This window comes from Mus caroli, unplaced genomic scaffold (genome assembly GCF_978045245.1).
Source record: "Mus caroli unplaced genomic scaffold, Mus_caroli_1 scaffold_2, whole genome shotgun sequence".
Classification (NCBI taxonomy): Eukaryota; Metazoa; Chordata; class Mammalia; order Rodentia; family Muridae; genus Mus; species Mus caroli.
The window spans coordinates 169,738,900-169,883,078 of record NW_028227257.1 but is presented as its reverse complement, the minus strand read 5'-3'; the positions used below and the strand labels follow the sequence as shown (position 1 = coordinate 169,883,078).

Sequence of the window (144,179 nt, the reverse complement as noted above, 5' to 3'; positions counted from 1 at the left end):
AAAACTCATAGCTCTGAATGCCTCCAAAAGGAAACTAGAGAGAGCACACATTAGCAGCTTGACAACATATCTAAAAGCACTAGAACAAAAGGAAGCAAATTCACCCAAGAGGAGTAGACGGCAGGAAATAATCAAACTCAGGGGCGAAATCAACCAAGTGGAAACAAGAAGAACTATTCAAATAATCAACCAATCAAGGAGCTGGTTCTTTGAGAAAATCAACAAGATAGATAAACCCTTAGCCAGACTCACTAGAGGGCACAGAGAAAGCATCCTAATTAACAAAATCAGAAATGAAAAAGGAGACATAACAACAGATCCTGAAGACATCCAAAACACCATCAGATCCTTCTACCAAAGGCTATACTCAACAAAACTGGAGAACCTGGATGAAATGGAGAAGTTCCTAGACAGATACCAGGTACCAAAGTTGAATCAAGATCAGGTTAATGATCTAAACAGCCCTATATCCCCCAAAGAAATAGAAGCAGTCATTAATAGTCTCCCAACTAAAAAAAGCCCAGGACCAGATGGGTTTAGTGCAGAGTTCTATCAGACCTTCAAAGAAGATCTAATCCCAGTTCTTCACAAACTATTCCACAAAATAGAAACAGAAGGTACTCTACCCAACTCATTCTATGAAGCCACAATTACTCTGATACCTAAACCACAAAAAGACCCAACAAAGATAGAAAACTTCAGACCAATATCCCTTATGAATATCGATGCAAAAATCCTCAATAAAGTTCTTGCTAACCGAATCCAAGAACACATCAAAACAATCATCCATCCTGACCAAGTAGGTTTCATCCCAGGGATGCAGGGATGGTTCAATATACGGAAATCCATCAACGTAATCCAGTATATAAACAAACTCAAAGACAAAAACCACATGGTCATCTCGTTAGATGCGGAAAAAGCATTTGACAAGATCCAACACCCATTCATGATAAAAGTCTTGGAAAGATCAGGAATTCAAGGCCCATACCTAAACATGATAAAAGCAATCTACAGCAAACCAGTAGCCAACATCAAAGTAAATGGTGAGAAGCTTGAAGCAATCCCTCTAAAATCAGGGACTAGACAAGGCTGTCCACTTTCTCCATACCTATTCAACATTGTACTTGAAGTCCTAGCCAGAGCAATTCGACAACAAAAGGAGATCAAAGGGATACAAATTGGAAAAGATGAAGTCAAAATATCACTTTTTGCAGATGATATGATAGTATATATAAGTGACCCTAAAAATTCCACCAGAGAACTCCTAAGCCTGATAAACAGCTTCGGTGAAGTAGCTGGATATAAAATTAACTCAAACAAATCAATGGCCTTTCTCTACACAAAGAATAAACAGGCTGAGAAAGAAATTAGGGAAACAACACCCTTCTCAATAGTCACAAATAATATAAAATGTCTTGGCGTGACTCTAACTAAGGAAGTGAAAGATCTGTATAATAAAAACTTCAAGTCCCTGAAGAAAGAAATTATAGAAGATCTCAGAAGATGGAAAGATCTCCCATGCTCATGGATTGGCAGGATCAACATTGTAAAAATGGCTATCTTGCCAAAAGCAATCTACAGATTCAATGCAATCCCCATCAAAATTCCAAATCATTTCTTCAACGAATTAGAAAGTGCAATCTGCAAATTCATCTGGAATAACAAAAAACCTAGGATAGCAAAAACTCTTCTCAAGGATAAAAGAACCTCTGGTGGAATCACCATGCCGGACGTAAAGCTCTACTACAGAGCAATTGTGATAAAAACTGCATGGTACTGGTATAGTGACAGACAAATAGACCAATGGAATAGAATTGAAGACCCAGAAATGAACCCACACACCTAAGGTCACTTGATCTTCCAAAAGGGAGCTAAAAACATCCAGTGGAAGAAAGACAGCATTTTCAACAAATGGTGCTGGCACAACTGGTTGTTAACATGTAGAAAAATGCGAATCAATCCATACCTATCTCCTTGTACTAAGGTCAAGTCTAAGTGGATCAAGGAACTTCACATAAAACCAGAGACACTGAAACTTATAGAGGAGAAAGTGGGGAAAAGCCTTGAAGATATGGGCACAGGGGAAAAATTCTTGAATAGAACAGTAATGGCTTGTGCTGTAAGATCGAGAATTAACAAGTGGGACCTCATGAAACTGCAAAGCTTCTGTAAGGCAAAAGACACCATCAATAAGACAAAAAAAACACCAACAGATTGGGAAAGGATCTTTACCTATCCTAAATCAGATAAGGGACTAATATCCAATATATATAAAGAACTCAAGAAGGTGCACTCCAGAAAGTCAAATAACCTCATTAAAAAATGGAGCTCAGAACTGAACAAAGAATTCTCTCCTGAAGAATACTGAATGGCAGAGAAGCACCTGAAAAAATGTTCAACATCCTTAATCATCAGGGAAATGCAAATCAAAACAACCCTGAGATTCCACCTCACAGCAGTCAGAATGGCTAAGATCAAAAATTCAGGTGACAGCAGATGCTGGCGAGGATGTGGAGAAAGAGGAAAACTCCTCCATTGTTGGTGGGATTGCAAACTTGTACAACCACTCTGGAAATCAGTCTGGCGGTTCCTCAGAAAATTGGACATAGTACTACCGGAGGATCCAGCAATACCTCTCCTGGGCATATATCCAGAAGATGTCCCAACCGGTAAGAAGGACACATGCTCCACTATGTTCATAGCAGCCCTATTTATAATAGCCAGAAGCTGGAAAGAACCCAGATGTCCCTCAACAGAGGAATGGATACAGAAATTATGGTACATTTACACAATGGAGTACTACTCAGCTATTTAAAAGAATAAATTTATGAAATTCCTAGCCAAATCGATGGACCTGGAGGGCATCATCTTGAGTGAGGTAACACAATCACAAAGGAACTCACACAATATGTATTCACTGATAAGTGGATATTAGCCCAAAACTTAGGATACCCAAGATATAAGATACAATTTGCTAAACGCATGAAACTCAAGAAGAATGAAGACCAAAATGTGGGCACTGTGCCCCTTCTTAGAATTGGGAACAAAACACCCATGGAAGGAGTTACAGAGACAAAGTTTGGAGCTGTGATGAAAGAATTGACCATCTAGAGACTGCTGTATCTAGGGATCCATCCCTTAATCAGCTTCTAAATGTGGACACCATTGCATACACTACCAAGATTTTGCTGAAAGGACCCAAATATAGCTGTCTCTTGTGAGACTATGCAGGGGCCTAGCAAACACAGGAGTGGATGCTCACAGTCAGCTATTGGATGTATCACAGGGTTCCCAATGGAGAAGCTAGAGAAAGTACCCAAGGAGCTAAAGGGATCTGCAACCCTATAGTTGGAAAAACATGATCAACTAACCAGTACCCCGGAGCTCTTGTCTCTAGCTGCATATGTATCGAAAGATGGCCTAGTCGGCCATCAATGTAAAGAGAGGCCCATTGGACTTGCAAACTTTATATGCCCCAATATAGGGGAATGCCAGGGCCAAAAGAATGGGAATGGGTGGGTCGGGAAGTGAGGGGCGCTATGGGGGACTTTTGGGATAGCATTGGAAATGTAATTGAGGAAAATATGTAATAAAAAATATTAAAAATTAAAAAAAAGAAAAATAACTTGTTGAGTTCTTTACATATTTTAAATATTATCCTCCTATAGGATATAGAGTTAGTGAAGATCTTTTCCCAGTCTGTAGGAAGCCAATTTGTCCTACTGATGCAGTCTTTGCCTTACAGAAGCTTTTCAGTTTCATGAGGTCCCATTTATCAATTGTTGATCTTAGATCCTGAGCCATTGGTGTTCTGTTTGGACACCTGTGTCAATGAGTTTCAGGCTCTTCCCCACGTTCTCTTCTATTAGACTCAGTGTATCTGGTCTTATGTTGGGGTACTTAATCCACTTGTACTTGAGCTTTGTGCAAGGTAATAAATATAGATCTATTTTTGTTCTCCTACATACAGACTACCAGTTAGACCAGCACCATTTATTGTAGATGCTTTCTTTTTTCCACTGTATATTTTTCTTGTTTCATTATCATAAGTCTATGGATTTACTTCTGGGTCTTCAATTTGATTCAATTGATTGACTTGTCTGTTTCTATACCAATACCATGCAGTTACTATCACTATTGTACTTAGTAAAGTTTAAATCAAAATGACCCTGAGATTCTTCATCATTCCAATCAGAGTGACTAAGATCAACAACTCAAGTGACAGCACTGTGGGCAAGGATGTGGAGAAAGAGGAGCACTCCTCCATTGCTGCTGGGATGGCAAACTGGTACAACCACTCTGGAAATCAATCTGGCTGTTCCTCAGAAAATTGGAAATAGTTCTACCTGATGACCCAGCTATACCACTCTTGGGCATATACCCAAAGGACTCCCCAACATACCACAAGGACACATATTCTATCATGTTCATAGTAGCCTTATTTATAACAGCCAGAGGCTGGAGACAACACAAATGTCCCTTAACGAAAGAATGGATTCAGAAAATGTGGTTCACTTACACATTGGAATACTATTCAGTTATTAACAATGAGGACATCAAGAATTTTGTAGGCAAATGGATGTAACTAGAAAATGTCATCCTGGATGAGGTAACTCAGACCCTAAAGGACATGTATGGTATGTACTCAATGAGAAGTGGATATTAACCAAAAAGTACAGAAGACCTAGGATACAACCTACAGACCTTAGATTGTAACAAGCAAAAATGCCCAAATAAGGAGGCTTCAATCCCACTTGGAAGAGAGAAGGAAATAACCACAGCATGCAGAGGGAGGGAAGGAGGGATCTAGGTGGGGAATAAATAGGATCAGATATGGGGGAAGAAAAGGAGAGAAGCCCAGATGTCCAAGGGAATGAATGGAAACAAACAGCCTTGGGGAATGGGAAATATGCGGACCCTGTAGAAAGTTCCAGAGATCGGGGAGGTTATACACTCTCAGGATTTATTGGGGGTCACCTTAGCTTTGGGGGAAAGAGAACTTGAAGAGCTATCTCTAGGAGTTAGAGACTCAAGTAGAGGGAAAGTGTTACTAACACACATTCAAATTTCTGACCCAGAAATTTTGCTGTCTAAAAGAACTTCAGGGACAAAAAAGGAGAAAAGACTGAAGGAAAGGCAATCGAATGACAAACTCAACTTGGGATCCATCTAATGGGAGGCCAGAACAGCCTGACACTACTATGCTATGATGTGCTTACAGACAAGAGCCAGGCATGGCTGTCTTCTGAGAGGCCCTACTAGCAGCTGACTGACACAGAAACAGATACTTATACCCAACAACTGGACTAAAGTTGGGAATCCCTAAGTTTTAATTAGGGAAGGATTGAAGAAGCTGGAAGGGAGAGCTGCCACATATGAAGATCAGCATTCTCAACTAATCCAGACCCCCAGAAGATACCAGAGCCTGAGCCACCAACCAGGAGCACAGAAAAGTGGTCCAAGACCCTTGGCACATATGTAGTTGGTCTAACCTCAGTGGGAAAGGATATGCTGAACCCTTGAAGGACTTGAGGCTCCAGGAAAAGGGGAGGTCTGGTAGGGGCAAAGTACCCTCTCAGAGGCATGAGGGAGGAGGAATGGAATGAGGACGTGTAGGAGGAGAGAGTGAGTGGGGGAAATTACTGGAATGTAAATAATTAAAAGTATTTAAACTAAATAAATAGCAACCTCTCTAGTAATGTCATTATGAGTTTCCTTGAATGCCTTCACTATCAGATTGTAAGTTTCTATTTTCCCACAAGTTGTTTTATTCAAATAGAGGGTAGTGCCAAGGGATTGTAAGTTAATAAGTACTTAATGACAGTGATGGTGATGGTGATAGTGATGAACTAATGCTGTCATTTTGTTAGTCTCAGGAGGTGCAGGCTTTGCTTAGTTCAGGGCACTACTTCTGTGTGTCTGGGGAAAGTCAGTGGGTGTTGGAGGATGTATAAGAACAAAGTATGGTAGACATATATGAAAATACTATTTTGTAATAACCTAAAATACTTAGTAAAAATAAAGATTTCCCCTTTCATAGAGTTGTAGGATCTTGCAGAATTTGCCCAGTACATCTTCTTAGTGTCTTGACGTATGCCTTTTTCCTTTCTTTTTGGTAAATTCATGTATAACCATCCACAATCACAGCAGCATAGTGTTCATTTGGTTGGGCAAGATGCGCCATCATGAAAGGGGCAATTGTCAGGGAAATACAATTGACCATATTTCTGCAGCTGTGATAAACCCAGTCTCTTATTTATTTTCAAACTTCTGGTTTTTTTGGTGATTTGTTCCTAGAAATCAAACTTAAAGCTATAACAGAGTACACAGGAGACAAACAAGTGTCTAAGAACACCAGTAACAAAAGGTACTTGTGATAGAGCAAATGAAGATATGGGGTGGGGCAGAAGAACTTTGGGCCCTTCTGGTCTACAAATACAAAATACTAACCTAGCCCAGATTACTTCACTTTGTCTCAGACTTCTCTTTAAGGATCTATTCTGAAGGATCTATCCCTCTGTTAGGGAACAGGAGGTCTTCCTTTTCCTCCCCTCTCAAGTTCTCTCTGTTGTGAGATAGGGATAGGGAGTCGCTGCCCTAGTGAACCTATTTGTCTTCCCAATTTCCTTGTCTCCTGCATGTGTGCTGAATTGCATGAGATAAGCTCTAGGTAGTATTCCTAGAGACAACATCTTCTCACCTTCAACCAACATTCTCAATTAGTCAGCAAAGTTCCTTGCTTAAAATGAAGACAAATGAATGTAAGCTGACAAAGCTGATAGAACTCACGGAGTAGCAATGGGAATTACAGAAGACCAGGTCTCCTGGTGGTTTTCATGACCACCCCACACAGTATGACAAGATCCCTATCTAAAATGACAACGCAAGCACGGCTTTGGATCCTGTGTATACATCATTATTGAGAGAAAAGATGACTCACAACACAATGTATAAATCCCAAGGAGGTCTGCCTAAAATCTGTGTACAAATGAGCAAGAGAAACTGGGCTTAGTGGTGAAGCATTCACCTTGAATTTTCTGTGGACACAACAAAACCATGAAGTTTTAAGGTTTTAGACCCACTCTTACTATACTAACTCAAAAAGAGAAATCCCAAGTGTCCAATCAGAATAAAAATTATCCTCTTTTTTTTTCCAATTAAAATTGAGGTAATGTGATGACTGAGACACTCAAGTATTAGTTCCAGATGAGAAAACACATACGAAAAACTTTGTGAGAGACATAAGAAAATTAATTAAAATATGTCCAACAAATTCATAACGTTTTATCTCATATTTTTCATTTTGAGGTGTATGGTCTCTCTGGTCAGCATGGCATCTAGCTTGAAGTGCTCAACTCTTAGCCTCAGCCTTATATGGCTGGGGACAGGATTGTGCCACCAAGAGCTTATCTACATATGCTACAGGATAAAATAACTATGTGGTTTATAGATTAGATGAAATAAAGCAATAGCAAGAGAGTATGAAACATTGACCTAAGGTAAGAGTCAGTCCCATGCAAATGTGTCCTTAGGGCCAAGAACTAGAATAGTAATTAGACTGAAAATTCAGAATTGACAGGTGCTCCATTGACAATGCACCCGGCCAGCTGTTAGTTCATAAGGAATTTAAATCAGTATTTTGTTCAAAGACAATATTGCCTTATGAAATAACTTATAATTTTGTGGATATTGGGGTCTTGGCAGTTTTGAATGAAATATTTAGAATAATATTTGAGAAACTGAATGGATATTTAAAAAGCACAGAATTAAATAAATTATTTTCATTTAAAAATTATTTGTTGTGTAACAACATCCCAAATCCCAAAGCACGATTAGGAGGCTGATACTGAAAGACAGTGAGTGGGTTTGTGAATACACTGAACAAGGTCCTTGGTCAAAATCAAACAAAAGTATCAATGTGTACATGAATGTTTTGCAAGGATGTGAATCACTGCAGTTGTGGGGGACCCATGAGGCCCTGAGTCTGGTTATACCATCAAGCACAAACTGGGACTCATTGATTGTCATGACAATTTAAGATATACCAGTTTGAAGTACTATTTGATCAAAATATGAAGTGAGCTAATTTTACCTTAGATGAAGCTGTAGAATATTTTTAAGCCTTGATATCAGAGAAGGAAGAGCAACTCAGCAGAGAAGCTTGGATATATTTTGTAGGAATCCACATATTCCAGAACCAAAGGAAAAAATAACTCCAGTTATTAAAAACAACTCTACATGATAAATATAAATATAACTCACAATATTAGCTATAAAATTCACAAATATGCTAAGGAGAATTTTATTATGGATCTTAAAACTTAAAAAATAACAACTAAGGAATTAGCTTAGCTACATAGAACTGTGTAAAGCAAAATTTGAAATTTGCAAGTGAATTTGAGTGTCATAGCCAATGATCACAGCACAAAAATTAAGAGTCAAGGATCCATCATCTATGATACTAACAAAAGCAGTGAGGCTTGATGAAGGTGAAGAGAATATCATGAGGCAGAGCTGTAAACTTTTATAATAATTTCTCTTTAGATTTAGACAAAATCCAATAGGAGAGAACTTAACAATGAAGAGATTCAAAGAGGCACACTAAGGGCCCTAGCAAGCCCAGGTTCCTGGTATATCATGTCTACTCTGAGTGTCACATCATTTACTATCAACTTAGACAGCTAGCTGCTGCACATTACTATAAGATTTTGATGAAAAACAGCACACTATCTTATGCAGGGCATACAGAAGAGATTGCATTATGAAGCTGCACCTTACACATGGACAGAAGGACATGTTCAACCTTCCTTATGACGTCCAGCATAGTATAACTAATCCAAGAAAACTGCAAGTGCCACAGATCTCTTTCCTTGAAAATATTAAGAGAAATATTCCTTCAAAATATTTTGGATCCAATCTTTGTTTATACCAGAATTCATCATGCCCCTGTAAAGGGATACATTACCTGAATTATGCAGTAATGACTGATGAGAATTGCCTATATTACAACATTTAACAATTGCATGTTCATTCAAGGTCTGTTTGAAGTGGAGCAGTGTTATGCCATTGAAAAGCTTAGACCATTACCCTGCCTTCAAAAAAAATGAAAAAGTTACAATGAAAACTCCGTTAGCTCACTTTTTTAAAGTATACAACAATGTAGTTAAAACCTTTAAAGATGTCATTTCAGTGCAATGCTGTCCTAGACACCTTTAGGTTTTCCACTGTGTGGTTTACATTTTATACATAAAGCCAAGAAAAAAATATGAAGCAAAGGGCCTCTCTACAAAAATATGACCTGCTGCTGTGTGTATAAGGAATCCGTGAAAGGACTCTATGGCAAGAGCACTGGTTGAAGTGAACCAGTACTTTTAGTAGTAGAGCCACACAATAAAAATAAAACTTCAACAGATTTACAATCCATATAATTGCACTTTTTTCTTTGCCTAATTGTACCATCTCAGCAATTATATTATAAGCATGATTAGAATCCCCATTAACTGTGCCTTTGCAATAAAACTGTGGCAGAGCATACTTCCTGTGTGCTGCTAAATGCAGTGATGTCTTAGGCAAATTCTAGACTAAGAAAGTTTTCAAACAAAATGGGATGGAGAGAAATTAACATTATTAGTGGATAATATCAAAAGTTTCTTCTGCTGTCCAGAAGGATGTCTCCACTTGAAATATTGTCTGGGTTACACTTTAGAACCCTGAACTGAGAGATAATTGCATGAGATGAACGCTTTGCTTTGTAACATCTACAGTTATGTAAACCCTTAACAACATGAATGAGTTTTGTGTGCTTTTGGATACATGCACGAATGCAGATGTGTGCATGGGTGTCTGTGTTTCTAGTAAATATTTCATGGATGTTAGGGTCCTGGGGTGATGTATTTTTACTTTATCAGTTTGCTTTCTTTAATCTTGGTATGTTTGTTTATTTGGTGGACCATTTGTTTTCTAAAGAGAGAAAATGAGGATTTGCCTAGGTTAGAGGAGAGTAGGATTGGGAAGGAGATAGGGAAGATAAAACCATGATAAAAATATACTGCATGAACAATTTATTTTTCAATTAAAAACAAGAAGAAATGTACTTTTTTACTTTTAAAGTGTCTCTAAAATACTCGGCTATTCTTTCAAACATACATAGCTCAGAATTATCCTTGGTTCCATAGACAGGAAAATCAGCAAAATGCAATAAAGAGGCATGAGAAAAATGAAATTTTAAGGCTTACATTTATATAAGAATATGTCAAATTTGTTCATTAAACACATATTTATATATTTAAACTTTTATAATTCATGTGTTCATACAGATCTTAAATTCAACTATGTACATGTGGTTAAGAGTTTAATTTTCATTAATTAACTGAAAATGACAAACATTAAAACAAGAGATTGTTTATAAAACCACTAGAACCTCAGACAAAATAGTGTCACCTAAAGCTAAAAATGAATGTGATTAAAATATACTTTGATTTATCTAAAGGTGCATGTCACACCTCCTCTGTTGTATACACAGGGCAACACTGAAGGGATTCACTCATCACATGACATGGGGTCCATGAAGCGATCATTGTTGTTAAATGGTAGCAAGATGCTCTCCCCACTGTGTCTTCTCAACAAACTCTAAAAATCTAATTCAGATGCCAGTTGTAAAGAAATGTAAAATATTCCAATTTTGTTCTATTTAATGACACAGGTTAACAAAGGAGCATGTATGCAAAATGAGAATTTTTGAGTCACCTATCCAATTCAGTGGTTCATCAAACTTAAAATAGAATGCTATCAGAAACCTGAAACACTGTAGAGAGGCAAAACCAGAACTAACCTTGTTAAGCTATCCCACGAAGCTTTCCTCCTCGAAAATGGACTTAAATTGTCGTCCTCAACATGTGTTCCTAATCTGTCGAATCCAAGATCACTTTGAAGACTCCTCTCACAAGTTCTCACTGAGGCAGATGTGTGGTCAGTGTGGATGTCTGAAGGTCTGATCATCCTTTTCTCAGTGACAGACCAGGACTTGGTGGCTTGTGTATTCAGATGAGTGCGGGAAACACTGCAGAGGAAAATATACCATGTCTCATATGTTTCCTAAATGGTTCCCAAAATTATATTTTAACAATTGCTTTAAGAAGAAGTAGGATTTCCCTATAAACAATCTTACTAGTAAAAATATTTCAGAGAATACCCACCATAACAATTTCTTTTTTATTAAGTATTTTCCTCATTTACATTTGAAATGCTATCCCCAAAGTCCCCTATATCCTCCCCCCTACCCCCCTACCAACACACTCCCACTTTTTGGCACTGGCATTCCACTGTACTGGGGTATATAAAGTTTGCAATTCCAATGTGCCTCTCTTTCTACTTACTGATGGCCAACTAGGCCATCTTTTGATATATATGCAACTAGAGTCAAGAGCTCTGGGGTACTGGTTACTTCATACTGTTGTTCCACCTATAGGGTTGCAGATCCCTTTAGCTCCTTGGGTATTTTCTCTAGCCCCTCTATTGGGGGCCCAGTGATCCATCCAAAAGCTGACTGTGAGCATCCACTTCAGTGTTTGCTAGGCCCCGGCAAAGTCTCACTAGAGACAGCTATATCAGGGTCCTATCAGCACAATCTTGCTAGTGTATGCAATGGTGTCAGGGTTTGGAGGCTGCTTATGGGATGGATCCCTGGATATGGCAGTCTCTAGATGGTCCATCCTTTTCTCTCAGCTCCAAACCTTGTCTCTGTAACTCCTTCCATGGGTGTTTTGTTCCCAATTCTAAGAAGGGGCAAAGTGTCCACACACTTTGGTCTTCGTTCTTCTTGAGTTTCATGTGTTTTGCAAATTGTGACTTATATGTCTTCTCAACAAACTCTAAAAATCTAATTCAGATGCCAGTTGTAAAGAAATGTAAAATATTCCAATTTTGTTCTATTTAATGACACAGGTTAACAAAGGAGCATGTAGGCAAAATGAGAATTTTTGAGTCACCTATCCAATTCAGTGGTTCATCAAACTTAAAATAGAATGCTATCAGAAACCTGAAACACTGTAGAGAGGCAAAACCAGAACTAACCTTGTTAAGCTATCCCACCAAGCTTTCCTCCTCGAAAATGGACTTAAATTGTCATCCTCAACATGTGTTCCTAATCTGTCGAATCCAAGATCACTTTGAAGACTCCTGTCACAAGTCCTCACTGAGGCAGATGTGTGGTCAGTGTGGATGTGTGAAGGTCTGGTCATCCTTTTCTCAGTGACAGACCAGGACTTGGTGGGTTGTGTCTTCAGATGAGTGCGGGAAACACTGCAGAGGAAAATATACCATGTCTCATATGTTTCCTAAATGGTTCCCAAAATTATATTTTAACAATTGCTTTAAGAAGAAGTAGGATTTCCCTATAAACAATCTTACTAGTAAAAATATTTCAGAGAATACCCACCATAACAATTTCTTTTTTATTAAGTATTTTCCTCATTTACATTTGAAATGCTATCCCCAAAGTCCCCTATATCCTCCCCCCTACCCCCCTACCAACACACTCCCACTTTTTGGCACTGGCATTCCACTGTACTGGGGTATATAAAGTTTGCAATTCCAATGTGCCTCTCTTTCCACTCACTGATGGCCAACTAGGCCATCTTTTGATATATATGCAGCTAGAGTCAAGAGCTCCGGGGTACTTGTTAATTCATACTGTTGTTCCACCTATAGGGTTGCAGATCCCTTTAGCTCCTTGGGTATTTTCTCTAGCCCCTCTATTGCGGGCCCAGTGATCCATCCAAAAGCTGACTGTGAGCATCCACTTATGTGTTTTGTAGGCCCTGGCGTAGTCTCACTAGAGACAGCTGTATCAGGGTCCTATCAGCACAATCTTGCTAGTGTATGCAATGGTGTCAGGGTTTGGAGGCTGCTTATGGGATGGATCCCTGGATATGGCAGTCTCTAGATGGTCCATCCTTTTGTCTCAGCTCCAAACATTGTCTCTGTAATTCCTTCCATGGGTGTTTTTTTCCCAATTCTAAGAAGGGGCAAAGTATCCACACACTTTGGTCTTCATTCCTCTTGAGTTTCATGTATTTTGCAAATTGTAACTTATATCTTGGGTAATTTAAATTTCTGGGCTAATATCCATTTATCATTGAGTACATATCATTTGAGTTCTTTTGTGATTGGGTTACCTCACTCAGGATGATGCCCTCCAGGTCCAACCATTTACCTAGGAATTTTATAAATTCATTCATTTTAATAGCTGAGTAGTACACCATTGTGTCAATGTACCCCATTTTTTGTATCCATTCCTCTACTGTGGGGCAACTGGATTCTTTCCAGCTTCTGGCTATTATAATTAAGGCTGCTGTGAACATAGTGGAGCATGTTTCTTTCTTACTAGTTGGAACATCTTCTGGATATATGCCCAGGACAGGTATTACAGGATCTTCCAGTAATACCATGACCAATTTTCTGAGAAACCGCCAGACTGATTTCCAGAGTGTTTGTACAAGCTTGCAATCCCACCAAGAATGGAGGAGTGTTTCTCTTTCTCCACATCCTCGCCAGGATCTGGTGTCATCTGAACTTTTGATCTTAGCCTTTCTGACTGGTGTGAGATGGAATCTCAGGGTTGTTTTGATTTGCATTTCTCTGACGATTAAGGATGCTGAACATTTTTTCAGGTGTTTCTCAGCCATTCGGTATCCCTCAGTTGACAATTCTTTGTTCAGCTCTGAGCCCCATTTTTATTGGGGTTATTTGATTTTCTGGAGTCCACCTTCTTGAGTTCTTTATATATATTGGATATTAGTCCTCTATCTGATTAAGGATAATAAAAGAACCTTTCCCAATCTGTTGATGGCCTTTTTGTCTTATTAACGTTGTATTTTGCCTTACAGAAGCTTTGCAGTTTCATGAGGTCCCATTTTTTGATTCTAGATCTTACAGCACAAGCCATTACTGTACTATTCAGGAATTTTTCCCATGTGCCAATATCTTCGAGGTTTTTCCCCACTACCTCCTCTATAAGTTTCAGTGTCTTTGGTTTTATGTGGAGTTCCTTTATCCACTTAGATTTGACCTTAGTACAAGGAGATAGGAATAGATCAATTCGAATTCTTCTACATGATAACCACCAGTTGTGCAGAGCACCATTTGTTGAGAAAGCTGTCTGTTATCCACTGGATGGTTTTAGCTCCCTTGTGGAAGATCAAGTGACCATAGGTGTGTGGGTTCCTTTCTGGGACTTCAATTCTATTCCATTGGTCTACTTTTCAGTCGTTATACCAGTACCATGCAGTTTTTATCACAATTGCTCTGTAGTAAAGCTTTAGGTCAGGCATGGTGATTCCACCAGAGGTACTTTTATCCTTGAGAAGAGTTTTTGATATCCTAGGTTTTTTGTTATTCCAGATGAATATGGAGATTGCTCTTTCTAATTCCTTGAAGAATTGAGTTGGAATTTTGATGGGGATTGCATTGAATCTGTAGATTGCTTTTGGCAAGATAGCCATTTTTACAATGTTGATCCTGCCAATCCATGAGCATGGGAGATCTTTCCATCTTCTGAGATCTTCTTAATTTCTGTCTTCAGAGACTTGAAGTTCTTATCATACAGATCTTTCGCTTCCTAGTTAGAGTCACGTCAAGGTATTTCATAATATTTGTGACTATTGAGAAGGGTTTTGTTTCCCTAATTTCTTTCTCAGCCTGATTATTTTTTGTGTAGAGAAAGGCCATTGACTTGTTTGAGTTACTTTTATATCCAGCTCCTTCCCCAAAGCTGTTTATCAGGTTTAGGAGTTCTCTGGTGGATTTTTTAGGGTCTCTTATATATACTATCATATCATCTGCAAAAAGTGATATTTTGACTTCTTCTTTTCCTATTTTATCCCCTTGATCTCCTTTTGTTCTCGAATTGCTCTGGCTAGGAAAGACCATCCAGAGACAGCCCAACTTTGGAATCCACCCCATAAACAACCACGAAACCCAGTCACTAGGCAGATGCCAATTCGATCCTACTGACAGGAGTCTGATATACCCGTCTTCTGTGAGACTCTGCCAGTGCTTGGCAAATACAGAAGTGGATGCTCACAGTCATCCATTGGATGGAGCACAATGTCTCCAATGAAGGACCCAGAGAAATACACAGGGAGCTGAAGGGGACTGAAGCCCCAAAGTAGGAAATTCAATATGAACTAACCAGTACCTCCAGACCTCCTTGCAACTATACCATCAGTCAAAGAAAACACATGGTGGAACTTGTGGCTCTAGCTATATATGTAGCAGAGGATAGCCTAGTCGGTCATCAATGGGAGGAGTGGCCCTTGGTCCTATGAAGGCTCTAGGCCCCAGAATAGAGGAATGCCAGGGCCAGTAATAGGAGTTGGTGAGCTGGGAAGGAGGGTGAGGGGGGAAGTGATAGGAGATTTTCAGAGGAGAAATTAAAAAAGGGGATAACATTTGAAATGTAAATAAAGAAAATATATAATAAAGAAAGAAAAGAAAAAATATATATACTGCATGATAAATTTATTTTTTAATTAAAAAGAAGAAGAAATGTACTATTTTTCATATAAAGTATCTCTAGAAATTACTCAGCTATTCTTCCAGTTACATACATAGATCAGAATTATCCTTGGTTCCATAAACAGTAAAATCAACAAAATGAAATAAAGTGATATAAGGAAAGTGAAATTCAAGGGATTCCTTTCATTTAAGAATATGTCAAATTTGTTCTTTAAACACAGTTTTATATTTTTAAGTTATTCTAATTCATGTGTTCATACAAATCTTAAATTCAACTATGCACATGTGGTTACCAGTTTAACTTTCATCTATAGGATGGAATACAGAACCCCCAATGGAGGAGCAAGAGGACGCACCAAAGGAGCTAAAGGGGTCTACAATCCTATAGGTGGAACAATGATATGGTCTAATCAGGACCCCTGGAGCTCATATCTCTTGCTGCATATGTAGCAGAAGATGGCCTATTCAGCCATCATTAGGAAGAGAGGCCCCATGGTCTAGCAAACTTTATATGCCCCAGTAGAAAGGAATGCCACAGCCAAGAAGTCGGAGTGAGTGGGTTGGGGAGCAGGACAGGGCGAGTGTATAGGGGAGTTTTGGGATAGCATTTGAAATGTAAATGAACAAAATAGCTAATAAAAAATAAGAACCCACTCTATAATAAAAAAAAGAAAGTTTAATTTTAATAATTAACTGAAAATGATATATATTAACCCAAGAAATTGTTCATAAAACCACTAAAACCTTAGGGTATAGACAAAATAGTGTCACCTAAAGCTAAAACTGCATGAGATTAAAATATACTTTGATTTATCTAAAGGTGCATGTCACACCTCCCCTGTCATATCCAGAGGACAACACTGAAGAGATTCACTCCTCACATGACACGGGGACCATGGAGCTACAATTATTGTTAAATGCTGGCAAGAACCTCTCCCCACTCTGTCTTCTCAACAAACTCTAAAATCTAATTCAGATGCCACTTGGAAAGAAATGTAATATATACTAATTTTGTTCTATTTACTGACTCAGGTTAACAAAGGGGCATGTCTACAAAATGAGAATTTTTGAGTCACCTATCCAATTCAGTTGTTCATCAAAATTAAAATAGAATACTATCAAAAACCTGAAACACTGTAGAGAGGCAAACCAGAACTAACCTTGTTAAGATATCCCACCAAGCTTTCCTCCTCGAAAATGGACTTAAATTGTTGTCCTCAACATGTGTTCCTACTCTGTTGAATCCAAGATCACTTTGAAGACTCCTGTCACAAGTTCTCACTGAGGCAAATGTGTTGTCAGTGTGGACTCGTGAAGGTCTGGTCGTCCTTTTCTCAGTGACAGCCCAGGACTTGGTGGGCTGTGTCTTCAGCTGAATGCTGGAAACACTGCAGAGGAAAATATGCCATGTCTCATACTTTTCCTAAATGGCTCCCCAAATTATATTTTAACAATTGCTTTAAGAAGAAGAGGAATTTCCCGTTAAACAATCTTTTATCAGTAAAAATATTTCAGAGAATACCCACCATAACTAATTCAAGTTTAAATTTGTGTAATTAGTTCAAACAATTCAAAGGTGATTTGTTTTTCCCATCAGTCATATACTTTTTATTATATTGGTATCACATTGAATAAACCATTTTAGTTATCACAGATGTACAGAAAGTTTTAGAAAACTTAACATGTTTATACTATTTATCATTTCAGTGTCTAACAATGATATATGATACACATTTTTATTTTTAATAAAAAGCACTAAAAACTGGTCCTAATTTTAACCACCCTCAAATTTTCCAAGGTCTTATCCCCTCCCTACAGACCCAACTCCATGCCTTTTCCTTATATTTCTTTGTGAAAGGCAAGCAACAAAGCAGACCAAAAAGCATACACACACACATTCACAAAGTCAGAAACCACACATACAAGCAAAAATCAATAGGACAAAGAGTATGTCTAAACTGCCTGAGTAGACTCATATCCCAGCTGGACCTCCATTCTCCTGCCACCTGTCTGCCCACCTCCTTTGTATCTGCTGAGCCTCAAGCATACAGGTAAAATTCCTTTCTCCCATTCATCTCCCCTGCTTTCTGAATCTGCTGGAGCAAGCTCAGCTGCTTTGAGCAGCCTGTTATCCCAGTGGAACCTCCATTACTCCCCCATTCTCTCTGTACACCTTCAATAGATCTGCAGCTACTTAACCACACAGACCTGCAGATCTGGAACCATACAATTCAAGAATATCAATCAGAGGCCTACCATACCAGGACTACTGAGTTTAAGCCCCCCAATACCTACTATAAAAGATACATCAAGGGAACAAAGTCATACTAATGGATAGCAGCCATCAAAAGAACATAATTAACAAAAGCCAGGCTAATTTGACACCTTGAGAGCACAGATACCCTTCTACAGCAAGTCCTGGATAGCTTACCACTACTGAAAGACAAGAAAATTACCTTTGATTCAATCTTATAGAAATGGTAGAGGCCTTTATATAAGAAATGAATAAATACCATAAAGAAATATATGAAAATCCAACCCAACAGGTGGAGGTCTTTAAAGACGAAACAACAACAACAAAATCCTCTAAAAATATACAGGGAAATACTACTAGACAGGTGAAAGAAATAAATAAAACTCTACAAGACGTGAAAGTGGAGATATAAGGAAAACACAAACTGTTGGAATCCTGGAGTTAGAAAACCAAGGAAGAGAAGAGGAACAACAGATTAAAAACAGAACCAACAGAATACAGGTAATGGAAGAAAAAATCTCAGACATAGAAAATATAATAGAAGAAATAAATCCCATCCCATATTCACACCTCTGACCCCTAAAGGTCTCTGTCTGAAAGAGTAGCAGGGATGGAAATGGAGAGGAGCCTGAGCAAAAGAAGTTCCAGCAACAGGCCCAAAGTGTGATTCAGCTCAAACAGCGGTCCCAAGGCCTGACCCTTTTACTGAGGCTATAGAATACTCATAAAAAGGGATCTATCATGACTGCCCTGTGAAAGACCCAGCAAGCAGCTGAAAGGGTCTGATGCAGATATTTGCAGTCAACCAATGGACATAAGCAGCTGGCCCCTGTTGTTGAATTAGGGAAGGCTAAAAGAAGCTGAGGAGAAGGGCAATTCTGTAGGAGGACCAGCAGTCTTAATTAATCTGGACCCATGAGATCTTTCAAACACTGGACCACCAATCAGACAGCATACACCAACTGATATAAGGCCCTCAACACACATATACTAGAGGACTTTTGGGTCTTTGTTCATTCACATATGATGCATCGAACCCTCAAGAGACTGGATGCCCCCAAGAGTATAGAGGTCAGATGAGCTGGGGAATGGGGTTATCCACGTGGAGATGGGGTGGGGTGGGGAAGAGGTGTGTGATGAGGAGCAGTCAGAGGGTGGATGGGGAGGGGCAGAGAATGGGATATGGAGTGTAAAAATATGAATTGCAAGTAAAATTAAATCTAACAAAAAGGAAGAAAAAAAATCAGTCAAAGAAAATGATAAATCAAAAAATTTCCTGACACAAATCATCCTGGAAATCTGGGATACCATTAAAAGACCTAACCTAAGAAAAGGAGGAATAGAATAAAAGGAAGGTTCTCACCTCCAAAACCCAGACCTATCAGATTCACACTAAAACTTCTCAAGAGACACTCTAAAAGCTGTAGAAGGGCATGGTCAGGTACCTTACAATGTCTCAAAAAAGCCTACCTAGACTATTCTCCCCAGCAAAACTCTCAATCACCATAGACAGAGGAAACAAGATATTTGAAGACAAATTCAAATCCAAACAATAGTTATCCAGAAATCCAGTCCTATAAAAAATACAAGAAGAAAATCTCTAAAGCAAGGAGGATAAATAAATTCAAGAACACACAGAAAATAAATAATTACATGCCAGAAAAAACAAGGGAAGCCCATACAACTACACAAACACTACCAGCACCATCATCAATATAACAGGAAATAACAATAACTGGTTATTAATATGTCTCAACATCAATGGACTTATTTCCTCAATAAGAAAACAGAGGCTAAAAGAAGTGATTCAAAAAGAGATCCATCATTCTGCTGCATACAAGAAACAAATCTCAGTAATAAAGGCAGCTATTACCTCAGAGGAAAGGGCTGGAACAAAGCTTTGCATACAAACATACCTAAAAAGCGAGCTGGAGTTTCCAATATAGTATATAATAAAATAGACTTTCAACCAAAACTAATCAGAGTGTCAGAGAAAGGCACTTCACACTAATGAATGGGGAAAAAATCTACCAAGTAGATATCTCAATTCTGAACAGATATGCCCCAAGCACATGAGTACCCACATGTGAAAAACAAACACCGCTAAAGTTTAAATCCCACATCAAACTCCACAAATCAATAGTGGGAGACTTCAACACCCCAATCTCATGAATGGAAAAGTCATCAAGACTGAAATTAAACACGGAAATCATGAAATTAACAGATGATAGGAATCAAATGGTTCTAACAGGCATCTACAGAAACTTTCACCGAAATCACACAAGAATATTTTTAATCCCAGCACTTTGTGGAACCTTCTCCAAAATCGGTGTTATAATCAGGCAGAAAACAAACCTCAACAGATCCAAGAAGAATGAACTAAACACTTGAAACATATTAGATCCCCATGGATTAAGGCTAGACTCTAACAACAGAAAGATGAGAAATCCCAAATATTCATTGAAAGTGAAGAACTCTCTACTCAATGATCACTTGGTCAAGGAAGAAATAAAAAAGGAAATTAAAGACTTGTCTTCTTTTTCTTTTCTTTTTTGTCCCTCTCCTCTTTCTCTTTGTTCCTCTTCTCTGCCCTTCTACCTGCTTTGTCGCCCCTCTACTTCTGCACAATAAACCACTCTCACATGGGGAAAAATAAAAGACTCGCCCAAATTCAGTGAAAATGAAGACACAACATATCCAAACATATGGGACACAATGAAAGGAGTGCTAAGAGGAAAGCTCATAACACTAAATGCCTACATTTAAACAAAGAGAAAAGAAAAAGAAAGAAAAGAAAAACCTGGAAATATCATGTTCTAATAATATCTTAAGTACATACCTGATGATGGAGAAGAAAAAGAAGCAGAAACTTCCAGTTAGCACCAGCTCTGGGACATGTTGGGCATGAACTCAGCAGACAGTCCCACATTCCCCAGAGGACTCCCAACACCACAGGCACCCTAGTATGGCCAGGATCTTAGGATCACTGGTGAGTGGAACACAACATCTGTTCCAAACCAATCCTGAACGGTCTGTGACAGCAGGAGCAAGGACACAGGACCACTCCCTGACCAGCAGCTCTGGTTCCTTCTGATCAGTGCTGGTATACCTTGGTTTTGAACACACCAGAGAGCCCCACAGTCCCAAGAGGAGACACCACTTACAGGCACTGTAACATGCCCAGGATCTTAGGATTCCAGGATCCCAGGATACCAGAAGCTTGGTCACACCAGGATCTCGGGATCTCAGAGGAAGCTTGATTGCCAAAAACTCTGACACACCCAGAATCTCAGGTTCACAGGATCCCGAAATCACAGGATCACAGAGTAAGCTAGACTCTGAGGAATCCTGAATCAACTGGGATTGCAAGAAAGACAGGCTCCAATCAGATATATTGAGGGCAGCAAGCACTTGAAATAATCAGATGGCAGGGGGCAAGCATAAGAAACCAAGATTACTTGGCATCATCAGAACCAAACTCTCCCACCATAGCAATACCATCACACCAGAAAAACAAGATATGGATCTAAACTCACTTCTCATGATGATGGTGGAGGGCTTTAAGAAGGAAATAAATAACTCCTTTAAATCAATCAGGAGAACACATCCAATCAGGTGAAAGAATTGAACAAAACCATCCAGGATCTAAAAATGGAAGTAGAAATAATAAAGAAATCGCAAAAGGAGACCACTCTGAAAATAGAAAACCTAGAAAAGAAGTCAGGAGCCAATGATGCAAGCATAGCCAACAGAATGCAAGGGATAGAAAAGAGAATCTCAGGTGCAGAAAATACCATAGAAAACATGGACACAAGAATTAAAGGAAATGGGAAATGCAAAAATATCCTAATACAAAATGTCCATGAAATGCAGAACACAATGAGAAGACCAAACCTAAGGATAATAGGTATAGATGAGAAGGGGGATTTCCGACTTAAAGCTCCAGTAAATATCTTCAACAAATTATTAAAGAAAACTTCCCTAACCTAAAAAAAGAGATGCCCATGGAAATACAAGAAGCCTTACAGAACTCCAAATAGTTTGGAACAGGAAAGCAATCCCTCCTGTAACATAATAATCAAAACATCAATTGCACAAAACAAAGAAAATATTAAAAACAGTAAGGGAAAAGGTCAAGTAACATATGATGGTAGACCTATCAGAATTACACCTGACTTCTCCCCAGACACTATGAAAGCCAGACGATCCTAGGCAGATTTCTTACAGACCCTAAGAGAACACAAATCCCAGCCAAGGTTAATATACTCAACAAAACTCTCAATTACTATAGACAGAGAAAATAAGGTATTCCATGACAAAACCAAATTTACACAATATCTTTCCATAAATCCAGCCCTTCAAAGGATAATTAAAGGAAAACTTCAACACAATGAGGGAAACTAAGCTCAAGATAAAGCAAGAAAGTTATCTTTCAACAAACCTAAAGAAGATAGCCACATAAACAGAATCCCTACTCTAACAACAAAAATGACAGGAAGCAACAATAACTTTTCCTTAATATCTCTTAATATCAATGGACTCAAATCCCCAATAAAAAGACATAGATTAACAGACTGGTTATGTAAACAGGACCCAACTTTTTGCTGCATACAGGAAACCCACCTCAGGGACAAAGATAGACACTATCTTAAATTAAAAGGCTGGAAAACAATTTTCCAAGCAAATGATCTAAAGAAACAAGCTGGAGTAGCCATTCTAATATCAAATAAAATCGACTTTAAACCTAAAATTCTCAAAAAAGATAAGGAGGGGCACTTGTTACCCATCAAAGTTAAAAATCTTCCATGATGAACTCTCAATTCTGAACATCTATGCTCCAAATGCAAGAGCATCCACATTCATTAAAGAAACTTAGCGAAAATTCCAGATTTCCTCCATGTAACACACAAATTGCCTATTACAGAGAGATAACATCCCAAGAGCCAGAATAATAGACTTTGTGGTGTGTGCTACATCCTTTGTGTTTCTATGATAACCTTCCTTTAAACACTTCTACTTTAGTAAACATTGATGAGAAGAATCCCAAAATTACAGCTATATGAATTAGGAACTGGAAATTAGCAATGTGCATATGTACTTAGTTGAATGTCCACACCTCAAGTTAGCTTATACTATTAATTTTTTATTGGGTGTTTATTTAATTAAAATTCCAATGCTATCCCAAGCTTATACTATTATTAAAGGGAAAGAAAGTTTCATTGAACTTAGCCCGGCAGTTGGGGAATGCTGCCTGTCCTACACAAGTGTTTTAATGGGAAGTACATTAAGGATATTATTTCTGGAATGTAATATTCTTTCAGATCCTAATAAGCACGTGAGTCATTTCACTACAGAATACAGTTTAATTTCAATCCACTGGCTTTCTAGGCTTCTAGACTTACTGCTCTGACTTACTTTTCAAGTTCATATTTTAACAATTCTTCATTTTTCAGTTCAGCTGTACAGAGTTTTTTCTGTACTTTCAGTTCTTTTTTCAAAGAAATTGTATTAGATTGTATGTCCACCATCTCAGCTTTAATATCATTATTTCTGCGCTCCATTGACATGATATACTCCTGTCTTTCATTCTCTTTCTGTTGGTCATAGTCAGCCTCTTTCTAAAGAACATTATAAAGACACATTTTAAAATAGGACATCCAAGGAGAGTTCAAAGGGTTTAGGAAGAGTGGTTGGTTTGATCAAAATACCAGTATGCATATTTGAAATTACCAAGATCAAACCAAATGACTTCAAATAAAAGAAATTCTGTTTAAATTATAAATATCACTGTATTTATTCTAAATAAAGGAAACACTTATTTGAAACATAACTATCCAACAAATTATTGTGTAATTTTCTTTACATTTCAATCTACAAGGCAAAGAATATTTTAAATGAAAGAGAAAGGGGTAGGAGTTCAAATACTATTCAACCACATCAAGTGCATTTAAGCAGAATTTTTTAAAGAATTCTTCCTGTGGTGCTGTAGACTGAACCCAGGGACTTGTGGATGACAGAGAGCTATCCAACCATAGCACTACATCCTCATCCCTGAAGTATCCATATAATAATTCCAAAATTAATAATATAGTACAATTTTATAGTAAAGCATGGAACATATAAACAACTGAAGTTCATTATCATATCCACATCACAATTATTTTCTTTCTCACAAATTTTCAAGTAATCTCAAAGATCACATGATTCCCTATTGAAAACGGGAATTCTGAAAGATGAATTCTTTTTGCACTAATAGACAAATCTAAGATGATTATCAATAAAAGTGGATCTTTTCTTTTTCCAAAAATCTACAACAGAAGTTGCCATGAAACACAGAAGAAACACATACAATCATAAACACAATACATTGAAAATGAAACTTGAGGTGGAGTTAATTACAGCACATGACAGATGACTGTATTCACCTGTAATAATCGATTCACTGTGTTTATTTCTTCCATTGCTTGACACCTGTGTTGCCTTTCAATGGCTTTTCTGTGCTTTTCTACCTCGCTGCGCTCTATCATGTTCTGGTCCATATGGGTTTTTAGGCTGAGTATTTTCTCTTCATGCTGTTGTACTTTGTGCTCTAGCATCTCACACTTCTCCTGGGCTGCTGCCATCTCTGCTGACTTCTGCTGCAGGGCATTATTTTCATCATTCAGGCATTTCCAGTGGTATTGTGCTTGTTGTAGTTTTGTTTCGATACTTTCAAGCTGAGTGAAAACAATTAATATTGTCTAGTCATGCAGCAGGCAGAAAAAAATAGCACACCACCAATAGGAATTTCAGCATGAATTCAATTGAATTCATCATGAATTTCAGCAATTTCAGCATGAACCCAGACTTTACACATGGTTGGCAAATTCACACCTTCATTCATTACATTAATGAATTATTGATAACATTAAATCTAAAAAAATCCAACCAAATCAAACAAACAACAGAGAGAGAGAGACAGAGAGACAGAGACAGAGACAGACAGAGAAAGAGAGAGAGAAAGAGAGAGAGAGAAAACCTATAAACTGTTTTCCCAATCAGATCAGGAAAACTCCCTAAGCATTAATTATCAGGTACGTAAGTGAGGTTCTTATCTGTCTTTTAGCTAATTTAATATTGGTATGACTGTCAAATCATTGTGTTTCTTAGAACAGGCATTTCTTTATTATTATTTTTTTATAATGGGTTTATTCTGGTTTATGCATGAAAAACCCTACCAAATGAAGGTACATAAAACAACATGAAGTAATATAGACCTTTTTGTTAAATTATATAATAACATTCTGTTTCATAAGATAGTGGAAGGTACTGTCAGGTGACATGTGGATTAGAAAAAGGCAGCAAGGGCTGGTGAGATGGCTCAGTGTGTAAGAGCACCCGATTGCTCTTCCAAAGGTCCAGAGTTCAAATCCCAGCAACCACATGGTGGCTCACAACCATCCGTAATGAGATCTGGCGCCCTCTCCTGGAGTGTCTGAAGGCAGCTACAGTGTACTTACATATAATAAATAAATCTTAAAAAAAAAAAAAAGAAAAAGGCAGCAAGCATATAGAAGTGAAACTAAGGCTGGGTGGTGGATGAGTAAAGTTTGAAGTATATTTTCCTATACATGAACTTAAAAGTTGAATAAATCAATTTACTAATTACTAGTACTATTAAATTAATAAATTAAATAAAAACAATTAATTACAAAAATTAATTGAAAATTAATTTTGACAACATAAAATATACATTCAATTTTAAGAACAAGCACTTATTTCTTCCTCACAGATAATAAAAGGCAATTTAACTGGAAAACTCATTTGAAATGGAAAAAAAGTAGTTAAATAAGAAAAATAAAGCTAGAGTATATATCCCTTCCAAGAAATGTAGAAAATACAAGCTTATATTTAATTTGAGAAAATTGGATTTATTTTCTCTTTTCCAAGATTCCTAATGTTTACTTCTCCTTGCTTCTCTGGAAAAGTCCATCTCATCTCCTTCTAGACTGAATTTTTTTTCCATGTCATAAAAACTACTTTTGAAACTTATTGATTCCAACTATATTTGAAAAATTATTTATCTTTGATGGATCAAATCTCTGAAATTTAGAGGTATACACAATGATGTCTTCATATGAGTTTAAAAATTATTTCATGAGTCATGATCAATAAAATCCAGACTGAACCATATTTTTTCAATAGAAGGAGGAATATGCACAAAAATTGTTGTTTCTGGACTTATAGAGTCTGGAACTTGGTTCCTGTGACTCAAGTTTGGGCAGGAGCATGCATACCAAATGGGTTTAGAACAGCATAGAAATTTTAAGACACAAATAGGACACATTTTCAATCTAAAGGGACAGTTGTTTTTTTTTTAATATGACCTCATGTTTTCAAAATTTTCCAAACTCTTTATATTTACATTGTACTAAATTAGATGATTTTTTTATCCCAAATTAATTTAAATGTACCTCCTGTCTTAGTTTAAACACCATATTTTCACAGAGAGTTGTACTTGAAGCTCTGGAATCTGAAAACTCTCCATATTTATGTGCATCTGAGTCTTCCTCCATCATTGTGCACAGATTCTCAAACCTAGAAAAATATGTAAAACAAGTAAGGTATTGTTATTATTGTATGTGTCTGTGTTCATGTGTATTTGTATTGTTTTTTGAGGCAATCTGTTTTTGAACACTCGATCCTCCAGACTACTTCACAAGTGTTTGGATTATAGATATGAGATTATGCCTGGCTAATAACTGGAATTTTTAAATTATAAACATTTACTATATTTTATGTAGGTAATATGTTTTATCATATGAAAGAAAAATTTATGTTTATGAACCATTCTCATAAATATGATTCTGTGACTACTTTAAAATATTATGAGATTGAAACCTGAATTTTAAAATAAAAATGTAGAAATATAAAGGGTAAATAAAGTATTAATATAGGAATCATAAGTAGAATTGTAATAAATATCATGTATTATATTTTCATATATCAAATTAATCATTTACTTATTATTTTCTTTTTGATTTGACTGTGTATGTGTGCGTCTGTGTGTAAATATGTTCGCGGGAATGCAAGTGGCCTCATTGGTCAGAAACACTGAAATTTCAGAAGCTGAGTTATAGGCAGTTAGATGCTACTTGAAGGTGAATGCTAGGAACTGAAATTAGATACCAATATTCTGTTGGTTAATTTTGTTGTTGTCTTGTTTTGTTTTTGTTGGTGCTGTTCACTTTTATCAAGTTGACAGAAGCAAGTTTCATTTGACAAGAGGGAAACTTTACTGAGAAAATGTATCTATCATACCGTTATGTAGACATGACTGCAGGAACATTTTCTTGTCTAATGCTGGATGGGAGGAGGCTCAGATCACACATACACACAAATGAATACATACATCCAAGATACACAAACGCATATAAATAAAAACAATGCATTCCACATAGTGGAACCAAGTATGTAAGCACCTTGGTTAAGTTCCAAATAACAAATTAAAATTTAGAATGATGACAAAAAAAATGTCTTTTAGGGATAACTGGGGAAAGAAGAGAGTCCAGGCAGTGCTTTAAGATATAGGTGGTCAAATCTAGAAATACAGGAAAGACTTGAAAATATCTATGGTAGTTTGAAAAAGTGTTTGAACACTTGGGCTCCAGTTACTGGTGCTGCTTGGTCAGGTTGCAGAAACTTCAGGAGGCAGAGGCTTTTTGAAGGAAGTAGACCATCGAGGAGGGCATGGTTTATACACTTACCCCACATCCTAGTCCCTTTCTCTGTCTACCTGCTATGAATGTATGGAACTGTGGTCAGCCAGCCTCCTCTTTCTGAAGTCATGCTCTGCTTTCCTAGCTATTGTGGACTCTGTCCCTCTGGAAATACACTCCATTTATTCCTGAAGTTGTCTTTGGTCATTGTATTTTATCTTAGCACCAGGTGAGTAACTAATACAAGTTTTTAAGAAGAAATCTAGAGACCAGATAGTGGAGTTTTCTTAGTGCAGTTTTCACAAAATGCAGAAGACGCAATATTGTATGTATAATGTTAAATCACAGGAAATTATTAGTTATACTTCAGAGAAATCAAAATTAAAATAAAAACAAAGCAGCCTGCTATTTAGGAGACTCAAAAGTTATGAGAAATTTTGTATTTTTTTTCAGGTAATAGAAATACAAGTCCAAAGTTTTTCATGTTATTTATCATTCTGTATATTCATTCATAGACAGGGAGGGAGGGAGGGAGGGAGCAAGAGAGGAAGAGGGAGAGAAAGCGGCAAGGAGGGAGAGAGAGAGAGTGAGGGAGAGAGAGAGGGATTGAGGGAGGGAGAGAGAGAGAGAGATCTGCTCTATGTCTGTGGATTCTGTATTCAGGACCTCTAAAAGATGTAAACTAAGACTTCTCCTGTGCTAAGAATGCACAGGCATTTGACAATGTTCCGAAAATAACAGAGCATAATAGTCATTGAGCGATATATTAGTTATCCAGTTAGGGCTCTTATTGCTGTGATGAAACACCAGAACTGAAACATCTTGGAAGGAAAGGGTTAATCTACTTTATACTTCCAAATCACTGTTCATCATTGAAGGAAGTCAGGACAGAAACTCTGTGAGGTTCACTAATTCGCCCGCGAATGAGGACACCACACACAATAGGGTTCTTCTGCAGTAAGCTTTATGCGTCTTGAGAGGGAGAGCATAAGCTTCACAACCGGAGACCCCAGGCAGTCCCAGCCCCTCCTTTTTATAGGAAATTCTCCCCGCCTCGGACGTGGCAAGCCATGATTGGCTCAACATTGATCACCCCATCCCTGAGGCGGAGCTGCCCGGGGCGGGGATTTCCAGCGCAGGCGCAAACTAGATGTTTACCAGTCGGTACTGAGGAAATGACTCAGCACCGGAAGATAGCGGCGCCCCACATCTCCCCCTTTTTTGTCTAATAAAACCAACTGGACACCCAGTATGAGAGGACGGGAACATTGGCCGAATCCTCTTACTCAGAGATGTAAGAACTATGTCCGCAAGCAACGACTAGGCTTGAGTGGGACCCGAAGTTGCTCCGACCTGTCCCTCTGCCATTTTTTCGAGGAGGGGAAGACTAGGGCAGGAAACCCCCACTAGACGGCATATTCCCCAGGTGGAACGGGGGGACCACCTGTGCGATGCATTGCTCTACAATCCTCTAGGGCTGCTGAAGCTCACCCGCTAAGGCGCGGGCAGCCAGCGACCAGTGGTGCAAATCAATTTTGTTTAAGCGCCGCCAACCATACCTGTGCAGATTGCCCCTGCTCCAGGGCAGCAAGCGCCTGGGATATCATGATTTTGTCTCTATTATTTTTCTTATATAATTTGCAAGTTAACCATAGGCTAAATACCGATCCGAAGCAAAGGAGAATTCCAAACAAACCCACCCCCACCCATTCCTTAAAATAAGAAACAGCAGAAGAGATCCATGACGAAAAGCCTTCGGTCAAGGAGAGGTCAAGTCTGGTGGAATTGATTTGGACGATGGCCAATCTAAGTTTCTGGAGGGTTTGATCAAAATCAGACGTCCAATTATATAGCAGCTGTTGGGACAAACTCTTAGAAAGATTAGCGGCATATGTGAAATTATTATATTGTACTGATGTGATGCATAACCCTGGCATTCTGACTTCACATCCCAACTGCGCGAGTTGCCAGAGGATATCAATTTGTTCTTGAACCAAATCTATACGTTGATTAACCAGTAATAATCCTCCCCGGAGCTGGGTATAGGCAAGATGGCTATCTTCAATTGCTGCAGACACAGCGGCCGACAGTTGATTAATAGTGTCTGCGGTCTGCACAGTCCCTGACAGGGCCAGAGCTGATGCAGTTACTGAGGCGGTTATGCCTACAGTAGCCACAATTCCTACGATCACTGCAGAGACACCAAAATCCCTCTTTTCCCTAAAAAGGGACAGGGAGCTGGGGGCCACCACCGGGACTGGAACAAAGCGGGGCAAACGGACAACCATGGCAAAGGAAAAAGCCTTGGCATCCCAGCATGTAGCATAAAAGCAGGAATAATTTTGACAATAAATGCCAGTCAAATTATTAGGCAAGGTAGAATTACTAACAAGCCAAAGAAAAGGGGGCCAAACACAAACAGGCGTAGGGGGATGTTGAAACTGTTGAAGCGATCCCACCCACCACGTGGAGGAGGAATTTAGGCTGAACCGCATGAAACCCCTTTGGGACCAGCCTCCCTCTATTAATGCCAAAGGCGCAATATCGGTGCAGCTTCCATTAATGCCACACAAAAGCCACAAATTGAAGGGATAGCCAATGGCTGAGGGATTATCTTCGCCATTGCGTCTTGCCACATTATATGAACCATTAATCAAGGGTGGGGATAATGTGAAATAATCATTAACTCGCCCCACTTGACGCGCTTGGCAGCCGGCCCAAGGCAGGGTGGAAGACAGCTCTTCCTTTGCTACACAAAAGGGGGCTAACCTTGGTTGCTGATACTCAGTATGATTAATAATTTTTGTTACCTTGGGCCAATCTCCAGACAAATCAACAAGATCTCCACCATAAAATGTATCATTCATTAGTGCATTGGGAATATGGACAACATACTGATAGGATAACCCAATGCACTCGGTCAAAGAACTATCGAGGGAGAAACATAAGCTCCCCCTCAAATTATGTTTTCTCTGTTCTGTGACCTTTTCAATCTGGGGATCCCACGGTAAATATGGAAGTCCATGACTTTCGTTGGTAGAAAAAAGGCGGGGAAATACCTGAGCATCATACATCACCGGCATGGGGAGTGGGAATGTTGACATTATTCCCCATCGAAGCCCTTTTTCCTGGGACATCACTTGCAGAGGCAGGGTGGTTCCCAATATCAGCAGGGCGATCTTCATCATCTTGGGGTATTGATCGTGTTAGTCTTTCTGGGACCCAGAATGGATTTTGTTCGCTCTGCGGGAAGACACAAACAGCTCCCCTGGATCTTATTAGAATAGGATCCGGGCCTCTCCATTTGTTGGTTAAAACATCTTTCCATTTTATTAATTCTTTGGGTCTAGTTGGTTCGGAACAATGTCGTTCTGCCGCAGTATGGCCGTGTGCGTCAAGATTTAAAAAATTGAGGGTGAATAGTGCCAATGACACAGACACTTTTGGCGTACGGGGTATAGCTTCATCAGCGCCCCTTTTTTGTTTAACAACATAAGATTTAAGGGTCCGATGTGCTCTCTCAACAATGCCTTGACCTTGTGGGTTATATGGGATACCAGTTAGATGCGTTACTCCCATTTGGCGACAAAAGCTTTGAAATTTTTGTGAAGTATAAGCTGGTCCGTTATCAGTTTTAATAAATTTAGGTTGTCCCCAAGCGCTCCAAGCCTCGAGGCCGTGTTGGATCGCATGCGTTGCCTTTTCTCCCACATGGGGAGATGCAAAAATAATACCAGAGCAGGTATCAACGGACACATGAAGATATTGTAACTTGCCAAAGGAGGGGACATGTGTGACATCCATTTGCCATATTTGTAAAGGCTGAATGCCGCGGGGGTTGATCCCCACATGAGGGAGGGGCAGAAATTCACAGCAATTTTGGCAGCTAGTGACGATGTCACGAGCTTCTTTCCTAGTCAAGGAGAAGCGACGGCGCAACGTTTCTGCCGTTACATGAAAGCGATTGTGGAATCCTTTTGCAGCTTCCACAGAGGATGACAGGGCTGTGGCTATTAATTTGGTGGCTTTGTCTGCCAAGTCATTACCCAGGGACATGGGGCCAGGTAGGCCTGAATGAGCCCTGATATGAGTGATGAAAACTGGGAATTTTCTTTGAAGCAACACTGATTGTATTTCTTGAAAAATTTGTGCTAAAGTGCTAGAGGGTTTGATTACTCCAGCCACCTCCAGCAAGTTTACTGCATTTACTACATAACTAGAATCTGACACAATATTGAGGGGTTCAGAGAAGGTTTTTAATACCTCCAGAACCACTAGACACTCTATTACTTGAGGTGATGCTTCTTTATATTGTTTGGAACATATTTTGCCATTGACCACAAAGGCCCCTACACCATTCTTGGAGCCATCGGTATACACCATGAGCCCTTCCTTAATTGGGTTTCTTACCGTTACATGCGGGAACACAATTGACTGGCTCTGGGCAAAGTGTAGGATCGGGTGTTTGGGATAGTGATTGTCTATGCTTCCAGGGAAAGTTGTAACTAGTATAGCCCAGTCATTAGATGTGGCGGCCAAGGTCTGAACTTGCACAGAGGTATAAGGCACCACCAAGAGGTGGGGGCTACGCCCGAAATGAGTGATGGCTGCTTTATAGCCTCTGAGTGCAAGCTGAGCTATGGCTTCAGGATACCAATGTATTATTTTTGCTGGGGATACATTTGGGTGAACCCATAGCAGGGGCCCATTCTGCCAAAGAACGGCAGTTGGCAAATGGGCAGTTTGTAAGACACACAGACTAAAGGGTTGTGATTCTTCGATACGGAGCAGCTGCGCTTGTGTCAGGGCCATTTCCACCTTTTGTAGGGCCAGATCAGCAGCTGGAGTCAATGTTCGGGGGGACGTGATGTGCGAATCTCCTTCTAAGATATTGAACAAAGATCTTAATTCCGAAGTGGGGATTTTTAAAAAGGGTCTAAGCCAGTTAATGTCCCCCAACAATTTCTGAAAATCATTTAGGGTATGGAGGTGGTCCCTTATTATCTCTAATTTTTGAGGTATGATGTTATTTGGTGTCACCATGGTACCCAGGAACTGTCCAGTATTTGAAATTTGGACCTTTTCTACAGCTATTTGAAGTCCCCATTGACTCAAAGTTTTAAGTAAAAGGGGGTAGGCCCTTTGAAGCAGGCCAAGGTCCTTGTGGCACAGAAGGATGTCGTCCATATAATGGAGCATGACTAACGAGGGAAATTGATTCCTTACTGGAGAAAGGGCCTCCTGCACATAAAGTTGGCACATAGTAGGGCTGTTGGACATTCCTTGTGGTAGAACCTTCCATTGGTACCTTTTATCGGGTTCCATGTGATTAACAGAGGGTATGGTGAAAGCAAATCTGGGCCTATCTATTGGACATAGAGGTATAGAAAAGAAACAGTCTTTAATATCTATTATAATCAAATTCCAACCCCTGGGCAGGGCGGAGAGCACAGGAAGGCCTCTTTGCACAGGGCCGAACAAATGCATTTGTTCATTAATGGCTCTAAGGTCATGGAGCAACCTCCATTTCCCTGATCTTTTCTTAATAACAAATATGGGAGTATTCCAGGGGGAGGTAGAAGGTTCTATATGATCCAATTTTAGTTGTTCATTTACTAATTGTATTGCGGCCTCCATTTTTTCAGAGGATAGGGGCCATTGAGGGACCCACACCGGGTCCTCTGTTTTCCACGGTATAGGCCGAACCGTCCCCATGGCCCCTAGGAAAAACCCAGTCCTTGTCGGGCTATATTTCCTACTGGTGAAATAGGCTCAATTCCTCCTTGCTCTGACCGTCCTAATCCTTTACCTGTCCTGTAGCCCATCTTTAGCATCATGTTTTTTGCTTTGTTCAAACCTTCCCCCAACACGATTTTTTCATTGGACAGGGTTAGGCCCAAATGTTGCATAATGTCTCTCCCCCAAAGGTTTACTGGGAGCGGGAGCACATAAGGTTCGAATTTACCCTTTTGTCCCTCAGGAGCCTTCCAAGTCAAACTCATTGAGCTTATGGCAGGGCATGAATGATATCCCAGGCCTTGTAGAGAGTGGGACGATTTCGTAGTGGGCCAAGCTTTTGGCCACCAGTGCGTGGATATAATACTTTTGTCTGCCCCGGTATCAAGAATACCTTCAAACCTTTTTCCATTTACTTCGAGGCAGAGTTTGGGCCTTTCATTCAGGGATACAACAAGGTAGGCTGAATCAGTTCCTGACGACCCCATCGTTTTGGGACTGGGGCCTGGGGAGCCCTCCCAGAGGGTGTCGGGGAGGAGCAGCAATTGAGCTATCCTATCCCCTGCACTGATGGAAAACACGCCCCTGGGGCTGGAACATAAGACCTGTATTTCGGGGGAGTGTAGGTGGTCAACAACCCCAGGATGGACCACTAGGCCCCGTAAGGTGAGTGATCCTCGTCCGAGGATAAGGCCCATGGTCCCAGGGGGCAAAGGTGACATTGGCTCTATAGGTACTGGTTGGATACTCATTTGGGGCATTAGTAGGAGGTCGGAGGCGGCGCGCAGGTCCACCCTTGTGGGTCTTCCTGGGTCGCTTCTTCCGCCATCCCGGAGGTTCTGACAAACCGGTTCCCATATCTTTGAGGGCCCTGGGACCGTGGGCCCAATGACCCGTTTTTTGACACATTGGGAGCAGGAACATTTAATGGAGGCAAAAGCCTTCCCTGTATATCTCGCACTGAGCGACATTGATCTGCTCTGTGGTACCCTTTACCACACCTCGTGCAGAGGGTCAAGACCCCCCCTTTCTTGTCTGGGGCTTTGCAATCTCTTTTGAAATGTCCAGGCTTACCGCAATTAAAACAGGTCCGTTCACCGGTCTTCTTTTGTGGAGGATGCTTTTGTGCTAACATGATGGCGGCCGCGAGGCCAGTATTGCTAAGTGGACCTCCAAGCTCTCTACATACTCTTAGCCATTCTTGCAGCCCTTTTGATTTTCTAGGAGCAATGGCATTCCTGCATTCCTGGGTGGCTTGTTCAAAAATCAGTTGCTCAATAAAGGGTCCTATCCCCTCTGGGTCCCCAAAGATTTTTCCTGCCGCCTCCATCATGCGTGCGACGAAGTCGGCAAAGGGCTCCTGGGGCCCTTGAACAATTTTTGTAAGCTGATTGGTGGTTTCTCCCTTGCGATTAAGTGACTTCCAGGCCCGTATGGCTGTGCTGGAAATCTGGGCGTACGCCCCCCAATGGTAATTAATTTGATCTGCGGCCCACGGGCCTTGGCCTGTTAAAAGGTCAAATGTCCAATCCCGCTGCTCTTGCGTAAGGGCTATTGCGTTGACCCTGGCCTGGGACTGGGCTGCCTCATGCCACAAGGCTTTCCATTCTATGTATTGTCCCATAGTAGGCAAGGCGGCCTTAACCACCATTTGCCAATCACTAGGTGTCATGGCAGTTTGTGCCATTCTTTCAAGAATCATAATAGTAAAATTAGCATTGGGACCATATTTTCTTACTGATTCTGCAAGATCTTTTATCTGACTATAGTCTACAGGAGCGTAGATTCTCCCCCCTTCCTGTTCATAAACAGGAAACGCTAAGTGTAGCTTGCGGAGGATCCTTTGGGGAAAAAAGGAAATTGTGGATGACCGGGCCTCATAAGGTGGGGGAGCGGAGGGAATGGCGGCAGCCAACAATCTCCTATCCTTAAAAGAGACACCGGTCGCGGGCTTACTTGACTTAGGTCGCCCGCCTTCATCTGGATGATACCTTTCTCCTTTATATCTAACTGCTTCTTCTTCTAACTCGCCCTCTTCCTCCGAGGTCAGTTTACTGTCCTCGGTTTCGGAAGAATCCGAGGTATCTCTTAGGTGGAGGGCAGCCAGTTCTCGGGTCGGATATAACCCGGGCCTGCTGCTCCCCTTCTCTCCCTTTCTATTTCTCCCGGGAGGTCCTTTTTCACTTCCCTTTTTTGCCTTTTTTACGGTTTTTGTGCGCACACTACGCTCGGATTCTGACATACCTTCCTGCATAGCTTCTAAAACCTTTTGCCCTTTCTTTCGCTCCTCCTCACAGGCCTCATCTTCAAGACAACTCTTAACTAGTTTCCATATGGCCTTAACTCCCAACCTGAGGTCTGAACAGGTTTCTAGATCGTTGCCTAGCTTATTCCATGACGGCAGTGTCAGAGATCCTGACACCGCATACCAGGGAGCTACTCGATCAACTTCCTCAACAAAGCGGCGAAGAACTCTATCCCCAAGCTTCAGGTCCCTTCTTTTGAGAAGTTCTTTTAATGAAGTTTGTACTGATTGAGAAGCCCCCATGATACTCTAAAGGAGACTGCAGTTAAGAACTTCAATTTAACACAACCTTCTATGTTCACAAAGGAAGAGGGCTAGGAACCATACAACCAAGGCCACGAGGACGATAATTAAAGCCTCGGGCAATCCCTCCCACGGCCCGGTTAGTTGAAGGGAGTGCGAAAGGGTCAAGTAAAATTCAGGCATACCTTTCCGAGACGTAGTTCCTGCAGTTCTGGACCCTCCCCGTCACCGAGGGATCTCCGACGGTGCTCGCGATGTTCTTCGTTTTTCCCGGGATTTCGGCACCAGATGTGAGGTTCACTAATTCGCCCGCGAATGAGGACACCACACACAATAGGGTTCTTCTGCAGTAAGCTTTATGCGTCTTGAGAGGGAGAGCATAAGCTTCACAACCGGAGACCCCAGGCAGTCCCAGCCCCTCCTTTTTATAGGAAATTCTTCCCGCCTCGGACGTGGCAAGCCATGATTGGCTCAACACTGATCACCCCATCCCTGAGGCGGAGCTGCCCGGGGCGGGGATTTCCAGCGCAGGCGCAAACTAGATGTTTACCAGTTGGTACTGAGGAAATGACTCAGCACCGGAAGATAGCGGCGCCCCACAAAACTCAAGCTGAGCAGGAACCTGGGGGTAGGGACTAGTGCAGAGGCCATGGAAGGGTGCTGCATACTAGCTTGTTCAGCCTGCATTCTAATAGAACCCAGGACCACTGACCCAGAAGTAGCCCTACCCACAAGGAGATAGGCCTTCCCACTTCCATCACTAACTATAAAAATGTCCTACAAGCTTACCTACAACTAGATCTTGTTGGAGTCATTCTCAGTGGAAGCTCCCTACTCTTAGATGACTATAACTTGTGTCAAGTAGACATAAGACTAGGCAGCACAGAGGCCAGAAAGGAAAGCTGCTTATGGGATTGCTGCTCATATTTTGTGTGACCTGATTTCTCTTATACCCCAGGATCACCTGCCAGTGGTGGAACCTATCTGCAATGATCTGGTTACCCCACACTCAACAGTAATGAAGAAAATATCTGCACAAGCTTCTCTATAGGCAAATCTTCATAGAGGCATTTTCTCAATTGTGATTCTCCTTTCTCAGGTATGTCTGGTTTATGTCAAATTTACAACACCAACCAGGACAATTATTGATTACATATAATTGATAGATATCTTAAATAAAAAAAGATACAGGTTAGTTGTTTTACATGAAAATTTAATACTTGTGGATTTTGAGCTCTGTTGGATACCATGGAACAATTCCTATATAGAAGATAAGTCACATGTATGTTACTTAGTTTATATAAACATACATGTATATTTCTTAAAGTTTATATCTCAGCGTCATCAGGTTTAACTATGTTTATATTTCATTCATATTTGGATTATGAACATGGAAAATTAGTATATTTTTCATGAGTCTATCTGAATAAAATATCATGACTAACTATTTAAATGTGAAAGAAAACCCAATTTTACCCATGTAAATTTTGATCTTTTATAATAAGCACACAAACAAGATGTAGGTATTAATGTGCTGAAATATAGAATGAAAGAACAAAGACATATTTCAAAATACAAATCCAAAATACATTAGGAAGATTACAGTTGACATTAGAGAGCACTTTCACTGTCACTTATTGTGGTAAAAATCATCACAGATATGAGTAAATAATATTTGCCTTCCAAAATTTGAATTAATGTTATCAGATTTTTATATGAATTTTAAAATAGATCTGCTTGTTTTATTATAATCATGCAGATATGATAGAAATTTATATTTAGGTTTTGGTAAAATCACTCTTTAATCATGGGTGAGTGCTTTGGCAAATGAATGTCTTACCTGGCTATTTCATTTTTTTTAGTTCGTTAATTCTTCTTTTCATTTTATCCAAAATCTGTTTCAGTGAATGTTTCAACTCTTCAGACTTGGAAAATATATATGAATAAAAATTTAAATGTAGAGATCCACTTTTCTTTCTTAGAAATATTACTTACCATGCATAATATGCTTAGACAATTTTAGAAAATATTTTATGAAATTGATACCTATGAATAGAGATTTCAAAATAATTGTTTTTACAACTGTCTTATGTGTATGGGTGTTTTGCAAGATGTAGTTCTGTAGGCTCAGGTCTAGCTAATGCCAGACCTGAGGAGAAGAGGTTACCAGATCCCAAAAGAGCTGGAGTTCCAAAAAACTGGGCGGTGCTGTGTGGATGCTGGTACCTGAACCCAGGTTTTGTGTAAGAGCAGCAAGTGCTCTTACACACTGAGTCATCTCTTTGGCCCCCAGTAATAACCTTTTACAGAAGAGCTCAGATATATGAGATTTTCATTATGACATCTTCTGAAATATAAATTTACAATTTTTGTTTGTTAAACACAGCAAGTTTTTTTCCTAGCTCACTAATGTAGCCCTCTTTCTGGGACTCTTCCTCTGGCTCTTCCTCAGTAAAGGGCACCTTGTTTCTCTATTCTCTACTATACACCTTTATTCTAGGATTCTGACAGCACCTCCCAGGTTGAAGTCCCCCTCTCTTCACACTCTAACCCTCTCTCCCTCAAGACTCACCAGGGTTCTGCTATTAGAAGTGTCCATCTTCCTTGCTTGCCACAGTAACATTCCATCCTATTACCATATTCCAGTTGCACAAACAGAGTCCACACACGCACTTTGAACTCTAACCTGTGGTTCCAGGACTCCATAGTTCTTCCCAGGCATAAACTCCACTCCCCACTCTAACCTGTGAGTGTCATTCCCTGGAAAGAGCTTGTGAGTCACTGGCAGAGTTATTCCATGACCAGTAGGAGCCTGAATTCTATCTTCCTTTGGGTACACTAACCCTCCTACTTCCTTTGGGTACACTAACCCTCCTATTTCTTCAGGACCACCTTTACCCTTGTTGCTATTATAATTAATGGTCCTAATTATTGCTCCTTCCTTGGCTATCCCAACCCTACTAAGTCTCCAAGACCATTACCCTCAATACTGAAGGACTCAATGCCTCTAACCATCCTAAGCAGAGATCTCACATGTTGTACCCTCAACCTCCCAGGACTTATGGCACTCACTTGGCAGAACTCATCTCCTTGTTTTGCTGTGTTCTGACCTTTCCCATCATCTGTAGACACACATGGATATTGCTCTTCCTCAGCAGAAAGAATATTCATACTCCCATGCCTATGCTACTTGGGGATAAAGACCCTATGACCCTCTTGGAGTGCCAATGGGTTCTGCTGGTCTGGTCAAGCCCTCGTTTCTCATCACAAAAGCACCCTAGCCCTGACATTGCCAGGAACTTTGGGGAGGATCTTCTTTACTCACAGTGTAGGGGTTGGGAGATGCTTGTTTCTTGGGGAGAGGCACTCTTAAGAGGCAAGGCCTATTGGGAGTAGATTGGCCTTGTTGGAGGAAGTGCCTCACTGTGGCAGTGGGCTTTGAAGCTTCACCCATTTCTGAAAATAGCTTTCTCCTAGCTCCCTGATGATGCCAGTCTTCTGACAGATTTTGGATCAAGATGGAGAACTCTCAGCTCCTTCTTTAGCACTATGCCTGCCTAAACACTACCATGCTTCATGCCTTGGTATTGGACTGAACCTCTGAACCTGTAAGATAGTCCCAAAGAACTTTTGTCCTTTATAAGTGTTGCCATGGTCATAGTGTCTGTTCCCGCAATAGAAACCTTAAGACACGCAAAAAGTGGTTTTGCCTACTCTCTTCTTGGGACCTTATCCAATTCAACAAGACATGTTCTAATCTAACTCACCCCTAATAGCACCTGCTGGTGAGCTCAGAAGCCATCCCTTTCTCTGGCAGACTAAGCATCACTTGGGCATCCTGTTCACAATTGGCACTGAGTGACAGCAAATGTGAGCTTCAAGTCAATCCACACTACTAGCCTTGACTTCTTATCTCAAGTCTCTCTATGCTTGTCTCCTTTCTCTTTCATTTCTCATAGAAAATCAGAGGCACCAGGGATGTGAGAGGGTCCCAGGACACGATGGGGATGTCTTTAGTTAAAATGACCATCAGTGGGGAAATGGAACCTGAATAAACCACATCAAGTAGGTAGATATGTTCCTGAGCTGAGGGATTTGGCAATCCACACATCTCAAAAATTTTGTCCCAGAATTGTTCCTGTCTAAAGAAAATGCAGAGACAAAACTGGAGCAGAGACTGAAGGAAAGGCCATCCAGAGTTAGTCCCAACTTTGCATCCATCTCATACACAGACACCAAACCCTAACAGTATTGATAATGACAAGATGTGCATGCAGTCTGGCATAGGTGTACTCTGAGATGCTCTACCAGCATCTGACTGAGACAGATGCATATATTTACACCCATTGCCCTGAGCCTGGGGTCCCCTATGGGAAGAATTAGGGGAAGGACTGAAGAAGCTGAAGGGGATTGCAACCCATTAGGATGTACATCTCTATCAACTAATTGCACACCTCAGAGCTCCCAAGAACTAAGCCACCAACCAAAGAGCATACAAGGGCTAGTCCATGGCCCCTGCTACAGAATTGCCTTGTCTGGCCTCATAGTGAGGGTATGGGCTTGTTCATTTGGATGCTTGATGCCCTAGAGAAGTGGGATGCAAGAAGGGTGAAGTAGGAATGAGTGAGTGGGTGGGGGAGCACACTTTTAGAGGCACAGGGGAGGATACAGAGGTGGGGTGCTCATGGAGGGGGTCCCAAGAAGGGGGATAACATTTGAAATGTGAATAAATAAACTAATTACTAAAAAAGAGAGGGAGAACAAATACTAAAAACCTTCCAAAAATGTCGTATGGTAGCATGATACTATAGAAGCTTCCTAAGGTATACACATAGACCCGTGTATAAAAAGAATGAAAAAAAAAGTTACCCTACATGTTGAAATATAACATGTTGAAATCAATAATATAACCTGGAACCATTGTTCCCACTAGCTATCTAGCCTTCATAGTGCTAGGGAGCTGCAATGCATACTGCTAGAGGAGAAAAGAAATCAGCAATCTAACACAGATATGAACCCTGCTGCTTACAACTGACTAGCATTGCAGGACATAACTGGTGGTAAATAAGACTCATGAATATCCTGAAAATAATTGACCATTTTCTAATTGGATGTAAGGCCCATTCTATATGTCACACCCAAACCTGGAACCTTTTCTGAGCCCAGAACCTGTGACTAAATGGATGATATCCTTAGTGGAGAACCTACTACTAATGCACGGCTACATGGACAGAGAATGTAACTGACACTTAAGGACTCCTAACAAATAGTAACAATATGAACACATCAAATGTTTGAACAGGGAGAATATTTGTATCTCCTAAAGTGTGGTTATATGGCACTGCTGGACACAGGAAAATTTCTTTTGAGTCTCACAGAATTAATACAAAATGGACTTCACAAGTGTGTACTTACCGGGGTTCTTGGAAGCTGTTCATTCTCTTTTGCTTGGAGTTGTTTTGCAGCTTCTAGGTCTGAATTTTCAGCTGTGAGCCTAAAAAATGTTTTAGAATGATTGTGCATAACTGGCTACATTAGAAATACCAAATGAGTTTCTGAAAAAAACATGTGAATGATTACACAAAATCTGAAATGTTGAAAGATAGTGATTTGGAAACTGTATCACTTTTTGTGTGCCCCTTTATCTGTATAAACTTTAGCAATAATTTGAAGAAATGCACAGTTTTTGTTTTTGTCTTAGTGGGTATTAAACTTTCATGCATACAAAGCATACACACATTGAGTGAGAACCATCCACCAATTTAAACTTTGAACTTTAAGTAACTAAGACCAGAATTTTTTCCTGATTTCCAAAGTGTGTAATTATATGAATGAAGCAGCTTCTCTTTCTTCATTGCTTTCTTATAAACAATAGAGCTATTCAGCACAGTGCTTTCATTATAGACCTCTGTGAGTGACTCTCATATCCCAAGCTCTTGATGCAAAGTCTGTGTGTTCATAAAATACCTCACGCAATATAGTCAGTGGTGCCCAGTGGTTCTGCTGCCAAAGACAGAAGGCTGCCATCTGATCTTTCCTAATAGATAGACCAGAGGTTCTCTGACATGCTGAGCCAGTATCATTTATTCTATCACGCTGACTTCTGAGCCATTACCTCAGTAGTGCGGAAAGTGATTAAAAAGGAAGTTAGTGCCACATCATCACTTCTGTGATGAAACTGCCCATGTGCTTCTCTTAGACTTGGAGACTTGATTTGTGAGCATTTGGAAAACCTGGGAGCTGTGGTTTACAGTTGGCTCAAAATAAGGCTGGACTAATGAACCACTCTTGCATGAGTTCATAAGACAAGAACTCATTTACAACAGTGCAGATCATGAGCCTTCAGGTAGAATAAAGTACTCTTCTATAGCATGGTCCTGAGGCCATACACATTAGATTCTGTCCTGGAGTTTAAAAGTAGTCAATAAGTTTATTTAGTAGAGGAAATATTCCAAAAATCATTAGAGTTCAGGCTATCACATTGTTAGTACTCATGGTTTTAGCTTTGCTTACAGTGATATTCAAAAGTAAAAAGGGAGAACAAGTGGGTCAAAAGTGTGCAGTTTAGTAAAAAATGGCGTGTCATCCTGGTGTTTATACAAGATGGTGAACCAGGTAAAAGGCCCAGCCACACTGAGAACAGGTTAGAACAGTTTGCATTAAGACTGCTGCCTTTGAGACAAGGCCAACCTTCAAAAGTCCAAGCCTAAAAGTAAGACAAAGTGCCAATGCATTCTTTAGGATAGCACTGACTCTCAAGGGCACCATGAAGACATCCTCTGTGACACTTTGCTACAAAAAGCCAGATAGGGAAGTGAGTCTGGAGGTATGGCTGCCCTGTGACCACAGGCCTGGGCATTACTTGAGCTGCAAAAATCACTTCGTAGTAACCATTTTGGTGATGGTCTTGCAGTGTATGTCAAAATACAAGCATAACATGGCAGTGGTGGGATAAAGTCATATTGCAGAGAAAAGCCAGTAAGGCAAGGCCATGTGTAGCTAGCTGTTAGAGTTCAGATAGAGGACATCTGAGTGGTTTGTGTGTTAAGCAGTGTAGGTTAATCCTAAGTTGTCAGACACTAAGAAGTGATAGGATGATGCAGGTGTCAGGAATAGGAGATTTTAAGTGAGAGAAATATCAGCAAATAAGTGGAACTGTCCCAAGAGTCAGACCACATGTGCTACAAGGCACTGCAGAGGCAGGCCTGCCCAGTCCTGGTGGAGCGTAGGTGGTACCCTAGACTGTGTATATGGAGCATGTGTTTCTTACGTTTGTCCTGCTGGGTTTCAATCTGCACTTGGTATAACATTCATTAATATTTCTCTATTATTATCTTTTGGTATATGTTAGGTAATAGACATGAAAACCTATGTAATTTTCAAATTTTTTGAAGTTTTATAAACTAGGAATTGGTCTTGAGGTTCAAGGGTAAACTATGGATGAAATATGAATAATATGGAAACTACTAAGATTATCTGGCTTTGAACTTAGACTAAGTAAATTATACATTCTGAGATGGCCGCTGGCCTGTGGGGGTCAGAAGCAGAGGGTTACAGTTTGAATCTCAAATAGGCACCATGTTTTAATGTTTTGCAGTTTTACCCCTAGACCTATTCCATTGACTTGTCCAACATGATAGGCAGAATGTCTCACACCCTATGAACCCCAATGAACCTTTGTAAAGAACCAGGAAAATTAACTTTTTTTACATTCTGGATCAAGATGTCTTCCCCACACATTGTGCTGATGTTAAATTAGAACACAGCCAGGAATTTTTTTTTTGCATGTTGCTGTGGCTATGTAAATTATAGTACACCTATAATATAATTCAGCAACTGTAGTAGGCATGTCCACAATGCCTACTGTCACATTATCTGTGTAATTTCAGTGATATTTAAGGACCCATAGTCAAGGACTACTGCACAGTCCTTGGATAAATTTGCAAAGTTTTAAGCAGGAAAATCCCCTATAATGACTTTTGTTTATATATATCCACCTCACTATGATTTAAACATACATTATGTACTGTGGCTCAGACAAGGTAATATTTGTAGTGTTGACTGTTTTGTCTGAGTAATGGACATGAAGTTTCTAACTCAAATTAGCAACTTCAAATGGAAATCCTTTGAAGACTACCCATCACTGTGTGAGCTACATACAATAACTGTTGTGTCCATTAATATGATTGCAACTGATCATCTTTTAGGTAGTGTGACAGTGAGTTTACATACATTGCACTGAGTCATTTATTATATGACTTGAAAGTGAGTCATGACAGCATATGAGAAGCATGAAGCCCTGAACACACCACACTACATCATGAATGTTCACAGATTCCATTGAGCAAGCCATTTTGTACATTTGTAAAAACGTATGGGTTATGGTCTTTACTGCTTTGCTGGAATGATCATGTAACACAGTACATTCAGGATCTCTCAGCTTAAACAGGAGGTAATGGATAAGACCATGGGAAGTATCACAAGCACTGATGTGGAAATAGGATACTGTGGAATCAATATTCCTTAGTCAATTAAAGTCAGTTCTCATGCAGTATTATTTTAACATCCATGGTGGGAAATACTTATAACTGCAGTACCTCAAAGTGTAAGGCAGTTTAGTTCAGTTCCTTCACCTATTTGATTGTGTTTTTCTGTATTTGTTTAAGGGATTAATGTGTTTCCTCTTTAAGGGCTTCTACTTGTTTACCTGTGTTCTCTTATATTCTTTTAAGGGAGTAATTTATGGACTTAAAGTTCTCTATCATCTACATGAGATGAGAATTTACATCTGAATATTGATTATCAGGTGTGTTGGGGTATCCATGCCTTGCTGTGGTGGGAGGACTGAGTTCTGATTTTGCCAAGTAGTATTGATTTCTGTTGCATATGTTCTTCTGCTTGCCTCTGACCATATGGTTATCTTTGGTGTTAACTGGCCTCACTGTCTCTGACTGGAACCTGTCCCTCCTGGAAGCCTGTGATCCTGTGATTCAATGATCCTGGATGTGTCAGAACTCCTGGGGGTTAATCTGCATCTGGGTGGGGCTGACTGGGTGGGGATCCAGTGTACAGGTTCTGCTCAGAGAACTGGTGCAAACTGGAAGGAGCATGGATCTCTGACTAGGGCAGGTCCTAAATTGTAAACTTCCTAATCTTGTGACCCTCATATGGTGGGGACCCCAGGCTATAAAATTACATTTATTTCTACTTCATGATTGTAATTTTACTATTTTGTGTATTGTAATGTATGTATTTCTATGTATTGTGTGTTTAGTTATGTAAATATTTTCTAATGGTCTTAGATGACCCATCTAAAAGGGTCATTTAACCCCTAAAGGGGTCACATCCCACAGGTTGAGAAGTACCAGTGGTGTAGAGAATGAATAATTAAAATATGTTATCTAAAAATGCCAAGGAATTAATAAAAATATTAGTTTTAAAGTTATTCTGTTCACACAAGTTTATACATTTTATAAAAGTAGACTTTAAACTTCATATAATTATCCACCAAAATGATTCACAAAGTAATAAAGCATATTCAAGTATTTTTCAAGCATTTTGCACATTAGAAACCAAAATCATATAGCCCATTTCCAATGCATTCTCACATTTTTTTTTACTTCTATTTTATTTTTTTTCAGAATTACTCTGTTAATTATCATATAATTTTACATAGCCTTAAAATTCCTTGATAAATCCAGTAATTAATTACAAAGTATCAAATGTCTCTCAAATTTAAATTTTCCTATGACTTAATGTTGAATAATCTATTTAGAAAATCATGTTTTACTTTGCTCATGTCAGTATGAAATAATATCTAAGCTTATCTCTGTGAAAGAGGGATATCTTACTATTTTATTTAAAATTCTAGGTTAAATACAAAGCAGCATAATTCTAAATGAATTTTTCTGGATTAAGAAAACTATCATTTCATATTCTATCAGTGGAATTTTAAACTAATATAAATTTTGTTTGGAGCAATTATATCAGTCAAGTCCTTTAATATGATTTATATCCTTTAGCTAAATGAATCAATTTTAAAGAACTTATTCAAATGTGTATTCAATAATTCAATATTTATTGAAGCTTTTAAGAAAGTGTATTCTTTGCAGCATAATTGTAAAATACATTTTAATACTTTAATTATTGTCTCATAAAAATGAAATTCCTCTGTAGATATCAAAAGTATGATTTCAAAGGATATATACATATATAATTATGGAAAATAGTCATAATTATGATATTTGTTAATTGCATTATTTTCACATTCCACAAGGCTAACAATTATCTCATTTATCCACAGAGGTACCCAGACAGTCACCCCAAAAATCAACCAACTGAGTCCAGAAGATCACAAATTCATGGCTTCCTACACTATATAAGGATATCTATCAAAAGTAATATAATAAAACTCAAATCTGAAAAGTTTTTTCCTCTACAGAGCACTTAAAAAGTTAGTGACAAACTACAAATGTTCTATTTATCCTCTAATGTAAACAGTTAAAATATTTCTCAAAAATTGGAGCATCATACCTCATATTGCATATATCTGATCCCAACATAATCTTTTGAAACTCAATTTGAGTACTTTCTTTTTGTACTGCAATAATAGAATTTTGTAAACTTTCATTTTCTTCTGTGATTTGTTCACAATTATGATTTTTAATTTCCATTGATCTTTTATATGAACAAACTGTAAACCAGACTTGCACTAGGCTGCCAGAATCTGTATTGGATAAAAAGCACAATTTAAGTACTGCAGCATTTTTCATAAATAAAACAGAATAGAGTTTCACATAAACTTATGGTGCAATGCAGAAAGGTATACTGAGGACACAGTGGAATACATGGTAAAATCTACAGATAAAAAGAGAAGACAGTTAAAGTATTTTGCCTAAAACCAAATAGAGAAGAGAAGAAAGACATAAACACAAACATTACAGACTCTGATGATACTGAAATCAAACACAGTTTTAATGTCAAATACGCATGCAGGAATATGTCCTAATGGAAGAGAGGAATAGGCATGAAGTGAGAACAAGAAATAGCTGATCAGAGTGTGAGGAGGCACATTGCCAGTGATCTACAGCAAGTGCCCAGATGCAACTGCCCTCCAATTCCACCCAAGGTCAAGTAAAAGGTGCTGATTTTGATTCCTACCTCAAACAACACAAATCAGGAAAATAAATGTGTTTTAAAATCTGAAGATTACATACTTCAGACATGTCAGAAATTGTTAGCTAATAAACACTAAAATAGTTAGATGATATTACTCCAATTCTCTATCTCTATGCTATGAGATAGTTCAGACTAGGTTAGAACAGAATGAGGACAAAGCTGTTCTGACTCCGCCAGACTCCTGGAGCTGAGCTGGTGAATAAGGCAGCCAAAAATCACAGGTCAGAAGTCTGGAAAAAAGACACAAAGAAGAGATGATGCTCTGGGCATCTGACTAGGCCATTGTGAACATACTACAGAGCACACAACAACATGAGTACTCCAGGAAATATTCTGGGGATTAGACACTCAGTGTCTCACACAATTAAAGGAGACCATCGGGTGTCCTCACAGTGCCAGGAAGAGGGCATGTCTTCCCATATGCCAAACTGAACCAGGAATAATTCACAGAACAATAGTTAGCAAAAAGCAATGTCATGCTTTAGTAATGGAGAATAGGCAATACACTGGGCACATTCAAGGTATAGAAAGGATAACATTTGTTGTGGCTTACCTAATGAATATACAAACAACAAAGGGAGGATCAAGCTGTCTATAAGCAATATAAAATGCATATATAGAATTCAGAAGAAATGGATAGAATGTAATGGAGAAAGAAGAAAGACATAAAACAAATATTACACACTCAAATGATAACTAAGGATAGCAGAAACTCTTCTCAATGATAATAGAACCTCTAGTGGAATTACCATACCTGACCTAAAGCTTTACTACAGAACAATTGTGATAAAAACAGCATGGTACTGGTATGTAGACAAATGGAATAGAATTGAATACCCAGAAATAAACCCACACACCTATGGTCACTTGATGTTCAATAAGGGAGATAAAACCATCCAGTGAAAAAAAGACAGCATTTTCAACAAATGGTGCTGGCACAACTGGTGGTTATCATGTAGAAGAATGCGAATCGATCCATTCCTATCTCCTTGTACTAAGGTCAAAACTAAGTGGATCAAAGAGCTCCACATAAAACCAGAGACACTGAAACTTATACAGGAGAAAGTGGGGAAAAGCCTTGAAGATGTTGTCACAGGGGAAAATATTCCTGAATAGAACAGCAATGGCTTGTGCTGTAAGATTGAGAATTGACAAATGGGACCTCATGAAACTGCAAAGCTTCTGTAAGGCAAAAGACACCGTCAATAAGTAAGAAGGCCACCAACGGATTCGGAAAGGATCTTTTCCTATCCTAAATCAGATAGAGGAATAATATCCAAAATATATAAAGAACTCAAGAAGGTAGACTCCATAAAATCAAATAACCCCATTAAAAAATGGGGCTCAGATCTAAACAAAGAATTCTCACCTGAGGAATACCGAATGGCTGAGAAACACCTGAAAAATGTTCGTCATCCTTAATCATCAGGGAAATGCAAATCAAAACAACCCTGAGTTTCCACCTCACACCAGTCAGAATGGCTAAGATCAAAAATTCAGGAGACAGCAGATGCTGGCGAGTATGTGGAGAAAGAGGAACACTCCTCCATTGTTGGTGGGATTGCAAGCTTGTACAACCACTCTGGAAATCAGTCTGAGAGGATCCAGCAATACCTCTCCTGGGCATATATCCAGAAGATGTCCCAACCAGTAAGAAGGACACATGCTCCACTATGTTCATAGCAGCCTTATTTATAATAGCCAGAAACTGGAAAGAACCCAGATGCCCCTCAACAGAGGAATGGATACAGAAAATGTGGTACATTTACACAATGGAGTACTACTCAGCTATTAAAAAGAATGAATTAAGGAAATTCCTAGGCAAATGGTTGGACCTGGAGAGCATTATCCTGACTGAGGTAACCCAATCACAAAAGAACTCAAATGATATGTACTCACTGATAAGTGGATATTAGCCCAGAAACTTAGAATATGCAAGATATAAGTTACAATTTGCAAAACACATGAAACTCAAGAAGAACAAAGACCAAAGTATGGACACTTTGCCCCTTCTTAGAATTGGGAACAAAACACCCATGGAAGGAGTTACAGAGACGAAGTTTGGAGCTGAGACAAAAGGATGGACCATCTAGAGACTGCCATATCCGGGGATCCATCCCATAATCAGCCTCCAAACGCTGACACCATTGCATACATTTGCAAGATTTTGCTGAAAGGACCCTGATATAGCTGTCTCTTGGGAGACTATGCCAGTGCCTAGCAAACACATAAGTGGCTATTCACAGTCAGCTATTTGATGGATCACAGGGTCCCCAATGGAGGAGCTAGAGAAAGTACCCAAGGAGCTAAAGGGATCTGCAACCCTATAGGTGAAACAACATGATGAACTAACCAGTACCCCGGAGCTCTTGACTCTAGCTGCATATGTATCAAAAGAAGGCCTATTTGGCTATCACCTGAAAGAGAGGCCCATTGGACTTACAAACTTTATATACCCCAGTACAGGAGAACACCTGGTCCAAAAAGTGGGAGTGGGTGGTACGGGAGTAGGGGGGAGGGTATGGGGGACTTTTGAGATAGCATTGGAAATGTAAATGAGGAAAATACCTAATAAAAAAGGAAAAAAAAGTCCTTGAAACTTCAAATCACCCAGAGGGGCACAGGACAGTGCCCCTCAATGCCTTACATAGAAGAGACTGTGCTGCCTGCTTGAGAATGTGTTGCACTCAGTACTAAGTGGCATGCCTTCATCAGACCCTCCCCACAGGTCTGAGACACAGAGGAAGAGGAGGTGGAAAAAGAGTAAACCAGAGGGAACTCCAAGGAAACATTGTCTCCCAAACACAGCAGGACTGTCACACGTGTGAACTCACAGAGACTGTGGCAGTACACACAGGGCTTGCATGAATTCAAGTCCCAGTGCTAAGAGAGGAAAGTGGGCAAAGGCTCCTCCTGTCAAGAAGCTATCTGCATCTGATGCTTGCAAAGGAAAAATCAACTTTCTCCAATACTCTCATGGGATATATTCACCACACTAGAGGGACGATCTCATGCCAATAGTAGCTGGCCAACAGGAAGCAAACTCAATTTTTTTTTTTTTTTTTTTTTTTTTTTTTTTTTTTTTTTTTGTAAAATGGTTTCTTCTTGCGGGGCGTGGTGACGCACGCCTTTAATCCCAGTACTCGGGAGGCAGAGGCAGGCAGAGGCAGGCGGATTTCTGAGTTCGAGGACAGCCTGGTCTACAAAGTGAGTTCCAGGACAGCCAGGGCTACACAGGAAAACCCTGTCTCAAAAAACCAAAAAAAAAAAAAAAATGGTTTCTTCTTATTTTTGTGTTTTTATAGGTTTTATATTTGTGTATTGTGTGTTTCTTTCTTGAGTTAGCTGTTTTTTTTTTTAAAGAAAGAGACAAAATATTTTGAGTTGGTTGAGTAGGAGAGAGGGCAGGGTTGAGTGAGTAGGAGGGTGGGCAGGGTTGGGTGAGTAGGAGAGTGGGCAGGGTTGGGTGAGTAGGAGGGTGGGCAGGGTTGAGTGAGTAGGAGGGTGGACAGGGTTGAGTGAGTAGGAGAGTGGGCAGGGTTGGGTGAGTAGGAGGGTGGGCAGGGTTGAGTGAGTAGGAGAGTGGGCAGGGTTGGGTGAGTAGGAGGGTGGGCAGGGTTGGGTGAGTAGGAGGGTGGGCAGGGTTGGGTGAGTAGGAGGGTGGGCAGGGTTGGGTGAGTAGGAGGGTGGGCGGAGTTGGGTGAGTAGGAGGGTGGGCAGGGTTGGGTGAGTAGGAGGGTGGGCGGGGTTGGGTGAGTAGGAGGGTGGACAGGGTTGGGTGAGTAGGAGAGTGGGCGGGGTTGGGTGAGTAGTAGAGTGGGCAGGGTTGGGTGAGTAGGAGAGTGGGCCGGGTTGGGTGAGTAGGAGGGTGGGCGGGGTTGGGTGAGTAGGAGGGTGGGCGGGATTGGGTGAGTAGGAGGGTGGGCGGGGTTGAGTGAGTAGGAGGGTGGGCGGGGTTGGGTGAGTAGGAGGGTGGGCGGGGTTGGGTGAGTAGGAGGGTGGGCGGGGTTGGGTGAGTAGGAGGGTGGGCGGGGTTGGGTGAGTAGGAGGGTGGGCGGGGTTGAGTGAGTAGGAGGGTGGGCGGGGTTGTGTGAGTAGGAGGGTGGGCAGGGCTGGGTGTGTAGGAAGGTGGGCAGGGCTGGGTGAGTAGGAGGGTGGGCAGAGTTGGTTGAGTAGGAGGGTGGGCAGGGCATAGGAAGTGTTGGAGAGGGGAAGCCTGATCAGAATATAGTGTATGAAAAATATTTTTCGATAAAAAAGAAAAATGTTTTGTAAAAAAAAAAAGAAATGAGATTGAGAGCACTTGAGGAAGATGCATTACAGGAACACATACAGATATGCAGCATACACACATGCATGTGCACTCAAACACACACATATACAAATACATTAACACCCTCACCCCACAATACTGTAAATCATTGGAGCAGATAAAAATTAGATACATCAACCTTAAGGAAGAAGCTCAGTGTATTCTGGTGTTTGCTGTGCGAGCATAACTTGATTTCAAATCTCCATACAAAAATACATATGACTCACATGTGCCTGTAAGCCCAGCCTTTGAGAACAGCAAACATTATTAGTGCTGGTGTGCCAACCTACCTTCAACCTCAATGAGATACCATCTCAAAGGAATAAACAGGGTAATGATAGAGCAGGACACCTGAACTACTCCTCTAGTCTGTGCATGCAAACAGATGCTCACACCGAGGTATACACAAACACACATATATGCACACACACACTTAATAAAAAATCAAATATTTTTTAAAGATTATAGAAGACAACGTTAACATAAGCCAAGTATAAGAGAGGAGCCAATAAAGCAACAGCTGTAGTCTTAGAGTGTCTCCTCAAACTATCATATGGCAGAGCCATCATGGAGAGATTCAGCATCCTTTACCAAAGTGACTCCAGAGAGCTGCTTCAATCCTCCAGCCACATGAAGAAGTAATGAAAAGGCACAGCCCACCAGCTTACTGTATTGGCTAGCTGGCCTGTTCCATTTTTTGTAACACATGAATCTAATGTAACAACCCCAAGGTCAGAGTGTCATGCTTGCTTACTGAAGCTCAGAAGGCTTGGTGGCAGTGCATGCGGTGACTAGTTTCCTGTTCTTTGATATCAAGCATGCCTGTGTCATGAGCAATACTCTAATTCACACTCATCAATACCACACACAGAGGCTGCATGCAAAACCCCTACCTTTACTCTGCCTCCTGAGCTGTGCAATAAGTTGCAGAATAGTGTCGAAACTGATCATCTCACAGTCTTCTAAGTTTCCCTCACATGGTGATATTAGTTTGTTTAGGTCAACTATAAGATTTCCTTGTTCTTTGTCACACATAAGATCTCCTTGTTCTTTGTCAAACACAAGATTTCCTTGTTCATTGACCTACAATTTGAAAAATAGCAATTTCAGATTCTTCATGTTGTGTACCCCATATACTAAATATAAAGAAGAGACAAATACTCATGTTTTACATAAGTAACAAGCAAGATGCTTCTGAAAGACCTAATTTTGACAGGAAAGACACCTTTACTATTGGTGACTTTACAAATGTTTTGGGAAGAAATATTTGAATATAACAAAAGAATCTTAATTTTTATTTTATTTTTACTATATTTCTTTTTTTTATTTTTTATTACATATTTTCCTAAATTACATTTCAAATGTTATCCCCTTTCCTAGTTTCACCTCTGAAAATCCCAGATCCCCTCCCATCTCCCCTTCTCCCCAACCCACCAACTCCCATTCCTGGTTCTGGCATTTCCCAATTCTGGGGCCTAGAGCCTTCCCAGGACCAAGGGCCTCTCCTCCCATTGATTACCAACTAGGCCATACTCTGCTACAAGTTCCACCATGGGTTTTCTTTGATTGGTGGTATAGTTCCAAGGAGTTCTGGGGATACTGTTAGTTCATATTTATGTTCCTCCTATGGGGCTTCAGTCCTCATCAGCTCCCTGGGTATTTCTCTGGCTCCTTCACTGGGGACCTTGTGCTCTGTCTAATGGATGACTGTGAACATTCATTTCTGTATTTGCCAGGCACTGGCAAAGCCTCACAGGAAACAGCTGTATCAGGCTCCTGTCAGCAGGCTCCTGTTGGCATCTGCCTAGTGACTGGGTTTGGTGGCTGTTTATGGGGTGGATCCCATATTTCTAACTCACTTTATAATGTGTAAGTTTGACTTTTATGCTATATCTTAATAAATATGATTTTAAATTAATTTCCCATACCTCTTCCTTTACATCGGAAGTTTTCTTTGAAGACCTACAAAAAAATGATATCCTTTCAGATGAATATTAAATTTGTAAAATAAAACACACAAAAAAGTTTATTTCCCCTATCCATAAAACTTACCAGGTATTACAAATAAAGTTATTTATTTCCTACAAAGGAAATAAGCTTTGGAAAAAAAGAGGAACATTGATATACAATTTATACCACTACTATAATCATAAAAAGATGGAAATTACAATTGGAGACACAGCTCCAGTTAACAGCAGGTACAGCTTCTGCACAGGAGGAGTTGAGTGCAGTAGCCAGGACTCTGTGTGGCTGTTTGCATCACAACCAACTCTAACTCCAGCTCCAGAGACATCTAATACCTGTGCCTACTTCAGCCACCTGCACACATCTGCACACTCAACTACAAGCGCAAACATGAGCATACAATTTAAAATAATGATGATAATATTCATCTTTAAGTAATAAATGTAAATCCAGTATTATGCTCGTTAGGATAAGGGGAAAAACATAATATGTGATGCTTTGTTTAATAGAGGTAAATAGACCAACATTTCCAATGTCATTCTCAGAAAATAAGTCTCATATTTAGTAAAACCTACTTTATTAATATTACTGTACTCCTTATATGTGTCAAGAAGAACAAAGACCAAAGTGTGGACACTTTGCCCCTTCTTAGAATTGGGAACATAACACACATGGAAGGAGTTAGAGAAAAAGTTTGGAGCTGAGACGAAAGGATGGACCATCTAGTGACTGCCATATCCAGGGATCCATCCCATAAGCAGGTTCCAAACACTGACACCATTGCATACACTAGCAAGATTTTGCTGAAAGGACCCAGATATAGCTATCTCTTGTGAGACTATGCCAGGGTCTAGCAAAGACAGAAGTGGATGCTCACAGTCAGCTATAGGATGGATCACAGGGCCCCCAATGGAGGACCTAGAGAAGGTACACAAGGAGCTGAAGGGATCTGCAATCCTATAGGTGGAACAACAATATGAACTAAACAGTACCCCCCCCAGCTTGTGTCTCTAGCTAGATATGAATCAGAAGTTGGCCTAGTTGGCCATCAGTGGAAAGAGAGGCCCATTGGTCCTGCAAAGTTTATATGCCTCAGTACAAGGGAATGCTAGGGCCAAGAAGTGGGAGTGGGTGGGTGGGGGAGTGGGTGGGGGAGCGTGTGGGGACTTTTGAGACAGCATTGGAAATGTAAATGAAATAAACACCAAAAAAAAAAAAAAGAAAGGGATAACTTAAAAAAAAAAGAATGGAAATGGTCAGCTGTTTTAGGCCTTACTATGTAATTACTGCCAATTGTTCTAAGCATTGGACTTGCTTTATAATTATTTTAATTCCAAACACAATGTATTTCAAATTCTATAATTGTAAAAATTAAGCATAGAAAGACCATGTGAATAGGTAACAGATTTTGAATTCATACTCAGAATTTCTGAAACCATAATTTATTCCATACTACATTATGAAAAATTACATTTCAACTTCAAGGAGATTTCAATGAAATAATAGAAGATGACCATAAATTATCATACCATTTCAGTAAAAGCTATACCTAATAATCTGACATTTTCAACTGTTTTTTTTTTTTTTTTAGAAAGTATCTCAATGCCCAAATTTTCAATTCACCTGCCTCAGCCTCTTCAATGTTGAGGAAACTGGTAGAAAGCACTCTTATTTTCAAAATCTAAAAAGATGTGGATTGACACAACAGTTCAGTTGTTAAGTCCCTAAGTTGCAAGTGTGAGGGCCTGAGTTTGATTTGCCAGAAATTTTGGGGCACACAAACACAAAAAAAAGCGAAGTGTGATGGTGTGGTGTGCACTAGAAATCGAGCACTGGGGAGACAGAAACAGGAGGGTGCCTAGAACCCTTGTCCACCCAATGGCAGAGGGGAAGAATAAAACTTTTCCAAAAGGCACCATTCCGTAGGCTACAATGATGTCCAGCTACTGACTCACATAATTTTGATAGGTGAATTGAAAATGGTCTGAGAACCACCCCTGGCATTGGTGCAAAACTAAGTTTTGCAACACTGAATTGGCCATCATCATTTTCAAATCGACCATGCATATAAAAAGAACTCATGGCTTCACTTTTTCCAAAATGTACAGTGAGGCCCATGAAACAGTTGAAAAAATTGAAAGATAAAATAGAGGAAATTTAAGAATAAATGGATATGTTAGTTTCTGGGAGGAATTCCAGGGGCTATAAAAACATGAAATTACAAACTGCATTTGGCTTTTCTATATATGTCCTACCAATTCCAGTCCACATAAATTAGAAAACACTAAAACTCCTCATGTGTCTTCAGTGAAGTGGAAATAGTTGGAGGAGAACCAGAGTCGTCCTTCTTTTTTTTAGCCTATGCTTCTCCAGTGGTTTTCACATTAAATGCTCGATCAATGCAACCTATTAATGCACAAGTTATTGAAATATAGATAGGCTCAATGACCAATAGGGTGTGTGTGTGTGTGTGTGTGTGTGTGTGTGTGTGTGTGTGCACCCATGTGTCTATGTGTGCATTTGTGTGCACAGGTGTGCTTGCATGTGTGTGCGTGCACATGATTGAGTGTCTCCACGCATGCAAGCATGTGTGTGTGTGTGTACATGTGTGCGTGTGTGCTTTTGTGCATGAAGATAGACTTGGGTTTTGTCTGTGGCTGTCCTAATACTCACTGTGGCTAATCAAAATCTTAAGGAAATCCCCACTTGCCAAAGTTAAGAGTGTTGAGAATGTTAGGGATTGACTATCAAACAAAGAAAAAGAAAAAACTTTGAAGCAAACAGTCACTGAAGAGAAGAAATTCTTTTCAAAATGTACTTTTGTTTACTATAGCAGTTTTTAAAGAAATGAATATAAAAGAGAGATTTTTAAAAGTAATGTTTGAGCTATTCATTTTCAATCAAATATCAGAATATAGACGTCAAAATCTATACTTTAAAAAAAAAGGCTAAGCCAGTGATGGGCAGTGTAGAGGAAAGGGAGAAAAGGAGACTCAAGAGTGGGAAGTGGGATAGGTAGGAGGAGAGGAGGAAGGTGAGGGGAGAAGAGATGATGGAGGGAGAGGAGGAGATGCCACCATGAACAAGAACCCCCTGGTCAGGAGAAACCTCAAGAAGCAAGGGGTCTCATAGCTGGTGAATAATTTAGTACAGTGCCAGAACTACCCAATCCAGGCATACAGCTTATAACTATAATATCTGGATTACGTGGGGTTTTATACCTATGTAATAGGATTGGAAGTTCCAACAACAGGGATTCAGGGATTGTGCACACTATACAATTCCATAAAAACATAAAGATAAAAGAATTAGTAACTTTACCTGTTTAATTCATCAACTTTCTCTATCTTTTCTTCCTTCTTTTCTAAAAGTTTTGCCAGGTTGTCATGGTTTTTTAATTGAGCCAGTTTAAGTGGTGTGAAGCTATCCTATAAAAAACAATAATTTATAACTCTCAGAACATGATATTTCTCAAAGGACAATCATGTGGAAGACACAGTGGAGCTCACATCCTCTGAGGGTCTGTGAGCCACATTCTTGACATTCTCAAACATAGTGCTCTCACACAGATCCATTCTTCATAAGCCATCAGAGTACATTTGATACCTGTATCAGTTAATTCACAACCTATGCCTTAGTGAACCACTTGAAACAAAATGTCTGCCATGGGTTCCTTATACCACTAGTAGAGTCTAAACAGTTCCTTCCATAGCCTGGTGAGAACACAAATGCTTCTCAAATGCTGTCAGCTCCAAGTAACTGAAGCAGAGAATGTTTGCCAAAAAAGCACCACGCAGAGAGGATAACACATGTCACAGTATTTCTTCCATACTGGACCTATTGTACGCATGTTAATACTATTTCTCTAACAAATGAACATGGCATTTATGTTAGACATCATATTCTGGAAAATAATATTCTTTGAAATATGAAGGATTAAACCCTGTGCTAGAGATGCAGTTAAGTAATCTCACAAAAAAAAATATTGAAAACTTTTCAACTATGATTTAAATTTGGGGAATTAGACTTTTTAGTCTAGTTCTTTACAATAAAGCTGTAATGAAAATCAGCATAAAATTCAGTCAATTGAAAATGTTCCCTGGACAACTTCTCCAATAGTATTTACTTCACTTATATTGCATTGTCACTGAAATAAGTATTTAGTTGGAAATGAATATCAAAGTCAACTGTGAGTTTTCATAGGCCAGGCATGGTAGAGAATGTCCAAAAGCCATCACTTCAGAGGTGAAGGAAGATACAAGTTCAATGTCATCCTCATTACATAACAAGTTCCAGGCCAACCTTGATTGTGTAAAATTCTGTCTCATAAACTAAGGGACAACTCTCTAGTTACCTAATTACAACTGAAAGTCCAGTGTTGTCAGAACTCTATGAAATGAACTGACATGCTGAGATGGGTACAATGTGGATTAAACTGACAGAAAGATTCATAATTTAGGCGCTTGTAATATAGAAACCCGGTATCTTATTGATGTTTGTTCATGCATTAGAACTATAAGACAACATGAAATCCTGAAAAGCTACAGTTAAGAGAGTACCCATAGGGAAATTGTAAAGACCTTCAGACTTGCCACAGATGGAGGTAATAATTCTCTTTAGAATGTTCATCAGGAGAGTAAAGGAGGAGAAAGTGCTTCAGGGAAGGAAAGCTTGGGAAGAAGGAGTTCCCATCAAATCTGACTCATCTAGACAAGTCTTAATTTTGTGAGATTTATAAAATTCACTTATTACATCTAGCATTTGAGAGATTCTCATGTCAAAGCTGCATCAGGATCCCAATGAAATATTTTAAAGTATGTAGCAAATAATCTGTAAATCAAAGCTGTGTCTTCTGTACCTCATTCCTTATAGTGATGTCAGCATGATGGGCCAGCAGTTTCGCTGCCATTGACATGTTGTTATGCCAAACAGCATAGTGCAGTGCTGTGTTCCCACTACTCTCCTTAGCATTTGGATCAGCACTGTGTTCTAATAACATGGCCATACATTCTTCACGCTCATATTGTGAAGCCTGTGGGTATTAAATAAAAAAATAGATGGGAAACAAGAGAAAAACAAAAATTCAATAGATTTCACTAATTATTTGCATTTAGCTGAGATCATGTTTTTTTCCCAGAATCCCTATTGAATCAGTGTCACCCTGAAATTGCTGGGTGCTGTCTACCTTAATTAGTGCTGTGCTGTTGTCACTGTCGCGGAGATCAATGTCACAATTCTGCTCTATTAGAAGGGCAACCAGGTCAGGATGGCCATGCACACAAGCAAAGTGTAACATAGTTCTGTGAAAATGAAGAATTTTTAAGAATTTTAACAAAAATAGATCAAAACCACACAATTATTCAAGTAATTCTCATTAACTTGGGGCAGCCAAGTCAAAGAAATTTTTTGCTTCCAGTGTTGGAAACATGGCACATACATTCCTATATAGGAGGCAAGGATACCATCACTGAGCTGAATGCTTGATGTGTTAGTTACATTTCCATTGCTGCAATGAAATAACACAACCAAAGGAACATGGGGAGGAAGATAGAAATGGTCCTCACAGTCTGTCTTCTAATGGCCCTCAGAACCTTCCCAAGCCAGGCCTCCATCCACTAAATTACCCTCAACATTCTTAACAACCAAGCTCCTACAGAGCAGCTCACCAAGTATTGAAAATTCAGCGGAATTTCTTGCACAATATTCAAAAGTCCTTCTGCAATCCTCCTCCCCCCACACACCCACACCCACCTCACCCCACCCCACCCAAAAAAAAACATGGTCAGCCCTGTCATGTCAATCCCCTCTATGCTAGTACCAAGTTGTCATATTTAGGATTTCCACTGTGTGATGAAACACAATGACCAAAACTACTTGGGGATGAAAGGGCTTATTTCACAAAACTTTCTAGATAATAGTTCATCTCTAAAAGCTCTGAGGGTAGGAACTCCTGAAGGAAGGAGCTGATTACAGCAGGCTGTGGAGGAGGGCTGCTTACTAGCTTGCTCTCCATCTCTTCCTGAGCCTGATTTCTCATGGAAACCAGAACCACCAGCCCAGGGATGGCACAACCCACAATGAGCAGAGTCCACCATCAATCACTAAGTAAGGAAATGCACTATAGAATTGCCTACAACCAAATCTTTAGGAGAAATTGTTTCAGTTGAGGTTCCCTCCTCTCAGATGACTTTAGCTCGCTTCAAATTGACCTAAATCATCTAGCACAGTTGGCTAAAGTAACCGTTCTAAATTAGAACTTACCTCAATTTGGATTCTAATCCTACTTTAAACTCTGTTGCTACCCACTGTGTTATCCTCTCCATACCTAAGCCCCTCATGCATAAAAAGGGAATCAGAGTAAGCTCATCTCATAGGTCATAGTGGGATTATTGAACAAACACACATGCAAAGGATTTAGAGCAGTTTCTACCATGAAACTGCTCAGCGTTTAGATGTGTGGATATTTCTCTTTAAGACTTAGTCTTAAGCCGGGCATGGTGGCGCACACCTTTAATCCCAGCACTCGGGAGGCAGAGGCAGGCGAATTTCTGAGTTCGAGGCCAGCCTGGTCTACAGAGTGAGTTCCAGGACAGCCAGGGCTATACAGAGAAACCCTGTCTCAAAAAACCAAAAAAAAAAAAAAAAAAAAAAAAAAAAAAAGACGTAGTCTTGCAACAGAGCTCAGGCTGGTCTAGAATTCACCATGTGTGTCAGGAGTCTTAAACTTGCAACCTTCCCACTGTAGGCCACTGGTACCTGGCATCACAAGTGACCACACTCTGCCTGGCTCATGATACTCTGACAACGTTACACTAGCATGTGGCTTATAACTCATGATGTATTGAGCTTTACCTGATAGCAGGTTTTAGATTTCATAATTCATGAAGTGTGTAGGAATCATAACCAACTGTGCTTACTTTGAATCACAGGTGATATATTCTAAGGAACTCTGGGAGTTCAAGTCATAATATTTAATTACATTCAAGATGTGAGAAGAGGATATGATAATAGCAAGTGATTTCTGAACCTAACTATTTCTTTGATTTCTTAATCTTTCGCTAAAGAAAAACCAGGACTCAAATGACAAAGTATGGATAATTTTAGAGATGAATCAGTGGTTAAGAGCACTGACTGCTCTTCCAGAAGTCCTGAGTTCAAATCCCAGCAACCACATGGTGGCTCACAACCATCTATAATGGGATCTGGCACCGCCCTCTTCTGGCACAGTGCTATACATGCAATTCTCATATACATTATCTAGATTTATACAGTGTTAAGAAATGTGAAGGTTCAGCTGGGCATGGTGGCGCACGCCTTTAATCCCAGCACTCGGGAGGTAGAGGCAGATTTCTGAGTTTGGAGGCCAGCCTGGTGTACAAAGTGAGTTCCAGGACAGCCAGGGCTATACAGGGAAACCCTGTCTCAAAAAAAAAAGAAGAGAAAGAAGAAGAAGAAGAAGAAGAAGAAGAAGAAGAAGAAGAAGAAGAAGAAGAAGAAGAAGAAGAAGAAGAAGGAGGAGGAAGAGGAGGAGGAGGAGGAGGAGGAGGAGGAAGAGGAGGAGAAGGACGAGGAGGAGGAGGAAGAAATGTGAAGTTTCAATTACTGGATAGTAGTTTCAGATACTGGTATGATTTTTCCAAGTAACTACACTTTACAATTTTTTAATTCAGAAATGCTGCTAATTGAAAGGAAAGAGGTAAAGTTTCTATTGGACTTTAGACCCATTTCTCTAAACTTTCTACTCAGCTCAAGAAAATCTGCACAGAAGCTGTTGAACCTGTGCTTGAATTAGGGAAAGGCTGGAAGAAGCTGAAAAGGAGGGTGACCCTGTAGGAGGACCAGCAGTCTCAATTAACCTGGACCCCCAAGATCTCTCAAACACTGGACCACCAACCAGGCAGCATACACCAGCTGATATGAGGCCCCCAACACATATACAGCAGAGGACTGCCGGGTCTGGGTTCAGTCAGGGATGATTCACCTAACCCTCAAGAGACTGGAGGCTATAGGGAGTTTAGAGGTCTGGTTGGGTGGAGTTGGAGGAGTGGGGACATTCTCATGGAGACATGGGTTTGGGAAGGAGGTATGAGATGTGGAACAGTCCAAGGGTGTTCCAGGATGGGGGAATAAAATCTGGAGTGTAATTAATTAATTTAAAAAAGAACTACCAAAAAAAAAAAAAGGGAAAGGCATTTACAAGGCATAGAATAAGTATACTATATAACAGAAAATCCAAGTGAATTTGGTGAACTACTGAGTAAAGATAATAGATAAAGATTAGGAGTTCAATGACTTATGTTGAAAATTTTGGAGCATTTTAATAAATTTAATTATCAATTCTATTAATTATCACTCACAACCCATAAATCATGGAATGAGTAAGACTGCACTTACAGTTGTTTTATCATTAGGCCATAAGAAGTATAAATTAACATATTCTCTGTGATGATTCTCTTCCCATAATGAGGAAATAACATTGACAAAAGAATATATGAACTGCAAATGAATATATTAACTGCAAAACCTTTACATTAGCATTTGGGCTACTCTAGGTTAATTCTTTGGACTACACTCATTCATTGTCGTGTGTGTGTGTCTGTCTGTGTGTGTGTGTGTGTGTGTGTGTGTGTCTGTGAGGTTCTGAGTGCATATGAAAGTGCTTATTTGTGTTAGTGTTTGTGTATGCTTCAGCGTATGTGAGTGTATATGAGTGTATATGTGTCTTTGTGTCTGGATGTGTACATGTGGGTGTTCATGAGTGTGTGTGCATGTATGTCATGAGTGTACATATGGGTGCTCATGTGTGTGGGTGTTCATGGTGGTATATGTGCTTGTGTGCATGTGTTTATTAGTGTGTGTGCCTCTATGATTGTGGGCATGTGTGTGTGAGTGTGTCTATATATTTGTGTGTGAATGTAAGATTAAGGTTATATGTGTGTGTGCATGTGTGTGTGTGTGCCTATTTGCATTGTAGGCATGTGTGTTATATGTGTGTGTGTGTGTTTGTGTGTGTGCATGTGCTTGCATGTGTTCCTATGTATATTCTGGATAAATGATGTTATTAAATCTTTAAATTTCTGTTTTATTATTTCCACTTCAAGACACATTTAAGAAAAGTTTTTCATTTAAATAGTTGCAATATAGGTTATTCATGTTGTCATTTATTGAAATAAATATGTACTTCAATATTCAGGAAGCTATGTTGAATTGGTTTAAATGACAACTTGCCACAACTTAGAATCACCTGTAATCAGAGCCTTAACTGTGGGATTTCCCACATCAGGTTTGCTGTGTGGGGTGTCTATGGGGTATTCTTTGTTAATTTTTGTGAAAAGACACACTGTGTGTGCCAGTGTTCCATTGGCTGAGTAATGATACCCAACAGTGAGCAAATCGGTTGCTTTTGGGTTGGTAGTTTAGTTCCTGGGAGCTGGGGGGCAGGGGGATTCTGTTTGGTTGATATTGTCCTTTCTATTGGGTTGCAAATCCCTTCAGCAATTTTGGTTTAAAAATGGTTGGCTGGGAGCTTCAACATCTGTATTGGTCAGCTCTGGCAGAGCCTCTCAGGAGACAGCCATATCAGGCTGCTGTCAACAAGTGCTTCTTGGCATTAGCAATACTGTCTGGTTTCATGTCTACAGATGGGATGAATCCCCTCTCCCAGCCGGGTCCCTTCCTCTGGCCCCATGATTGCTTTCTTTTCCCTCCCAAGTAGGATTGAGGCATCCTCATTTGGGCCCTTCAGCTTGTTAACTTCTTGAGTTCTGAGGATTGTATACTGGGTATTCTGTACTTTTTTGGTTAATATCCACTTAATAGTGAGTTCATACCATGCATGCCCTTGGGGTCTGAGTTACCTCACTCAGGATGATATTTTCTAGTTCCATCCATGTGCCTACAAAACCCATGATGTCCTCACTCTTAATAGCCTAGTAATACTCCATTGTGTAAATGAACCACATTTTCTATATCTATCCTTCCACTGTGGGACATCTGGGTTGTTTTCAGCTTCAGGCTGTCACTAATAAGGCTTCTATGCACGTAGTGGAACATTTGCCCCTGTGGCATGGTAGGACATCTTTTGGATATATGCCCAAGAGTGGTATAGCTGGGTCTTCAGGTAGAAATTTTTCCAGGTTTCTGAGGAACTTCCAGATTAATTTCCAGAGTGGTTGTGCTGGTTAGCAGTCCTACCAGCAATGAAGGAGTGTTTCTCTTTGTCAACATCTCCATTAACATATGCTGTAATCTGAGTTTTGACCTTAGCCATTCTGACTGGTGTAATGTGGAATCTCAGGAACATTTTGATTTACATTTCCCTGATCACTCAGGACTTTGAACATTTCTTTGAGTGTTTCTTGACCATTTGAGAGTCCTCTGTTGTGAATTCTATTTAGATCAATAGCTCAATTTTTCATTAGGTTGTTTGGTTTTTGGTGGTTAGCTTCTTGAGTGTCTTTATATATTTTGAATATTAGTCTTCTCCAAATGATATAAACAATCAACAAAACCAAAACCTGGTTCCTTGAGAAAATCAACAAGATAGAAAAATATGTAGCGAAACTAACCAAAGGGCCCAGTGACAGTATCCAAATTATCAAAATCAGAAATGAAAATGGAGACATAACAACAGAAACTGAGGAAATTCAAATAATCATCAGATCATACTGCAAAAGCCAACACTCAACAAAACTGGAAAATCTAAGTGATATGGATGGTTTTTCTAAACAGACACCACATACCAAAGTTAAATCAAGAGCAGGTAAACTATCTAAACAGGACCATATCCCCTAAGGAAATAGAGGAAGTTATCTAAAAAAAGCAAAACAACAACAACAACAAAAACCTTCCCAAACAAAAATAGCCTAGGGCCAGAGAGTTTCAGTGCACAATTCTATGAGACCTTCAAAGAAGAGCTAATACCAATATTCCTAAAACTATTTCCTAAAATAGAGACAGAAGGAATACTACCCACTTCTTTCTATGAAACCACAATTACTCTGATACAATTACCACACAAGGACCCAAGCAAAACAGACAACTTCAGACTAATTTCTCTTATGACATAGATGCAAAAATACTCAGTAAAATTCTTACAAACCAAATTTAAGAACACAACAAAAACATCATTCACCACGATCAAATAGGCTTCATGCCAGGGGTGCAAGTTTGGTTCAATATACAAAAATCCATTAATTTAATCCACTATATAAACAAACTAAAAAAAATCACATGGTCATCTCATTAGGTTCTGTAAAAGCATTTGAAAAAAGACATCCCTTCATGTTTAAAATATTGGAGAGATCAGGAATTCATCACCCATTCCTAAACATAATAAAAGCAATATACATCAAAACAACAGCCAATAACCAATTAAATGAAGAGATTTTCACTTTTAAAGTTATACTCTCCTGCTCACTATTATGACTGCAGTCATTAAACCTCTTGAAAAACTTGTATAAATGGAAAGAAAGTAAGCCTGCATTGGAGATAAACATATTCTATAACTTATTTTCAGAAAACTGCAAATAAATAACGATGACTAATTGTTTTAGTGTATATAATAACCTGATTAATTAACAAACCTTCAGCTTTTCATTTACAATTGTTTTATGAATCTAAAGGGATTGGGTGTTTGGAGAGTATATCAATATACAGAACAAATAGGTTGTGAAAATTATTACATGTACCATATTTATAATCTGGCTCTTTCCAAGAAACTTCATGAGTTCATGGCAGAAATCACAGATAAGGAAAAAAACCAAGATGCCATCTTACTAGGATGGCATATCAGATGTGAATTTTTTGTGATGCACAGATTGAGAAAATGATGTGAAACAAACCACTCCATACAAAATTGCTGAGGGAACCAAAGCTATAGTATAGTTTTCAGATGATGAAAAACACGAAGAAATATCAAGGTCAAGTAGGAGTAAAGGGGATGCAGCCTGTGTGGCTCTCCACAGGCCAAGGAAAGCTAAACCTTCCAGAAGATAAATCATGTGGTCCTGCATGTCCGGCGTGGGCTACAAGATGAGACCATAGTTTCAAAACCCTGAAATTCAACTAGAGCTAGCCTTTGAAAATGACTCCAAGATTAAAGTTAGCATTGTAGGAGTACACGTTGGTTCTCTGTATACTTCCCATGGGTGTACTCAGACTCCAAATTGAAAGGGTGCTTATTACTTAAAGCAAGTTACTTGGGAGATTTAAGGAATAAATGTATTAACACATGCATGAAAGTAAAGTCACCTACTATAGAGCCTAGGAGAGAAACAGGAAAAGAGGAGGGTTGGATATCAAAACATTAAGAAATTCAAGAACCAAGGGAGTTCTGTGGTACACAGCTCTAGGTCTGCAGTGCCTGCCTCCTCTGACTTCATGGAGCAATAGAAGAACTGCCAAGCACTGAGATTACCAGGACACCTTAGTGACAAAGGTCACCAGCACTGAAAACATTGGCAGATCCCTCCTAGTCCTAGTCCTTGGGGCTACTTAGGGAAGCTGACACTTTCTTTCTCCACCTACCTCCCAGCCTGCCCCTTTCCCCTGACTCCCAGCCCCAGTCACCTGTTTTTCTTGTCTCGGTCATTGATGCCATTTTGCCCAAGTTCGAGTCTGCGCTGAACCGTGGCAACATGACCCAGGCTAGCAGCCTTGTGGATCTTGCTGAAGGCTTTGTAGCTTTTGGGCTGTCTGAGGGAATGGAAGCTAGTAGCACTCCATTGTGTCCTCCCAGGGTCTGGGAAGAACTCCCTCTGGCTGGTGGAGGATTGCCTTTGGTTCCAGCAGCACAGGAAACTCATGGCAGAGCTCCCCACCCACCCACCCACCTGGAGTCACCCCGGCCCTTCCCCTCCCTCTTGGCCCTTGGCCACTCTCAGAATCAACACACTGATGTAGATCCGAGAGTAAATCTTGTCAACACTGCCAGCAAAACCAGGACAAAGCTCCCACAAAGAAGGTCAGTAGGATATAGTCCAGGTAGCATGGGTTCTAGGATCAACTGAAGGCTGTTCCACTGTTGCCAAGCAACGCATCTAAACACAGGCATGCGCACTCTGACCAATGGGAAAGCTGAAGTTCAACAACTGTGATAGAGGTTCTCAGCATACTTGCTGTGCATGCACAAGACCTGATCTGGAAAATTGGCTTGCTAGCTCAAATTATCATGGCCTTTATTAGAGACTCCTCAAGTCTGCACAGGTTTAGTCTCAAGGACACTTTCTTAAACTTCTCAATCACCCTGCCCTTTGTTTTCATTTCTAAGGAAAAAAAGCCACTGAGCCCCCACTGTGGTCTATGGGGACTTAGCTGGGTCACCAGGACAGGAAGATGACTTTGGTGGCTCCAGAATCACTGACAAGAGCATGGAATGTTTATCTCTGTACTTAATAGCCAGCAGGTCAAAGAAGAGGTAAAGAAAAACATCAAAGACTTTATAGAATTAAATGAAAGTGAAAGCACAACATACCCAAATTTATGGGACACAATGAAATCAGTGCTAAGAGGAAAGATCATAGCACTAAGTGCCTTCATTAAAAAAACAATGGAGATTATTTGTAATAACAACCTAAATGTACACCTGAAAGTTCTAGGAAAAAAAAAAAAAGCAAACACACTGAATAGCAGTAGACACCAAAAATAATCAAACTCAGGATGGAAATCAATCTATCTTCTTTTAGGTTTGTTGAAGGATTTCTTTCTTGCTTTTTCTAGGGTATAGTTTCCCTCCTTGTGTTGGAGTTTTCTTTTCATTTCCTTTGAATGCTGGATTCGTGGAAAGATAATGTGTGAATTTGGTTTTGTCGTGGAATACTTTGGTTTCTTCATCAAATTGAGAGTTTGGCCGGGTATAGTAGCCTGGGCTGGCATTTGTGTTCTCTTAGTGTCTGTATAACATCTGTCCAGGATCTTCTGTCTTTCATAGTCTCTGGTGAAAAGTCTGGTGTAATTCTGATAGGCCTGCCTTTTATGTTACTTGACCCTTCTCCCTTACTGCTTTTAATATTCTATCTTTATTTAGTGCATTTGTTGTTCTGATTATTATGTGTCGGGAGGAATTTCTTTTCTGGTCCAGTCTATTTGGAGTTCTGTAGGCCTTTTGTATGTTCATGGGCATCTCTTTCTTTAGGTTTAGGAAGTTTTCTTCTATAATTTTTTTGAAGATATTAGCTGGTCCTTTAAGTTGAAAATCTTCATTCTCATCAACTCCTATTATCTGTAGATTTGGTCTTCTCATTGTGTCCTGTGTTTCCTAACTGTTTTGAGTTAGAATCCTTTTGCTTTTTGTATTTTCTTTTATTGTTGTGCCGATGTTCTCTATGGAATCCTCTGCACCTGAGATTCTCTCTTTCATCTCTTGTATTCTGTTGCTGATACTGGCATCTATGGTTCCAGATTTCTTTCCCAGGGTTTCTATCTCCAGAGTTGCCTCACTGTGGGTTTTCTTTATTGTGTCTACTTCCCTTTTTAGGTCTAGTATGGTTTTGTTCATTTCCATCACCTGTTTGGATGTGTTTTCCTGTTTTTCTTTAAGGACTTCTACCTGTTTGGTTGTGTTTTCCTGTTTTTCTTTTAGGACTTGTAACTCTTTAGCAGTGTTCTCCTGTATTTCTTTAAGTGAGTTGTTAAAGTCCTTCTTGATGTCCTCTACCATCATCATGAGTTATGCTTTTAAATCCGGGTCTAGCTTCTCATTTGTGATGGGGTGCCCGGGACTAGGTGGGGTGGGAGTGCTGATAATGGTGAGTGGTCTTAATTTCTGTTAGTAGGATTCTTACATTTGCCTTTTGCCATCTGGTGTGTCTCTGGAGCTAGTTGTTATAGTTGTATCTGGTTAGAGCTAGTTCCTCAGGTGATTATGTTAGCCTCTATCAGCAGACCTGGGAGACTAGCTCTATCCTTAGTTTCAGTGGTCAGAGTACTCTCTGCAGGCAAGCTCTCCTCTTGCAGGGAAGGTGCCCAGATATCTGGTGTTCGAACCTGCCTCCTGGAAGAAGTTGTGTTCCACTCACCAGAGGTCTTAAGATCCCATGAAGGGTCCTGTGAGGACCTTGGGGGTGTCCAGAAACTCCACACACATGGAACCCCTGCTGCTGGAATGAACAGGAAGGGACTTGAGCCCCTGATCAGGCCGGGTTATCTGCTTCTTTAATTAATGCAGTCTTAGGTTCTGAGAGATTGGCTTGGAGCAGGTGCTGTGTTCCACTCACCAGAGGTCTTAGGATCCCATGGGGGATCCTGTGCACTTCCTTGCGGGTGTTCGGGGACTCCCCGGGCCAGAAAACCCGGTGCTGCAGTGGACCGGAAGGGACTTGTGCCCTGATCAGGCTGGGTTCCATCTGAATGCATTGTATAAAACAAACCTATTCCTGGCCCTGCTACTAAGTATTATTTACTCTATTTTCGGCTTTTAGGATGGAAGCTGCAGTGAACTCTCTTGTGCATAGCTCCTGAAGCACTCACATAAAAGGTATTGCAAGGGAAATAATGGGGACAACACTATTGGGTCACAGGGTCTAAGCACCACAGCGACAGCAGATATCCTCAAGTTTCTCTCCTGAGATGCATCCAGGTCATAGCCATGGAACTGGAGCACAAGAGAATGCCTTTCCAGGACACCAACAGCATTCTTACACTTCTGCTAAATGATGGATACAGAACACTCTCTGACTGTGGCCTAATTCCTACTGCTAGGACACATTTAAAACATATTATACCTACCCCAAGACTCTATGTCTTCTGTGAAATAATGTAATCTCAATTCAAAGGACAAAAGCAACAAAGACCAGCTTCTCCCACGTGCTGTGGCTCTGAAATGTCTCTCACCATCTTAAAACACAACCAACCGTCCCTCGTTTTCTCCAGCTGTGCAACAATGAAAAGGAAGCCTATGGGGAGGAGGAGGAGGCTCTCTAGCTTCTGTGTCTAAGCAGCCCCATAAGGGTCCCCTGGGTCAGAGGGTGCTCACCTGCTTTGGCTCCCCAGTGTGGCAGTGCTCTTTTTGCTTCTCTTCATATAAGCACCTCAGAAAAGAAGTAATTCATTCATTCTCTCGCTGCTCATTTCTTGGTCTCAATTTCTTTTGGGAGGGAAAAATCAGAAACATAAACATTACATTTCTGTTTTTATTGTGGACAAAACTGCAGTGTGCTAACAGCATGCACCCAGGAATGAGTGCTTTTCTTCCATGACCACACTAGGGGGCACCAGTCTCCCTAAGAGTGCAGGCAATTGTTTAATGGAGGGCAGAGCTAACAGGGCTATATTTAGGCGTCATCTTCCATGTCCTTTTACCCAAGATAAAAATTTTAACGTCAAATAGTGGGGGTCAAAATAGTTAATAAATAAACAGCTTTTAAAAAGAGATAAAACAAAATCTATGTAAACACTCAGAGTCAAGTCATAATGGTTACACATTTATAAACTCTTAAGATTATGGATCTAGAAAGGACTCTTCAGTTGGATCCAGGGTCACACTGTTACATGGTGAGTGTTCCCGTCATGGGGCACCTGTGTGTGCCCCTGTGAGGCAGACACTTTGATGAACACCTGTATGCCAAGTTCTCAGTCTTCCTCCCACGCCCTCCTCTCCCCTCCTCTGTCTCTCTCCCTCCCTTTCTACCCCCTCTCTGGTCCTTTAGCTCTCCTTTTCAAAAGTTCATAAGGACTTTTAATTTGCCAGCAGTGGCAAGGCACACTGCTTAACAAATGAGAACATGCAGGTTTTAGTTACCACTCATTCCATCTTGCCATAGTGGCACATAAAATACTGTGGGCTCTCCCCTCCACCTTCCAATCTTTGCATTTGAATTATCAGCCAAAGGGTATTTTCAGAAGTCATCTAATTCAACACATTCATTTCTGTGAATGAAAATAAAACCAATTGCCCAAATCACCCCAGAGAGACACAGAGTTCCTGGCTATCCACCTTGTTCTTCTCTAACTCCAGGCTGTAGCCTGCCTTTGAACAGGTCAGGAGTGATGAGGTGATGGATCAGCTACACAGGCAGCAGAGTCTGTGTCAGTGCCACTACTGGCTAATGTCTTCCCAGCTAACAAAGAGACAGGGTCGTTATCCTTAGAGTCACAAGCATTAATGATAAGGAAAGCTTAATCCAGAATTCTGATAACCCAGACTTCCAGAAAAGGTATTTGGAATTGCAAGGTTTAAAGGTTGATAAGATGCCTCAGTGGATAAAGGCACTCACTGCCAACCATCTGACCTGAGTCTGATCACAGGAGCTATGCAGTGGAACTCTGAGTGCTCGTGCACACACATACCAACAACAGAGATCCAGAGAGAGGGGGGCAAAACTTCAAACTGGCAGAAAATGAAGTCACAAGCAGGCATGGGGGAGTACTGCAGGAGCCAGGAGACTCCCAGTGAACTCATTAACCAACCCGGGCAATGGCTGCAGTGCAGCAGAAATGCATTCTCTGTGGTGTCACACAGAGTCAAGAAATAAATACTTCCTCAAAATCACTGTGAAGTATGGCGACGTTACCCTCCCACTGCCTTCAAGAAGATCAGGGATGTGTCACCACCCTAAAATCTCTCCTGTGGTTCACCATTTTCTACAGTGGTTAAACCACTACTTCTTTCAATTTTTATTCATATCCATTAATCAGCGTGAGAACCACAAAGATGATTATGAATCAAGTTGAGTAGCATCGCTATGCGGTCAATAATTGGTTCACAGTCAGAGGTGCCAGGAGCTGGGATGGCAGTTACCAGGGGCAGTGATATCCAGGACAGTGACAGGTGCATTCAGCAGCAGAGAAAAGGCTCCATGCTCACCCTCGGTGCTGACCACAATGGTGAATACAGCATCCACTTGTGTGCTTTTCTATAAATGTGTTATATATCAATTTAAACATTCAAACCCAGGCAAGCTGCTTGGAAAAAGTACCAAAAGTTAGTTTCTCAACCTTGTTTCCCCAAGTGTCCTCTAGAGTACCATAAAAGCAACAGAGAAACCTCTGACACTGATAGAGAGTAAGCAAACACTGAGAAAGCTTAAGATGCTGCAAGGACACCAGGTAGGCCATGCTTTGCTGTGAGGACACCAGATAAGCCATGCTTTGCTGCAAAGACATCAGGTAAGCCATGCTTTGCTGCAAGAATACCACGTAAGCCACGCTTTGCTTGAATAACACGCTCAGGATTTAACTAAAGACTTGGAGCCTATGTTTTTACTATCACTGCTGCAATGTCAGCTTGAAGGCAGGTATTTCTGCTGAAGATGGCTAGTATAATCTGGGGCACTTAAAAAGATTAGGACAAGCCAGCATTGGTGGCACATGATTTTAATGCCAGCACTCGGGAGGCAGAGGCAGGTGGATTTCTGAGTTCGAGGCCAGTCTGGTCTACAGAGAGTGAGTTCCAGGACAGCCAGGGCTACACACAGAAACCCTACCTCAGAAAAAACAAAAACAAAACAAAACAAAACAAAACCTGAAAAACAAAACAAAAAAAACTCAAAAAAGATTAGGACAGCATGAGAACAGCAGGAGAAGAGAGAAAGACCCTGTGATGTCACTGCCACAGGTGACCCCTGCTCCTGTTTGAAATATCCTGTCAAGCACCTTGTAAATAAAATGGTAGTTGTGTGGCGTCCTGCAGTCTTTCAGGTGATGGCAGGCTAACACCCCAGAGCCCGCCCGCTATTGAGTACTCTGAGGGTTCAAGGTCAGCCACCATCATCTTCAGCACGTTTGCCTAGTTATTATTTAAGCGTTCTCCTAAAGAAACACTTAGTATGATAGGCAACATTACTAACGACACAGTATGTATTATTGCTAATGGTAATTACATTGGCTTTATAATAATTGACCTTTGGGAGAGCTTTTCAGAAATAAATTACCCTCCAGGAAAATTACATCACATTTTTACAAGATCTTTTTAACCTATGTGAATTTTCAAATACGTTAGTAGGGACAGTCACTGATTAGTGACCAAGATTAGAAAAACCATGAAATGGATCACAGGTCCCCCAATGGAGGAGCTAGGGAAAGTACTCAAGGAGCTGAAGGGATCTGCAATCCTATTGGTAGAACAACAATATGAACTAACCAGTACCCCCACCCCCACCCCCGGAGCTCGTGTCTCTAGCTGAATATGAATCAGAAGATGGCCTAGTTGGCTTTTGTGATCTCTCAACTCATGACAAGATCCTAAGTGTCCACACAATCAGCGTGATGCTTTGTGAAAGGGATGCGGACAATGAGAGGTGAATTCCCTCCTCACTCAGGGCTCTCTAGAAAAGCCTTGTAGTCAAGAATTCTGGCTTCCTTAAACACCCAGGTGTGGGATATAGGGATGCTTCAGTTTCTTCAAAGCTGTTCACTATGATTGTCTCACACTCCAGGAGGGGCCTTGATTTTTTTGCCAACTCTCCCAAGAGGTCCTAAATCCTAGAAGCAAGTCTGGGTTGGCTTGAAGGTGGATTCTGCTTTCACATCGAGGCCTGGGATACATGCAGCTCAACCTCACTGCCCGCCTGAAGGCACAGACACCCACTTAGGAGCCTGACTTGCTGCCCACATGATTTGTTACCAATCCATTTGGAGACAACTTGTTAAGTGGCAACAGATAACTAACAATTGATAAGATGCCAGATATTTGGTGACTACTAAAATACATTGAAGGTCTTTCACATTCGAAGTGGAAGGAAGAGGATTCATGGGCTGGGTTGGCCAGGGGGCAGAGGTATTGTGAGCACTCCTCTGCATCAGGTGCTATACAGACCTCTGGGCTTTTATTTTCTCAATGTGGAAGTTGGGAGCATCTGGATTGGAAAGTCAGTTTAACTCTTGTAGCAGCCATGATTTCACCCTGCCTCACTGCCTCACTTTACCTCCAGGTTGGAGAGGCCCTTTGCCCGTGCACCAGGTAGCTGGGTTTTACGAAGCCATACCATACATACAAGGACCATGGGTAACACTGCCGCATTTGTCCCCCGCTATCCCTAGAAGTTAGGAAGAAATGCAGTGGGGTTGGGAGCAACCCTTGGAAATCTGGGATGCTTGTTGTTTCAGCTCTGGTTTTGAAAAAAACAGGAGGGAGATCCACGGGGTGGAAAGCAGGGCAGCCAGGCGTTCTCTCCAATTCTGTGGTATTAAAAATCCAATCAGAGGATGAAAGCGAGAGACTAAGATTTCTGAAGTTGTAACGAAAAGCCCCGGACACCGTGCGAAGCTTAGAGACTCTCAGTCAACAGGAACTGAACCTCCCGGGCTTCCGCAGGGGGCGACCCCAGCACATCCCAACTTCCCGCGTTAGCAGGTCCGGGTGGGCGGGGCTGGGGCGTGCCCATCCGAGGGGCGGGGCCGGAGGAGCCCCTGCATCCCCGCCCCCTCCCCCGCGCTCCCCGCCCACTTCCCTGACGCGCGCGGGGAGAGGATCCCGCAAGCTGGCCGCTGTCTCGGGACGATGCCCGCACCCCGTCGCGCCGCGAGCCCGCCCCCGGCCGTCAGCAGGCCCACGGGCCGGCGTGTGTGAGCAGGAGCGGCGGGCGAGGAGCCGCTGCTGGGCCCGCGATGTCACCATTGTTCAGCTGGGTGGCCAAGGTATGCGGCGGCGGACTAGAGCTACCGTGGGCGGACGCTCCAACTGCGGGATCGCGGCGCGGGGTGGGGGGAGGCGGACACCAGGCCGTTGGAGCGAGCGCCGAGCCACTTTTCATTCTTTCCTCCTCTCAGCCCCGCGAGCCAGCCTCCCAGAAGGCGTCGCGCCTGTTTCCCAGGCTGGGGAGACTGAGGCACAGCCCCAGGACCAGGTGTAGTCCCAGACTGTGGGACCGACCTTGGTATCCAGGATCCTCTTTCCTTGGGGCGGCTGGAGTGGGTCGCCGAGGATGTTGCCTGCCTTTTAGGTTTTAAACCTGCTGCTTTCAGAGGACAAGCTCCGAGATCACGGTGTATGAAAATGTAAGTTTCTGTCTGCACAAAGTTTTATGACAGCAACACTCGCGCTTTCAGAGCCGAGCCTTAGAGATCCAGGCCTGCGCACAGTGGCTTAACCTGAAAAAGTTGCTGGAGTTGCCAAGATTCCCTCCAGCCTTACCTGGGTTCTGTGTGTTTTCACTTTTTGACTGATGGCTTTTCTCCAGCCATGAAAGATGCCCAGTTCCTTTTGTGGGGTCTCAGTCTGTCTGTCTGCCTGTCTGTCTGTCTCTGTCTCTGTCTCTGTCTCTGTCTCTGTCTCTCTCTCTGTCTCTCTGTGTGTGTGTGTGTGTGTGTGTGTATGTGTCTGTAGTTTAACTTAAACCTGTTAGCTTGTCTCTAACTCTTTATAGGTAATTAAGTAGGGGTTATAGATCCAGTTATGTGAGACGTTCAGTGTGTGTGTGTGTGTGTGTGTGTGTGTGTGGTGTGTTTTCCTAATTACATTTCTCTGAATGTAATGGGGGCAGATGTGGTTTCTTCGCCTTTCATTAGGGTAACAACGTGGAGACGGAAACTAGATAAGTGTTAGTTATGAGATGACACCAAGAAGCATCATTCCAACCCCGAGTCCTCACCAGGATCACTTCCAGAAGCTGTGGTTATACTTTATGTACAAGGTCAAAATTAAATACAACCTAGATGGGAAAGGTTTCCTAGGGTTTTTTTTTTAAACAAACACACCATTGCTGTGCTTTTAGTGAGACATGAATTAGAGCGTTGGTACCAGTATGCATTGACTAAAAGGTGGGGCAGGGCTTTGAGGACAGTTTCTTCATGAATCTTCCTAGGGACACTTGTCTCCCGTCCCCCATACAAACGTACAAAGGACCGTCTCAAGCCTCATCATTTTTAGACTAAACCTGCAGACATTCCCCCAGCCAAGAGCTTTGAGCTTGTCTGATGATTGACTCTTTGCCTCTGGGTATCTGTTGGTGAAAGCTGACCTCAGAAAACCTGCCTGCCCATAAGGAATGTGCCTTGGGCTGTTGCTAGTGTCACAGGATGTTGAGTATATGTGTATATAGCAGTTGACAAATGAAAATGGCAAGTGGCATATAAAAATGTAGGCAGGTTTGCTGTGTCTTAAATTCAAGCTCTTTCCATATGGGTTTGTGTCGTGTATTACTTTTCAGGTCCTGTGGTTTATTCAGAGAGTATGTGTTGGGTACTCTCTGTGTCCCTGGCTGTACTCATGCACTAGAGGTTCATTTCACACAACAGGTTTGTCCTTAAAAATCTGTGCACATTGAAGATTTTCATTTTTGTTTTTCTTTGAGACAAAGTGTCACCATATAGTCTTGACTGGCCTCAAACTTGTGATCTCCCTGCCTCTGCCTTCTGAAGTATGTGTGTTACGGGATGGAGGGGGGCGGGGCGAGGAGGTTGCACGTGTCTCTGTGCGTGTGTGTGTGTGTGTGTGTGTGTGCGTGTGTGTGTGTGTGTGTGGCAGGGCAGTTGTGTTTATAAACACAAGGAGATCCTCCTGCCTCTTCCTCCTATGTGTTTGGATTAAAGACATACACCACAATTGGCAGCTCACACCTAGTTTTATAAGGCAAATATTTTAAAATGCTTTAGGAAAGGGATAATTTTTTAAATATGTAATTGAATGCAAATTAATAAAACCAAGCTTTTTACATTTTGTCTTTGTCAATAGGCTCTTTTTTTTTTTTTTTTTTTTTGGTTTTTTGAGACAGGGTTTCTCTGTATAGCCCTGGCTGTCCTGGAACTCACTTTGTAGACCAGGCTGGCTTCGAACTCAGAAATCTGCCTGCCTCTGCCTCCGAGTGCTGGGATTAAAGGTGTGCGCCACCATGCCCGGCGTTGATAGGCTCTTAACATGTACTTAAGAGTGCATCTGCTGTATTCTAGGCTGTTGTGAGGAGCTGGGGTGGGGGGGGCGCGGTTCAATGGCAGAGAGGTAGGCCAGCTCCCTGTTTTTGTGGTCTTTCTAATCCAGAGAGACAGAGAAGCAAATGATAACCAAAGTAGTTTTAGTTGGTGGTCAGTGCTAGGAAGAGAAGTAGAGAAAGAAATGTGAGGACTGGCTGGGGTGGGGCCCAGCAGCAGGGAGCTGGTGCAGAGAGGTCCCTCCAGGTCATGAAGGGGATTGTAGGCAGGCCCTGCTAATGAGAGGTCTAAAGACTAGGCTGGGTGTGGACTTGCTGTTAATTACAGTAAGGAGCCATAGATGGTGGAAAGGAGCGGTGCTGTCCACTGCTGCTTGCTGTGGATAGGGTTTCTTGGGCTGTGCTCTGGGCTGCAGTGTCTCTGTTAGGAGGTGGTGGTGTTAGCCTAGACTTGGGTAGTGAGGAAGGAAGGCCACATTGTTCTTTCTCGGCATTTGAAATGATCTGTCTTGCTGGCTGTGCTCAGTCTGCTTTCCTGGAGCGATTTGTTGTTCAAGAGTACAAGTGTGTCTTGTTCTTTAATCAGCTGCTCCTAACCACAGCCTTCAGGCAAGTCCTGTCCTGGCTCCCAGCCTGTATTTGTTCACTGCAGAAGTGCTCTGTGGGCTGGAGTAGCCCACGTTGGGTGCCAGGGGTCAACTGGACTTGCTCTTCAGGTTAATAGAGCACAGCACGGCCACTTTCAGAGTCCCTTTCCTGGGAGGGGTCCACCTGTCTGCTGCCAATGTTTCTATAGGCAATGTTGCAGTCTTGCTTGAAGTCAGTCCTGTGTTGGTTTGTCCATGAGATATAGCCTTAAAGCACAGGCTCTTTCTTTATATTTATCCATGCTACATTTCATTAGTGGCTGCTTAAGTTTTTTTTTAGGTATTTTCTATATTTACATTTCCAGTGCTATTCCCTAAAGTCCCCCATACCACCCCCCCAACTTCCCTACCCACCCACTCCCACTTCTTGGCCCTGGCGTTCCCCTATACTGAGGCATATAAAGTCTGCACAACCAATGGGCCTCTCTTTCCACTGATGGCCGACTAGGCTATCTTCTGATCTATATGCAGCTAGAGACACAAGCTCCGGGGGGTACTGGGTAGTTCAAATTGTTGTTCCACCTATAGGGTTGCAGATCCCCCCAGCTCCTTGGGTACTTTCTCTAGCTCCTCCATTGGGGGCCCTGTGATCCATTCAATAGCTAACTGTGAGCATCTACTTTTGTGTTTGCTAGGCCCTGGCATAGTCTCACAAGAGACAGCTATATCAGGGTCCTTTCAGCAAAATCTTGCCAGTGTATGCAATGGTGTCAGCATATGGAGGCTGATTATGGGACGGATCGCCGGGTATGGCAGTCTCTAGATGGTCCATCCTTTTGTCTCAGCTCCAAACTTTGTCTCTGTAACTCCTTCCATGGGTGTCTTGTTCCCAGTTCTAAGAAGGGGCAAAGTGTCCACACGTTGGTCTTTGTTCTTCTTGAGTTTTATGAGTTTGACAAATTGTATCTTATATCTTGGGTATTCTAAGTATCTGGGCTAATATCCACTTATCAGTGAGTACATATCATGTGAGTTCTTTTGTGATTGGGTTACCTCACTCAGGATGATGCCCTCCAGGTTCATCCATTTGCCTAGGAATTTCATAAATTCATTCTTTTTATTAGCTGAGTAATACTCCATTGTATAAATGTACCACATTTCATTGAGAAGAGTGTTGTTCAGTTTCCACGTGAATGTTGGCTTTCTATTATTTATGTTGTTATTGAAGATCAGTCTTAGTCCATGGTGGTCTGATAGAATGCATGGGATAATTTCAATATTTTTGTATCTCTTGAGGCCTGTTTTGTGACCAATTATATGGTCAGTTTTGGAGAAGGTACCATGAGGTGCTGAGAAGAAGGTATATCCTTTTGTTTTAGGATAAAATGTTCTGCAGATATCTGTTAGATCCATTTGTTTCATAACTTCTGTTAATTTCACCATGTCCCTGTTTAGTTTCTGTTACCACGATCTGTCCATTGATGAAAGTGTTGTGTCGATGTCTCCCACTATTATTGTGTGAGGTGTAATGTGTTCTTTGAGCTTTACTAAAATTTCTTTAATGAATGTTGCTGCCCTTGCATTAAGAGCATAGATATTCAGAATTGAGAGTTCCTCTTGGAGGATTTTACCTTTGATGAGTATGAAGTGTCTCTCCTTGTCTTTTTTGATAACTTTGGGCTGGAAGTCGATTTTATTCGATATTAGAATGGCTACTTCAGCTTGTTTCTTCAGACTATTTGCTTGCAAAATTGTTTTCCAGCCTTTCATTCTGAGGTAGTGTCTGTCTTTTTCCCTGAGATGGGTTTCCTGTAAGTAGCAAAATGTTGGGTCCTGTTTGTGTAGCAGCCTGTTAGTCTATGTCTTTTTTATAGGTGAATTGAGTCCATTGATATAAAGAGATATTAAGGAAAAGTAATTGTTGCTTCCTATTATTTTTGTTGTTAGAGTTGGCATTCTGTTCTTGTGGCTGTCTTCTTTTTGGTTTGTTGAGGGATTACTTTCTTGCTTTTTCTAGGGCGTTGTTTTCATCCTTGCATTGATTTTTTTTCTGCTATTATCCTTTGAAGGGCTAGATAATGTGTGAATTTGGTTTTGTTGTGGAATACTTTGGTTTTTCCATCTATGGTAACTGAGAGTTTTGTTGGCTAGAGTAGCCTGGGTGGCATATGTGTTCTCTTAGGGTCTGTATAACATCTGTCCAGGCTCTTCTGGCTTTCATAGTCTCTGGTGAGTAGTCTGGTGTAATTCTAACAGTTCTGCCTTTATATGTTACTTGACCTTTTTCCCCTTACTGCTTTTAATATTCTATCTTTATTTAGTGCTTTTGTTGTTCTGATGTGTCAGAAGGAATTTCTTTTCTGGTCCAGTGTATTTGGAGTTCTGCAGGCTTCTTGTATGTTCATGGGCATCTCTTTCTTTAGGTTTGGGAAGTTTTCTTCTATCATTTTGTTGAAAATATTTGCTGGCCCTTTAAGTTGAAAATCTTCATTTCCATCTACTCTTATTATTTGTAGGTTTGGTCTTCTCATTGTGTCCTGGATTTCCTGGATGTTTTGAGTTAGGATCTTTTTGCATTTTGCATTTTCTTTGATTGTTGTGCCGATGTTCTCTATGGAATCTTCTGCACCTGAGATTCTCTCTTCCATCTGTTGTATTCTGTTGCTGATGCTAGCTCGCATCTATGGTTCCAGATTTCTTTCTTAGGGTTTCTATTTCCAGTGTTGCCTCACTTTGGGTTTTCTTTATTGTGTCTACTTCTCTTTTTAGGTCTAGTATTGTTTTGATCATTTCCATCACCTGTTTGGGTGTGTTTTCCTGTTTTTCTTTAAGGACTTATAACTCTGTAGCAGTGTTCTCCTGTATTTCTTTAAGTGAGTTGTTAAAGTCCTTCTTGATGTCCTCCACCATCATCATGAGATATGCTTTTAAATCCGGGTCTAGCTTGTCAGGTGTGTTGAGGGTGCCCAGGACTGGGCAAGGTGGGAGTGCTGTGTTCTGATGATGGTGAGTGGTCTTGGTTTCTATTAGTAAGATTTTTATGTTTGCCTTTCACCATCTGGTAATCTCTGGAGTTAGTTGTTATAGTTGTCTCTGGTTAGAGATTGTTCCTCTCATGATTCTGTTAGCCTCTATCAGCAGACATGGGAAACAGGCTCTCTCCTCTTGAGTTTCAGTGGTCAGAGCACTCTCTGCAGGCACACTCTCCTCTTACAGGGAAGGTACACAGATATCTGGCGTTCAGACCTCCCTCCTAGCACAAGATGAAGCCTGAAACAAGACCTGTCTCAGAAGCTGTGTTGCTCCGGCCTGTCACACAAGCTGTTAGCTTCTGTAGTCCAACACTCTCACCTGCACAGACTAGTCTCGGAGGGATCTGGGAACCAAGTTGGCTCCTCCAGGTGCTCCAGCAAAGCCCTCCCGGGCAGGGCAGACCCCTCTCCTCTGGCAGGGAAGGTGCCGGGATGTCTGGAGCCTGAAAGGGGGTCTGTCTCAGAAGCTGTCCTCTAGGGACCTTGGGGGTGTCTGCTGACTCCGCGCCCAAGGTGACCCGGTGCTGGCTCCGACCAGATGGGCTGCTTAAGTTTAATAAAGAGCGAAGAACTCCTTAATAGTAGTCAAGCCATCCCTTGAACTTGGGAAATGTGCTGCCTCTGCTAAGCACAGCTAGAGTAAGCCATGCTTAGGTAGACCTGTGGGGGAGACTTTATCTCTGCCTGTAGTGATGTAGATTGTCTTGGGCTAATAACTCAAGCATAGGCTGTTCTTATGAAGAGAGAATGAAGAAATGCCGGAGTGGAAGACAGTCTCCAGCAGAATATAGCCCAGAGCAGGCCTCATCATGACAACAAGGTTAATCATACTCTGTTCCTTGTATGAGTTCACTAACTCATCTTAGACTGTGTGACTTACCCTAGTATTCCCCTTCTGTCAAAACCCTTCCACTCTGCCCTTTTCCCGGGGCATCTCTGATTAATCATTCGTTGGGTAAGTAGAGAATAAGGGGAAGGGTGGGGCAGGGCTCGGTTTGTCAGAATTGCCCAGGGAAAGCCTGGAGTATGTATGGTGTGGGGACTGCAGTCTCTTGTAGGTGGGGGACACTGGGCATCAGCTCAGGTGAGACTGGATAGGTGACCTGTGAAATGTGGCCTCCTTCAGAAAAGCTTTTATCCCAGGACAGTGGGGATCCTGTAGAGACCATAGCTTATCTTCCCTCAAATTGTAAGCTGTTGGTCCATTGTGTGAGGCGCCTTGTGTTGTAGTTATTAAATATTGTAGCTCTTCTGCTAGTCTGAAATCACTGTGAAAACCAGCATGGGGGGCTTTATTCCAGTGTGTATGAGTCACATGGGTGTCCCAGGTAATGTGGCTGTGGTTTTCTTGGTCTCAATGGGAATACTTCTAATGAGTGACTGGGTGATGTGGCTGGTCTGGGGACTGCACTATGAGAAACAAGGCTCTCATTTTCTTTAAAACATATGCCATGCCAGGCAGTGGTGGCACATGCCTTTAATTCAGCACTTGGGAGGCAGAGGTAGGCGAATTTCTTCCCTCACCAGCCACGACCCTGTGTGACCATGGTGTGAGGAATAACACCGTGTCATAAATTTGGCTTCTGTTTTAAGATGGTGTTCACAGAGCAGAGTGAAGAATAGTTGGTCACATTTCCCCCCAAACTATAGGGAAAGCTAGAAGTTGAAGCCTTTCTGTTATTTGTTTCCATTTTAACCTACAGTGTTTACCTGTAGCACACTGGAGCATTTTCAGGTATCTCTGTGAATTGAAGTGAATTGTTATATTTTCCATTTTATACATGTAAGGTAGAAAAACTAAAAGGTGCCATTCTTGTGCCATATATGTTAAAGGGCATCTGCAGGGTCCATGGAGACAAAGCAAGCAGGACGTGATCTCCAGTACAACATCTGTGGTGAGATGGAGACTTGAAGGGAGTTGATGGGAAAGCATTCTAGAGTGAGAGTTTCTTGCCTGACTCTCAGATGTGAACCACAACCAAACAGCAGACTCTTGAAGGGAGGTTGCAAAGATTCCAGCTGTCAGAGATGACACACAAGGCTGACAGTTGAAAATGCACAAAATCCTGCCAATTCTGTGTTGGATTAAGTTATGTACAAGGACTAACTGGACAATGAAGTGTAAATTGTTAAATTGTTACTTGTAACATTTGGAACAAGGTGTAATGTGCTTGCATTGATGAATTTATAGCATATGGAAGCCAATTTTGGTACTATAACTAATAAATACTTGAGTTTTGTTCACAATTTACTTTCTTCAGGAATTACATTTTGTCCTTTTAAGTAAGAGACTTTAGTTATAGCTTTCCATTTCGGCTGACTTTGGGATGGCAGGGATGGCTTTGGTCATACATATACTTATAACACACACACACACACACACACACACACACACACACACACACACACCATGGTTCAAAGGGAGATGAATGGTGGGTTATGGCACTGATAGGCACAACTTAACATTGTTGATCATATACCCTAGGTTCTCTGCACAGGTGCAGAATAAAACTTTGAGAATGTCAGTACAAAGCAAAGTGTTCAGTAAAGCAAGCAGGGAAGTTAAGTAAAACGATGGTGTTTCAGAAAACTGGAGTATTCTCTTCAGAAGACATGAAGAGATATCAAGAGAATCAGATCTTGGGGGTTTTTAAATAGCACTTTAATGGGCTAAAGTTAATGGAATCAGGGAATTATTTTTGACTATTGTTGGTTGGATGATGGGGGAAATTCTAGGAATGGAAGGCTTTTCTGTCTCTAAACATGTTTTTCCCAGATATATCTTAAGTCAGAAGCATGATGTGAGCAGACAGTTTTGTAAAGCTAAGGACATGGAGATGTCATTATAAATACAACAAAGGACCTTATTGCTAAGACCTCTGGAGATTTTAGTCAGCCATGTTGTTCCTAGCTAGTTTTGAGTTGTCTTGCTGTACAGGGAGTATGTGGTTGTATCAGCCTCCAGGTCCCTTGTTCCTTGCCCCCCAGCCCTTGAGTCTATCCAGCCTTCTTTTGTCAGATTCTTTCCTGGGGTAATTCTCTCCTGGACTCCTTCAGTTCAGTGGTCATTAATCTGGGCTCAGAGGATAAGAGGTTGGATACATGCAGTTGGATGGGGAAAACAGTATATTACATCTCTATATTCATCAACTTCCAACTAAAATCTACATTATTCCTTTGATTGTTAATGAACTTAGTAAGATTCATTAGCAGCTCCTGTAATCGTATTAACAAAACCACAGTACTATGATCTACTCTCAACATTTTTTTTTTCTATGCGGTGTATGTGTAACAGGCCAGAGGTCAATACAGCTTCTATGTCTTTCTACTTTGTTTTTTTGAGACAGTTTCTCTCTGAGCCCGGAGCTCATCAGTTGGCTAGACTAACTTGCCAGGGAGTTCTAGGATTCCCCCTGTCTACATATATATTTCCATCTTCACCCAGTGCTGGGGTGAAAGGAGTTCACTGCCATGTCCAATTTTGCTAAGACACTGGATAGAGACTCAGTCTTCCTGCTTGGGTGGCAAGCACTTTACTACCTGAGCCACCCCCTGAGCACTGTATGCACTGCAGGCTGAGTCTCACAGCACTGTATGCACTGCAGGCTGAGTCTCACAGCACTGTATGCACTGCAGGGCTGAGTCCCACAGCACTGTATGCACTGCAGGCTGAGTCCCACAGCACTGTATGCACTGGAGGGCTGAATCTCACAGCACTGTATGCACTGCAGGGCTGAGTCCCACAGCACTGTATGCACTGCAGGGCTGAGTCCCACAGCACTGTATGCACTGCAGGCTGAGTCCCACAGCACTGTATGCACTGCAGGGCTGAGTCTCACAGCACTGTATCTACTGCAGGCTGAGTCCCACAGCACTGTATGCACTGCAGGGCTGAGTCCCACAGCACTGTATGCACTGCAGGGCTGAATCCCACAGTAATGTATGCCCTACAGGGCTGAGTCCTATAGCACTGTATGCACTGCAGGGCTCAGTCCCACAGCACTGTATGCACTGCAGGGCTGAATCCCACAGTACTGTATGCCCTACAGGGCTGAGTCCTACAGCACTGTATGCACTGCAGGGCTCAGTCCTACAGCACTGTATGCCCCTCAGGGCCCAGTCCCACAGCACTATATCCACTGCACGGCCATTTGTAAGCCCCAGGATTCCCTTCTAACCACTACCATCAGGTTCACTCCCACCTATTCTGTATTCAGTGAATTGCTAGTGGCACAAGCAGTTCAGAAAATTCTTTTCTTATATTTTCCCGTTTAACAAAGATGCATCTGGGGAGGAGCCAGATGGAAGAAATAAATAGACCAAGGTTTCCATTAGGGAAGAGACTGTTCTGTCCCACGTGCCTGGGTTCCCATGCCCTTTGGATGTTCCATCTCTGTGTTCACCAAATGGGGAGCCTCTGGAACCATTGTTTTGGGGGAAATTTTTGTAGGTTATATTAATAAAGTGTTACTAGTTCATTAATTAACTTGGTTGCAACCTTTGCCCAGTTAAGAGGTTATGATGGAACCAAATTTCTTTCCTTCCTTCCTTCCTTCCTTCCTCTCTCTCTCTCTCTCTCTCTCTCTCTCTTTCTTTGTTTCTTTCTAAAAAGAAACTATTTATTATAGGTTCTAGGACAGAAGATAAAATATTTATTGGGTTTATACAAAACTTTACCAATAACTATGTTATAGTTTTACACCTTTAGTGAACCTGTGGAGCTGTTACAGGTGAGGGATGTTTAGCCAGATAATTACTCCTAGTAGATATGCATGTAAACAGAACCAAATTTCTAAACCTCATATCATTCTATTGGTTCTGGCTTTCTGGGGACCCACCCTGAATCACTTATTAGCATAACTGTAGGTATGGGCAAGTGTCATATTATGAGTAACTAAGGACTTACCACTTGCCACTCAGCAAGTCCCAAGAATTCTGTATCATGAACCTCTTGCCTGGAGCCAGTTCCATCCCTCACTCTGTATTCTGTTATCTTGAGTCCTTGCCTGGAGCCACTGCCCTCCCTCACTCTGTATTCTGTTATCTTGAGTCCTTGCCTGGAGCCACTGCCGTCCCTCACTCTGTTAGCATTTTCACCCTGTACTACAGATGATACATTTTTGAAAATGCTCTGTGCATCATTATTTTGAGTGATATTAATTACAGTAGAATGTGACTCACCAGTGAGTATTGTTAAATATGGTAACAAAATGTTGTATCAAAATTATTTTTATTAGAATATCAAATTCCTCCTATTCCCTAGGCTACCATTTTTTATATACTGTAAAACTTAATTTTGAGAAGAGATAGGCTTCACCAGTCTTTGAAAAAAATAAAACTCAAGACTCAGTTTTTGTTTTTCGTGGGTTGTGTGTGTGTGTGTAGAAAATTACCTTGAGATATAGGCAGTGAGCCACATGGAGGAAAGAAGCCCTGTTACCTGTTTCTGGGCTTGGATTGTGGCTGATGTTCCAGGGCTTCTCTTCTCTGTGAAGATGCATTAAATGTGGATCATCTTTGGGGGTGTGGTCGCATATGCCTCTAGTCTCTCTTAGCACTCAAAAGGCAGAGGCAGGAGGATCTCTGTGAGTTTGAGGCCAGCCTGATCTACAGAGCAAGGTCCAGGACAGCCAGGGCTACACAGAGAAACCCTGTCTTCACCTCTGCCTCCTCCAGCCCCCCCCCTTTTTAAAGGATGGATTATTGAAAAATGACAATGATTTTGTTTGTTTCTTTCTTGGTTCTTGAGAATTCTCTTGGCCCATGGTGCCCACCTTGGTCAGTTATTCTCCTGGGCTCAGTCTTCTCCCTGTGTAGCTCTTGGTAGCTCTGTCACTGACAGTTTGCCCACGTCTGTGAAATGTGGTTGGAACTCAACGCACAGTGTGGTTGGGGACCCACCTTGCAGTGTGGCTGCTTTTGCCCCATTCATCCTTGGCTGAAGTCTCAAATAAATTGATTGGCTTAGCCTTGCACAGAGGAGACGTTCCTGTGACGGAAAAGCCTCACCTTAGGGTCAGCCAGTCAGGCCCAGTCATAGGCACATGCTGCCATACCTGCTGTTTGCACAGGAGTTGGGGATCTAAACTCAGGTGTGATTGTATAGTGAGCACTTTACCACTAAATTGTCTCCCCTGGCCCACACTTAACTTTACTGAGTCACCTGTAGCCACAGTTTGTTTTTTGTTGTTGTTGTTTTTCGTTTTGGTTTTGGTTTTTCGAGACAGGGCTTCTCTGTGTAGCCCTGGCTGTCCTGGAACTCACTTTGTAGACCAGGCTGGCCTGGAATTCAGAAATCCGCCTGCTGCTGCCTCCCAAGTGCTGGGATTAAAGGCGTGCACCATCATCTCCCGGCTGTAGCCACACATTTACCTCATAAATGGTACATTTTACTCTTCTTTTTCATAACTCCGACTTCTTAGGAGACAGCCATTAAAGTGTTTCTCATCTCTCGTTTATAAGTTTGAGGGCCAGTGTTGGCGTGGTGGACAGTTGCCGAGAACTTCCCTGACATTTTTTTTTTTAATGACTCTGGGTTTTCTGTTTGTACAAACATATTCTGCATCTTCCTGGGATGTAGAAGCTACTGATAGAATTTGCCATTTCAAAAGTAGGAACACTGTGTACTGTTTCTCTTTCACATGTGACAGAAGACAAAGGTGTTGGGGATAGAAAGATAAGGCAGCTATAAATGAGGGTACATGGCTCTGGGTTGAGGTGCACTCATTATCATTATCCCTGCCACATGCTTCTGGCCAGCCAGTGAGCTTGCTTAGACTCGTTTGGGAGATGGACTGAGTCCTTTGGTTAATGCTAAGCACTGAGGTACTGATTGACCCGGGGAAGCGGGGACAGACAGGATGGCCCTAACATAGGATCACTCTCTGTGCTATGTAGCAGTTAGCTTTGTGTTCTGGTATCTAGCTAGAGATAACATATGTGCATCTTATTTCCCTGGCTGGGAGCCCTGTAGGGTCACAGGGAGTCGCTGGAGGAGGTGTATTGAGGCCTTTGTAGTTGGGTTTCATAGTGTGAGCAGGAACTAGTGCACAAGGTGAGCGGTCATGGTTGTTATGTATGGAGAGTGGGGGCTAGTTTTGGTTTTCCTGTTAAATAATGTATGGAGACCTGAGAAGATGCTGTCAGCAGTTTTGTTTGAAATGAAAGACATAGAGGGTGTGGTGAGGGAGAACTTGATTTAATGTAGATTCTCCCTTATGATCAACAAACAATCACTAAGCTAATTCTTACTATCAGCAGACTATTTTTCTATTACTTTTTTTTAACAATATGAAACATTTCCTCTGAGGGACAAAGCTTTATTTCCTGTCTCCTTTTTTGCAGTTTCAAAGTGGTTTCCCTGTTATGTAATTGGGAAAGTCATTATTGTTTTAAATAGAGACAGTAATGGCTTTTTTTTTTTCTAAACCAACTTTTAGCTGTGCTTATTTTATGCTGGATTCATTTCAGTGTTGTAAGTTTTTGTTTCTTCTGGGTGTCTTTGTCTCTTCCTTCTGTGCAGCCTCCTCTTCTAGGTTTGGAGCAGTTTATTCTTTCCAGGGAGGACCATCTCTGTGGCAGGGCAACTCATGTGTGGGTTACTCTGTCCCTGAGCTCTGAGTTCATTGGAGTGTCTCAGGTGCCTGTTCACCTCAAGTAAATCCTTAAGGCCAACAGTACTTACTTAGGCATGTACAGCAGAAATTCGGCAACCCTGTACCAGCCCCACTGAGCCCACCTACATCATCCCACTGGAATGACACATTGCTTCTTTAAAGTGACTTTGTTCAGTTACTTGCTGGCTTTTTGGACATATATACCCTTCATAGCCTGGGTAGTTTTGTGGGTGTTCATAAAGTGAACACAGAGGTTTGAACCTCTTGACTTTCAGGATTTTGTAGGGTTTTTTGGCTAAGAGAGGAGGGAACCATCTTCACTGGTCACTGCAGGCCGTGTACAGGAAGCAGACGCTGGAGACTTTAGATTTTTAAAGAGTTGTTAAATAGCTATATGTTAACAGCCAGCAAACCGGTAATGCAAAATAAAAGTGCCTTTTCTTTATTCTAAAGATGATTTCAGAAGTGCCTTCCTAAATCTTTGTGAAAAAAATTACAGTTACAGTGTGCTTATAATCCCTTAAAATCCCCAAATCCTTCCAAAGCCGCCCCAAGTGCTTGAATAGGGGCTTTATTTACAGACGTATCCCTGATTCTTAAATATCGTTTTCCCTCTCTATGAATTAGTACTGACTTGTGCCTGCACCAAAACCTGCCTTTACTGTGCAGCCATTAGTATGAGGATCCTCTACACCTAAACAGGCCTGCTTCCTTAATTTGGGACAATTGTCTTAATTTCCTAACATTTTTGTCGTGGTTCCCATAGTATCAGAAACTCCAACCAAACCCAAATCCTTGTTAGATTTATTTATTCCGGGGAAACATTCTCAGCTCCTTTCCTCGGCTCTGTTAGTTGGATTTGCTCTATCGGATTATCTGCAAACAGGAATGAAGTAGCTCTTAGCCCTCTGACTGAACTAGGCAAGATTTTCATTCAAAGTACCAGATCTTATCAGAGGGAATAATTCTCCAGTTCATTTGTCCCAAAAAGGTCTTTGTTTGTTTTGGCAGGAGTCATTGTCACGTGATATATATGTTCCTATAGCCCATACAGGCTGTTTTTTGGTTGTGTTTATTGTGGGCTTAATATAGACAACCCTCCTTTTACGTATCTGTGAGCTTCAAGCTCCAACCGGCCTACTTTCATGTGACTGGTCTCCCTGACTTTAAGACATCTTCACTTCACCCTTGCCTTGCCTCCGTCCTGCCTCACTGTCTGCTCTTCTCTAGTCCCTTCAGTCTTCCAGGACCCCTTTGTTCCCTTCTGTTGCACCCCTCCCTGCATCCCACCTCCAGCTCCCCTCAACCCCTTCTCCTGCAGGAGCTGGTCTACTTTACTTCCATTGTACATGTACCTTCCTGATGTTGAGTGGCAGGAGGCTTGAGAGTAAATTGATGTCTAAATAGTGAGGCCCACCAGAGCAAGGAGAGATGGGCCTTGGTCTTTGAGTGAAGTCTCTCTGTCTTTTATTCTAATCAAATCACTGGAGAAATGTGTAGTTAGGAAAACAGTGGCAGCCTGAACTCTGACCAGGGTGTGGTGTGCTCCTCAGCTCCTTCTGACCCCGGAATGAAGGGGTCACTTGAGTGCCTTGGTCTGTATCTGTTCCATTCATTGCTGAGTTGCTGTTAGTTCATATGGCTTCATACACTTTCCCCCTCTTTGAAACACGATGAAAAACATCATTGCATTCTTGAGGTATTGGAAGGTGTAATGTATGGAAAAATTGGATATTTTTGCAGACTTCAGAAGATGGAATAAGCTGCATTTTTCTGCTCAGAAAGAACAGTTAATTGGGAAATATGTGACTCCTATAAAATAGTCTCACACCATCACTAAGAAAGTGGTAACACTTCCAAAGTATAATTCGGCAATTTTGATTTGAAGGAGCACCATTTTTACTGTGCAGAACTAACTTTTCCCTAGGAAATCTTGGGTGTTTCTGATCCTGTAAGCCTCTCTTCCCCAGAGAGAAGCCATGGCTTTTGTTTTTTGCTTTGATCCTGTGAGTCATTAGCAACGTTGTGGCTGTAGCTTAGACTTCCCGCTGTTTCTTTTCTTTGTAATATCTTCTCTCCATAGCCGTTTCTAGGCTGCCACACGATGTACACAGTGATTTGCAGTCTGGAATGAGCTATAGGAAGAGCATGTAAAGTCCTCATGCAGACAGGATTACCAGGCAAAACCTTGGCCTTGGACTATCAAGATGGCTCAGCTGGTGTGGACACCTGCTGACAAAGCTAAGGGCTTGAGTTCTGTCCCTGGGTCACTTGATGGAGAGAAAGAACTGAGGCCACAGGTTGTCTCTGACCTCCACGTGCACACCAAAGAATGTACCCAGCGCCCCCTGCACTTGCACCCTATTTTAAAATCTAGCCATTTGTTTGTTTGTTTGCTTTTGAGGCAGTATCTCTGTGTACTCCTGGTTGTTCTGGCACCCTATGTAGATGAGGCTGGCCTAAAAGTTACAGAGACCCACCTGTGTCTCTCTCCCCAGTGCTGGGATTAAAGGCCTCTGCTACCTTGACCAGCAAAAAATACAGCTTTTAAATATTTAAATCTGTGTTTCAGTAATTATATTTTTTAAAAAAGATTGTGTGTGTGTGTGTTTCCTACACATATGCTTGTGTACTTCATGCATGCAGTACCCAAGGAGACCAGAAGAGAGTTATTATAGATGGTGGTCAGCCACCATGATGCTGCTGGGAATTGAACCCTGGTTTTCTGAAAGAGCATAAGTGCCCTTACCTGCTGAGCCAACTCTCCAGACTTGGAATCATATTTTAAAAATATATCTCTGAAGATAACTTTGACTCTTCAGCGGGTCTTTGTGGCACAGAATACAAGCTTGCTTTCAAATGAACTGGAGTCATCTTTCTTTACAGTGCACACTGGTTGGAATTTTTACCTGAATTGGAAAAAGGGATTGGAATTTTCTGGTTAGGATGTTAAATAAACAGGGGCCTATAGGTGTTTGGGCATCAACCGGAAGCCTTAGACATAGAAAAATGGGAAATACTGGTCCAAATATATGTCCAGTCAAAGCAGAAACTGGCCCGGCAGTCAGAAGATTAAGCCCATGCCAACAAGTCCAGGGTTCTTGCAAACCATGACACAAGTGCTGTGGCTGCTGGTCACTTGGCTCGGGTTGATTCCCTGTGGTGTCCCACCCCTCTTATATCTGAAGCTGCTGAGGAGAACCTAGCATAAGTGGACAAGATGGAGTAGCAGGGATGCCAAAGGGTGGGAGAGCCTCTCCTCTGAGATGTTTACATTGGGAAAGCAAAGCTGTTTGTGAGAAGCCTCAGTGGTTTACTGTGGCAGTAGGCATGGGTTCTCTGTCATTTTATCAATCCACATTAGGAAATACAGGATCAAGTCATAACTTGTTAGTTGCCAAGGAAAAGAACATTGGTGCTGTAATTTCAGTAAGTGTAAGAGCCTTTTGCCTCACCACATACTGAGGAAGGCTTTTCTAAGGACATTAGACTCTTCAGAGTGAGCTAGTATGTTTAGGTAACTGTATCAGAGACAAAGCCCAGTGGAGATGCCTTGAGGATCTTAGGGGTTACAATGTAAGCCCGCCCTGGGGCTGGTCATTTAACCTTAGAGAGTGCTGTGATCTGTGAGCCAGTACAGCCCAGCCCCTCTGTCAGCCAGGGTTCCCTGCTCTGGAAGCTGTGGTTCTGAGTTGTGACCTTGGTGTTTGGTCCCACTGCTGCCAGGTGTCTCTAACCACACCCTCTTTTGCACAGGTGCCTGAGATCATCATCTCCATCCAACAGGCCTGGAAGATTGCCTGCCAGGAAGAGCTGTGTTCCCCTCCGAGTTAGATGACACCTTTGCCAAAAAGTTGGAGATGCTCTTCTGTGGCCCGGTGACCGTGACTCACAAGAAGGCCCCACCCGCACTGATCGAGGAGTGTATCCAGGAGTTCAACCATGTGAGATGCGGTCGCAGAATGGACTGGGAAGAGCCCACCTGGCAGGCATCATCGCCTGGCCCCAGGCCCATGCGCAAATCCTTCTCACAGCCTGGACTTCGCTCGCTGGCCTTCAGGAAGGAGTTCCAGGACGCTAGCCTCCGCAGTAGCACCTTTAGCTCCTTTAACAATGACATTGAGAACCACCTCATCGGTGGGCACAAAGTGGTTCAGCCCACAGACATGGAGGAGAACCGAACTATGCTGTTCACGGTAAAATCTGTCGGTTTTTTGCAGCTTGAGGTCTGAAAAATCTGTCTTACACATCCATGTTTGTAGACACCCTTTCGTTGCAGAATATAGTTATATAAAAGAGGTTCAAAGAGGTTCAAGAGGGATGTTAAAGCAATATGTTTCAACACAATTTTAAGTAGGAAATTGTCCCGCGCTAATTTTCCCGCCAGCAAGAAACAACGCGGCACACAAACAGGATCCTTCTGTGGCAAGCTTTAATGCGTCTTGAGAGGGAGAGCATCAGCTTCTCAAGGCGGAGACCCCAAGCCCGAAAACCGCCTCCCTTAAATAGGAGATTTCTCTCGCCTCGGACGTGGCGATTCCCTATAGGCCAAATTCTTGTCACCCGAGGTGACGTTGTCAGGCGGGCACCTGGCACCATGAACGGTTAATGCCAGCACATGCGCGGATCACTTGTTCATCTCCAGAGGCAGGCGATGTCGGCGCCATCTTATAATGGCGACGATGTGGGGTGGCGCCCCACATCTCCCCCTTTTCTATACAAAGGCAAGCCAGCCACCCATTCAAGGAGGGCGGAAGTAGAGGCCGAATCCCCAGAGATAATTTAAAAACAAAAGATATGTGCAGGGGTCTTGTCTAGGCTCTAGGTGGGACCCGACATACTCCTGACCGATCTCTCTGTCGTTTTTCTTGAGGAAGGGACACTAGGACAGGCAACCCTTTTCAAGACGGCATGCTTCCCAGAGAGAGCGGGGGTATCTCTCTGTGCGATGCTTAGCTCAACAACCCTCATGGGCTGCTCAAACCGGGCACTCATCCTCGTGCGACGCATAGAGATGCTGAGGGTGCAAGAGCTGCCTGGCCGGCGACCGGCTGCTAACATCTACTGCCGTTTTAGTGCCGCAAGCCAGACTTCCGCTGACCTTCCATGCTCTAAGGCCATGAGTGCCTGAGTTATCATAATTTTTTCTCTCTATAAATTTTGCAAATTAGCCAAAGCATAAAGCCCAGTCCGAGGCAGAAAAATGCTCCAAACATTCCCACCCCCACCCACTCTTTAAAATAAGAAAATGCTGAAGAAATCCAGGAGGCGAGTCCTTTGGTGAGGGACAGGTCTAGGCGGGTGGAGTTGATTTGTAATATCGCTGTTCGGAGTTCCCGCAGGGTCTGGTCAAATTCAACTGTCCAATTCTGTAACAAATGCTGGGATAAAGCTTTAGAAAGATTAGCAGCCCGTGTGAAATTGTCATACTGTACAGAGGTCACACAAAGACCTGGCAATCTTCTTTCGCACCCTAATTGGGCAACTTGCCACAAAACATCTAATTGCTCTTGGACTAAATCTATGCGTTGATTCACTAGCAATAACCTGCCTTGAATCTAGGTATAAGCTAGATGTCCAGCCTCCATGGCCGTGGTCACCGTAGAGGACAATTTATTTATGGTGGCAGCCGACTGCACCGTGCCCGAAAGGATCAGGGCCGAAGCAGTAACCGATGCTGTTACAGCGGTGGCTGCGATGATGCCCACAATTACGGCAGAAATTCCAAAATCTCTCCTTTCTCTGAATAATGCCATTGAACTTGGGGCCTCCACAGGAACAGGCACAAATCGGGGCAGGCGTGCTACCAGGGCCAAGGGGAACTCAGAAGCATTCCAGCACAGAACATAATAACATGGCTGCATCATACAATCAAGCTTATCGGAATTACTTGGCAAGGAAGCATTACTAACAATCTAAAGAAAAGGGGGCCATACGCATATTGGTGCGGGGGAATAGGATATAATAGGTTTGCGGATTATTGTGCTCTGAATGCCATGCTTATTGGATTTATTTAAGGGGAAGCTCAGACTTCCCTTCTCTACCTTCCCTCCCAGAAGCATGGATACAGGAGACAAGTCTGTGCAACTACCATTAATGCCACACAAGATCCAAAGGTCAAAAGGGCTCCCCGAAGAACCCAAGTTTTCTTCTTCATTGATGCTTACAACATTTCCTGTGTTATCTAATAAGGGTGGGGAAATGGAAAAATAATCTCTAATTTTTCCCACCATTCGAGATTGGCATCCTGACCAAGGCAAAGGGGAATGCGAGTCCTCCTTTGCATGGCAGAACGGGGTCAACTTTGGTTGTCTGAGACCTTCAGAATAATTAGCCCGGGGCCAGGTTCCAAATAATTCTGTAAAATTCCCGCCCCAATGTGTAGCATTTGTCCATCCATTAATAATATTTGACATAGATTGAGTATGTAACCCAATATAACTGGGCACCGTCCCATTGATGCTAAAGCATAGGCTACCCAGAAGGTAGTGAGTTCTATTATCCACTACTCGTTCTATTTGAGAATCCCAGGGCAAAAACGGAAGGCCTAATTCTTTATCAGTAGTAAACAAGCGAGGGAAAACTTGGGCGTTATACATCACCGGCATTGGAAGTGGGAAGGTTGACATGATTCCCCATCGAAACTCATGTGTCCTTATTGTTGGCGCTAGGGTTATCCACAGAAAGGTCAGGAGAATGATCATCTTCTTGGTTTATACTTCGTGTTAGCCGCTCCGGGATCCAAAAAGGATTTTGTTCACTCTGTGGAAAGACACAAACAGCTCCCCTGGATCTTATTAGGATAGGATCCGGGCCTTTCCATTGATTTGTTAACACATCCTTCCATTTTACCAATTCTTTTGGTCTCTTTGGTTCCGAGCAGTGGCGCTCTGCAGCGCTCCTTCCTGCATCGTCCAGGTTTAAGAAATTTAGAGTAAAGAGTGCCATGGATAGTGCCACTCTTGGGCCAGGGGGCAACTCTGTTATCGCTCCCCCTTTCTGTTTAAATAAATAGGATTTGAGCGTTCGATGAGCTCTTTCAATGATGCCTTGTCCTTGAGGGTTATAAGGAAGTCCAGTGATATGGGTCACCTGCATTTGTGCACAGAATTGTTTGAATTTATTTGAGGTATAAGCAGGTCCATTGTCTGTCTTAAGACATTTTGGTCTACCCCAGGCACTCCAGGCCTCGAGGCAATGTTGAATTACATGAGATGTCCTTTCTCCTGAAAGTGGAGTTGCAAATAACACACCAGAACAAGTGTCAATAGACACATGAACGTATTGCGTCTTACCAAAAGATGCGATATGAGTGACATCCATCTGCCAAACTTGTAGGGGGGAGAGTCCCCTCGGATTGACACCATAATGAGGTGTGGGCAGAAACTGACAACAGTTTTGGCACTGTGTGACTATCTCGCGGGCTTCTTTCCTTGTTAAAGAGAAGCGCCGGCGAAGTGTTTCAGAGGTAACATGAAACTTACTATGAAAATTTTTGGCGGCCTCTAGTGGTGAGGATAGTGCTGTGGCCACAAGTCGCGTAGCCTGATCTGTCAGCTCATTACCCTCTGTCATGGGGCCAGGGAGTCCAGAATGGGCTCTCATATGTACGATATAAAAGGGATGTTTTCTTTGTAATAGAAGGTTTCTAATCTGTTCAAAGGTTTGTGCTACCCTACTAGAAGGTTTTATTAGGCCCGCAGTTTCTAGCAGGCGAACTGCATTAACCACATACAAGGAATCAGAAATAATATTGAGCGGGCAATCAAATTGCTGTAAAACTTCTAATACTATCAAACACTCAACAATTTGAGGGGAAACCTCCGAATATTGTCTGATATGGGTAATGTTATTAACTACATAGGCCCCTTGCCCGGTTTTGGAGCCATCTGTATAAATTACAAGACCATTTTTAAGTGGGGAATGACTTGTTACTTTGGGAAAAACTAATGGATGGGTCAGGGCAAAGTGTAACAATGGGTGCTTTGGATAATGATTATCAAATTTTCCACTAAATGTGACACATAGAATGGACCAATCATTAGAAGCAGCAGCTAACACCTGTATTTGATTAGGGGTATAGGGAATGACAATGATATTAGGTTCAAGGCCGAAGTATTTGATTGTCATTTTTAATCCCTTTAATGCTAATTGTGCTACTGCGGCCGGATACCAATCGATAATCTTTGCAGGGGAGGCTTGTGGATGAACCCAGCATAGGGGCCCCTCTTGCCAAATGACAGCAGTTGGTAAGCCTCGAGTGTCCAAGATACATAACAAAACCGGCTTGGAATAATCTATTCTAACAAGCTGCGCTTGACTTATTGCTTTTTCTACTTTATTAAGTGCCTCCACTGCCAAAGGATTCAATTTTCTAGGAGAGGTGATATGAGAATCCCCTTCCAAGATATCAAACAGGGGTTTCAATTCTGTTGAAGGGATTTTTAAAAAAGGTCTAAGCCAATTGATATCTCCCAACAATTTTTGAAAGTCATTTAAAGTATGTAAATTATCCATCCTGATTTCTATTTTTTGTGGCTTAATAATGTTGGGCTGTATAAAAGAACCTAGAAACTGTCCAGAGTCTGCCAATTGCACCTTTTCAGTGGCTATATGTAGCCCCCATTGCTCTAATGTTTTCTGTAACACAGGAAAAACCTGTTGCAGTACAGATGGATTCTTATGGCAAAGCAGGACGTCATCCATGTAATGGATAGACACTATTTGTGGAAATTGTCTCTTTATCGGGGCGAGTGCTTGGTCTACATACAGTTGGCAGATAGTAGGGCTATTGGCCATCCCTTGGGGCAAGACTCTCCATTGATACCTCTTATCTGGCTCTGTATGATTGATAGAGGGGACACTAAAGGCAAAGCGAGGTCTATCCGCAGGGTGTAACGGTATGGAAAAAAAGCAATCTCTGATGTCTATAATGAGGATGTTCCAGCCCTTAGGAAGGGCGGACAGCATAGGTAATCCTCTCTGTACAGGCCCTAACAGGGACATCTGTCCATTTATAGCTCTTAAATCATGTAACAGACGCCATTTGCCAGACTTTTTCTTTATTACAAATATGGGGGTGTTCCAGGGGGAAGTAGAGGGTTCAATATGGCCGAGTTTTAGTTGTTCTGCAATAATTTGTGTTACAACGCTCAATTTCTCGGAGGTTAGCGGCCACTGAGGAACCCACACAGGATCCTCCGTTTTCCATGGTATAGGTCGTACTGCCTCAGTGGCGCCTAGGAAAAACCCAGGCCTGCTCTGTCCTTATTGGCCTTGTGTGAGATTGGGTGCGGTTCGCCTTGTTCATGGCGTCCCAAACCCTGGCCTTCTTGATAACCCATTTTCTCCATCATTTCTCTAAGACGTAATGAATAATCATTGGTCAGAGTCAGTCCTAAATCTGTCATGACATCTCTCCCCCAGAGATTTACAGGTAGGGGTAGAACGTAGGGGGAAAAGCATCCTTTTAAACCCTCTGGTGACGTCCAGACCAGCCGGTTGGTACTAATGTCTGGACTGGATTGATACCCCAGGCCTTGTAAAGAATGAGAAGATTTTGTCACTGGCCAAGCTTTAGGCCACCAATGTGTGGAAATAATACTCTTATCAGCTCCGGTGTCAAGAATGCCCTCAAAATTTTTACCATTTATGTTAAGGATTAATTTCGGGCGCGAATCAAGTGACAATGTCAAATAGGCCGAATCCATTTCTGAAGATCCCATAAGTTTTTTATCTTGATTGGGTAATTCTCCCAGCAGCGGGAGGAGGAGGAGCTGAGCAATCCTGTCCCCTTTTTTAATAGAAAATACACCATGAGGGCTGGAGCATAGAATCTGCATATTTGGGATGTGTTGATTATCTGTTATGCCTGGATGGACTATTAGTCCGCATGCGGTAAGGGCACCACGGCCAATGATAAGTCCCACCGCGTTGTCCGGTATGGGAGGCCCTAAGGGCATGGCAGGGACAGGTTGAACCCCCATCTGAGGTGTTAATAAGATTGAGGTGGTGGCGCACAAGTCCATTCTTGTGCCTTGGCTTGATCTGCCTCCTCGCTCAGGGAACTGGTCCCAGCGAATTGGGTCCCGTATTTTTGAGGGCCCCGGGGCCGGGGGCCCGCAGGCCCGTTTTTTGGCTCCTGTCTAACAGGGATAGCAGGCGGGAGGAGGTTGCCTTTAATGTCTCTAGTTGATCTGCATTGACTGACTGGATGGTAACCCTTTCCACATCGGGAACATAGGGTAAGAGTTCTCTGGTTTTGCTTAGGTGCCCGGCAATCTTTTGCGAGATGCCCTGATTTCCCACAGTTGAAGCAGGTGTGACTGCTGCCCCCCGTAGGGGGAGGTCGCCTTTGTGCCTGTAAAATGGCTGCGGCGAGCCCAGAGTTACTCAATGGTCCACCAATCTCTCTACATATTCTAAGCCATTCTGACAATCCCTTGTTTTTCCTCGGCGCTATTGCACTTCTGCACTCCTGAGTGGCTTGTTCAAAGATTAATTGCTCTATAAAGGGTCCGGCACAATCAGGATCCCCGAAAATCTTTCCTGCTACCTCCATCATCCTGGCCACATAGTCTGAGAATGGTTCCTGAGGTCCCTGTATAATCTTGGTGAGCTGATTACTAGTTTCTCCTTTACGGTTGAGTGATTTCCATGCCCGTATAGCAGTACTGGATATTTGGGCATAAGCTCCCCAATGATAATTGACCTGATCTGCTGCATAAGGACCCTGTCCTGTAAGGAGTTCAAAGGTCCAGTCTCTTTGCTCTGGGGTCAGGGCTGCGGCATTAGTCCTAGCCTGGGCCTGTGCCGCCTCATGCCATAGGGCCTTCCATTCCATGTATTGTCCCATGCTTGGTAGCACAGCTTTCGCCACTGTTTGCCAGTCACTGATCGTCAGGGCGGTTAATGCCAGTCGATCTAACTGCATTAGAGTAAAACTGGCATTTGCTCCAAACTTTCTAACTGATTCTGCAAGCTCCTTTATTTGGTTATAATCAACAGGAGCATATACTCTCCCACCATCTTGCTCATAGACAGGGTAAGCGAGCCTGAGCTTGCGATGCACCTTTTCAGGTAACAATGAGAAAGCTTTAGGGCGTATCTCATAAGGTGGTGGGGCAGAGGGAACTGTCTGTACGGGATTCCTGGGTAAAGCATTAGGTTTTGTTGAAATGGCAGGTTTAGAGGTCCGTTTATTTAACGGCCTCTCATCAGGATAATACCTCTCTCTCTCATATCTGGTTGCTTCCTCATCAAGTTCTTCCTCTTCCTCTGTATCTAGTCTCCCACTCTCTGCTCCGGATGACTCTTCAGAGCTTTGAATATTGAGTGCTTCAAGCTCTTGGGTTGGGTACAACCCAGGCTTAGATATAGGTTGAAAAATCGGTACTCCCTCGGAGTCCGATTCCTCATGTGGGGAGGCAGGTATACTGCTTGTTCCCCTCTCTCCCGCCCTCTTAGGCTTCCTGGGAGGTCCTTTTTCACTTTTATTCTTTGGGATCCTCTTCCTAGTTTGTGCACGTGCACCCATCCTCTCACTACGCTCAGATTCTGACATGCCATCCTGAACGGTCTCCAACGCTATTTGTCCCTTTTTTCTGACTTCCTCACATGTTTCATCCTCAAGGCAGTTTTTGATCATCTTCCAAACTGCTTTGGTGCCCATACGTAAGTCGGGGCACAAATCAAGATCCTTCCCCAATTTTTTCCATGAGGCCAAGGTCAAGGAGCCAGAAACGGCATACCAAGGGGCAACTCTATCTACCTCCTCAACAAAGTGCTTAAGAACCTTGTCCCCTAGCTTTAGGTCTCTTTTCTTAAGGAGATTTTCAAGTGATGTTTGGATTGACTGTGACGACCCCATAACGGGTCAAAAGTAACCGCAGCTTATCTACGTCCGCCTTAAGTCACTTTTAGAATCAAAAAGATGTCTTGGTGCAGCCCACGGCTTATCTACGTCCGACTTACGGCAACAGCAAGAAACCGAAAGTATGGCTCGCCTTTCTGCTCTTTTATTTACCAGAGACTAATTTGGCGCCGCGATGGAGTGCAACGCCGCTTATCTACAACGGACTGATATGCTGTTGGAAACTTGTTAACACCACCGCCTATGTTCACAGATATAACTGGCCAGGAGGAAGAGTAGAAGAGCTAAAATAACGATGATAATGGCCTCTGGAAATCCAAACCACAATCCGGACAAACCCAATGCCTGGGAAAGAGTTAAAGAAAAGAGTTCATGTTCAGGCATACCTTTCCGATGCGTAGTCTAGCCACAGTTCTGAACCCTCCCCGTCGCCGAGGGGTCTCCGAAGGTGCTGACGATGGTCTGGTCACAATTCCCGGGTTTTTCGGCACCAAATGTCCCGCGCTAATTTTCCCGCCAGCAAGAAACAACGCGGCACACAAATAGGATCCTTCTGTGGCAAGCTTTAATGCGTCTTGAGAGGGAGAGCATCAGCTTCTCAAGGCGGAGACCCCAAGCCCGAAAACCGCCTCCCTTAAATAGGAGATTTCTCTCGCCTCGGACGTGGCGATTCCCTATAGGCCAAATTCTTGTCACCCGAGGTGACGTTGTCAGGCGGGCACCTGGCACCATGAACGGTTAATGCCAGCACATGCGCGGATCACTTGTTCATCTCCAGAGGCAGGCGATGTGGCGCCATCTTATAATGGCGACGATGTGGGGTGGCGCCCCACAGGAAATGTTAATTTATAAAACACCCTTTGTTAATCAAGGTAACAGGATTTTTAAAAATAACCTGATATTTAAAACTTACGACCAAACTAAAACCCTAGTTTAGTTGCTTTGTTGTTTGTTGTTTGTTTTGTTTTTTAAACAGAAAATCGTTAAACTGATAGCCACAGGGAAGGAAAGGAATGGATAAGCCATACCCAGTCAGCTAAGGGGTTGCATGCTGGCTTGCGGTTTTCTGGATGGGTGATTTTCCTGGGTGGGAGTTGATAGGACTCTGCCCTTCCCTAAAGTGAGCTGTATGTCACCTTTCCCCTGGTGTCTTTCTGCCTCTTCTCACCTTAATAAAGGAAGTGAACAGAGCTGCCTTAGATGTAGTGTATAGCCTTACTGTGCTTAAGCTAAGGCAGTGAAATGGCCCAGGACTAGGGAAGCAGACACAGGTTAGTGTGGTGTGGATACAGCGGGCTTTAAAAGTCCAGATGCTGGATCTGGAGAGATGGCTCAGCCTCTAAGAGCACATCCTGCCCTTACAGAGGAACTGAGTTTGGTTCCCAGCATCCACATCAGGCAGCTTGCAACTGCTTATAATTTCACATGCACCCGTGTCCACACGCACGTGCGTGTATACACACACACACACACACACAGAGTTAAAATATAATAAATTAATCTTTAAGAAGTCCAGATGCTATGTCAGGGTAATCTACACTAAGATGCTATGTCACTAATCTACACCAGATGCTATGTCAGGGTAATCTACACTAAGAATGCTGGGTGGGTGTAGCACTTGGGCTGCACACAGTGATCTGTGTGCTCTTCCCCAGACACTGCAGTGTTGTTGAGAAAGCTGCTCAGTGCATCTAAGTGGCTACAATCTGCTAGAAATGCAAATAGTCTCTGACCCCACAGAATGTAGATTCCAGCAATGTAGACAGGCACCTGACGTACCAGTAATTACGATTAAGTTGACAGACACTACAGAGAAGTAGTGGACGCCATGGAAACACCTGGGGAATCAGGAGAGGCATCTTTGAGGATGTGATTCTCCCCAGGCAGAGGTTCCCTGTGGCCAATAGGCAGGGTCTCCTGGGCTCAGAGAGCAGCAGCTGAGATGTGAGAAGGGTGGGAAGGAGCCTCACTGCAGAGTCCTGAGACACTGCTCCACTGCTCTGCCTGGCAGCCCCTCAGCTATCCTGGTTTTACTTCCTTCCTTCAGGTCTCTCCTGAGGTACAGATGTGACACGGGAAGCAGTTGCCTCAGAGACCAATAGCACCTCACAGCCCTGGCTCTAAGATTAATTACAAGTAAACAAGTAAACAAGTAAACAAGTAAAGAACTTTGTGTTCCTGTGATCCCTGGAATTTCAGTCTCCATGAGGCTGGAGACCTCCGTCTGTTGTTCACCACCATAGTCACCAGGGCCTAGACCATGGTGCCCCAGGGTTCTCAGGTAGATTCTTAGTGAGATGGTCAACAGACTACAGAAATTGGGAAGGTGACTGGGGATGGGGCTATGGTGCTAAGTCAGGCTCCATTATTCACAACCTTATAGGTCATGCTCAGAATTTTGATTTTAGTCAAAAAAATTGGACAGTCACTGAAAGATTTAAAGTATAGCATTAAATAGCTCTGGCTATAGAGCAAAGAAATACTTAGGGAAGGAAAATGAACAGAGGTCTAAGAAGTCATTGTCCTAGTCCACGTGAGAGGTAGGGAGCTTAGAATATGAAGACAGTAGGGTTGAAGAGAGGTGGACAGAGGTGCAAGGCCTCAGGTAGATAAGGGTGTAAGGCCTCAGGGAGACAGAGGTGTCTCACCCAGACAGGCAGGGGTGAGAGGCCTCAGGTAGGCAGGAGTGAGAGGCCTCAGGTAGACAGGAATGGGAGGCCTCAGGTGGATAGAGGTACACAGCCTCAGGGAGACAGGAGTGCATGGCTGACATGGCACAGAATGGTGGACTAGATGTGAGAAGACCCCCAGACTCACATCTGACTTTAAATTGTCATTTGTTTCTTATAACCTAGCTATATCCAAATAAGAATGCTGCTCAGCTGAGAGAGTTTAAAAAAATGATGATGATCATCTTCATTATATAGATGAAAACAGAAGAGTGCTAAGATGAAATGTACACAATGTGGAGATGCAGTTACTGTTGTCGAGTAAGGGAGATGCTGAGTGGATGCCTCCCTAGGACAACCCAGAGTCTGGGCTGCTCGAGAAGTGTGCTGCTGTCTCAGTGATGGGGGTTCCTACCCTTGAGTTCTCTGCACCTTGTCAGTCCCGCTTGCCTGAAGGATACTTCAAAAATACTAACCTACAATCTGAACTACAGAATGCACGGTTGGACATCTTCATTAAGGGTGCAGTTACTTTTGGTTTACACCTCTGACTTGTAGTCCAGATCCAAGGGTAAAGAGCTTGGAAGAGGAGCTTGAGAGTTAAGAGTGCCCCGAGGATGTGACTGCTAACTTGTGGATCCCTAGGAGGGACTGAATCTGCAGAAACCAACACAGGGGAAGCAGGTTGTCAGCATGTGGAGGCAGAGCTCAGGCACCTTCCACAGCCAGCCAGGCAGCACAGCACTTGGCTACCCCAGGTGTTTTGGAAATTTTTAATAAGTGCTATTGTTTTCCGGAATATTCACTTGTATAGAAAACTATATGAAGGCGATGCGGGCTTTGAGGGTTGTTTGAGGATTACTACTATTAAGGTTTAGTTTCTGTGGTCTTTTCCTCTGAGAATACTGATGTATCTTGTCCGTACTTGTCTGCACGTGCATCAGTGGCATAAGCTGTAACCTCTGAAACTCCTAACAGTGATGTGTTGGAGTTTTATAAGAGCCCTCCAGTTTCCTGTACTTCCTCATAGGTCTTGACATGTATAATGAATTCAGTTTTTAGGAGAACCATGTCTTTCTTTTTGTTTGTTTTTTTAAGATTGGCCAATCTGAAGTTTACCTCATCAGTCCTGACACCAAAAAGATTGCACTGGAGAAAAATTTAAGGAGATATCCTTTTGCTCTCAGGTAAATTTACACGGATTATTGATTTAATTCGGCAGGGGAGGGGGATGGATTAGTGGGTTCCGAAGGGGAGACCTGGAAAGGGGAAAACGTTTGAAATGTAAATAAAGAAAATATCCTGATGTATGCAGTAGACATGCTATTGTGTAAAAACTAACATGCTTTTGATGCTTGATTGGTGGTCTTTGTCTTACAGTGTAAGGCAAATTATAATCTTGAAATGAACAATTTTGCTTTTTGGAGCAATGTACTGGAGAAAATAGGTCTCCCTTCCTTTCTTTTCCCTGTTATTGGTACTAATGCTTTCCAGGGACTTATCTGTGTATGCATGTTGTATTTATAATTGGTATGCATATGTGTGCCCATGTTTTATATATAATTGACATATATGTGTGCATATGGCTTATGCATAATTATATATGTGTATTTCATATATAAGGTGTAGAGAAACATATTTCTACTTTCTTGAAATTCTTATTTTTTTATGTTGTCATTATTTCTTTTGTAAACTATGAGAGATGATACATATCTTTGAGGAGGTTTTTACCCAGGATGCAGTGTCTACTTGAAACTTTCAGTGTTTGATAGTTAGTCTTCCAGCTGTGATTCATAGACAGATTGGGGGGGGGGGATCTGTCACTGTGATGAGCCAGATTTCTCCGCAAATAAAATACCATTTACATAACAGTTTGGTGACTTTTTTTTTTCATAAACTCTAACTTTTCATGTCTGTAATAAGATGCAACAATCTTGGTTGTTTGTTAATCTAAAATGTAAGCTAGTTAAGTTATCAAAAAGATAATACTTTCAATTATGAAAATAAGCAACGTCCTTAAGAAGTTGAATAGGAAAGCCTTTTCAAAGAAGGTACTTTGATAAATGACATTCCCCATGCAGCAGCCTCTGTTATCGCTTAGTTTGTTGATGGGGGACACTGATTGAGATCAGGATATATCAGCAATTACTGACTGGAAATGCTTGCCTAAAAGTAATGTTTTCCACAGAATCTTGATTTACTCCTAATTATGTAGAAATATTAAAATGTTAGATCTTATCTAGATCTTATCCTCTCTCTCTCTCTCTCTCTCTCTCTCTCTCTCTCTCTCTCTTTTGATAAAGTGTCTCTGTGTAGTCCCTGCTGTCCTGGAACTCACTATGTAGCCATTCTGGTCTCTGAACTCACAGAGATCTACCTGCCTGCCTCTGCCCCCTGATCCCCACCCTGAGTGCTGGGAGTAGAGCTGTGTACCACTGCAGTGGGAGACCTTTGCCTTTTTTAGAGCTGTGTGGTGCTTTATTCTTTCTTAAAGAAGTGAGGTTGTTCAGATCATCTCAGCCTAAGTTATTAGCACCCATATTTCTTCTTGGTGATACTTTCAGAAGGCTTGATACATTGATAGTCACAGAAGGTACATCATTTGTATTCAGGTTTTCTTTCAGTTTCCTTTCCTAATACTGAGAAAAAGCCACTTACAGCTTTTATGCTGGTCACAGTTCTGGTAGTTGGTTTTAGTGGGGGAAGTCACCATGGACACTTACACAGGTGCTCAGCTTCCTCTCTTTCTTGTTCAGCAATTATTTTCACTATTTCCTGTCAGTCTGTGAAAAATAGCCCAGAAAAAACAATTTACCACACGAAGTCTCTCCTATGAGCTTGCTGTTGCTGTAGGTTGGTCGGTCGGTCGGTCGGTCGGTCGGTCGGTCAGTAGGTCGGTCGGTCGGTCGGTCGGTCGGTCGGTCGGTCGGTCGGTCGGTCGGTCTGTCTGTTGATTGGTCGGTCGGTCAGTTGGTTGGTCGGCCCAGCTGACTTGCTGTTGACTCTTGACTCCTCTGCACAGGTTGAAGAGATCATGATGACTCTGAAGCAGGCTTTCACGGTAGCTGTGCTGGAGCAGACAGCTAAGGCACCAGCCAAGCTCTGTGAGGGCTACCCCTTGCAAGACCTGCACAAGCTCTGCGAGAGGATATAAGGTGAGTAGGGGGCACTTTTAGCGTGTAGCGCCAAGGCCTTGGGTGGGAGTGCTTGTGGCCCTACTCTGTAGGGCCATGTCAGAGGGATCATAGATGACCTCACACCGTGCAGTGGATGTGTGACAAGAATCTTTCCTGGGCATGATGGAGACAGAGCTAAGGACCCACACCCCCTCTTGCCATCTCTCCTCCAAGGCACCCTGGGAGGAATAAAGAGGTTAGGAATACATGTGTCCAAACATTTACTGAGCTGTGTGAGAATGGTGGGTCTTTCAGATTGAACACGACAGAGATCTAGTGAAATGAGACCTAAGAAGTTTACCATGTTTTCTAGTAGAGAGTCACCTGCAGTTCTGCCAGGGCAGTTTTAATGGAGGAGAGCAGAAAACGGGTTCCGACTGAGAAGTGAGTGGGAAGGAATAAAAACCAAAACCCCAAAACCATGGTGACAATCTTCACTAGAGTCTCTAGATGGTTATGAAATGTCACCATTTGCAGGATTTATTTAATAATAAGAGTTACTGTTTGGTTGTAAGTCTTTCTATCTAGGGGTATGGTTTTTGAGATTGTCACATGATTTAAGTTATCGGATTGTAGAAACAAAGACATGATCATCTTGTGTATCTAGAATACTTGTCACAAACTATAATTCGGTAAAGAAAAACTATACTGACATTTAGACCTAGTTTCTCTTTTTTTTTCCTAAGTAATTGTGGGAAACAGTGCTTAGATGTTTTTAAAAGATACTGTCAATTTTAACTTCATCATGGTGTGAAGGAGAAGTAAAATTGTTTATAATTTTATGAATAAGTTGAGAGGTTAGAGCCATCTAGGGATAAACTAGGGTATAGCAAGCCCCGGATCCACTGTCTTGACTACCAGGCAGGCTTTACCTGCAGCTACCCTCTCTCAGAAGAGGAAGGAGCAGGCTCTACCTACATTGAACCCTCTCTCAGAAGAGGAAGGAGCAGGCTCTACCTACATTGAACCCTCTATCAGAAGAGGAAGGAGCAGGCTCTACCTACATTGAACCCTCTATCAGAAGAGGAAGGAGCAGGCTCTACCTACATTGAACCCTCTATCAGAAGAGGAAGGAGCAGGCTCTACCTGCAGTGAACTCTCTCTCAGAAGAGGAAGGAGCAGGCTCTACCTACAGTGAACCCTCTCTCAGAAGAGGAAGGAGCATGCTCTACCTACAGCTACCCTCTTTCAGAAGAGGAAGGAGTTCTCTTGAGTGAGAACTGTTCAGGGTAGAGTGAAGTCTGGCCCTGGTCATCAGGGAGGGGCAGCAGATAGGGTGGTAGTGAGTGGTCAGGACTCCTTTGGAGGAATCTGGAAAGACGTATTGTGTGCCCTTTTTCTTCATTTTGCATCTAATTCTATCTGTAAGGAGATTTCTAAACATTTTGTAGGTGTATGGTTTTTGATATTGTCATATGATTTAAATTATCCAATTGTAGAAACAAAGGCATGATCATTTCTTATGTATCTCGAACACGTGTCACAAACTGTAATTCTATAAAGAAAAACTATATTGACATTTAGACCTATTTCTTTTTTTCCTAAGTAATTGTGGGGAAAAGTATACCCAGATATACAATGTATCCTTTTCACCTTTGTTTTTTTTTTAAGAATCTGGTTTTTGAAGGTTCCCACTGCTCTCCTTTCATCTTCCTGAGTCACAGCTCACCCACCAGTCTCTCCCCCTTGTCACTTTGCCACAGCTCCAGGCAGCCACCGTTCTACTTTGTGTTTTCCTGTGTGTGTGTGTGTGTGTGTGTGTGCACACGTGCATGCATGCGTTGGGGTAATTTGTGGTGTGTGAATGTATACATATGTATGCCTGTGTGTGTAGAAGCCAGAGCAGGGACATGGCGGTTTTCCTCTGTCTTTCTCTGCCTTGTTGACTTCAGACAGGATTTCTCACTGACCCAGAGCTGGTTTTGGCTGGATTCGTCCTGCTGTTAAGTGCTGAGGGTCTGTTTGTCTCTGTTCCCGGTGCAGGAGTTAGAGGCCCGAGCAGTGCCCTGCTTTGACTGCAGGTTCAGTTGCTTACAGAAGTCTCTTACCACTGAGCTTTCTCCCTTTCTGATTCTACAAATTGAGGTAATCTAGGTACCTTGTAGAGTGGAATCAGTAGGATTTGGTTTCTTGGTTTTGGTTTCTTTCACTCAGCATTGCATCTTCTGGGTTTGCTCATTTTATACATATCAGAATCCTATTTCTTTCTTTGACTGAATAATATTCCATCAGCTGATTCATTTATTCACCACTGGACATTCGGGTTCTTTTTGCCTTTTCCTGTGTGAGCAGTAGTGCTAAGAATTTTGGTGTACACACATCTGTTCAGGTTTCTGCTTTCCATTCTTTAGAGTTAGTGGATTTGCTACTTCATATGGTGAGTGTTCATATGGGTTTCTGTTGCTGTGGTGAAACACCATGTCCAAAGCAATTTAGGGAGGAAAGGGTTTATTTGGCTTATACTTCCACATCAAGGTTAATTATTGAAGGAAACCAGGGCAGGAAATCAAACAGGGCAGGAACCTGGAGGCCAAAGGTGATATAGATGGGTGATATGGAGGGGTGCTGCTTACAGGCTTGCAATCCATGGCTTGCTCAGCCTGCTTTCTTAGAGCAACCATGATGACTGACCTTCGGATAGCACTGCCCACAATGGGCTGGGCCCTCCCCGATCAATCACTAATTAAGAAAATGCCCTATAAGCTTGCATATAGCCCAGTCTTACGGAGACATTTTCTCAATCAAAGTTCCCTCCTTTCAGACAACTTTTGCTTCTGTCAAGTTGATATAAAACTGGCTGCACAGTGCGTCTGTTTAACTTTCAAGCCTTCCTGTACTCTTCTATAATAATTATATTCCCATTATTCACCGATCCTAACTTCTCTGCATTCCCACAGAAATGATTTTTATAATGGTAGTTGTCCTAATAGGTATGAAATGTTAGCTGGTTATTTTGTTTTTATGAAATAAATTTATATAAACATCATAAAGCCTGAAAAGGCTAACTTTGGTCATTACAGTGCTCTTGAAAGAAACATGATTGATTCATTTTTAGAAAACATTTCCATGTCGTTACTGCTTGCTTATAGCATATAAATTATATCTGGAATGAGAGTTTTGCTTTAACGAGAGAGTGCAACTGAGAGGCTCCGGTATAGCAAGCCCCGGATCCACTGTCTGACTACCAGGCAGGCTCTACCTGCATCTACCCTCTCTCAGAAGAGGAAGGAGCTCTCTTGAGTGAGAACTGTTCAGGCTAGAGTGAAGTCTGGCCCTGGTCATCAGGGAGGGGCAGGAGCTGTCAAGATAAGGCAGATGATGGTAGAAATGCCCCTACAGGCCTACTCAGCCAGCAGTGACTTGGGCCTTACAGGCAGAGGAGATCTTGATCTGCAGAGCTGGCTCCTGCTGAGTTCCACTTGGTAAATCAGCATTGGGCCTGAGCATGCAGAAAGTTACAGCTGGAGGTTCTATTTGGGACCAAGGGTTTGCTGTTGTGGTTTGGAGAATAATCATTCAATTCCCTTTTACATGATAAAATCCAACCGCGGCAGAAAACTGTACAGCTATAGAGAGCATCCATTAATTAACTATTAACCAAAGCCAGGAGGCGTCTGGGAGTGGGTGTTTTACTCACTGTGTGTGAAACATTACTAATGGAATAGATGGTGAGATATGAGAGGCCACCTTGGAAGAAGAACAGATTTGGGGTCCTTTAATTTCTATGGTTGCAAGTCCAATAAATAGAATGGAATGATTTCTCGGAAGCTGTTGTAAGGGTGGTCTTGGGTGGGGATGGATCTCAGTGGTGGCATCCTGACCTGGCATGCATGAGGCCCCAGGTTCTAGGCCAACAACTCCCACCAAGCATTTTGTCATTGCCAGTTGAGCATCCCCAATCCTGAAATCTAAAAGGCTCCAAAAGCAGCAAGGCTGTGGCTCAGTGGTGGAGTACTTGCCTTGCTTGCATAACACCCTGGGTTCAATTCCATATACTGCAACACCACCCCCTGCCCCCAAGTAAATTCTTCTATCAGGAAGTTATGTTCTGACCAAGCAGTCCACAAACTATAGGAAGGACCAGTAACATGACTGTTACCTCCTTCCAGCCTAGCAAGGCTGGCTGTGAGCATCCACAGCTTAAGCAGAGCCACCTGCTGTGCTGCTCCTTTGTTGTGCCACTACCTGCCTGAGGCCCAACCTGCCTCAGGCTGAACCAGTTCTCTTCCAAGATTTTCTGGAGTTAGCACAGAACTGTTATCTTCCCTGCAATCTTGGAGAGTTCCCACTAAAAGGCTGACCTATCTACTTCAAAGGAACTTTACATGCCTAGAGATGGGCCTCCCCTCTTCTTTATAAAGTGTGTTTGCTAACATTAAAATTGAATCTTGATCAGACTGACTGTCTTGGTTTCATCTTTGTCTTATGCCGCCTAGCTCCCTCTTCTCTTCCAGATTCCAACATGCTTTCTCAGAACAGAACTCAGACATGTGAACCGCTGACCGGACACAACACATGACCATAAGAAGAAAGACTTAGAGAAAATTTTTCATTATTTTATGTATATGAGTACACTGTAGCTGTACAGATGGTTGTGAGCCTTCATGTGGTTCTTGGGAATTGGACATTGGACCTCTGCTTGCTTCAGTCAGCCCCGCTTGCTCTGGCTCAAAGATTTATTTATTTATTATAAATAAGTACGCTGTAGCTGTCTTCAGACACACCAGAAGAAGGCATCAGATCTCATTATGGGTGGTTGTGAGCCATTATGTGGTTTCTGGGATTTGAACTCAGGATCTTTAGAAGAGCAGTCAGTGCTCTTAACCTCTGAGCCATCTCGCCATCCCGAGAGTGTTTTCTTAATCAGTTGATGTAGCTGAGTTATGCCCCAGAATGTATAAAATAGGAGAAATACATGTGTATTTATTCTAAATACACAAATAATGTATGTGTGGGTACACCACATACTCAGTGTTAGCACAGTTTCTAAGAATCAAAGCTACTCTGGAGTATGTACTTGAATTTTATAACCATAAAACTGCTATGATACTTAAAGAGCATTTTGCTTATTTCCCAGTTGAGAGGAATAGGAGATTGCTGAAATTAATCATGCTCTCTCTGAAAAACAACATATTGAGTTGGGGTAGACGGGTCTACCATGGTGAGGTATCTTGAGTTTAGCTAGGCCCAGTCAGAGGACCTGACCATCCATATGGTGAAGAAGAGGCAGAGGCTTAGGATTCAGCCTGAGGTTTTCACTGTGTAGTCTAACTATTCTAGTCTAACTTTCTTAGAGGCCTGAAGCTTCCCTCACATGGCTAACAGTGCAGAGTTGTTGCTTAGACTAGATCAGGGACTTTTTCTTATATTTGGAAAGGTTTTTAGTTGGTTTTCACTGGGTACTTATTAAACTGAGACACCATTGTGCTTCAGTATTGAAGTATTGCTACAGAAAGCCTTGAGCCTGCCCCTCTGGCCTTTTCTCTACCTCATCCCACCTCTGTATTCACTTATGTCCTGGAGCCATCTGTGTGTTGGACCACATGATTCTACCAATCCATAGTGATCTGGTTCTGAAAGCAGACAACTCACCTCCTTAGTTGATAGGTAAGCTTGGACAAAATATATGATTTTACCATCTTGGTGTCTTATGTATACATTGAGATTACTAAAAACAGGGCTGGGAGGATGGCTCAGCAGGTAAGAGCACTGACTGCTCTCCCAAAAGTCCTGAGTTCAAATCCCAGCAACCACATGGTGGCTCAAAACCACCCATAATGAGATCTGACTCCCTCTTCTGGTTCATCTGAAGTCAGCTACAGTGTACTTATATGTAATAATAAATAAATCTTTAAAAAATAAAAATAAATAAACCATAATGTAAACATTTTTTTAAAAAAGATTACTAAAAAACAAAAAAAATCCCTACCTCTGTGATTATTTTGAGATCTCAACATAGGAAGTATTGAATGAAATGGCATTAGTTTTATGGTGGCCTTGTAGAGTTCATCTTGGTTTAAGACAAAATAAGGAAAAATAACATTCTGGAAGCTGAAGTGCCTGCTGGACTTTGCTTAGGGTCAGGACCTTGTGCCTGTGCAGCCAGTAAGGAGGGCTGGGCTGACCTCCAACTGAAAGAAGAGACAGGGACACTGGCTTTGGGATCAGACTAGCTACTGACAGACTTCTGGCCTCTCGTGAGTTCCCATGTCATGAGCCGTGGACACAGCACACTCAACTGTGCAGTGGAAGTATGTTTCTTGAGTCACCCTGCTGGCTCCATGCTCTGGCAGCCTTCTTTCTCTCCAGCCCTCAGTCATCCATGGAGATGCTTTGACCACTGCTCCTGCTACATAACTAAGTAGTCACAGTCTTTACTTAGCTGCCCCCCAGGGCCCTTTAAGCACATCCTGCTGTGCAGAACATTCCCATGCAGCCTTAGCTGCAGCTCAGGAGGTTCATTGTCTGACAGAGTGAAACAAACCTTTTAAATCAATTGAATTCCATTCTTTGAGTCTCCCTGCTCCCCACTCCAGCTCTACATACCTGGTTTTGGTATGATGTAATGGCCGGTTTTATTTATAAAACCTACCCTGCCTCAATTCAGGGCCAAGAGGTTTTATTGGTGGCAGGAGTTTGCTCTTTGTCACCATCTTGAATAAAGGACTTTTGTTTGGCCTTATATTTCTGGTGGCCATCAATTATTTCACTATCAGCTTTGTCCAGTCCCTGAGCAGGCCTCCTTCCTCAGCATGGGGAGACTTGGGCTAGCAGAAACTAGCAACAGGTCTTTATTCCGTGGAGGTCGGACTAACAAGTTCTCAGGCTTCACATGTTCTCTGACTCTATACCTGACATCAAAAAACCACAAACTAAGCCCTGTACTGTATTCGTGCAGGGATGGAATGTCTTGAGATTGTAATCGGTGCTGGGCTTTTATGTGGTCATTTTTATAGCGTTTCCTCAGAATCCTCGGTAATGGCCATGGTCTGGTCTTAAGACAATTAAACACTCGATGAGAGGAACAGAGTCAGCCACTCAAGGGCGTGTATCTGTCGGAATGTAAGTGGAAGTCAAGGGAGAAGTAGGATTCAGTTTCAAATCAGCACCAGCTGCTTGTTATTAGATTGTATTCAGGTTCTCTTGTAGTTAGACGACTTTGTCATTATTGAAGGAAATGTTTGGGTTGCCTTCAGCATTTTAACACCAAACAGTAATCTGGAGCTGCGTGCACCTTGGGCAGAGTATCCAAGGGCCGCATTTGAAGTGGCTTCATAAAACTCTGTGTCCTTGGTCTTCCTGCGTATGAGATTTGGACAATATCACACTCGTGGAGTTGTCTTGAGAATTCAGTGAAATTCAAGTTCGATCTAGGAGTGCAGTTCCTCACACAGCAGCATTCAGTTAGTTCACAGTGATGCTGTTGTCAAATCTAGTGTCCTGAAGTGGGTGGGTGAGAAGGTGAAGGAAATGAGTTCGGGGGGGGGGGGAATTCAACTCAGCACTCCCCCCACAGACACCTTGTCTTTTTCTCTCTTCTCTAAAGGAATGAATTCATCTAAAACCAAATTAGAACTCCAGAAGCACTTGACTACACTGAACAATCAGGAATAGGCCACCATGTTCGAGGAAGTTCCAGTACAGTAGCATGTAGCAGGGATGCACAGCAGGGAGCGTGCTTGTGGAGTGTTCTCTGGGTGGTGAGGAGTCAGAGGTGTCACCACTCCCCAGGAGCGTGAGCCAGTGTCCTGTTAAAAAGTAGGTAGACCAGGAGGCAGAAGGCCACATGCTTTCCTTTGCTCCTGGGAGCCTCTGTCAGTCTCTTCCCTCGAAGTTACAAGACATTTGTACATGCGTTTGAGCACAATTGGCCCTTCTGTATTTTTTGTTGTCTGTTTTGAAAATATATGTGTCATACGTTAGAGCCTTAAACTGAAACACAAAAATCAAAACAGACTGAAACCAGCACACACAGAAGCACACACATGAGCTGCATGCATTAGACCTGGAAGTCTGCTTTTACCATGCTTGAAGCTGCTGCATCTGGGGAAACCAGGCCACAGTGTCAGGCCTGCCTAGGGCCTGCTTGTCAGGAGGGAGCTCAACATGGATTTCATGTCTGCCAGAACCTGGAGCCATTTTTGTGGGGTTTTGGCGAGTGCAGTAAGACAAAGAATTTATACATCTTTGCGTGTGTGTGTGCGTGTGTGTGTGTGTGTGTGTGTGTGTGTGTGTGTGTGCTGTGTGTGCCCACTAGTGCCTTGTCAAGTCCACAGTTAGGGGCCAACTAAACCAGACAAGCAGGTAGCCATGCCTTTGTTTTCATCCCTGTGGGGGAGGGGATGAAAAGGCTCAGCTTTCTTTCTGTTCTCACTAAAGTTCTTCAGTTCCCTTGTTCTATAGGCTTGGCATACATTTGTAGAAAGAATAGGAAGATTTTGTGGGGGGCTGTTTTCATTTATCAGATGGCCTCAAGGGTTGGTTTATTTGCCTGTGCTTTGCTTCTTATTCTTAATGCATTGCAGCTGCAGCCAAGGCCTTCAGTGTGAACCCACCTAGGTCAAGGTGCTACCAGGTCACTTGGGAGCATCTTCCTGGCAGGCAGGCAGGCAGGGAAGATGCATCTCCCTTCCTTAGTGGTTTTCACTTTGATGTACAACACCACATAGCTTCCCCTGAGCAGAGGGGCGATGCCTGAGGAAGGCAGTTCCCAAAACCCTCCTGCAAACAGGCTGTTTCATGTCCTCCTGCAGTAGCAAGGAGTCTAATGGACATGAACCCTCTCGTCTGTGAGCCGAGACATGGGAAAACAGCGCATAATACAAGTGTACTTGAAAAGCAAGGTTATTGTGATGCTATTGCAGAGTGCAATTTAGTGCTCTCCACAGCTCTAGATTGATGGCTCTGAAGAACAGAAGCAGTCATGTTGTTCACTGGCTGAGAAAACCCAGCTCATCCTTTACCTTCCACCGATGCAGACGTAGGCTTTTGTGAGAGAGACATATTTGATCTTCCATGATGGCATGTTGATGGTCTTCCTGAAAGGCTTTCATGGTTTTTCTAATCAGTGACTGTCTCTACTAACGTATTTGAAAATTCACATAGGTCAAAAAGGTCTTAGAAAAATGTGATGTAATCTTTCCTGGAGGGTAATTTATTTCTGAAAAGCTCTCCCAAAGGTCAATTATTATAAAGCCAATGTAATTACCGTTAACAATGATACATACTGTGTCGTTAGTAATGTTGCCTATCATACCAAGTGTTTCTTTAGGAGGAAGTTTAAATAATAACTAGGCAAATGTACTGGAGATGATGGTGGCTGACCTTGAACCCTCAGTCCTGGGCCATTTCACTGCCTTAGCTTAAGCACAGTAAGGCTATACACTACATCTAAGGCAGCTCTGTTCACTTCCTTTATTAAGGTGAAAAGAGGCAGAAACACACCAGGGAAAAGGCGACAGACAGATCACTTTAGGGAAGGGCAGAGTCCTATCAACTCCCACCCAGGAAAATCACCCATCCAGAAAACCGCAAGCCAGCATGCAACCCCTTAGCTGACTGGGTATGGCTTACCCATTCCTTTCCTTCCCTGTGGCTATCATTTTAACGATTTTCCGTTTAAAAAACAAAACAAACAACAAACAACAAAGCAACTAATCTAGGGTTTTAGTTTGGTCGTAAGTTTTAAATATCAGGTTATTTTAAAAAATCCTGTTACCTTGATTAACAAAGGGTGTTTTATAAATTAACATTTCCTACTTAAAATTGTGTTGAAACATATTGCTTTAACATCCCTCTTGAACCTCTTTTATATAACTATATTCTGCAACGAAAGGGTGTCTACAAACATGGATGTGTAAGACAGATTTTTCAGACCTCAAGCTGCAAAAAACCGACAGATTTTACCGTGAACAGAATACTTCGGTTCTCCTCTATGCCTGTGGGCTGAACCACTTTGTGCCCACCAGTGAGGTGGTTCTCATTATCATTGTTAAAGGAACTAAAGGTGCTATTGAGGAGCATCCTGGAACTCCTGGAACTCCTTTCTGAAGGCCAGTGATACAGTCCAGGCTGTGAGAAGGATTTGCGCATGGGCCTGGGGCCAGAAGCCAATGGCTGCCCAGTGGGCGCTTCCCAGTATGTTCTGTGACTGCAGCTCACATGGTTGAACTCCTCTAGACACTTATGGATCAGTGCGGGTGGGACCTTCTTGTGAGCCACGGTCACCCGGCCACAGAAGAACACCTTGAACTTTTTCTCGGAGGGTAACACAGCTCTTCCTGGCCTGCCTGATGGAGATGATGATCTCAGGCACCTGTGCAAAAGGGGTGTGGTTAGAGACACCTGGCAGCAGTGGGACCAAATATCAAGGTTACAACTCAGAACCACAGCTTCCAGAGCAGGGAACCCTGGCTGACAGAGGGGCTGGGCTGTACTGGCTCAGATCACAGCACTCTCTAAGGTTAAATGACCAGCCCCAGGGCCGGCTTGCATTGTAACCCCTCAGGGCCTCAGGGCATCTCCACTGGGCTTTGTCTCTGATACAGTTACCTAAACATACTAGCTCACTCTGAAGAGTCTAGTGTCCTTAGAAAAGCCTTCCTCAGTATGTGGTGAGGCAAAAGGCTCTTACACTTACTGAAATTACAGCACCTTTGGTTGTTCTTTTCCTTGGCAACAAACAAGTTATGACTTGATCCTGTATTTCCTAATGTGGATTGATAAGAGGACGGAGAACCCATGCCTACTGCCACAGTAAACCACTGAGGCTTCTCACAAACAGCTTTGCTTTCCCAATGTAAACATCTCAGAGGAGAGGCTCTCCCACCCTTCAGCATCCCTGCCACTCCATCATGTCCACTTATGCTAGGTTCTCCTCAGCAGCTTCAGATATAAGAGGGGTGCGACACCACAGGGAATCACCCCGAGCCAAGTGACCAGCAGTCACAGCATTTGCGTCATGGTTTGTAAGAACCCTGGACTTGTTGGCATGGGCTTAATCTTCTGACTGCCGGGCCAGTTTCTGCTTTGACTGGACACATATATTTGGACCAGTATTTCCCATTTTTCTATGTCTAAGGCTTCCGGTTGATGCCCAAACACCTATAGGCCCCTGTTTATTTAACATCCTAACCAGAAAATTCCAATCCCTTTTTCCAATTCAGGTAAAAATTCCAACCAGTGTGCACTGTAAAGAAAGATGACTCCAGTTCATTTGAAAGCAAGCTTGTATTCTGTGCCACAAAGACCGCTGAAGAGTCAAAGTTATCTTCAGAGATATATTTTTAAAATATGATTCCAAGTCTGGAGAGCTGGCTCAGCAGGTAAGGGCACTTATGCTCTTTCAGAAAACCAGGGTTCAATTCCCAGCAGCATCATGGTGGCTGACCACCATCTAGATATAACTCTCTTCTGGTCTCCTTGGGTACTGCATGCATGAAGTACACAAGCATATGTGTAGGAAACACACACACACAATCTTTTCTTAAAAAAAATGATTCCTGAAACACAGATTTAAATATTTAAAAGCTGTATTTTTTGCTGGTCACGGTGGCAGAGGCCTTTAATCCCAGCACTGCGGAGAGAGACACAGGTGGGTCTCTGTAACTTTTAGGCCAGACTCGTCTACATAGGGTGCCAGAACAACCAGGGGTACACAGAGAGACTGCCTCAAAAGCAAACAAACAAACAAATGGCTAGATTTTAAAATAGGGGGCAAGTGCAGGGGGCGCTGGGTACATTCTTTGCTGTGCACGTGGAGGTCAGAAGACAACCTGTAGCTTCAGTTCTTTCTCTCCATCATGTGACCCAGGGTTAGAACTCAAGCCCTTAGCTTTGTCAGCAGGTGTCCACACCAGCTGAGCCATCTTGACAGTCCAAGGCCAAGGTTTTGCCTGGTAATCCTGTCTGCATGAGGACTTTACATGCTCCTCCTATAGCTCATTCCATACTGCAAATCACTGTGTACATTGTGTGGCAGCCTAAAAATGGCTATGGAGAGAAGATATTACAGAGAAAAGAAACAGCGGGAAGTCTAAGCTACAGCCACAACGTTGCTAATGACTCACAGGATCAAAGCAAAAAACAAAAGCCATGGCTTCTCTCTGGGGAAGAGAGGCTTACAGGATCAGAAACACCCAAGATTTCCTAGGGAAAAGTTAGTTCTGCACAGTAAAAATGGTGCTCCTTCACATCAAAATTTCCGACTTATACTTTGGAAGTGTTACCACTTTCTTAGTGATGGTGTGAGACTATTTTATAGGAGTCACATATTTCCCAATTAACTGTTCTTTCTGAGCAGAAAAATGCAGCTTATTCTATCTTCTGAAGTCTGCAAAAATATCCAATTTTTCCATACATTACACCTTCCAATACCTCAAGAATGCAATGATGTTTTTCATCGTGTTTCAAAGAGGGGGAAAGTGTATGAAGCCATATGAACTAACAGCAACTCAGCAATGAATGGAACAGATACAGACCAAGGCACTCAAGTGACCCCTTCATTCCGGGGTCAGAAGGGGCTGAGGAGCATACCACACCCTGGTCAGAGTTCAGGCTGCCACTGTTTTCCTAACTACAGATTTCTCCAGTGCTTTGATTAGAATAAAAGACAGATAGACTTCACTCAAAGACCAAGGCCCATCTCTCCTTGCTCTGGTGGGCCTCACTATTTAGACATCAATTTACTCTCAAGCCTCCTGCCACTCAACACCAGGAAGGTACATGTACAATGGGAGTAAAGTAGACCAGCTCCTGCAGGAGAAGGGGTTGAGGGGAGCTGGAGGTGGGGTGCGGGGAGGGGTGCAACAGAAGGGAACAAAGGGGTCCTGGAAGACTGAAGGGACTAGAGAAGAGCAGACAGTGAGGCAGGACGGAGGCAAGGCAAGGGTGAAGTGAAGATGTCTTAAAGGCAGGGAGACCAGTCACATGAAAGTAGGCCGGTTGGAGCTTGAAGCTCACAGATACCTAGAAGGAGGGTTGTCTATATTAAGCCCACAATAAACACAACCAAAAACCAGCCTGTATGGGCTATAGAAACATATACATCACGTGACAATGACTCCTGCCAAAACAAACAAAGACCTTTTTGGGGAAAATGAACTGGAGAATTATTCCCTCTGATAAGATCTGGTACTTTTAATGAAAATCTTGCCTAGTTCAGTCAGAGGACTAAGAGCTATGTCATTCCTGTTTGCAGATAAGCAGATAAAGCAAATCCAACTAACAGAGGCGAGGAAAGGAGCTGAGACTGTTTCCCTGGAATAAATAAATCTAACAAAGATTTGGGTTTGGTTGGAGTTTCTGATACTATGGGAACCACGACAAAAATGTTAGGAAATTAAGATCAATTGTCCCAAATTAATGAAGCAGGCCTGTTTAGGTGTAGAGGATCCTCATACTAATGGCTGCACAGTAAAGGCAGGTTTTGGTGCAGGCACAAGTCAGTACTAATTCATAGAGAGGGAAAACTATATTCAAGAATCAGCGATACTTCTGTAAATAAAGCCCCTATTCAAGCACTTGGGTCGGCTTTGGAAGGATTTGGGGATTTTAAGGGATTAAAAGCACACTGTAACTGTAATTTTATTCACAAAGATTTAGGAAGGCAATTCTGAAATCACATTTAGAATAAAGAAAAGGCACTTTTATTTTGCATTACTGGTTTGCTGGCTGTTAACATATAGCTATTTAACAACTCTTTAAAAATCTAAAGTCTCCAGCGTCTGCTTCCTGTACACGGCCTGCAGTGACCAGTGAAGATGGTTCCCTCCTCTCTTAGCCAAAAAACCCTACAAAATCCTGAAAGTCAAGAGGTTCAAACCTCTGTGTTCACTTTATGAACACCCACAAAACTACCCAGGCTATGAAGTGTATATATGTCCAAAAAGCCAGCAAGTAACTGAACAAAGTCACTTTAAAGAAGCCATGTGTCATTCCAGTGGGATGATATAGGTGGGCTCAGTGGGGCTAGTCACAGGGTTGCCGAATTTCTGCTGTACATGACTAAGTAAGTACTATTGGCCTTAAGGATTTACTTGAGGTGAACAGGCACCTGAGACACTCCAATGAACTCAGAGCCCAGGGACAGAGTAACCCACACATGAGTTGCCCTGCCACAGAGATGGTCCTCCCTGGAAAGAATAAACTGCTCCAAAACTAGAAGAGGAGGCTGCACAGAAGGAAGAGACAAAGACACCCCAGAAGAAACAAAAACTTACAACACTGAAATGAATCCAGCATAAAATAAGCACAGCTAAAAGTTGGTTTAGAAAAAAAAAAAGCCATTACTGTCTCTATTTAAAACAATAATGACTTTCCCAATTACATAACAGGGAAACCACTTTGAAACTGCAAAAAAGGAGACAGGAAATAAAGCTTTGTCCCTCAGAGGAAATGTTTCATATTGTTAAAAAAAAGTAATAGAAAAATAGTCTGCTGATAGTAAGAATTAGCTTAGTGATTGTTTGTTGATCATAAGGGAGAATTTACATTAAATCAAGTTCTCCCTCACCACACCCTCTATGTCTTTCATTTCAAACAAAACTGCTGACAGCATCTTCTCAGGTCTCCATACATTATTTAACAGGAAAACCAAAACTAGCCCCCACTCTCCATACATAACAACCATGACCGCTCACCTTGTGCACTAGTTCCTGCTCACAGGATGAAATGCAACTACAAAGGCCTCAATACACCTCCTCCAGCGACTCCCTGTGACCCTATGGGGCTCCCAGCCAGGGAAATAAGATGCACATATGTTATCTCTAGCTAGATACCAGAACACAAAGCTAACTGCTACATAGCACAGAGAGTGATCCGATGTTAGGGCCATCCTGTCTGTCCCGGCTTCCCCAGGTCAATCAGTACCTCAGTGCTTAGCATTAACCAAAGGACTCAGTCCGTCTCCCAAATGAGTCTAAGCAAGCTCACTGGCTTGCCAGAAGCATGTGACAGGGATAATGATAATGAGTGCACCTCAACCCAGAGCCATGTACCCTCATTTATAGCTGCCTTATCTTTCTATCCCCAACACCTTTGTCTTTTGTCACATGTGAAAGAGAAACAGTACTCAGTGTTCCTACTTTTGAAATAGCAAATTCTATCAGTAGCTTCTACATTCCAGGAAGATGCAGAATATGTTTGTACAAACAGAAAACCTAGAGTCATTAAAAAAAAAAAATGTCAGGGAAGTTCTCGGTAACTGTCCACCACGCCAACACTGACCCTCAAACTTATAAACGAGAGATGAGAAACACTTTAATGGCTGTCTCCTAAGAAGTCGGAGTTATGAAAAAGAAGAGTAAAATGTACCATTTATGAGGTAAATGTGTGGCTACAGCCGGGAGATGATGGTGCACGCCTTTAATCCCAGCACTTGGGAGGCAGCAGCAGGCGGATTTCTGAATTCCAGGCCAGCCTGGTCTACAAAGTGAGTTCCAGGACAGCCAGGGCTACACAGAGAAGCCCTGTCTCGAAAAAAACCAAAACCAAAACCAAAACGAAAAACAACAACAACAAAAAACAAACTGTGGCTACAGGTGTCTCAGTAAAGTTAAGTGTGGGCCAGGGGAGACAATTTAGTGGTAAAGTGCTCACTATACAATCACACCTGAGTTTAGATCCCCAACTCCTGTGTAAACAGCAGGTATGGCAGCATGTGCCTATGACTGGGCCTGACTGGCTGTCCTGCCTAGCCAAAATAAGAAGGTCCAGGTTTGAAGTGAAGAGACCTTGTCTCAAAAAATAAGGAGGAGTGTTAATAGAGAAAACCACATGATACCAACATACAAAAATACACACACACACACACACACATATACCACATGTACACACCATGAACACAGCACATATAAATACATTATATATACCATGTACACACACAGAGTACACAAAGTTAATAAATTAGACTGTACAGTTTCTAAAACAATCTGACAAGTTGGGACACTGGTTAGCAGCACTAGTGCTGTTAGAACTCTTTAGCTTGCTGAATATAACCTGGACAAAACATGGGTCCTCAGTCTAATCCCTCCCACTGAATACACCAAATCTTAACTCAAAGTTCGTTGTGCACCAGAATGGTCAGTGTTCCTAAACCCTTATGTCTGTTGCCAGAGTCTAAAGGGGGCTGTCTGTTGGGAGGCAGGGCCCTAGCATCTGCATCTTTAGAAGAGACTCATCCCTTGTGCCATTTCCTAGTGTCAGCTGGGTCCAGGTCTTTATCACTTGTCCCTTATCAGACCCTAAGGTGAGGCTTTTCCGTCACAGGAACGTCTCCTCTGTGCAAGGCTAAGCCAATCAATTTATTTGAGACTTCAGCCAAGGATGAATGGGGCAAAAGCAGCCACACTGCAAGGTGGGTCCCCAACCACACTGTGCGTTGAGTTCCAACCACATTTCACAGACGTGGGCAAACTGTCAGTGACAGAGCTACCAAGTCTGACTACACAGGGAGAAGACTGAGCCCAGGAGAATAACTGACCAAGGTGGGCACCATGGGCCACGAGAATTCTCAAGAACCAAGAAAGAAACAAACAAAATCATTGTCATTTTTCAATAATCCATCCTTTAAAAAGGCGGGGGGGGGGCTGTAGGAGGCAGAGGTGAAGACAGGGTTTCTCTGTGTAGCCCTGGCTGTCCTGGAACTTGCTCTGTAGATCAGGCTGGCCTCAAACTCACAGAGATCCTCCTGCCTCTGCCTTTTGAGTGCTAAGAGAGACTAGAGGCATATGCGACCACACCCCCAAAGATGATCCCCATTTAATGCATCTTCACAGAGAAGAGAAGCCCTGGAACATCAGCCACAATCCAAGCCCAGAAACAGGTAACAGGGCTTCTTTCCTCCATGCGGCTCACTGCCTATATCTCAAGGTAATTTTCTACACACACACACACAACCCACGAAAAACAAAAACTGAGTCTTGAGTTTTATTTTTTTCAAAGACTGGTGAAGCCTATCTCTTCTCAAAATTAAGTTTTACAGTATATAAAAAATGGTAGCCTAGGGAATAGGAGGAATTTGATATTCTAATAAAAATAATTTTGATACAACATTTTGTTACCATATTTAACAATACTCACTGGTGAGTCACATTCTACTGTAATTAATATCACTCAAAATAATGATGCACAGAGCATTTTCAAAAATGTATCATCTATAGTACAGGGTGAAAATGCTAACAGAGTGAGGGACGGCAGTGGCTCCAGGCAAGGACTCAAGATAACAGAATACAGAGTGAGGGATGGCACTGGCTCCAGGCAAGAGGTTCACGATACAGAATTCTTGCGACTTGCTGAGTGGCAAGTGGTAAGTCCTTAGTTACTCATAATATGACACTTGCCCATACCTACAGTTATGCTAATAAGTGATTCAGGGTGGGTCCCCAGAAAGCCAGAACCAATAGAATGATATGAGGTTTAGAAATTTGGTTCTGTTTACATGCATATCTACTAGGAGTAATTATCTGGCTAAACATCCATCACCTGTAACAGCTCCACAGGTTCACTAAAGGTGTAAAACTATAACAGAGTTATTGGTAAAGTTTTGTATAAACCCAATAAATATTTTATCTTCTGTCCTAGAACCTATAATAAATAGTTCCTTTTTAGAAAGAAAGAAAGAGAGAGAGAGAGAGAGAGAGAGAGAGAGAGAGAGAGAGAGAGAGAGGAAGGAAGGAAGGAAGGAAGGAAAGAAATTTGGTTCCATCATAACCTCTTAACTGGGCAAAGGTTGCAACCAAGTTAATTAATGAACTAGTAACACTTTATTAATATAACCTACAAAAATTTCCCCCAAAACAATGGTTCCAGAGGCTCCCCATTTGGTGAACACAGAGATGGAACATCCAAAGGGCGTGGGAACCCAGGCACGTGGGACAGAACAGTCTCTTCCCTAATGGAAACCTTGGTCTATTTATTTCTTCCATCTGGCTCCTCCCAAGATGCATCTTTGTTAAACGGAAAAATATAAGAAAAGAATTTTCTGAACTGCATGTGCCACTAGCAAATCACTGAATACAGAATAGGTGGGAGTGAACCTGATGGTAGTGGTTAGAAGGGAATCCTGGAGCTTACAAATGGCCGTGCAGTGGATATAGTGCTGTGGGACTGGGCCCTGAGGGGCATACAGTGCTGTAGGACTGAGCCCTGCAGTGCATACAGTGCTGTAGGACTCAGCCCTGTAGGGCATACAGTACTGTGGGATTCAGCCCTGCAGTGCATACAGTGCTGTGGGACTCAGCCAGCAGTGCATACAGTGCTGTGGGACTCAGCCCTGCAGTGCATACAGTACTGTGGGATTCAGCCCTGCAGTGAATACAGTGCTGTGAGACTCAGCCTGCAGTGCATACAGTGCTGTGGGATTCAGCCCTGCAGTGCATACAGTGCTGTGGGACTCATCCTGCAGTGCATACAGTGCTGTGGGACTCAGCCTGCAGTGCATACAGTGCTGTGAGACTCAGCCTGCAGTGCATACAGTGCTGTGAGACTCAGCCTGCAGTGCATACAGTGCTCAGGGGGTGGCTCAGGTAGTAAAGTGCTTGCCACACAAGCAGGAAGACTGAGTCTCTATCCAGTGTCTTAGCAAAATTGGACATGGCAGTGAACTCCTTTCACCCCAGTGCTGGGTGAAGATGGAAATATATATGTAGACAGGGGGAATCCTAGAACTCCCTGGCAAGTTAGTCTAGTCAACTGATGAGCTCCAGGCTCAGAGAGAAACTGTCTCAAGAACACAAAGTAGAAAGACATAGAAGATGTATTGACCTCTGGCCTACACATACACCACATACAAAAAAAAAATGTTGAGAGTAGATCATAGTACTGTGGTTTTGTTAATACGATTACAGGAGCTGCTAATGAATCTTACTAAGTTCATTAACAATCAAAGGAATAATGTAGATTTTAGTTGGAAGTTGATGAAAATAGAGATATAATATACTGTTTTCCCCATCCAACTGCATGTACCCAACCTCTTATCCTCTGAGCCCAGATTAATGACCACTGAACTGAAGGAGTCCAGGAGAGAATTACCCCAGGAAAGAATCTGACAAAAGAAGGCTGGATAGACTCAAGGGCTGGGGGGCAAGGAACAAGGGACCTGGAGGCTGATACAACCACATACTCCCTGTACAGCAAGACAACTCAAAACTAGCTAGGAACAACATGGCTGACTAAAATCTCCAGAGGTCTTAGCAATAAGGTCCTTTGTTGTATTTATAATGACATCTCCATGTCCTTAGCTTTACAAAACTGTCTGCTCACATCATGCATCTGACTTAAGATATATCTGGGAAAAACATGTTTAGAGACAGAAAAGCCTTCCATTCCTAGAATTTCCCCCATCATCCAATCAACAATACTCAAAAATAATTCCCTGATTCCATTAACTTTAGCCCATTAAAGTGCTATTTAAAAACCCCCAAGATCTGATTCTCTTGATATCTCTTCATGTCTTCTGAAGAGAATACTCCAGTTTTCTGAAACACCATCGTTTTACTTAACTTCCCTGCTTGCTTTACTGAACACTTTGCTTTGTACTGACATTCTCAAAGTTTTATTCTGCACCTGTGCAGAGAACCTAGGGTATATGATCAACAATGTTAAGTTTTGCCTATCAGTGCCATAACCCACCATTCATCTCCCTTTGAACTATGGTGTGTGTGTGTGTGTGTGTGTTATAAGTATAGGTATGACCAAAGCCATCCCTGCCATCCCAAAGTCAGCTGAAATGGAAAGCTATAACTAAAGTCTCTCACTTAAAAGGACAAAATGTAATTCCTGAAGAAAGTAAATTGTGAATAAAACTCAAGTATTTATTAGTTATAGTACCAAAATTGGCTTCCATATGCTATAAATTCATCAATGCAAGCACATTACACCTTGTTCCAAATGTTACAAGTAACAATTTAACAATTTACACTTCATTGTCCAGTTAGTCCTGGTACATAACTTAATCCAACACAGAATTGGCAGGATTTTGTGCATTTTCAACTGTCAGCCTCGTGTGTCATCCCTGACAGCTGGAATCTTTGCAACCTCCCTTCAAGAGTCTGCTGTTTGGTTGTGGTTCACATCTGAGAGTCAGGCAAGAAACTCTCACTCTAGAATGCTTTCCCATCAACTCCCTGCGAGTCTCCATCTCACCACAGATGTTGTACTGGAGATCACGTCCTGCTTGCTTTGTCTCCATGGACCCTGCAGATGCCCTTTAACATATATGGCACAAGAATGGCACCTTTTAGTTTTTCTACCTTACATGTATAAAATGGAAAATATAACAATTCACTTCAATTCACAGAGATACCTGAAAATGCTCCAGTGTGCTACAGGTAAACACTGTAGGTTAAAATGGAAACAAATAACAGAAAGACTTCAACTTCTAGCTTTCCCTATAGTTTTGGGGGAAATGTGACCAACTATTCTTCACTCTGCTCTGTGAACACCATCTTAAAACAGAAGTCAAATTTCTGACATGGTGTTATTCCTCACACCATGGTCACACAGGGTCGTGGCTGGTGAGGGAAGAAATTCACCTACCTCTGCCTCCCAAGTGCTGAATTAAAGGCATGTGCCACCACTGCCTGGCATGGCATATGTTTTAAAGAAAATATGAGAGCCTTGTTTCTCACAGTGCAGTCCCCAGACCAGCCACATCACCCAGTCACTCATTAGAAGTATTCCCATTGAGACCAAGGAAACCACAGCCACATTACCTGGGATACCCATGTGACTTATACACACTGGGATAAAGCCCCCCATGCTGGTTTTCACGGTGATTTCAGACTAGCCGAAGAGCTACAATATTTAATAACTACAACACAAGGCACCTCACACAATGGACCAACAGCTTACAATCTGAGGGAAGATAAGCTATGGTCTCTACAGGATCCCCACTGTCCTGGGATAAAAGCTTTTCTGAAGGAGGCCACATTTCACAGGTCACCTATCCAGTCTCACCTGAGCTGATGCCCAGTGTCCACCACCTACAAGAGACTGAAGTCCACACACCATACATACTCCAGGCATTCCCTGGGCAATTCTGACAAACCGAGCCCTGCCCCACCCTTCCCCTTATTCTCTACTCACCCAACGAATGATTAATCAGAGATGCCCCGGGAAAAGGGCAGAGGATGGAAGGGTTTTGACAGAAGGGGAATACTAGGGTAAGTCACACAGTCTAAGATGAGTTAGTGAACTCATACAAGGAACAGAGTATGATTAACCTTGTTGTCATGATGAGGCCTGCTCTGGGCTATATTCTGCTGGAGACTGTCTTCCACTCTGGCATTTCTTCATTCTCTCTTCATAAGAACAGCCTATGCTTGAGTTATTAGCCCAAGACAATCTACATCACTACAGGCAGAGATAAAGTTTCCCCCACAGGTGTACCTAAGCATGGCTTACTCTAGCTGTGCTTAGCAGAGGCAGCACATTTCCCAAGTTCAAGGGATGGCTTGACTACTATTAAGGAGTTCTTCTCTCTTTATTAAACTTAAGCAGCCCTTCTGGTCGGAGCCAGCACCAGGTCACTTTGGGCACGGAGTCAGCAGACACCCCCAAGGTCCCTAGAGGACAGCTTCTGAGACAGACCCCATTTCAGGCTCCAGACATCCCGGCATCTTCCCTGCCAGAGGAGAGAGGTCTGCCCTGCCCGGGAGGGCTTTGCTGGAGCACCTGGAGGAGCCAACTTGGTTCCCAGATCCCTCCAAGACTAGTCTGTGCAGGTGAGAGTGTGGACTACAGAAGCTAACAGCTTCTGTGACAGGCCAGAGCAACACAGCTCCTCGGTCTATCAGCCTCTAGATTTTAATGGTTTTGATTTCTTTAGGAGTTATAGCATTAGTTAGTTTCCCTGATGTTGATTTAACTTTGGTGAGTATCTATCTAGAAAATCACCTGTTTATTTCAGATTTACCAGTTTTGTTTCAGAAGATGCTTTTCAGGTAAGACCTAATGATTTTTAAGTTTTCTCAGGGTCTGTTCTTAAGTTTCCCTTTTGATTGTTTTTGTTAAAATGGATATTATCTCTCTGCCTCTTATTTAGTGTGGATAGAGGTTTGTCTATCTTGTTGATTTTCTAAAAGAACCATCTCTTTGCTTGGTTGACTCGTTGTCCTGTTGTCTTTGTTTCTAATAGATTGATTTCCATCCTGAGTTTGATTATTTTTGGTGTCTACTCCTTTTGGGTGTGTTTGCTTCTTTTTTCCTAGAACTTTCAGGTGTACATTTAGGTTGTTATTACGAATAATTTCCATTTTTTTTTAATGAAGGCACTTAGTGCTATGATCTTTCCTCTTAGCACTGATTTCATTGTGTCCCATAAATTTGGGTATGTTGTGCTTTCACTTTCATTTAATTCTATAAAGTCTTTGATGTTTTTCTTTACCTCTTCTTTGACCTGCTGGCCATTAAGTAGAGAGATAAACATTTGTTGCTCTTGTCAATGCTTCTGGAGCCACCAAAGTCATCTTCCTGTCCTGGTGACTCCAGATAAATCCCCATAGACCACAGTGGGGGCTCAGTGGCTTTTTTTCCTTAGAAATGAAGGCAAAGAAAGGGCAGGGTGATTGAGAAGTTTTAGGAAAGTGTCCTTGAGACTAAACCAGTGCAGACTTGAGGAGTCTCCAATAAAGGCCATGATAAGTTGAGCTAGCAAGCCAATTTTCCAGATCAGGTCTTGTGCATGCACAGCAAGTATGCTGAGAACCTCTATCACAGTTGTTGGACTTCAGCTCTCCCATTGGTCAGAGTGCGCATGCCTGTGTTTAGATGCGTTGCTTGGCAACAGTGGAACAGCCTTCAGTTGACCCTAGAACCCATGCTACCTGGACTATATCCTACTGACCTTCTTTGTGGGAGCTTTGTCCTGGTTTTGCTGGCAGTGTTGACAAGATTTACTCTCGGATCTACATCAGTGTGTTGATTCTGAGAGTGGCCAAGGGCCAAGAGGGAGGGGAAGGGCCGGGGTGACTCCGGGTGGGTGGGTGGGTGGGTGGGGAGCTCTGCCATGAGTTTCCTGTGCTGCTGGAACCAAAGGCAATCCTCCACCAGCCAGAGGGAGTCCTTCCCAGACCCTGGGAGGACACAATGGAGTGCTACTAGCTTCCATTCCCTCAGACAGCCCAAAAGCTACAAAGCCTTCAGAAAGATCCACAAGGCTGCTAGCCTGGGTCATGTTGCCACGGTTCAGCGCAGACTCGAACTTGGGCAAAATGGCATCAATGACCGAGACAAGAAAAACAGGTGACTGGGGCTGGGAGTCAGGGGAAAGGGGCAGGCTGGGAGGTAGGTGGAGAAAGAAAGTGTCAGCTTCCCTAAGTAGCCCCAAGGACTAGGACTAGGAGGGATCTGCCAATGTTTTCAGTGCTGGTGACCTTTGTCACTAAGGTGTCCTGGTTATCTCAGTACTTGGCAGTTCTTCTATTGCTCCATGAAGTCAGAGGAGGCAGGCACTGCAGACCTAGAGCTGTGTACCACAGAACTCCCTTGGTTCTTGAATTTCTTAATGTTTTGATATCCAACCCTCCTCTTTTCCTGTTTCTCTCCCAGGCTCTATAGTAGGTGACTTTACTTTCATGCACGTGTTAATACATTTTATTCCTTAAATCTCCCAAGTAACTTGCTTTAAGTCATAAGCACCCTTTCAATTTGGAGTCTGAGTACACTCATGGGAAGTATACAGAGAACCAACGTGTACTCCTGCAATGCTAACTTTACTCTTTGGAGTCATTTTCAAAGGCTAGCTCTAGTTGAATTTCAGGCTTTGGAAACTATGGTCTCATCTTGTAGCCCACGCTGGACATTCAGGACCACATGATTTATCTTCTGGAAGGTTTAGCTTTCCTTGGCCTGTGGATAGCCACACAGGCTGCATCCCCTTTACTCCTACCTTACCTTGATATTTCTTTGTGTTTTTCATCATCTGAAAACTACATTATAGTTTTGGTTTCCCTCAGCAATTTTGTATGGAGTTTTTTGTTTCCCATCATTTTCTCAATCTGTACATCACAAAAAATTCATAGCTGATATGCCATCCTAGTCAGATGGCAACTGGTTTTTTTTCCTTATCTGTGATTTCTGCCATGAACGCATAAATTTTCTTGGAAAGAGCCAGATTATGAGAGAGGGAGAGAGAGAGAGAGAGAGAGAGAGAGAGAGAGAGAGAGAGAGAGAGAGAGAGAGAGAGAGACAGAGAGAGAGAGACAGAGAGAGACAGAGACAGAAAGAAAGAGAGAGAGAGAAGGAAGGAAGGAGGGAGGGAAGGAAGGAAGGAAGGAAGGAAGGAAGGAAGGAAGGAAGGAAGGAAGGAAGGAAGCAAAGAGGCCAGGAGGTCTCATAGAGATGGAGGAATAGGAGGTGGAAGGAAGATGATGTAGAATCACATGGCCTGAATAAGCTGCAAGTAGCAATGGGTGTTATACCTGGGGAATAAAGTAGTAGAGTGAAAGATCTGCCCAATCTAGGCAGAGCTTATAAATACAATAACTGAGTTGTGTATTTTTTTATATGGGGTAAGAAATTACTACAACAGAACACATGAGACTCTCAGAGTCTAGGCATTTCCATGGTGGTCTTGAGCAGGTCCCCCTCTCCTCCCTGAGCTTCTGTTTCCTTAGGACAAAGGAATTCCTGTTTTGTTGTGTTTTGTTTCATTTTTCTTGAAAACCTCTCTTCAAGAAAGACTAGGATGCATAGAAGATCAGCATTGCTTTCTACAAGTGGGTGTGCCAGAGTAACTTGTCCTTCTGCCCTTGAAGCACAGGAGTTCCTTCCAGGCCTCTAGCTTTCTGGAGGGTTGGGGGATGTGAAGCAGACCACACTAGCACAAATCCTAGTAGGGTCACCCTGCCTCTCCCCATAGGTCTTCAGGGAGGAGTAGTATGTGACTCCAAAAGGTGTTGAGATTTTCTCATGTCTCCTGAGTATAGAGGCTTCAGCGTGTTCTAAGAGCTCTTTAGGTCTATCCTCAGGGTGATCCACAGAATTGAAGGAGGTAAGAAAGGGATAGAGTCCCTCACCTTGGGGCCCAGGGCCACCTTAGTGACCTGCTACCATTTCTCCCCATAGGCCTGGACTCAGTGTCTCTGGAACCCTTTGCACTGTAACTTTTGAGCTGGCGTCCAGGGCCTTAAATCTTAAATAGCCTTCCTTACACATCCCACACATGTACACATACCAGGAAATACATAAGTACATGCTGGCAACATGCACAGAGTCCAGCTCCAGGGGTGAGAGCAGGGCTGCAGATTAGCCAAAAAGCAAACATGTTTTTCTTTGTCTTTGTTGTCACTGAACTGGGTAGGTTTTTTTAAATAGGTTTAGTTGTCTGAGCTGGGGCCAGCAGCTTCAACCTGAGGATCTGAGTTATTTCAGACTTACACCTATGGATCTGTGGTATCTCTACTCATAAATGGAATCAGCTGGGGTCAGGTTGGTCAAAATCTTCCCCCAGGACTATGCCTACATGCCCCACCAAAGCTGGTATGAGCTTTGTCAGCAAAGGAATCAGCTCCAAATATACACCTGACTCTAGATCACTTCCCTAGGACATGCTCCATTCCCCTGAGTCCCGTGTTTCATGTTAAGGAGTGTGGATATGTGACACTGCCTTCTAACCGCCACCCTCATCCTTCCTTGAGGAACATGGTCTTACAGGCCAATGTGTGTTCAACTAATTGGACTCACATGAAATGGGGCACATTAAGGTGGCCCTAGATGTGTGCATGTATTATGTGTATGTATGTATGTGCTTATATACATATCCATACACACACATATTTGTGTATACAGATACATACATACATACATAAATACATACATACATACATACATATATACATACATATATGTGGAGGCCAGAGGTCAATATCAGGTATCTTCCTCTTCATTCCTATCTCTTTCTTTCTTTCTTTCTTTCTTTCTTTCTTTCTTTCTTTCTTTCTTTCTTTCTTTCTTATGTTCTTTCATTTTTTCTCTCTTTCTTTGTTTCTTTGTTTCTTTCTTTCTTTTTCTTTCTTTCTCTCTCTCTCTCTCTCTCTCTCTCTCTCTCTCTCTTTCTTTCTTTCTTTTTTGAGATATGGTCTCTCACTTAATCTAAAGCTCCACCCATTCAGCTATTCTAGCTGACCTAAGAATTCCAGGGATTCTGCAGTCTTTACTTCCCAAGCACTGGAATTACAGACTTACATCATTGCACCCAGGTTTTTAACAGCCTGCTAGGGACATGAACTCATGTCATGATTGAGCAGCAAGCATTGTAAAGATCGATCCATTTCCCATTAATCCAAGACTTGCATGAGAGTCAGAGGGTTCAGGGTCAAAGTTAGAAAGAGGAAACACCTCTGTGCTCTCTGGAACATTAAGACACAGAAATCAAACTAGATCCAGTGAGAATCAAAGTCTGGGACAGGCAAGCAAAACCACGACGAAGAAAGAGCCAGGTACATGGAACAGAGAGAAAAGCAGTAATATTCTGAGGTACAGCTAGACAGATGCTGGCAATGGAAAAAGTCACATACTGATACACATACACAAACACATATACACACACACACACACACACACACACACACACACACACACACATCCCAGGCATGTGCTTAGACAGCCAGCCTGAGACTTGCTGGGAATAATTTCATTGGGACCTCGGCTGCCTAGGCAGCTTGGAGCTTCTACCTTGTATATCAGTCAGTTCCAGATGTAGACGCTGTCTGAGGGTTTTGTATGTGTGAGAGGGTGAGAAGAGGGGTTTGGGGGTGGTACTCCAGAAAACGAAAGGCCTCAGTAGGCAGAGGAAGATTTGAAGGTCTTAGGGGGGCACTCCAGAAATCCATACCCTAGGATGCTAGAATGCAGGGCTGGTTCCTCCCAGGCATCAGTCTGGAACTAGAAACCAGCTCACCGAGTCTGCTTAAGTCCCTGACGGCCAGGTGACCTAGGGATGTCACCTGTTGTTCTCATTCAGTGTGTGTGTGTAGATTGACAGGCTGTCAGGCTTGGCCTCCTGGCTTTCTTTTTGAACTTTTAATACTTTCTATAACTGTGTGTGGTGTGTTGGGGTGGGATGTGTATCTGGGTGTCAGAGGACAATGGTTTGGAGTCAGATGTCTCTTTCCACCTTCAAGAGTTCTGAGGACAGATCTCTTGAGGTCACCATATTTACAGAGCCAATGCCTTTATCCCCTAGCCCACTTCCAATCTGTCATTAGTCTGCTCCCAGGAGACCCTTTCTGTGTCCATCTCTGTCTTGTGGGATGTACTAGCCACCCCTAGGACACCAGAATACTGTCCTCAGTCTTCTTGGCTGGTTTTCTTGTGGGACCTGATGATGATCTTGGCCCTTGAGTGTGGATTGCCTGGAACTTGGGAACCTAGGTCTATCAGCCTCTAGATTTTAATGGCTGTTTTGATTTCTTTAGGAGTTATAGCATTAGTTAGTTTCCCTGATGTTGATTTAACTTTGGTGAGTATCTATCTAGAAAATCACCTGTTTATTTCAGATTTACCAGTTTTATTTCAGAAGATGCTTTTCAGGTAAGACCTAATGATTTTTAAGTTTTCTCAGGGTCTGTTCTTAAGTTTCCCTTTTGATTGTTTTTGTTAAAATGGATATTATCTCTCTGCCTCTTATTTAGTGTGGATAGAGGTTTATCTATCTTGTTGATTTTCTAAAAGAACCATCTCTTTGCTTGGTTGACTCGTTGTCCTGTTGTCTTTGTTTCTAATAGATTGATTTCCATCCTGAGTTTGATTATTTTTGGTGTCTACTCCTTTTGGGTGTGTTTGCTTCTTTTTTTTTTTTTTCCTAGAACTTTCAGGTGTACATTTAGGTTGTTATTACGAATAATCTCCATTTTTTTTTAATGAAGGCACTTAGTGCTATGATCTTTCCTCTTAGCACTGATTTCATTGTGTCCCATAAATTTGGGTATGTTGTGCTTTCACTTTCATTTAATTCTATAAAGTCTTTGATGTTTTTCTTTACCTCTTCTTTGACCTGCTGGCCATTAAGTAGAGAGATAAACATTTGTTGCTCTTGTCAATGCTTCTGGAGCCACCAAAGTCATCTTCCTGTCCTGGTGACTCCAGATAAATCCCCATAGACCACAGTGGGGGCTCAGTGGCTTTTTTTCCTTAGAAATGAAGGCAAAGAAAGGGCAGGGTGATTGAGAAGTTTTAGGAAAGTGTCCTTGAGACTAAACCAGTGCAGACTTGAGGAGTCTCCAATAAAGGCCATGATAAGTTGAGCTAGCAAGCCAATTTTCCAGATCAGGTCTTGTGCATGCACAGCAAGTATGCTGAGAACCTCTATCACAGTTGTTGGACTTCAGCTCTCCCATTGGTCAGAGTGCGCATGCCTGTGTTTAGATGCGTTGCTTGGCAACAGTGGAACAGCCTTCAGTTGACCCTAGAACCCATGCTACCTGGACTATATCCTACTGACCTTCTTTGTGGGAGCTTTGTCCTGGTTTTGCTGGCAGTGTTGACAAGATTTACTCTCGGATCTACATCAGTGTGTTGATTCTGAGAGTGGCCAAGGGCCAAGAGGGAGGGGAAGGGCCGGGGTGACTCCGGGTGGGTGGGTGGGTGGGTGGGGAGCTCTGCCATGAGTTTCCTGTGCTGCTGGAACCAAAGGCAATCCTCCACCAGCCAGAGGGAGTCCTTCCCAGACCCTGGGAGGACACAATGGAGTGCTACTAGCTTCCATTCCCTCAGACAGCCCAAAAGCTACAAAGCCTTCAGAAAGATCCACAAGGCTGCTAGCCTGGGTCATGTTGCCACGGTTCAGCGCAGACTCGAACTTGGGCAAAATGGCATCAATGACCGAGACAAGAAAAACAGGTGACTGGGGCTGGGAGTCAGGGGAAAGGGGCAGGCTGGGAGGTAGGTGGAGAAAGAAAGTGTCAGCTTCCCTAAGTAGCCCCAAGGACTAGGACTAAGAGGGATCTGCCAATGTTTTCAGTGCTGGTGACCTTTGTCACTAAGGTGTCCTGGTTATCTCAGTACTTGGCAGTTCTTCTATTGCTCCATGAAGTCAGAGGAGGCAGGCACTGCAGACCTAGAGCTGTGTACCACAGAACTCCCTTGGTTCTTGAATTTCTTAATGTTTTGATATCCAACCCTCCTCTTTTCCTGTTTCTCTCCCAGGCTCTATAGTAGGTGACTTTACTTTCATGCACGTGTTAATACATTTTATTCCTTAAATCTCCCAAGTAACTTGCTTTAAGTCATAAGCACCCTTTCAATTTGGAGTCTGAGTACACTCATGGGAAGTATACAGAGAACCAACGTGTACTCCTGCAATGCTAACTTTACTCTTTGGAGTCATTTTCAAAGGCTAGCTCTAGTTGAATTTCAGGCTTTGGAAACTATGGTCTCATCTTGTAGCCCACGCTGGACATTCAGGACCACATGATTTATCTTCTGGAAGGTTTAGCTTTCCTTGGCCTGTGGATAGCCTCACAGGCTGCATCCCCTTTACTCCTACCTTACCTTGATATTTCTTTGTGTTTTTCATCATCTGAAAACTACATTATAGTTTTGGTTTCCCTCAGCAATTTTGTATGGAGTTTTTTGTTTCCCATCATTTTCTCAATCTGTACATCACAAAAAAATCATAGCTGATATGCCATCCTAGTCAGATGGCAACTGGTTTTTTTTCCTTATCTGTGATTTCTGCCATGAACGCATAAATTTTCTTGGAAAGAGCCAGATTATGAGAGAGGGAGAGAGAGAGAGAGAGAGAGAGAGAGAGAGAGAGAGAGAGAGAGAGAGAGAGAGAGAGAGAGAGAGAGACAGAGAGAGAGAGAGAGAGACAGAGACAGAGAGAGAGACAGAGAGAGACAGAGACAGAAAGAAAGAGAGAGAGAGAAGGAAGGAAGGAGGGAGGGAAGGAAGGAAGGAAGGAAGGAAGGAAGGAAGGAAGGAAGGAAGGAAGGAAGGAAGGAAGCAAAGAGGCCAGGAGGTCTCATAGAGATGGAGGAATAGGAGGTGGAAGGAAGATGATGTAGAATCACATGGCCTGAATAAGCTGCAAGTAGCAATGGGTGTTATACCTGGGGAATAAAGTAGTAGAGTGATAGATCTGCCCAATCTAGGCAGAGCTTATAAATACAATAACTGAGTTGTGTATTTTTTTATATGGGGTAAGAAATTACTACAACAGAACACATGAGACTCTCAGAGTCTAGGCATTTCCATGGTGGTCTTGAGCAGGTCCCCCTCTCCTCCCTGAGCTTCTGTTTCCTTAGGACAAAGGAATTCCTGTTTTGTTGTGTTTTGTTTCATTTTTCTTGAAAACCTCTCTTCAAGAAAGACTAGGATGCATAGAAGATCAGCATTGCTTTCTACAAGTGGGTGTGCCAGAGTAACTTGTCCTTCTGCCCTTGAAGCACAGGAGTTCCTTCCAGGCCTCTAGCTTTCTGGAGGGTTGGGGGATGTGAAGCAGACCACACTAGCACAAATCCTAGTAGGGTCACCCTGCCTCTCCCCATAGGTCTTCAGGGAGGAGTAGTATGTGACTCCAAAAGGTGTTGAGATTTTCTCATGTCTCCTGAGTATAGAGGCTTCAGCGTGTTCTAAGAGCTCTTTAGGTCTATCCTCAGGGTGATCCACAGAATTGAAGGAGGTAAGAAAGGGATAGAGTCCCTCACCTTGGGGCCCAGGGCCACCTTAGTGACCTGCTACCATTTCTCCCCATAGGCCTGGACTCAGTGTCTCTGGAACCCTTTGCACTGTAACTTTTGAGCTGGCGTCCAGGGCCTTAAATCTTAAATAGCCTTCCTTACACATCCCACACATGTACACATACCAGGAAATACATAAGTACATGCTGGCAACATGCACAGAGTCCAGCTCCAGGGGTGAGAGCAGGGCTGCAGATTAGCCAAAAAGCAAACATGTTTTTCTTTGTCTTTGTTGTCACTGAACTGGGTAGGTTTTTTTAAATAGGTTTAGTTGTCTGAGCTGGGGCCAGCAGCTTCAACCTGAGGATCTGAGTTATTTCAGACTTACACCTATGGATCTGTGGTATCTCTACTCATAAATGGAATCAGCTGGGGTCAGGTTGGTCAAAATCTTCCCCCAGGACTATGCCTACATGCCCCACCAAAGCTGGTATGAGCTTTGTCAGCAAAGGAATCAGCTCCAAATATACACCTGACTCTAGATCACTTCCCTAGGACATGCTCCATTCCCCTGAGTCCCGTGTTTCATGTTAAGGAGTGTGGATATGTGACACTGCCTTCTAACCGCCACCCTCATCCTTCCTTGAGGAACATGGTCTTACAGGCCAATGTGTGTTCAACTAATTGGACTCACATGAAATGGGGCACATTAAGGTGGCCCTAGATGTGTGCATGTATTATGTGTATGTATGTATGTGCTTATATACATATCCATACACACACATATTTGTGTATACAGATACATACATACATACATAAATACATACATACATACATACATATATACATACATATATGTGGAGGCCAGAGGTCAATATCAGGTATCTTCCTCTTCATTCCTATCTCTTTCTTTCTTTCTTTCTTTCTTTCTTTCTTTCTTTCTTTCTTTCTTTCTTTCTTTCTTTCTTTCTTTCTTTCTTATGTTCTTTCATTTTTTCTCTCTTTCTTTGTTTCTTTGTTTCTTTCTTTCTTTTTCTTTCTTTCTCTCTCTCTCTCTCTCTCTCTCTCTCTCTTTCTTTCTTTCTTTTTTGAGATATGGTCTCTCACTTAATCTAAAGCTCCACCCATTCAGCTATTCTAGCTGACCTAAGAATTCCAGGGATTCTGCAGTCTTTACTTCCCAAGCACTGGAATTACAGACTTACATCATTGCACCCAGGTTTTTAACAGCCTGCTAGGGACATGAACTCATGTCATGATTGAGCAGCAAGCATTGTAAAGATCGATCCATTTCCCATTAATCCAAGACTTGCATGAGAGTCAGAGGGTTCAGGGTCAAAGTTAGAAAGAGGAAACACCTCTGTGCTCTCTGGAACATTAAGACACAGAAATCAAACTAGATCCAGTGAGAATCAAAGTCTGGGACAGGCAAGCAAAACCACGACGAAGAAAGAGCCAGGTACATGGAACAGAGAGAAAAGCAGTAATATTCTGAGGTACAGCTAGACAGATGCTGGCAATGGAAAAAGTCACATACTGATACACATACACAAACACATATACACACACACACACACACACACACACACACACACACACACACACACACATCCCAGGCATGTGCTTAGACAGCCAGCCTGAGACTTGCTGGGAATAATTTCATTGGGACCTAGGCTGCCTAGGCAGCTTGGAGCTTCTACCTTGTATATCAGTCAGTTCCAGATGTAGACGCTGTCTGAGGGTTTTGTATGTGTGAGAGGGTGAGAAGAGGGGTTTGGGGGTGGTACTCCAGAAAACGAAAGGCCTCAGTAGGCAGAGGAAGATTTGAAGGTCTTAGGGGGGCACTCCAGAAATCCATACCCTAGGATGCTAGAATGCAGGGCTGGTTCCTCCCAGGCATCAGTCTGGAACTAGAAACCAGCTCACCAAGTCTGCTTAAGTCCCTGACGGCCAGGTGACCTAGGGATGTCACCTGTTGTTCTCATTCAGTGTGTGTGTGTAGATTGACAGGCTGTCAGGCTTGGCCTCCTGGCTTTCTTTTTGAACTTTTAATACTTTCTATAACTGTGTGTGGTGTGTTGGGGGTGGGATGTGTATCTGGGTGTCAGAGGACAATGGTTTGGAGTCAGATGTCTCTTTCCACCTTCAAGAGTTCTGAGGACAGATCTCTTGAGGTCACCATATTTACAGAGCCAATGCCTTTATCCCCTAGCCCACTTCCAATCTGTCATTAGTCTGCTCCCAGGAGACCCTTTCTGTGTCCATCTCTGTCTTGTGGGATGTACTAGCCACCCCTAGGACACCAGAATACTGTCCTCAGTCTTCTTGGCTGGTTTTCTTGTGGGACCTGATGATGATCTTGGCCCTTGAGTGTGGATTGCCTGGAACTTGGGAACCTAGGTCTATCAGCCTCTAGATTTTAATGGCTGTTTTGATTTCTTTAGGAGTTATAGCATTAGTTAGTTTCCCTGATGTTGATTTAACTTTGGTGAGTATCTATCTAGAAAATCACCTGTTTATTTCAGATTTACCAGTTTTATTTCAGAAGATGCTTTTCAGGTAAGACCTAATGATTTTTAAGTTTTCTCAGGGTCTGTTCTTAAGTTTCCCTTTTGATTGTTTTTGTTAAAATGGATATTATCTCTCTGCCTCTTATTTAGTGTGGATAGAGGTTTATCTATCTTGTTGATTTTCTAAAAGAACCATCTCTTTGCTTGGTTGACTCGTTGTCCTGTTGTCTTTGTTTCTAATAGATTGATTTCCATCCTGAGTTTGATTATTTTTGGTGTCTACTCCTTTTGGGTGTGTTTGCTTCTTTTTTTTTTTTTTTTCCTAGAACTTTCAGGTGTACATTTAGGTTGTTATTACGAATAATCTCCATTTTTTTTAATGAAGGCACTTAGTGCTATGATCTTTCCTCTTAGCACTGATTTCATTGTGTCCCATAAATTTGGGTATGTTGTGCTTTCACTTTCATTTAATTCTATAAAGTCTTTGATGTTTTTCTTTACCTCTTCTTTGACCTGCTGGCCATTAAGTAGAGAGATAAACATTTGTTGCTCTTGTCAATGCTTCTGGAGCCACCAAAGTCATCTTCCTGTCCTGGTGACTCCAGATAAATCCCCATAGACCACAGTGGGGGCTCAGTGGCTTTTTTTCCTTAGAAATGAAGGCAAAGAAAGGGCAGGGTGATTGAGAAGTTTTAGGAAAGTGTCCTTGAGACTAAACCAGTGCAGACTTGAGGAGTCTCCAATAAAGGCCATGATAAGTTGAGCTAGCAAGCCAATTTTCCAGATCAGGTCTTGTGCATGCACAGCAAGTATGCTGAGAACCTCTATCACAGTTGTTGGACTTCAGCTCTCCCATTGGTCAGAGTGCGCATGCCTGTGTTTAGATGCGTTGCTTGGCAACAGTGGAACAGCCTTCAGTTGACCCTAGAACCCATGCTACCTGGACTATATCCTACTGACCTTCTTTGTGGGAGCTTTGTCCTGGTTTTGCTGGCAGTGTTGACAAGATTTACTCTCGGATCTACATCAGTGTGTTGATTCTGAGAGTGGCCAAGGGCCAAGAGGGAGGGGAAGGGCCGGGGTGACTCCGGGTGGGTGGGTGGGTGGGTGGGGAGCTCTGCCATGAGTTTCCTGTGCTGCTGGAACCAAAGGCAATCCTCCACCAGCCAGAGGGAGTCCTTCCCAGACCCTGGGAGGACACAATGGAGTGCTACTAGCTTCCATTCCCTCAGACAGCCCAAAAGCTACAAAGCCTTCAGAAAGATCCACAAGGCTGCTAGCCTGGGTCATGTTGCCACGGTTCAGCGCAGAATCGAACTTGGGCAAAATGGCATCAATGACCGAGACAAGAAAAACAGGTGACTGGGGCTGGGAGTCAGGGGAAAGGGGCAGGCTGGGAGGTAGGTGGAGAAAGAAAGTGTCAGCTTCCCTAAGTAGCCCCAAGGACTAGGACTAGGAGGGATCTGCCAATGTTTTCAGTGCTGGTGACCTTTGTCACTAAGGTGTCCTGGTAATCTCAGTGCTTGGCAGTTCTTCTATTGCTCCATGAAGTCAGAGGAGGCAGGCACTGCAGACCTAGAGCTGTGTACCACAGAACTCCCTTGGTTCTTGAATTTCTTAATGTTTTGATATCCAACCCTCCTCTTTTCCTGTTTCTCTCCCAGGCACTATAGTTAGTTGACTTTACTTTCATGCACGTGTTAATAAATTTTATTCCTTCAATTCCCCAAAGTAACTTGCTTTAAGTAATAGGCACCCTTTCAATTTGGAGTCTGAGTACACCCATGGGAAGTATACAGAGAACCAACGTGTACTCCTTCAATGCTACCTTTACTCTTGGGAGTCATTTTCAAAGGCTAGTTCTAGCTGATTTTCAGGCTTTTGAAACTATGGTCACATCTTGTAGCTTATGGCGGACAATCAGGAACACATGATTTATATTCTGGAAGGTTTAGCTTTCCTTGGCCTTTGAATAGCCACACAGGCTGCATCCCCTTTACTCCTACCTGACCTTGATATTTCTTCGTGTTTTTCATCATCTGAAATCTATACTATAGCTTTGGTTCCCTCAGCAATTTTGTATGGAGTGGTTTGTTTCACATCATTTTCTCAATCTGTGCATCACAAAAAATTCACATCTGATATGCCATCCTAGTAAGATGGCATCTTGGTTTTTTTCCTTATCTGTGATTTTTGCCATGAACTCATGAAGTTTCTTGGAAAGAGCCAGATTATAAATATGGTACATGTAATAATTTTCACAACCTATTTGTTCTGTATATTGATATACTCTCCAAACACCCAATCCCTTTAGATTCATAAAACAATTGTAAATGAAAAGCTGAAGTTTTGTTAATTAATCAGGTTATTATATACACAAAAACAATTAGTCATCGTTATTTATTTGCAGTTTTCTGAAAATAAGTTATAGAATATGTTTATCTCCAATGCAGGCTTGCTTTCTTTCCATTTATACAAGTTTTTCAAGAGGTTTAATGGCTGCAGTCATAATAGTGAGCAGGAGAGTATAACTTTAAACTTGAAAAGCTGTCCATTTAATTGGTTATTGGCTGTTGTTTTGATGTATATTGCTTTTATTTAGGAATGGGTGCTGAATTCCTGATCTCTCCAATATTTTAATCATGAAGGGATGTATTTTTTCAAATGCTTTTACAGAACCTAATGAGATGACCATGTGATTTTTTTAGTTTATTTATATAGTAGATTAAATTAATGGATTTTTGTATATTGAACCAAACTTGCACCCCTGGCATGAAGCCTATTTGATCGTGGTGAATGATGTTTTTGTTGTGTTCTTAAATTTGGTTTGCAAGAATTTTACTGAGTATTTTTGCATCTATGTCATAAGAGAAATTAGTCTGAAGTTGTCTGTTTTGCTTGGGTCCTTGTGTGGTAATTGTATCAGAGTAATTGTGGTTTCATAGAAAGAAGTGGGTAGTATTCCTTCTGTCTCTATTTTAGGAAATAGTTTTAGGAATATTGGTATTAGCTCTTCTTTGAAGGTCTCATAGAATTGTGCACTGAAACTCTCTGGCCCTAGGCTATTTTTGTTTGGGAAGGTTTTTGTTGTTGTTGTTGTTTTGCTTTTTTTAGATAACTTCCTCTATTTCCTTAGGGGATATGGTCCTGTTTAGATAGTTTACCTGCTCTTGATTTAACTTTGGTATGTGGTGTCTGTTTAGAAAAACCATCCATATCACTTAGATTTTCCAGTTTTGTTGAGTGTTGGCTTTTGCAGTATGATCTGATGATTATTTGAATTTCCTCAGTTTCTGTTGTTATGTCTCCATTTTCATTTCTGATTTTGATAATTTGGATACTGTCACTGGGCCCTTTGGTTAGTTTCGCTACATATTTTTCTATCTTGTTGATTTTTCTCAAGGAACCAGGTTTTGGTTTTGTTGATTGTTTATATCATTTGGAGAAGACTAATATTCAAAATATATAAAGACACTCAAGAAGCTAACCACCAAAAACCAAACAACCTAATGAAAAATTAGCTATTGATCTAAATAGAATTCACAACAGAGGACTCTCAAATTGTCAAGAAACGCTCAAAGAAATGTTCAAAGTCCTGAGTGATCAGGGAAATGCAAATCAAAATGTTCCTGAGATTCCACATTACACCAATCAGAATGGCTAAGGTCAAAAACTCAGATGACAGCATATGTTAATGGAGATGTTGACAAAGAGAAACACTCCTTCATTGCTGGTAGGACTGCTAACCAGCACAACCACTCTGGAAATTAATCTGGAAGTTCCTCAGAAACCTGGAAATATATCTACCTGAAGACCCAGCTATACCACTCTTGGGCATATATCCAAAAGATACCCTACCATGCCACAGGGGCAAATGTTCCACTACGTGCATAGAAGCCTTATTAGTGACAGCCTGAAGCTGAAAACAACCCAGATGTCCCACAGTGGAAGGATAGATACAGAAAATGTGGTTCATTTACATAATGGAGTATTACTCGGCTATTAAGAGTGAGGACATCTTGGGTTTTGTAGGCACATGGATGGAACTAGAAAATATCATCCTGAGTGAGGTAACTCAGACCCCAAGGGCATGCATGGTATGAACTCACTATTAAGTGGATATTAACCAAAAAAGTACAGAATACCCAGTATACAATCCTCAGAACTCAAGAAGTTAACAAGCTGAAGGGCCCAAATGAGGATGCCTCAATCCTACTTGGGAGGGAAAAGAAAGCAATCATGGGGCCAGAGGAAGGGACCGGGCTGGGAGAGGGGATTCATCTCATCTGTAGACATGAAACCAGACAGTATTGCTAATGCCAAGAAGCACTTGTTGACAGGAGCCTGATATGGCTGTCTACTGAGAGGCTCTGCCAGAGCTGACCAATACAGATGTTGAAGCTCCCAGCCAACCATTTTTAAACCAAAATTGCTGAAGGGATTTGCAACCCAATAGAAAGGACAATATCAACCAAACAGAATCCCCCTGCCCCCCAGCTCCCAGGAACTAAACTACCAACCAAAAAGCAACCAATTTGCTCACTGTAGGGTATCATTTCTCAGCCAATGGAACACTGGCACCCACAGTGTGTCTTTTCACAAAAATTAACAAAGAATACCCCATAGACACCCCACACAGCAAACCTGATGTGGAAAATCCCACAGTTAAGGCTCTGATTACAGGTGATTCTAAGTTGTGGCAAGTTGTCATTTAAACCAATTCAACATAGCTTCCTGAATATTGAAGTACATATTTATTTCAATAAATGACAACATGAATAACCTATATTGCAACTATTTAAATGAAAAACTTTTCTTAAATGTGTCTTGAAGTGGAAATAATAAAACAGAAATTTAAAGATTTAATAACATCATTTATCCAGAATATACATAGGAACACATGCAAGCACATGCACACACACAAACACACACACACACATATAACACACATGCCTACAATGCAAACAGGCACACACACACACACACACACACACACACACACACATGCACACACACATATAACCTTAATCTTACATTCACACACAAATATATAGACACACTCACACTCACACATGCCCACAATGCATAGAGGCACACACACTAATAAACACATGCACACAAGCACATATACCACCATGAACACCCACTCACATGAGCACCCATATGTACACTCATGACATACATGCACACACTCATGAACACCCACATGCACACATCCAGACACAAAGACACATATACACTCATATACACCCACATACACTCACATGCACACAAGCATACACAAACAAACACTAACACAAATAAGCACTTTCATATGCACTCAGAACCTCACAGACACACAGACACACAGACACACACACACACACACACACACACACACACACACACACACGACAATGAATGACTATTGTCCAAAGAATTAACCTAGAGTAGCACCAAATGCTAATGTAAAGGTTTTGCAGTTAATATATTCATTTGCAGTTCATTTATTCTTTTGTCAATGTTATTTCCTCATTATGGGAAGAGAATCATCACAGAGAATATGTTAATTTATACTTCGAATGGCCTGATGATAAAACAACTGTAAGTGCAGTCTTACTCATTCCATGATTTATGGGTTGTGTGTGATAATTAATAGAATTGATATATAAATTTATTAAAATGCTCCAACATTTTCAACATAAGTCATTGAACTCCTAATCTTTATCTATTATCTTTACTCAGTAGTTCACCAAATTCACTTGGATTTTCTGTTATATAGTATATTTATTCTATGGCTTGTAAATGCCTTTCCCTTTTTTTTTTTTTTTTGGTAGTTCTTTTTAAAATTAATTAATTACACTCCAGATTTTATTCCCCCATCCTGGAACACCCTTGGACTGTTCCACATCTCATACCCCCTTCCCAAACCCATGTCCCATGAGAATGTCCCCACTCCTCCAACTCCACCCAACCAGACCTCTAAACTCCCTATAGCCTCCAGTCTCTTGAGGGTTAGGTGAATCATCCCTGACTGAACCCAGTCCTGGCAGTCCTCTGCTGTATATGTGTTGGGGGCCTCATATCAGCTGGTTTATGCTGCCTG

At 42.2% G+C, this 144,179-nt stretch overlaps 3 protein-coding genes across 3 annotated transcripts in view; 2 read left to right on the top strand and 1 right to left on the bottom strand.

Moving 5' to 3' along the window:
* Positions 1–46,544: 46,544 nt before the first annotated feature.
* LOC147005976 (uncharacterized) lies at positions 46,545–58,206 on the bottom strand. The gene is made up of 5 exons (XM_085828700.1): positions 58,066–58,206; positions 56,529–56,635; positions 53,171–53,204; positions 52,136–52,325; positions 46,545–46,609 (listed from the first exon to the last, which is right to left on the bottom strand). The coding sequence occupies exons 1-5, from the start codon at positions 58,204–58,206 to the stop codon at positions 46,545–46,547; spliced, it is 537 nt and encodes a 178-aa protein (XP_085684826.1).
* Positions 58,207–73,618: 15,412 nt separating this feature from the next.
* Positions 73,619–112,591, top strand: LOC147005975 (TBC1 domain family member 1-like). The gene is made up of 5 exons (XM_085835188.1): positions 73,619–73,781; positions 91,001–91,440; positions 102,884–102,972; positions 104,808–104,940; positions 112,508–112,591. Exons 2-4 carry the CDS (start codon positions 91,105–91,107, stop codon positions 104,821–104,823), a joined length of 441 nt encoding a protein of 146 aa, XP_085691314.1. The 5' UTR covers positions 73,619–73,781; positions 91,001–91,104; the 3' UTR covers positions 104,824–104,940; positions 112,508–112,591.
* A 26,625-nt stretch (positions 112,592–139,216) lies between these two features.
* Positions 139,217–144,179, top strand: part of LOC147005974 (uncharacterized) — a 22,099-nt gene continuing 17,136 nt past the window's right edge. The window contains exon 1 of the mRNA XM_085828692.1: positions 139,217–139,452. Coding sequence (XP_085684818.1) covers positions 139,217–139,452 — 236 coding nt within the window. The remainder of the gene's footprint in view (positions 139,453–144,179) is intronic.

Bases quoted from the DNA above. Each gene is read 5' to 3' on its own strand.
- LOC147005975 (XM_085835188.1), top strand. From the start codon at position 91,105: ATGCTCTTCTGTGGCCCGGTGACCGTGACTCACAAGAAGGCCCCACCC. The intron at 91,441-102,883 runs GTAAAATCTGTC...TGTTTTTTTAAG, and splicing joins ACCGAACTATGCTGTTCACG to ATTGGCCAATCTGAAGTTTA.
- LOC147005976 (XM_085828700.1), bottom strand. From the start codon at position 58,206: ATGTTATTAGAACACAGTGCTGATCCAAATGCTAAGGAGAGTAGTGGG. The intron at 53,205-56,528 runs GTAAAGTTACTA...ATTTTTTTGTAG, and splicing joins AAAGTTGATGAATTAAACAG to GTCTTCAAAGAAAACTTCCG. The intron at 52,326-53,170 runs GTATGGGAAATT...TTCAAATTGTAG, and splicing joins CTTCCGATGTAAAGGAAGAG to GTCAATGAACAAGGAAATCT.